General features: G+C 53.0%; 1 protein-coding gene across 1 annotated transcript; it reads right to left on the bottom strand.

Annotated features, from left to right (window-relative positions):
- Window positions 1-70,325: 70,325 nt before the first annotated feature.
- Window positions 70,326-124,063, bottom strand: CUNH1orf127 (chromosome unknown C1orf127 homolog). Its single transcript, XM_039234960.1, is given in 14 exon segments — window positions 70,326-70,528; window positions 107,468-107,550; window positions 107,552-107,615; window positions 108,047-108,157; window positions 110,973-111,033; window positions 111,540-111,604; window positions 111,607-111,694; window positions 111,973-112,013; window positions 112,016-112,096; window positions 114,119-114,308; window positions 115,137-115,174; window positions 118,662-118,838; window positions 123,881-123,946; window positions 123,949-124,063. Coding segments are annotated over 14 exon segments (1,383 nt in total).
- Between the last annotated feature and the right edge of the window lie 18,505 nt (window positions 124,064-142,568).

Here is a 142,568-nt window from a genome sequence, read left to right as displayed (position 1 = left end):
GTCGGGTTTATTATTGCTGAATGTTATCATCCCTGATAAGAACTAGATTAAAAAGAGGGAGGGGGAGGCAGAGGCGGGGTGAGGGGTGGGGGAGAAGCAAAGTGCAGTGTTGGTCTTGCTGAGCAAGCCCTCTGGTCAGGGCCTGGCCAGGACCCCTGAGCCAAGCCCCTTCCTGAGGACACTGAGAGAGGCAGGGGCTGCGAAGAGGCAAGGAAGCTGCGGGCACCTGCCTGGTGTATGGCGGGGGGTGGGGTGGGGGGAACGCAATAGACACTTGGCAAGCTGAGGCCTGATACAGAGACACAGCCCCTTGCCTGATCCTCTCTGGTGCCAGCCATCATGGGAGGGGGGAACTGCCTGCTAAAAGGACCCAAATGAGGGTCAGACCCCAGGTTGGAATCCCAGGTCCATCCCCATTAGCCAGGTGACCGTGGCTGGACCCCTTCACCTCTGCCAGCCTTGGCGTCCCCATCTGTCAACCACGTTGATAACTGCTCCTATTCCAAGTCTCAGGGTGAGAATTAAGTGAGGTGAAGAAGGCGGGGTGCCCGCCACATGGAAGTACTTCCTCCCTCGCCCCGCCAACCAAGTCCTTTATCACAGTGACCGACTGAGGCTTCAACACGGGCACGGGTGTGCCTACCTTTTCCCTGGTCCCTTCCCCTCTCCCTCCGGCCATCCCAGGGTTCTGGCCATAGGACCTCTGGCCTTCTGCCCCGTTCATTCCAAAGCCCCTTGACGCTTCCCCGCTGTCACTGGAGGCAGGGGAGGCCCAGCCGTCCCATTTTACAGACCGGGAAGGCTGAGCCTGCGGAGGGTGGTGGCTTGCCCCAAGACCACAGTTGGAACTGGGGACTCCTGACTGTCTAGGGCACTTGGCCTTCTTGGCCAGCCTCTCTGCCCCTTTGACGCCTGGCAGGAGCGGGGATCCCTGGCCTGAAAGGGCCCCAGACTCCTGGGTGTCAGGCTGGCGTGACTGTGGGGCCCCCGGCCCCTGGAGGTATCTCAGCCCCGGACAGGGCTTTCCGGACGGGCCCCACACGCATTCCTCGCCATCAGGGAAGGCTATAAAAAGCAACACTTTTCAGCCCCAGAGTGTGACCCGTGCGACTTCACAGAATCCAGAGAAAAACAGAGATAACCTTGGGGAGGCCCGACCTTCAAAAGGAGTGGGGGCAGGAAGGGGGCGCCCCTGGGCTGTAGCTGGGCCTGGGTTTGGGAGGAGGCATGGGGGCCCAGTCGAAAATGAAAAACAGAGCTTCTTGGGGTGCCTGGGTGGCTTAGTCAGTTAAGTGTCCGACTTTCGCTTAGGTCATGATCTCGCGGTTCGTGGGTTCGAGCCCCGTGTCGGGCTCTGTGCTCACTGCCAGCTCAGAGCCTGGAGCCTGTTTCAGAGTCTGTGACTCCCTCTTTCTCTGACCCTCCCCTGCTCACGCAGTCTCTCTCTCTCTCTCTCTCTCCTAGAAATAAATAAAACATTTAAAAAAAAAAAGAAAAACAGAGCTTCTTGGTGGTAGTTGGGACAATAATTATTAGTTGAATAATTAATACTTATTTTTATTGTTATTATTGCCACTACATACTCAGGACTAGCCATGGACTGGCCCTGTGCATTGACGCCCGAGTCCTCCTAACTCCCGATGAGGTAGATTCTTTTATTATCTCATTTGACAGACCAGGGGACTGAGGCTCAGAGAGGACCAGTCACTTGTGTGTCGAAGGTCGCACCACGTCCCGCTCAGCCCACCGCAGCCACCTCTGCCTTCTTCAAGCTCTTCCAGCAGTTACTCATTCGGGCTCTGCTTACCTCCACCTTCGTTCGTGCTGTTCCCTCTGACTTGAGGGCCTGTCCCTTATCTCGCCACCTCCTTACCCTTCGAACTGCAGCTGGATTGTCACTTCCCTAGGCTGGCCTTCCAGACAGCCTCATTTGTTCATTCGTTCAACACATTTATTGAGCACCTACTGTGTGACAAGCCCTGTTCTGGGCGCCAGTGACACAGCAGTGAACTGAACTGACTGAGTCCTCTGTCCCTGAGGGGTTGGTGTCCAGAATGGACTGTTAAAACTCTGAGCTTCTCTAGCTGGGGGCGCTATCCCCCCGCTGAGCTACTGCCCGATGCTTGGGGAGATGAATTTACAGGAAAAACCTGGCACATCAACGCAATACGTCACTTTCTTTCTTAAATTGGCCTGGGGGGTTGGGCAGGGAGGAGAAGCATTATCTTTTATTTAAGCAGCACAGATCCATTATGGGATAGTATCTCAAACTTACATAAACTTAAAAAAAATTTTAATGTTTATTTTTGAGAGAGAGAGAGAGACAGAGACAGAGTATGAGCAGGGGAGGGTCAGAGAGAAAGGGAGACACAGAATCTGAAACAGGTTCCAGGCTCTGAGCTGTCAGCACAGAGCCCGACGCGGGGCTCGAACCCACGAACCATGAGATCATGACCTGAGCGAAAGTCGGACGCTTAACTGACTGAGCCACCCAGGGGTCCCCATCAAACTATGTAAACTTTTTAAGAGAAACACGAGCCCAGAGGAGGCCCCTGGGATCTCACGGTCAGCACGCCCCGGCTAGGGACGCTCTTTGTGGCACTTTGAGCATCACCGCCCCAGGAGCCGAGCTGTCCTGGCCTGAGAAAGCCAGGCCTCCCAAGGACTCTGAATTCCTCCGGCTGAGCCCAGAGCAGGGAGGTCAGTGGGTGCTGAAGCTGAAAGCCCAGGTTGAAGGTGGGGCTCTGGCCCTGTCTGCTGTTCAACCCGCCCTGCCTCTTTGGGTCTCTGTTTTCTTATGGGTCAGAGGATGAGCGGGTACTGGAGATCCTCCAGGAGCCTAGCAGGCCTGAAAAACCTGTCTGACTCTAAAGCCAGATTTGGGTGACCAGCTCATCCTGGTCCCATGCCACCTCCCCTTGGTCTTCTCTCCCCTCTCTTCCCCACCCCCACCCGACATCTGACCTGCTGGCGCCTCCTGCCTGAGACCCAGCTGAAGGAGAGACCCTGCCCCACCCCATCCCAGGCTCAGCGAGGAGAAAAAGGAGAGGCGGGAGGAAGGTCACATTTCTTACTTGGCCCGCTGCCTGGTTTTCATTAGGCCCACTGCCTAATTTTCCTGGGCGGCACTTGCTCTCTTGGCTAGCCTTCTCTCTTTCTTAACCATTTCGGAGGAAAGAGCTGTCACACCCCCGTCCGCCTCGCTGGTATCATGGCCTGGAGTTCTTCCTGCTGTGTCACCTCGGTTTCTCCTGTTGCCACATCAGCCACGTCCCCTTTACCTGGAGTCCTTGGATGCAGAGAACAGCAGCTCAGATGTACCCAGACTTGACTTGTAATAACACTAATTATGACCATTAGCATTTATTGAGCACTTACTATGGGCCAGGCCCTGTGAACTCAGTGACTTCCCCCAGCAACCTTATGAAGTAAAGACTATTATTATCACTCCCATTTTATAGATGGGGAAATGGAGGCTCAGAGGTGGTTAAGTGGTGGAGCTGAGACCCCAAATCAATGCCACTAACTACCATGCCATAGGGACTCAAAGAACCTTTGAATGTCCCTCTTCTGGCTAAGGGCTCCCTTCCCCCACCCCTACACCCTTGTCTTCTGGCTCTCTCCCTGTCTGCTCCAGATATTGATATTAAGGCTAAGTGCCAAAGCCCCAAACACAATGCCTTTAGGGTGTGCACTCTGAAGGACCCAACCCATTTTAGAGGTGAAGGAGGTGGGGCTGTCTAGAGCCCCCCACCCCAGGCTGGGGCGAGCAAGGCAGAGAGCTGACGCTCGGTGAGCACAAGTCTCCTGTGGGCAGAGGCATGTGGCGTGGGGCAGAGAAGAGTGTACTTGGAACTCTAGCCTGTGTCCTAGCTAGATGGGGGGACAGGGGCCCTTTGGGTCTAGAGAAGGTGGGAGTATCCAGCTACCACCGGCTGTAATACCAAAACCCACCCACCCCCGGGAAGAACTACCCAGCTCCCTGGGGCCCAGCACCTGGCTGGTACCAGTGGGGCTGCCCAGTACCCCTGGCCAGGCCTGTGATAAAAATCCTGCAGTGTCGACTGCAGTGATCCGAGTCAGAGAGAGAGAGAGAGAGAGAGAGAAGAAAAGGGGGAAAAAAACCCTCCAGTGCCTGACATTCTTTTTAGGATGCCCATAAAAGATAATGTGACCTGTAAAATTGCAAGCTGCTTCCCAGCCTGTGGCATCCAGGCCCCACACCCTGCTGCCACCCCCCAGGTCCACTCTCTTGCCCTCAGACCGAGGGCACCTCCCCAGCATCCCCCAGGGCTCAGGCCTTCGGAGCACCGGGGACCCTCGGGCTGGAGGAGACAGCGGCCCCAAACCACGGTGGTCTGCCCAGGTGGGGCCCCTTCTCCTGCTTCCTCTTCTGCACCCCCTCTTCCCCGGGCCCTCGGGTCAGCAGGGCTGCTGCCAGGCCAGGGGGCGGGAATGTGCTGGGGCAGGTGCCTCTCTGCCCTCGATCTCGGTGAGTCACCCCCGTGGGAGTGTGTTGACGAATCCGAACCCGGGCTCTTTGTCTGCAGCTCCTGGGAATTCACGCGCTGGGGGCAGACAACCAGGATGGGTAGCACTGAGGGACGGGAGGCTGGGGCTCTGGTCCTGACTGTGCCGCCAACCGGCTGCTCGAAACCGTGTTGATTCTGAGCCGACTTAGGTGTCGGTTTCTCTACCTTGAAAAGAGGCCTAAAAATTTTGTCCCTCGTGACTTTGCAAGAGGGCAATAAAGCAGAGATGTCAGAGCTGATTCCTAGGAGGACGGCAGCAACCATCATTTATTGAGTGCCTACTATGTGCCGGGCACTGAACTAAGAGGTTTACAGTCCATTCCCCCCCAGGAACCCGAGGAGATCTGTGAGACTATCAGCCCTTCTTTTATTATTTTTTAAAATGTTTTATTTATTTCTAGGAGAGAGAGAGAGAGAGAGAGAGAGCGTGAGCAGGGGAGGGTCAGAGAGAGAGGGGGTCACAGACTGAAACAGGCTCCAGGCTCTGAGCTGGCAGTCAGCACAGAGCCCTATGCGGGGCTCGAACCCACGAACCGCGAGATCATGACCTAAGCGAAAGTCGGACGCTTAACCAACTAAGCCACCCAGGCGCCCCTCAACCCTTCTTTTAAAGGATGAAACTGAGGCTCAGCTAGGTCAAGAAACTCCCCTGAGGCCACATGACATACACCCAACTACCAGGCTCCCTGGCCACCCACAGTGGGAATTAAGGACATCCCTGAAAATGCCAGGCCCAGTGATCACTGTGCTGGCTGAGCCCCTCCTCTGCCCTCCAGGTGGAGGCCAGTCCCCAATTAAACGAGGTGTTCCCCTCCCCAGCTTCCTCACCACGTGACCCTCCCCTGCCACTGTCTGATAGAACCGCCTGCATCCTCCCCGGCCACGCCCCTCCAGCTCTGCCCCAGCTCGGAGAGGCCCCGGCTTCTGGCTCGGTCCCGTGGGCGGACAGGGCGTAACTCGTGTCCCAAGACCCAGAGGTACATGCGTCATGTCCAGAGACCCTTCCAGATGTGCAGATCTGCCTTGGGAAGGGCCCTCTGGCTAGGTTTCCCAATTTCCTAGACTCTACATCCTCACCCCAGCCTGGGGAGTGAGTGCCTCCTTGGGTGCCCGGGGCCAACTGAGGACAGACCCTGGGCACACCCTTCCTTGGTGGGGTGTGGAAATCCACGGTCTGCTCCTAACCTACTCTCAGCACCTGTCCTGGGGTTTATGGGACACTTCTGCACGCTCCATTTGGGCAGTGAGGCAAGGCTTTGAATGTCCCTCCTCTGGGCAGAAGCTCTTGGACCCACACTTCTGTTCCCTTTTACATTTCTCTAAGCATCTCATTAATGTTTTCCCATTCGCTGTGTGGCTTACGAAAGCCACCGCCTCTCTCTGTATCCTCACAGAGACAAACGACAATGGCAGCTGGTAGCCCGTGTCGAGCGTGCGCTACACGTTAGGTGCTTTCCAGTCTCTCATTTTAAGCCCATGTTAAAGATGAGGGAATGGAGACTTCCAGAGAGCAAATGACTTGCCTAAGGTCATACAGCTACTCGGTGGTAGATTGAGGATTCAAAGGCCACATCTTCCAGGCACCGAGGCCCTGGCTTTTAACCACCAAGCTTGCTTCTAGCTCCACCAGCTTGCAAGCCTCTTGCTGACCCTGTCTGCATGCAGAGCGGCTTGGTAGACAGTAGGTGTCCAACGGATGCTTACAGAGTGGATGAACTTACTGAGTGGTTTTTAAACGCGTGAAAGCACAAATGAGTGACTGAATCGGCCAACGAATGAATGAATGACCTCAGCTCTCACTGTAACCATGAGAGATGGACGGCGTTTATCCTTGTGCGTCAGATGAGGGCATTGAGGCTCAGAGAGGGAAAGCAACATGCCTGCGGTCACACAGAGAGTTGAGGCAGACATGGAAACCAAGACTCTGGACGCGTAGCCCAGGACTCTTCCCCCACCGGGACACCCAGCCAGCCCTTCCCACCTCCCTCCTCCTCTTCCTCTTATTCTCCCAGCTCCACTCCCGTTCCAGCTCTGCCTCCCATCTCCGAGGGAGGCTGCGGACACAGCGTCTTTAAGCTGCCCTTTGAGGGACGAGCTGAGGAGGGGGCTGGGGAGGGGGCCTCCACCCAGCACGCAGGGCGAGGAGCCCAAGCCCGTCTGTCTGAGATGGGGTCAGTGCGGGGGGTCTCTCTCTGCGAGCACTTACGGTGCAATTGATGAGAGAGAAGCGCTCATCAAATGAGGGACAAATCATAAAGTTCGGGAGATGGAAATTAGGCACGGACAAACGACCCAGGTGCAGGGGAGATTTATGGAGGAGGCTGTATTCTAGCTAATGATTTCTGCTAATGATTCTCCGAAGTGTACAGTGGCACAGAGCCCGCGCTTCATGGGGTGACATGAACCCTGCGGGCCGGATGAAGGACGTTCCTGGGGAGACAGCGATGGTAAGAGGATGATGAAGGGTGACGGAGGCACCCCCACATAGCCGGCCCCCCGCGGGGATGGCGTGGCTGGAGGAGACAGGGTTCTTGGGGTGCGAACAGGCCCTACCCGAGATTTATGGCTCGACCCGGCGCTTTGGCGCTTTCTCCACTTGCCCTGAGAGTGCCTCCCCGCCTGGCAGCTCTAAATGTTGGCGGGGTCTGCCCACTGCTGACACACACATTTTCAGAGCCCACTACCATCTTTCATCCCGCCAGCCCCCTCGCAGGCGCAGGGTTCTGGCTGCAAATGGTCCTCCCTGCCCCCAGTCCACCCCGGTGGAAAAGCCAGCTTCTCCAAAATGCTGCCTGCCCCCGCCGCCCTCGGTGCCGCGGAGGCTGCCTCGTCCAGAGAACCCTAGCCGGGGTCTCCCCCAGCATCTGGTCCTGACGCACCTGTTTCTTCTCTGCTTCCCTCCATCACCTGACCCAGGGATGCCGTCCCTCCCAGCCGGGCCAGTCCCTCCCGAATCTACCTGAAATCCTACCTACCGCTGACCACATCCTGACCTCCTGGCTCGGTAGTGGAGGGCCCTGGGGGAACTGCAGGGCTCTGCCTTTCTTTTCTTTCTTTTTTTTTTTTTTAGGGCTCTGCTTTTCAAATCCATGACCAGAAAATGTTCACAGTAGGTAATTCACAGGGGTCGACTCACCAGGGAATTACATTTGCTTCTTAGAATCCTTATGTGTTTTCTGATTGCTCCTCAATGAGCATGTGTGGGTTGTTTTCTTAAAGTCCGGAATAGAAGTGAGCAGATCTGTGGGGGTGAGGATAAAGGAACGGAGGCCATCGGAGTCCCTCCACATTTTCGCTCAGGCCACCCCTGCCTTGCCTGGACAAACACCCTTCCCGTCCAGCCACGCTGAGCCCCCACCATGTGCCCCAGCCCAGGACCGGCTCACACCCACGAGCTCACACATTCCTCTCACTGGCCCTAAAAAATGGGCTCACCATTTCCCCCCATGTTTCAGATGGGAAAATTGAGGTTCATAAAGGTAAAGAGCTTATTCAAGTCCTCGCGGTTCATACATGGCCGAGCGACGCTTAAAGCCACGTCTCTTGAATCCACGCCTGAGTTCCTCCCACTGCCCAGAGCCTGCCCGCTGCCTGGACCAGCTCGTGGCCTGGGAGCCGAGACCCCCCTCGGTAGAAGGAGCTAGAAGGGCAAGGTTGTCGGTGGGGGAGGCAGATGCTGAGATGCAATCTCCAGCCTAAAGGAATTGGTTAAACACCATGGAGTGAGGTCTCCTGTACGGTCGTTGCATGTAGCTTTTCAACGGACACAGAAATGCACAGAATACATCGGGAATGAAAAGGGCAGGTTTGAAAACTGTCTGAGGCACAGCATCCTGTTGCCCCTCGTGGAGAAAGACCCCTGTGGGCTTGTCCACATAGAAACCGGCCTCATCTGCCCCCAGGCCAGCAGTGAGGAGGGACGATTTGGGGAGTTCTCCTCTATAAAGCCTGCACCTTATACGACCAACATACGTGGCCTTAATAATTGGGGTTGAGGGGGGAGCCCAGCAAAGCTACTTTTATCTGAAACATGCAAAAAAAAAAAAAAAAAAAGTAGCCCCAAGAGCGGGCCAGAGGCAATGTCCAGATGGGGGCAATGTGTCTGAGCCCCAGCTTCCAGCCGTCCTTGTCACCTGTCCCCAGAGCATCACTTCTGACAGCAGATACTCGTACCTGGAGGGGGAGGGGTTTCTCCTTGGAATCCGCTCTCCCCGCCGCACCCTGTCCTCCCTGGCCCACCCGCCACCCCCTCTAGGTGTGAGCAAAAGCCAAAGTGAAAATGAGACATGAAACTCGAACCTGGAAAAGCAGCGTGGTGCTGATAAGGAGGGCTCACCGCTCACCAGCTGGGCGCCCCCCACGCCGGGAGCCGCCCCTTCCCTCCTGTCACCTCTCTCTGTTTGGGGACGTGGCCCCAGGAGTCCCCCACCCCGTGCACTGGGAGAGCAGACTGAGAGACGCCCCTTATACTGGCCCAGCCCTTTGGGCGCCTCCGACATCGACCAAGTTCATTCATGGATCTGGATGAAGTGTTCCGATTGGCTGCTAGGAGAGCAGAGCCCTGGTGAGCTTGGACCTGGGACAGAGACTCGGCGAGGGGTCCCCTGGCCAGGTGACTCCGGGAGGAGGAAGGACCACTAGAGAGCTCAGAGGGCCACAATGCAGACCAACCACGCAAAGCATTGTGGGAAAATCACACTCTCTGGCATCAGAGCAACGCAGCTGAGATCCCTGCCTGACCATGCCTAGCTCTGCAACCTTGGGCAAGCCACTCACCTTCTCTGAGCTTCCTTTTCATCATCTGTAAAATGGGGATAATAATAGTAACGACCTCACCCAGCCTACAGAGTGATTAGATTCATTTTATGCAAAGCAGTGCATAATTGGTAAGTGCTCAGTAAATGGCACTATTACGATTGTCATCAAACTTAGAGAAGAAGAGACAGAAGGCCTAGGAGGACCGTAGAAAACTTACGTAGCGTAGGAGACATTTGGGGCTTAGTAGCCACAGCGTCAGCCTGGCCCACCCAATGATGGGAAGAGGGAGGAACAGGATGAGGAAGGGGAGTCACTGGGGAGAAGACAGAGATAAAGATGTGTCCTGATCTTGCCCCATCTGGGTCAACAGCTGCACCCCAGGGGTGGTGACTCAGCTGGTGAGAAGTCCTCACCCAAAGACTGGTCCCACAGGCTGTGGCCCAGTAGTCCACGCGTGCAAGAGACACACACCAGGGAGGCCCGTCGAGCGGTCATCTTTCTGCTCAGTGGCCCAGGCATCCCCTATCCTTTTACACCCCAGCCCAGGCTGAGGACCCAGAGCAAGCGAAGTGACTTCCCTGAGGCAGGACAGACCCAGAGGCATCAAGGACTTTGCTGGACTACAGAGCAAGTCCCATGAGCTTCACCCTGTTCAAACCCAGAGAGGTCAAGTCAGTCGCCCGCGGCTACACCGTCAGGCATGATAGAGCCAAGAAACCCAAATCGTGCCCATGAGAGTAGGCTGCCCGGAATCTGGCTGGAGAAGGCGCTGGTCTGAATCTTAAGCCTTTTGCTCCTAAAACCCAAGAATCACAGGATGCACAGGAGAAGCCGCCCCATGGGCCCTGGACACTCCACAGGTGCTTCTCCCAGGCCCCCGAGGACCAGATTCATGGGCGTTTTCACAGCAGACCTTGCCCCCGGGAGTGAGAGATGGACAATCCCGCTCATTTATGTGCCCTCCGGGACTCGTCTCATCCCTGAGCTCCCCAAGTGCCTCTTCTTCCACTGGGGGCACCTCCTTCTTGCCTCTGTATTCCCATCGCACCCCTGTTTAAAGCTCTCTGGCCTCCTCCCTTCCCCACTGTGCCTTCCTGAACCATCTAGACCACAGGCCCAGTGTCCCGGACCCAACGATCCTGACTCTGAGGGAGCTGGGAAACTCCTCCAGCCTCTTTTTTCTTTTTCTGTGTATATGTGTGTATCACCTTGTTTGTGTCTTCATGGCGTTTATCACTGTGTGTGCATGTCTTGTCCCCCAGCTAGGCTCCAAGCTCCCAGAGAGTGACAACCATATCACCAATGCCTTCTGTCCCCAGTCCCCCAAGGGGCCCTGGCCCACAACAGGAGGCTTCCAGCACACTCCTGAGGAGGACAAATCAGACCAACATTGCTGTGGACAAAAGTAACTCTTTTTTTAAAAAAATTTTTTTAATGTTTATTTATTTTTGAGAGAGACAGAGAGAGACAGAGAGACAGAGCATGAGCAGGGGAGGGACAGAGAGAGAGGGAGACACAGAATCCGAAGCAGCTCCAGGCTCTGAGCTGTCAGCACAGAGCCCGACGTGGGGCTCAAACCAGCAAACCGCGAGATCATGACCTGAGCCGAAGTTGGACACTTAACCGACTGAGCCACCCAGGCGCCCCTAAAAGTAACTCTTTTAACTGGCTAATCCAATGCCCAAGAAGGAAGAGGATCGTTCACTCTTAAGAAAGTCTTCCTTTCAAAGATGCTGGCAGAGCCCCTCAAACAGCCAGCTGTCTTGGCACCTGCAAAATGGGTTTGTTTACAGAGATCCGACTTGCCTGCCCTGCTCTGAGCATGTTGGGCTGGGCTCACCGGCACCCCGAGAAGCCCACATACCTATCTGCTCTGTCCACCTCTTTGGTGTGGCATTCAAGCCCTTTCCCAATCCAGCCCCAACCTGCCTTTCCTAATAGAAATAAAAATGATGGTGATGAAGGTGGTTGACATTAGCCAAGCGCCTACCGTGCGAGGTTATCCCTTCCTCATTCTTTGGATGACTCTCAGATAAGTTACCCGTCATCATCCTCACTGTTGAGAGGGGAACAGAAAATCTAAAAGGTCCAGAAAGGGGCCAGGACTTGAGCCCAGGTTGGCCAGGTGCCTCCGGGCACATCCGGAACAACAGGGGCTCATTCTGAAGTTGTGGCAGCCTCTCCTGCCAGGCAAGCCAGCCAGCCCTGCCACTGCTGGTCACTGGCCTCTGGACACACACGTCCCCTGCCTGCAAGTTCTTTCCCCCTGCTTATCCTTGGGTCCACCTCCTACTTCCCTCTGCAGAACCGGCTGTAATGTCACCCCCTCAGCTCTGCCACACAGCATGAGGACCGCTGTGGTGGCCCTGACTTCAGATCTCTGTGTGGCACCAATGATGCCGCCTGAGGGTTGTAGATGTCTGTCACCCTCGGCAAACCAGGAGCCCAGCCACTCAATCGGGATGTGTCAGGATCACTCGCCTACTCAGTCAGACCTCACGCTCAGGGAGCACAAATCCTAGAGGGAGCGACAGACAATATATGTCGACAGACACACGGACCAGATCATTTCAGAGCATGATAAGCAAACAGGGTGATGTTCTAGAAAGAGCTTAAGCAGATGTGACTCTGGTCTCTCAGAGTGAGTCCCCCTCTTAGCCTGACTTGGCTCTGATGACTGGCCGCACCTGCCACTCATTCATTCATTCGTTCGGCCATTGAGTCATTGAATCACGTGTTCGCTGATCACGGACCATGCCGCCGGGGACTGTCCGCCAACACCCTGGGCTCTCTGTGGGATGCAAACCTGCTCTGTGCCCATGAACCCAGGGAGACTGAGGCGATGGCGGGGAGAGAGTAAGGGGGGTGCTGCGTGGTTTAGACCATTTCCACTCCCTCTGATCAGTCATGCTTCCTAATTCAATAAGGTGAGAAGGAGCATAATTTGATCATATTTGTTTTGCATCACTGCAAAAACAGAAAATGAAGGGCTGCAGAACTGCGCCAATTTACTTCATCCGACCTTGATTAAAAGAAAATTAATTGTCGCATCTCTCAGGGTATCACAGGCGGCAGCCAATGGCTCTCCAGGAGAGAAAGGCAACGAGAGATTGTCCATGGCCTTGCCTCGGACCACTTCCAGCCGGGCTGGCAACAGCCCGAGCCGTAGAGACCGAGCGCTGTCCAGGCGGCTGATGGTGGATGGCGGGGGGGGGGGGGGGGGGGGGGGGGGGGGGGGGGGGGGGGGGGGGGGGGGGGGGGGGGGGGGGGGGGGGGGGGGGGGGGGGGGGGGGGGGGGGGGGGGGGGGGGGGGGGGGGGGGGGGGGGGGGGGGGGGGGGGGGGGGGGGGGTAAAAGGTCCCTGAGCCCTTCTTCTTCTCTCTCACCCACTTGGGGTTTCATTTACCCCCATGGCTGCCTGTTTCCCAGAAAAGATTCTGCGGCCTGGAGCCCTATCTCAAAGGCCCTCAGGGGCTCCCCTCCCTCCCCAAAGTTGGCAGATACCTCGGGGAGGAGCCCTGGGAAGGTGCCCCCCAAGGAGCCAAGCCCCCTTGGGCTCACCCCACCACCACCGCAGGTTACCCAGCCCAGCTCAGAGACAAGGAAGGAAGGAGGGGGTTTGGCGCTGCCCGGGTGAGCCAGGGCAGGGGGGTGGCGGGTGTCAGTGGGGAGAGCATCTCATGAAAAGTTAATGCCCCCTTGCAGGTTGTTGATTTTTGTTTGTTTTTCTCTTTTTGCCAGAAGAGAAGCCTCTTTCATTAGCCCAGACTGTCATTACCCGGCATTAAATTTTCATAGAGCGGGCGGGAGGCCGGGCAAGGGGAGGCTGGCAGCAGGGTGGGCTGGGGGGCTCCCTCGGCTGGGCCTACTGGGGGCTGAGGCCAGCTCCCCGGGCTCCTGTCTGCACACCACTAGCTCTTAATAATAATCATGGCTTTTCTCTGACACCATTAGGTATTAAGAGTGGCACGGACCATGGCCTTTGATCTTCCGAATGCTCCTATGTCATGTGGCCAATGATTAGCCCCATTCTACAGATGAGAAACCAAGGCTCAGAGACCTTGTGTCTCTTGCCCATGATAGCTGGCAAGCGGTGGCGTTCTTGACTCCAGGAAATGCTCTCACCAGGGCTCAGAGGCAAAGAGAGGAACAGGGAGGTGGGGGGGGGGGGGGGGGAAGGGCCAGGGAAACCGGCCCAAGCAGGGCAGAGACTCAGGGTGTTGTTGGGGTGCTCTCCCTGGGGGAGCAGCAGGAGCCTGGCCCCTAGCTCTACCCCTGCTGGCTTCGGTGGGCGGCTCCTCCCAGCCGGGCACGGGCGAGGGTCCGTGCAGGCAGGTGTCAGGGCCTTCACAATGGTGCACCTGGCCCGGGCGCCAGGCCTGCCCATTCAGCCCTGAACAATCACAGCTCCACAGCCGCTGGCCCAGCAGCCTCCAGGGGCGGGAGGACAGGAGCGCAGCAGATGGGCCTCGGGTGTCGGATTTCCAGCCTGGGGATGGAGGGGGTGTGGTGGGCAACCCAGGATGGGGGGGAGGGGCGGGGGAGGACTCCTCCCCATCCTCCAGCGGCCCCTCCCAACCTCTGGTCCCTGAGAGAGGGTGGGAGGGACTTCGCTGGGAAGCTGGAGGGGAGGGGACTCTCTGCCCATCACCACTGCAGCCCAGAGCTGGGCAGAGGGGGAACACGGGCCCCAGGCCAGGACTGAGCTGACCGGTACAGCTGGTGGGCCTCTCATAGTGCTGGGAAATCCCGAGAAGACTGTACTCTGGCCCTACCACTCACAGGAGCGGGCACAGAACCTCTCTGGGCCTCAGTTTCCTCATCTGTAAGATGGGTGACTCCTCACTAAATATATACGGAGCACCTGCTGTGTGCCAGGCACTGCTTTGGGCACCAGAAAAGCAGCAGTGGGAAAAACATGCAAATCCTTGCCCCACAGAGTTCATGTCCTAATGCAAGAGACAGACAACAAACAAGAGAAAGAAATTAAATACTCGGCAGGACAAGGAAGGAGGCACAGAAAGTGCAGTGAGGGGGATGGGCTACCACTTGAGACAGGAGGTTCACCCCAAAAAGAAGTCTGGAGTGACCTAGGCAGATCTGAGGGAAATGCATTCTAGGTAGAGGGAACAGCAGATAAACGATAAGAGTACCTGCCTCATAGGATTTGGAGGGGCGGGGGGGGGGCCTGGAGGAGGGGACACAAGTCAAGTGCATAGAACAGGGCTGGACCCACACTGGTCATTCTTCTTTGCTGATTTATGTACCCACCCCACAGCCTCAGAGCTCCAGAAGGACAGACTCATCAGGGTGCCTGGGTGGCTCGGTTGAGTGTCTGACTCTTGATTTCGGCTCAGGTCGTGATCCCAGGGTCATAGGATTGAGCTCTGTGTCAGGCTCCATGCTGAGTGTGGAGCCCGCTTCAGATTCTCTCTGTCTCTTCCTCTGCCCCTCTCCCCCACTCACTCTTGTTCTCTCTCGAAGATAAAAAAAAAAATATATATATATATATATATATATAAAAAGAAGGGTAGACTTATCATACCCATTTTACAGACGAGAACACTGAGGCTTGAAAAGGAGAGGATAATAAGCCATGCCGCACATGCTGGTTGCAGAGCTCTGCTCTCCCAGGTCAGAGGCCAGGAAGTAGTGTGGTCAAGACAGCTTCCGGGCTGGAGCTCGCTCTCCAGTGCTTTGTCCATGTGGTACCTGACCAATGGAGAATTGATGGTGAAGTTGGGGGAAAAGTGCCCCATAGCTGCTGTCTGTTCAGCCCATCTTTGCAGAGGTCTAGGGTGAATTTAGCCCCCCTGCAATTTGGAAGACCCTCCTTGTCACTCTAAGCTTGGCTTTGAAGCATCAGGCACCCACCAGGGTGGGGACAGGAGGCTCTGAGAAGGAAAGGAGGAGAGTCCCCCCTTCTCATGTTGCCAAAGGAGGAACCACAGCCCAGAGAATGCCTTTGAAAAAGCCCCTGCCCATCCTTGGCCTCGGTGATCACATCTGTGCAATGGGACTGGGCCATAACCTGTATAAAGTGCCAACCGCTGTAAGGGTACTGGTATTCCCTTCATCCAGGGCGCAGGAAGCCTTGGAGATCAAGTGGGAAGACTTTCTCGAAGGGACACCTGCAGAGGGCCTGGTGTGCAGTGGAGGGTCCTTGGGCAGAGGAAGGGTCCTGGCAAGGATGCAGATGGGGACCGAGCGGAGGCTGGAGAAGAGGGTCTGCTTACTCCTGCCTTTGCTGGGACTGCCTCATTTCCTTGGGGGACAAACCAAGTCTCTTTGGAGTGATGTCAAAAAGGCTGCGGGGCCCTTCCCTGGACCAGGAGAGGGTCACATGCAGGCAAGGGGTAGCATCCCATTGCAGGCGGAACCCTGGTGTCCCAGACACCTGGCTTTAACCCCAAGCCCTGCTGCTTGCTCCTGTGTGACCTCAGGTATTCATGTGGCCTCCCCATGCCTCAGTTTCCCGGCCTCACGGGGCTTGGGGAGGACTCGATGAGAGTGCACGCACAGCCCTTGCACAGCCTGGCCACAGGGTCAGCGCTCGGCGGGGACACAGTCATCAGCACTCCGTAAGCCGAGGCGTTCCGTGCCAGCAGGACGGGTCATGGGGCTTGAGAGTTCAAGGCCTCACACAAGGTTACAAAGCCAAAAGCGAAAGAGCCAAGATTTGAACTCAGGTCTGTGTTAGGCCTGGGTTCTTGGGGGCCTCTCCGGTGCACAGTGTGGAGGGGAAGGCCCAGGGGAAAGCAAGTTCAATGAGGCTGCTCTCAGGCCCCTCCAAGGCTCCCCAAGGACGCCCCCCACGGGGGTGGGGGGGCTTGGGACCTGGCGGTGCAGTGCCTGCCTTATGCATAGCGGTGGCACCCACCAGGCAGCAGATGAGGGACGAGGGCACCCTGCTTCCCGCCCCGGCCTCCTTGAGCTTGGCTGGGTTCCTTCTCTCCCATCCCCCACTTATTCATTCTAGGAACAAAGGCAACCGGGCACATCCCCACTTCCTGGCGGTGCTGATTATCTAATTCTCTACCCCGCAATTACGACTTCCTGAGGGAGGCATTATCCAGGCAGCACCCACCTTCTTGTCTGTCCCGGAGGCTGTTGGGGGTGTTTGTAGTGGGGGTCCGTATCCGTTCAGGCACCACGCTGGGCCCCGACGGCTGACCTCTTGGGCAGCCTCAGGAAGTGGGCCCTTGGGTGGGAGCACCCAGCCTGCCCCACCCACCTCTCCCAGGACCCTGGACTCTTGGCCTGGATGGGACACAGGTCCACAGGCTCCCTCGAGTTCAAGGATGGGTATATGCAGGCGTGCAAGTGGGTGCATGCTAACAGGTGTAAGTGATATGCATGTGTGTGAACAAGTGAGCTACGGCGTGTGTGCAGATACAAAGATGTGAATGTGTGTAGGCATATATGACAAAGTGAAAGTGTGCAAAGATGCGTGTGTATAATGAGTCCATGAGCACATACGTGCATCACACAAATTATTGCATAAATAAGTGTGCAGGTGAGTGTGAGAGGGTGTGACTGAGCGTGGACTGGGTCAGCTGCGGCTGGGGCAGGAGGAGGGGGAGAGGGACCCGGCTCCCAAGCAGGGGGGCCAGCAGGGCTTGGCAGTGGTGGGGGGAGAAGGGGGAACGGCCCCCAGGCTAGGAGGCAGAGACCTCTGAACTAAAGGCAGCCAGAGGCCCCCTTCCTACTGCTGCGGGAGCTCTCATCCTTCCTGTCAAAGGGAAGGAAGTGCTCACCTAGGGCAGGTCTGGCTGCTTGCAAATGCAAAAAGACTCAGTGCTGATTTGCATCTCTCATTTGCATACATTTCCATAAGGCCCACTGATTGGTTGCTTGAAAGCCCCCTCCCCTCCCCGTGTCTGCAAGCAAGGGACCTGCTTGGGGGGAAAAAGCCCCGTTGGGTTCTGCCTGATGGAGGGCGGAGGCTAACCCACAAGCCTGGTCTGGGTGGGATCGGGTGCTCCCTGAGGACGGGTCCTTCAGGATTCCCCACTGGCACAAATAACAGTCCTCAGGTCTCGCCGGACACCAAGAAGGTGCTCACTGGCCATTCCATCTATGAACGAGCAAAGTGGTGAATGGGGGCAAAGCAGGCGCCACCTACCTGGGCTTCTTAAGTCTTCAGGTGGGATCTTAGGTGATGGGATCCCTACAACCAGCTGGGGCCTGGGCCCCCCAGGGCCTGTGTGGCCCTAAGGGTGGATGCCAGGGGATCAGGATCCTGCCTCCAGCTTTGCCTCCCCACCGTCCCTCCCCCTTTGGCCCCCCAGGCCTCACCACTAAGATGGGACCCAGAGGCACGACTTCCTGTCTCCATATCAGATGGAGGTATGGAGCCAGATGCCTGGTCACACATTTCTGGAAACCCTTTCCCCAGGCCTCTGGGTCCTCTAGCCGCCCAGAAGGCAGGCAGTAAGAGCGGGCAAATTCTCAGAGAGGAAGAAAACTCTGAGATTCCCAGCAGAGAGGTGAGTGTGTGTGGGTTGGCGTGTCCATGCGTGCATCTGCCTGCGGGCACGAGAATGTGGACAAAGGCACGCGTATTGTGGGTGTGCCCGACACAGTGTCTGCACAGGGGAGAAGACGTGAATCATGGGCACGGCACGCTCGTGGACCGCAGGTCTGTGTGCATGGGTGCGCATTTGTGTATTAGTGTCCGTGCTCAATAACGTGTCCAGGAAAGTAGAAGTTTTCAACGTGGGAGGCCTGCGTGCCCCTTTCCGTTTGTCTTTTCACTGAAATTGCCTGATTTCCCCCTATAGTGAACAATTCCGTTTGACAATGATAAAACTTAAACATTTTTCTTTTCTCAGGGACCCCTGGGTCATTCAGTCGGTGGAGCATCCAACTTCGGCTCAGATCATGATCTTGTAGTCGGCTCAGATCATGATCTTGTAGTCGGGAAGTTCGAGTCCCACATCAGGCTCCGTGCTGACAGCTCAGAGCTTGGAGCCTGCTTCGGAATTTGTGTCTCCCTTGCTCTCTGCCCCTCCCCCGCTCACACACACTCTCTCTCTCTCAAAAATAAATAATTAACATTAAAATAAAATAAATATTTCTTTTCTCAGAAGCACATCACACACACGTGTGTAAGCAAGCGCACTTGAGTAGCTATATTACTGGAATGTGCACCTCTGTGTAGGCACATAACGGATGTACGTGTACACGCACATCCACACATATTGACTGCAAGCACGCTCGTGTTAACACCCAGGGGGACCGCATGCTCCATGTTTGGGCACATGCTTGTGCGTAGACTTGCCCTTATGCATCTCCCATGTGAGTTGTGTGTAGCTGTGCACATGTGGACACAGCACTGCACCGGCACGGATGTGCCAAGGGCCCCCTGGCTGTGTCTGCACATGCGTGTGGATACACAGGGTGTGCGTGATAGTGGGCAGTAGGTGTGTGTACAGTACAGCATGTGTTTGCATATCGGGGGTTGGGGATGTTTAGTAATTAAATCCCTTTTCATCCTTCTGCACCTGTCTGCTTCTGAAAGCTGAGAGAACAGACGTCAAACGGGACAAGGGCTGGATTCAATATAGCCAATTCTGAAATATTTATTAGCTTGTGACTCCGCTCAATGGAGGAGAAGGAATGCCAGCTAATCCGCCCAGCAGTGCTCACAGCGGGGACATTTTTCAACAGGGACTTCTTATATTTCAGCGACTGCCCACCCTGTCCAAAAATGGGAGAGTTTTTATCTGGGCCCATGTAGGGTTCTCTAGTACTCCCGTTAAGGATTCACACAGGAGAGATCAAACCTCTGAGCTTATCCCTGGGTCCCCTGTCACCTGCTCACCCCTTTCTGGGGGCCCTTCCTCAGGCCAAGTACTGATGAACCAGTAGATGATCATGGTGGCCTGTGCCAACCACTGTTAATGGGGGCCCTCACTATGTCCCAGGCCCTGTGTGTGGGGTTGTCCATATCTCCTACCTAATCGTCACAAAAAACTCAATGAGGTAAGTGTTGAGTATTACCCACTTAATATATTAAGAAACTAGGGAAGTCAGAAACATTTAACAAATAAGGAAACTGAAGGCTCAGGGTAATGAAAGAACTTGCCCAAGGTGATAAGCTATTTAGCGGTGAAGCCAGGATTCGAACCCAGCGAATCAGACCCCCGAGCACAAACCCTCAACAGCTACACCTGTTGGCTCCTAAGTGAACTACTGAGCGCCTACTGTGTGCACTGCGTTGAGAAGTATTCTGAGGCTGTATCTGAGGTTAGTGAGGAAGAGCGGAGTGGCCCATCAGTGATGGTTGCTGCGGAGACAGGAGATGGCTCTGTTTGCTAACCCCGATCCCCACCCCACCTCAAACCTAATCGTCCTGAAGTCTCCCCTTCCTATAAATGGCAACTTAGCACCTCTGATCACCCAAGCCAAAAGCTCTTCAATCTTCCTTTATAAGCCTTTCTCTATACCCCACATGCAACCCCTTGGCAAATCCTGGTGTCCTTACTTTCGAAAGATACATATCCAGGCTCTGACCACCTCTCACTGTCTGCCGTCCTCTCTCACAGATGCTGCCCCATCTGGGTCATCATCAATTCCCCCTTGGATTATTGCACTGGCCCCCTAAACAGTCTCCCTCCTGCCAATCTCGCCCCTGGAGGTCCAGAGTGAACCTTCTATTCAGATCTGTCACTCCTCAAGTGCTCCAAGACTCCCATCTCCCTCAAAGTAAAAGTCAATGTCTTTACAATGCCTGCAAAACCCAACCTCACTGACCTCATGTACTGCTCTAACCCTAGCTCACTGCTATTATGTTGGCTGGCTTGCTCTTCTGTGAATACACCAGGTATGGCCTCTTTTCAGGGCCTTTGAACATGCTCTCCTTCTGCCTTCCATATCTTTCCCCAGACACTCATGCCTCTTGCTGCCTTGCTTCCTTCAGGCTTCACTCCAATATCACGTTATAAGACCAGCCCTATGGAAAACCTCCTTCCTCCGGGTCTCGCACCGTCTTCTGCCCTGATCTTGTTTTCTTATTCTCCCTAGCTTTTATTTGACATTCTATATATTTGTTAATTTCATCCATTTTAATAGTTGACAAATATTTATTGAATATTTGTACTGGCCCTGTTCTTCTATCACAAGTTGATTTCCAGCAATTGACCTACGATGTTCCCAGGATTTGTGGGTATAAAGTTTCTATCAAATTTGGAAAATTTTTAGCAATATTTCTCCAAACACCTTTCCCTACCATCTCCTTCTGGAACTCAATTACACGTATGTTAGACCATTAACACTGTCCCACTGGTCGCTGAAGCTCTGTTATTTCCCCTACCTCTAGTTTTCTTCCCTCTCAGCATTTGATTTTGGGTCATTTCTATTGTTGCCACTGTAAGGTCACTGAATTTACTTTAGCAGTGTCTAACTTGCTGTTAGTCCCACCCAGTATATTTTTCTTTTTTTAAATTAAAAAAATTTGGGGCTCAGTCAGTTAAGCTCTGACTTTGGTTCAGGTCATGATCTCATAGTTCACGGGTTCGAATCCCGCATGGGGCGCTGTGCTGACAGCTCAGAACTTGGAGCCTGCTTCAGGTTCTGTGTCTCCCTCTCTCTCTGCCCCTTCCCTGCACACACTCTGTCTTTCTCTCTCTCTCTCAAAAAAAATAAACATTAAAAATTTTTTAAATAAATAAATTTTTAAAAAATCTTTTTTATTTTAGAGAGAGAGCAGGGGAGAGGGCAGAGGGAGGGAGGGAGAGAGAGAGAGTGAGAGAGAGAGAATCTGCAGCAGGCTCGACGCTCTGTGCAAAGCCCGAGATGGGGCCCAATCTCACAACCCTGGGATCATGACCTGAGCTGAAATCAGGAGTTGGATGCTCAGCCAACTGAGCCACCCAGGCTATCCAGTGTATTTTTCATCTCAGATATTGTCTTTTCCTTCTCTAGAATTTGAGAGTCCCTTTTAAATAATTTCATTTCTCTCATCATGTCCCTGCTTTCCTCTACCTTCTTAAACATGAAGAGTATTTTAATAATTTAACTATTTAATAATAGTTGTTCTAAATGTCCTTGCCTGCTCGTTCTACCACCTGTGAGATTTCTGTGTCTATCTTTATTGATTGACTTTATTTTCTAAGATTTTTTTAAGTAATCTCTAAACCCACTGTGGGGCTCAGACTCACAACCCCAAGATCAAGAGGCACATGCTCCACCGACCAAGTCCGTCAGCACCCCAGAACTTTATTGTTTGAGTTTTCTTCTAGTTGTGGATCATATTTTTCTCCTTCTTTGCTTACCTGGTAATTTTTGCTTGATGTTGGGCATTTTTTAAAAATAATTTTTGACTCACAAGAAAGTTGTGAAGATGGTACAGAGAGTTCCCATATGCCTCCTATTCAGTGTCTCCATTGTTGACATCTTATATTTGTCAAAACTAAGAAACTGACATTAGCACACTGCAATTAACTAAACTCCAGACAGTACACAGGATTCACCAATTTTCCCATTAATGTCCCCTTTCCATTCCAGCCTCTAACCCTGAATATCACATTGCATTGAACTGTCATGTCTCCCCAGTGTCCTCTGGTCTGTATCAATTTCTCAGTCTCTTCTTATTTTTCATGACCTTGTCAGTCTTGAGGGGTCCTGGCCAGATATCTTATAGTATGTCCCCCAGGCAGGACTTGTCTGTTGTTTCTCTCATTAGATCGGAGTTATGGATTCTTGGAAAGAGTATCATCAAGGTGAAGTGCCCTTCTCATCACATCACAGTAGGGGTTAGACAATATTCACATGACATCACCAGTGTGATTAACCTTTATCACTTGGTTAAGATGATGTTTGTCAGGTGTCTCCACTGTAAGGTTAGTATTTTTTCCTTTCTATATTCTATTCTTTTTAAAAATATTTTTTTAAGTTATCTCTACACCCAGTGCAGGGCTTAAACTCACAACCCCAGGAGCAATAGTTGCATTCTCCACCGACTGAGTGAGCCAGGTGTCACTTTCCCTACTCTATTCTTTAGAAGCAAGTCACTAGGTCTAGACAACACTAAAGGGAAATTATGCCTTACCTCCTATTGGAGGAGCATTGACTTATATCTTTGGGAATTCTTCTGTAAGAAAAATTTACCTATTCTCCCCCATTATTTATTTATTCAATCTCATATTGTGTCAGTAGGGACTTACATATTTATTTTATACTTTGGATTATAATCCAATACTACTCTATTTAAAGTTTATTTATTTTGAGAGTGAGAGAGAGCACAGGTGAGTGCATGTGAACGGGGGAGGGGTGAAGAGAGAGAGAATCCCAGACAGGCTCTGTGCTGTCATTGCAGAGCCCCACACGTGGCTAGAACTCAAGAACTTGTGAGATCATGACCTGAGCCGAAATCAAGAGTCAAACGCTTAACCCACTGAGTCACCCAGGGGCCCCTATTTATTCTATTGTCCAAATTATTTCTGCTTTGATTAATGAGAGCTTTTTCAGGTTGGTTCCTCTGTCCCTTTGACATTTCAACACTTTAGGTTTTGGTACATTTCCTTGTTTTCTAGTGATACAAGATGGTCTGGTTCCTCTTGAATTTTCCCTACTCTGGTCCTAAAATTTCCCATTTCTCCTTTTATTGGAGAATGGCATTAAAAACCAGGATCTGGCTGAATATGCTTGTTGTCACTAGCATATCAATGCTTCTGGGCCCTCCCAACAGACGTACTCCATATATACGCACATGTCGATAATTGGTTCTGCAAGTATCCATCTGTATCTAAATTAGGCTAAACATGAATTCATACTGATGTCTTCAACTAATCTAATCCACAGCTTTTAGTCTAATGTCCCCTCCTTGCCGGTCTGTAACTCTTTCTCCAACCATGAGAAACCTGGCTTCCACCATCCATGTACTTATTTGTTCCACCAACATTTTACTTTTATTTTTATTTTTGTAATGTTTATTCATTTTTGAGAGAGAGAGAGAGAGAGAGAGAGCGAGCATGAGCAGGGGAGGGGCAGAGAGAGGGAGACACAGAATCCAAAGTAGGCTCCAGGCTCTGAGCTGTCAGCACAGAGCCCAATGCAGGGCACAAACTCATGAACTGTGAGATCATGACCTGAGCTGAAATCGGACACTTAACCAACTGAGCCACCCGGGTGCCCCATTCCACCAACATTTAAAATTTTACATTGTGGAAGACTGGATTTAGTTGTATTCCTTTAAATATTATTGGCTTTGTTCCAAGATGCAGTTAGGCTACATGGAATGGGTTTGGTACCATTAAGGAAGGCTTGCTTTTAGGGTTCGTCAGTGTTGGTTCAGCACAGCCTTAGTCTGGGGCTCACTTGGCCCCCCTGCTAAGGCAATGCCCTTTTGAGGACTCTACCTGATGGCCCATATAGTGCGTCAAAGTCTTTCCACTTTTCCTGGTGTGAGAAAGGACCTCTTCTCACATCTCTGCACGCACACTCTGTGTAGTCACAGACTCAGCCTCTTGACTTCCTGATTCCAAATTGCATCTCTTCAACTCAGTGAGACCACCAGGCTCCACTTGGCTTCCTCTTTTCCATCCCTGTATGCATACCTTCCCTGGCCCAGTACTTTTCTCGCGGTGGTAAGCTGGGGGTGATCATAGGACTCACTCTGTGTTTTCCTTCCCTTAGGGACCACTGTCCTGTGCCATCTGTTGCCCATTATCCAAAAACCATTGTTTCATAGATTTTGTCCAGTTTTCTAATGCTTTGGGTGAAAGGGTAAATCCGGTCCTTATACCCCATCTGTCCAGAAGCGGAAGTCCAATCACCATTCTAGATGCCAGGGATGCAGTAACAAGTAAACAGACATAAAGCCCCTGCCCTGTGAAGCTTGCGTTCTAATGTGGAGGTCAGCAGACTTCAGTGAAAAGCCAGATAGTAAATATTTAGGCCTTGTGGGCCAAGAGGCAAAATCGAGTTGTAACTGTGTCACAGTGATTTGTAGTGTGCTGGGCAGCAAGCTGTGCACTGCGAGGAGAGTGCCACATACGGCCTCTGCCACAACTGCTCAGCTCTGCCGTTGCCGCGTGAAAGCAGCCAGAGACAGTACGTAAATGAATGAGCATGGCCGTGTTCCAATAAAACTTTATTTATGGATATTGAAATCTGCATTTTATATCATTTTCGCATGTCACCAAATACTATTCTTTTCATTTTTTCCTTAACCATTTAAGAATGTAAAAGCCATTCTTAGCTCACCAGCCATACGTAAGCAGGCAGTGAGCCAGATCGAAGGACTGTAGGTTGCCGGCCCCTGATCTAGTGGGAGAGACAGAAAATAATCAAGACAAATACATTAAGGATCTGGTGTTTTAGATAATGGGTGCCAAGGAAAAACAAAACCCAATAGAGCAAAAGGGGGCTGGGGGAAACCATGGGCGCGATCTCCCAGTTTCACTGAGGAGGTGATTTTGTATCAAAACCTAATGAGAGTTGTGAGAACACACTACCTGGTATTTACAGTAAGCGAGAGGTTAATTTGTTATTGGTCCAGCATCGGCTGCTCCAATCAGACTGAGCTCCTTGAGAGAGGAGACTGCCTGTGTCCCCTCTCAGCTCAGAGTAGGTGCTTAGTTAAAAAATTATGTGGGGCACCTGGGTGGCTCCGTTGGTTAAGTGTCACACTCTCGGTTTCAGCTCGGGTCATGATCTCACTGTTTGTGAGATCAAGCACTGAGTTGGGCTCTGTGCTGACAGCATGGAGCCTGCTTGGGATTCTCTCTCTCCCTCTGTCTCTGCCCCATCCCTGCTTGTGCCCGCGAGCTCTCTTTTCCAAAAAAAAAAAAAAAAAAAGACTAAAAATGTTACGTACGTGTGTGTGTGTGTGTGTGTGTGTGTTGCTTGACTGACCAACTGAATCCCTAGGCATCAGGCAGATTCAAATTCTAGTTCAGCCACCTTCCTGCTCCTTTACCTTACTCAGCCTTGGTTTCCCCATCAATCAAACAGAGGGCATCCCACCAGATGGTTGTGGGATTAATCCAAGATGGCATATGGAATGTGCCTGGCTTGTCCTGACGTTTGGCTGCCATTTTATCAGAAGGAGACAGAAGTGCTGCCCTCGTGCAACCCTGGGCTGCAGCTGTGAAGCCAGAGCCCTGGGCTCCCTGTTCCCTGTGATCCCCTCTGTCCCAAGAGGTCTTGGCCTCTGCACAGCTGAGCCCAAAACTCAAGGACCCTCCATCCACCCAATTCATCGTAGGAGGAACAGTGGGCCAGGAGTCCAGAGCCCCGAGTTCTAGTCCTGAATGCATCACTGCCTCCCTTGAAACTTTGGGCAGGTCACACACCCTTTGACGGGACAGTGATCCCTGAGAAAAGGCAGACGAACACGGTGGGCCTCACGCTTGCCCCATATTATTGCCTGGAGAATAAATAAACAAGCAGAAGTGATAAAATGGTGAGCAGTGAAGCCAGGATTCAAAATCAAGCCTCAGGCTTACCCAGCGTGCCGATCTGCTTCTCCCAGTGGCCAGCCAGCCTTGGCCCAGGAGGCCCCCTGGAAAGTGATGGGAGCCAGGAGACTCTCGTTCGTTCGAGTCTTGCCTCTGTCGCTTCCCCAGATGGTCAGGATTGAGGGTGCGTGATGCCTGTAGGCTGGGCCCTTCCTCCGCTCATGTCATGCAGGATAATGTCACCTCCCAAAGAGCCTCCTGGCCCCTGGTGACTGTCACTGTCCCTTGTCTTGTTGCCCTCAGAGGGCTTGTCACCACGTGCTTTCCCTTTCCTCCTTGCCTCCTGTCTGTAACTGCCGCGAGGGCAGTTTGTGTTGGCCTGTTCAGCACCGCGCTCACGCAGCCAGGCCAGCGTTGGGCAGATCGTAGGTGCTCAGAACATGCTTGCAAAATGGATGAAACCAAAGGACCTCAGCGATTATTCAATCCGGTGCCCCGCCTTCCCCCATCACACAGGTTTGGGGGAGCTGAGGACGGCGTGGGGGCGGGGATTGTGAGGCTCCCTAGGCAGCTGGAAGCAGAGCGGGGTGTCTTTCCCCCCTGCACACAGCTCCTCTCCGAGCCTCAATTGCCACATCGGGACAATGGGTTGTGGTGAGCTGTCAGCGAGTGCTGGGGCTCGGCAGCGGGCTCCAGCGAGCCGAGGCTGCAGGGTGGCAGGGATGACCTGTTCAGAGCCACTGAGTGGGACGTCTGACAAGGGGGAGATGTCTGAGCCTCAGAAGACCCAACGTGCCAGGATACAGCACCCAACACAGTGCCTGGCACAGAGCAGAGCGGCAGGCAGCCAAGCCATTACCATTACTACTGCTATTACTATTACTATTACTACTACTACTACTATTACTCTTAGCCTGTCTACACTCAGAGATATTCTAAGGCTCAACTGTCCTGAAATGTGTGAAAGCGCCTTGTTCTTTGAGAATCTGCAGCACAGTGCAAAAGGGGAGGGGGGCCTACTTCATTGTTATTACCAATAACAGTATTATAAACTTGTATTTTCACGGACTTCCCTCCAAAAGGAATAAACAGGATGGTATAAATCTGTTCTCACTGATAGATTCTGAGAGGTAGAAAAGCAAAAGGAGCGCTCTTACCTGATCATCTAGGACCCAGACAGATGTGAGGTCCCTTGTCCTAAGGCTCACGGCCAGTGGCCTGGCTGGACCCCCCCCCCCCCCCCCCCCCCCCCCCCCCCCCCCCCCCCCCCCCCCCCCCCCCCCCCCCCCCCCCCCCCCCCCCCCCCCCCCCCCCCCCCCCCCCCCCCCCCCCCCCCAGAGCCCAGGAAGCTCTGCCTCCCCTGCTCCCTGGGTCTATTGGCCAAAATCCAGCTGGTGCCCCTCCTTCCCGCCCCCCCAGAGCTTGGCTGACTCTTCCAAGGCAGGCCCCTGGGGAGGCCCCAGTCCCTGGGGCAGGGAGGGACAAGTCAAGGGCAGACAAAGCTGGTTTGGGTCTGATGCTGTTAAATTCACGGTGCCCAGTCAGCCATTAGGCAGCCCCTCGGGACGCACAGAGCATTAAAGGGGGCTCAGCCCGCAGGAGCTGCACGGCTGTTACATCCCAGCCCCAAACCCTCCCTCTGCTGGCCCTAGACTGGCAGCTGAGCCAGGCCCGCCCACATTCTGTGCTCTCTCCTGAGGCCCCGAGGCCCATGCCCACCAGACAGTTGAGTGGCAGTTCAGCCCAGAGGGCAGCTGAGGGGCCTTGAATCAGCCTGTGACCGAGGTCAGTAAGTACGGCATTTCCTGCGCACTCTCTGAGCTGGGCCCCTGCCGGCTCCCCGGGCTGGAGGTAAAGGCAGGTGACTGCCCACAGCAAGCTCACACTCTGACCGTCGGGTAAGACAGATGGCCAGGCCACTGCACCAGGGCGCAGCCATCCCAGAGGAGGGAGGCGTAACCCACCCGAGGATGGTCAGAGAAGCTTCTGGAGGAGGTGACCCACTATGCTGGCCAAAGGGCAAGCGGAGTTACTGAAGGTAAGAAGAGGAGAAAGAAAATCCCAGGCAAAGTAGTTTCCTCCTCCGTAGAATGAATGACAGCATCCATCTGAAAGTGTTGTGAGGTGGGCCGCCTGGGTGGCTTAGTCGGTTGGGCGTCCGACTTACGCTTAGGTCATGATCTCGCGGTTCGTGGGTTCGAGCCCCGCGTCGGGCTCTGTGCTGACTGCCAGCTCGGAGCCTGAGGCCTGTTTCGGATTCTGTGTCTCCCTCTCTCTCTGACCCTCCCCTGCTCACACTCTCTCTCTCTCCTAGAAATAAATAAAAAACATTAAAAAAAGTAAAAAAATACCAAAGTGTTGTGAGGTAAAGAGAGAGAAGGGAAGGGAGAGTTGTTCTTAAACTGTGAACCACAGGACACAGGGGAGGAAGTGATATTTAGGCCCCTAATATAGACAGGGGTCCCAGGTCCCCAGGTTCCTCGGTCAGAGCCCCGGGCCTTGTGTTCTCGAGCTGCTCCCAGGACTCACATTGCCATGGCTGCTCCAGGTGGAGAGTCTAGGCCCTGCAGGTCCTCTAGGTAATGAACCTCACCTTGGACCCAAGCCAGGCACTAAACAATTCCCACCCAGGCTCCCTGTCAACAGACCTGGATCTGTGCCTGGGGTCCTAAAGTCCTAACTTCGTCTAGCACTCGGCCCTCCTGAGTTGAGGCCTTTATGCTTCTTGCCGTTTCCATCCTCACCTTGAACATCATACTTGACTTGTAACCGAATGTGACTTTGATGGCCTCTTACGGGCATGATTAAGATCTACCAGCTTCTTGCCTTGGGCTACACTGAGGCAAATACTCCTTTTGGTTTGATTCAGCCGTATCATACCAGTCATCAAAGGGTCACCACCATCACCATTACCATCACCATCACCACCATCGCTAGCCACCCCACAGGCACCAACGAGCACTCTTGTCACCTCCACCATCACTGCCACCACAATCATCACGACCACCATTGCCATCACCACTCCACCACCATGATCATTATCATCACCACCACAATCACCGCTGATCGAGTTCCTTATCAACATGTACAGCCCCATCTGCCTCCACCATCTTCATCTCCTCATTACCCCCCACTTCATCCCTCATCATCTTCCTCAGTCATCATCACCACCTTCATCATCCAGACCACACTACCGCCATCTTGTCGTCTTAGGTTACTTACAAAAGGAACTTTTAAAGCCCGTTCCACCCCCCCACTCGATGACCAATGGTCATAGGCCTGATCCTTGCTTTCTGGGATTTCTAAATGGGAGACCTGTGCTGCTCTGAGAGGCATGTGGATGGTGGGTTGTCATGGTCCCTCCCTCCCAGCCACTCCTGCTGAACTCAGCCAGACCAAACCCTTACAGGTCCACCCCCCCCCCCACCGGGCTGTGTTCTTGTTTGCCTCTGTGCCCCCCCCCCCCGTCTGTTTCCTTCGCTTGCAAGGTTTTTCTCCCTTGACACCTCCGTGAACCAGCCCCTGATGACTCAAGAACCAGCCCCTCCAGGATACATTTTGCCTCAGTTCTAGAGCCCTTTCTCTGCTCCCAGGACCTGTTCTGCCCACGTGGATCAGGAACCTTGGCAGCCGCAGCTCACTTGCCTCACTGCTGTGCTGTCTGCGCCACTAGACGGTGAGTTCCTTGGGGGCAGGGCCGAGTCTCCTTCAGCTTTACAGCCCTGGCACAGAGCCCGACTCCGAGTAGGAGCTCAAGAAGTATTTGTTGAATAAATGAACACTTGTTAAGTAAATGTATGAAATGTTGCAAATCATGAATCAGAGAGCTTCTGGCAGGGAAGGAGCGGGGAAAATGTTCTCTGTTTCTCAGGGTGGGGCCGAGGAGGAGAGCAAGCGAGGAGGAACAGACCTTGGAGGGGAATGGGGTCGAGGTGGGGGGGTGGTGAAGCTTGATAAAACTTCCCTGGAGCGGAGAGGCCTGACTCAGATACACTCTGTCAGCTGAGGAGCCCTCTCCGACCACAGCTTCTGCACGGGGGTGTTTGGGGAAGCGGGGTCAGGGGTTCAACAGCCCACCAGGTTGGCCCTGTCCTTCGGGACCCTCTTCCCCGGGGAGGTGGAGGAAGAGGCAGGCCAGCACCCCTTGCAGCCACGCGCACGGTGGCCTCCACTCGACCCCTTTAAGACAGCCTGGGCGGCTTCCCTTTGCTTGTTGAAACTGTTCAGTTTTCGGACAGGACAGAGGAGGGGGGCGGGGGAGAGGTCACACCTGTTGTGGAACTTGAGAGAAGGCTTATTTATAAATGTTCAGGGCTCGGGATTCTTGCGGAGCTGATGTCCGGAGGGGAAGGTCACCAAAATGCTTGTTTATAAAAGCAACAGCAACTGGGAACACCATAAACGGGCTAAACGATGAAATTAACAAGCTACCCGAGGCGGGGCACCACAGGGCCTCTGCCGGCCAGGCTGTCGCCGCTGGGCAGAGCCCCAGGCCTGCCTCCAAGCCAGGCCCCTCCCCTGCCTCGGCTGCCCTGCCTTCCCCCCAAGGCCCGGCCCGGCTCAGGCTCCTGGACACCCCTACCCCACGCCCGCCCTTGCTCTGTCCCCACCTGGGGACACACAGCTCACGCGACAACTCCTCCAGGGCACACAATCCCTGGCTATGCCCCCCCAAGGCGGGCACTTCTGCAGCCCCACTCTCTCCGGCCCCCTCTCCCCTAAGTGTGTCACGTTGGTGCCAGATTGCGAAGTTTTGGGTTTTGGGGTTTGTGGGGTTTCTGGTTTTGGCTGTTGGGCCAGACGCGGGCCTCCAGTCTATTCCCGCCTTGCCCAGGGGAGCGCCCCCTGGAAGTGGCTGAGGGCAGGCATTTCCCCCATGCTCACCCCCTCCCAGGACTGTGTGTCCAATTCCCAGTTTCAGGAAAGCTGTGTTTTCCTTGGGTGACTGATGGCTGAACAGGTGGCTTCTGGGTTAGAGAGTGTCACGTGACCAGCGGCCAGGGAAGTGGCCCTTTACGGTTCACTTTCACTGCCTGCCTGGCCCTTGGTTGCTGACAGCTCTCTGGCCTCCCCCCTCCCGTTGAGGGCGTACATCAGGCCGCCCACCCATCTGGGCCCTGCGGCCCGCCGGCCCGGGCCATCTGCACACAGAGTCCTCCCCGGGAGAGCATCGGGACAGCTGAGGGGGAAACTGAGCGCCCCCCCCCCGTCGCGCACCATCACATGCTCACATGCGTGCACACACCACACATGTGATCAGACTCTCGGGAACAGTAACATGAGGAGGACACGCGTTCTCCTGGATGCAAAACACCTGCCCCCCACCTCTTAATTTTCCATCAAATTTGAAGCGTTGGCCCAGCGGAGTGCTCAGACGGTCCTGGACCCGACACGCAGCCACGCTGAGCCCCGACGCCCGCTCTGTCTCTCCGTCCGTCTGGCACACGCACACGGGCTCCCCACTGGCCTCACGCTCTGGCTCTTTGCCTCAGTGTCCCTCCCTGTGTGTCTCTCTGCCTCCCTCCCCCTCCCTGTCATCTCTCGGAGTCCCGCTGGCTCTGCCTCGGTTTGCCTGGTTCTCTTTTCTCCCTCCCCCTCTGCATCTTTCTCTAGTTAAATCTGTCTCTTTTCGTCCTTCTCTATCTCTGTGTCTGGCTGTTTCCCCGCTCCGTCCCACTGTCTGTCCCAGAACCCGCCGCCCCCCAGACACATGGCCTCTGTAAGCTGGAAGCCCGGCCCCCAGTATCAGCACCATCAGATCTGTTATCTCCTCAGCCTCACAACACGGAATTTTTGAGAGGAGTTACGCTTCCGCTTGACCCTTGCCGTGGGTCCCGTAGGGTGGAGCGGGCGGCTCTCCGGGTCACGAGTGTCCCCATGGCCCACACGCCTCCTCCGCCCAGGGCACAGGCGGGCCTGGCCCAGACACCTGCTGGCACGGGCTGCTGGTGGGCTGCCGGCCCCAGGCCTCTCCTCGGCACCGGAGTCGGTTAGGGTGTAAGATGTGGGTAACTTGGCACCAGCGGAACTGGGGCTGTGGGAGGGGGCGCTGCTGAGGTTTCTTCATCGTCATCCTAGGCGGCCACTATCACGAGCTCCCCTAGAGCACCCAGCACCCCGCAAACCCTGCTCAAATTACTGGGCTCTGGCTCTCGGTTCAAGGGCTGCGCCTTCCCTGGGGAAGGGATGTCAGACCTCTGTTTAGACCTGAACTTCCCCAGGGAATCTTCAGCCCTTGGGCCTGGGAGGTGAGGGACCCTAGACACCTTGCATGGCCTCAGTGGGGGGAGGGGCGGGGGCGAGAGGGAAGATCCTGGGAGGGGACGCTGGGCGCACCCAGCTTGGAAAGGGCCCTCCACCAGCACCTCTCCGAGCTCCTGAATCCACAGGAAGTCAGGAAGGTCCATCCTAGTGAAACGATAAGAACAAGACCACTGGCAGCTGGGTCCAGGATCCCCCCCCCCACTCCCCCTGCATCCCTCACCCGGCTCTCTCCCACTCTTCTGCATGGGCCCCATTCAATGACTCCTTCATTCAGCAAATACTCACTGAGCACCTACTACATGCCAGGCGCTGCTCCAGGTAAACCCACAGTCTAGAGAGAGACAGACAATAAGCAAGAAAACAAATACTGAGTTGCAAGGTGGGATAAGCCCAGTGAAGGACCGGAGGGCATGCTCCCATGGAAATTTCTGGGAGACAAGGTGCCATTTGAGCTTCAAAATCCTTCTTCATCCCGGGAGCACTTCTCCTCCAGGTAGGAAGCCAGGAGTCCCACACTCGATCTCACCACGGACTGCGGGCAGAGCCGTATCAGATCAATAGTTATAAAAACTTCAGGGGGCCCCTGGGTGGCTCAGTGGGTTGAGCGTCCAACTTCGGCTCAGGTCATGATCTCGCGGTTCATAAGTTCGAGCCCTGCATCAGGCTGTCAGCTGTCAGCACAGACCTGCTTCAGATCCTCTGTACCCCCTCTCTCTCTCTGCCCCTCCCCCACTTGCATGCATCTCTCTCTCTTTTTCTCTCAAAAATAAACATTAAAAAAATAAAATAAAATAAAAACTTCAGCAATAAGTTCACTTGTTGAAAACCTGCACAAACCCAAGCACCCTGCCATTTGCCTCTATTATGGTGTCTTTTAATATATAGAACTTAGAGTAAAATAAGACTCTTAAAGAAAACTGAGGCGCAGAGAGGTTAAGTGGCTTGTTTAATGTCACACAGCGTGTGGGAGGCAGAAGCAGGATTTGCGTAACCCCTGCCCCCGCCCCCATGTCCATTCCTCCGGGTTCTCCTTCTCCTTGGGAAAGGGCAGCAGCCTGTGCCCAGGAGAGGCGTGAGGAACTGAAGAAAGAAGAGGATTCTGACCTCATTTCCACGGCATCTGTCCCCAGTCGGACCCTCGCCCTTCTTAGCTTCTCCTCTGTTGTGGACTGTGGACCCCACAGTCCCCAAATCTCCCCGCTGGCTCAGGGCCCCAGCTTCCTGGACCCCAGCCCGGTTTGGGGGTGGGGGGGCCCACCCTGCAGGCACTCTGAGCACCGAGAAGCCTCAGTTCCCCGGCTGCCATTGTCTTCTCCAGACAACTATTAGCATATGTGCAATGCAATTACCCTTCAGCTCTCCTGGCCTGGGCTGACACGGAGGTCCCATCCCCAGTGATTTGGGGGAAAGGGGGGTTATTACAACTCACAAAACCTTAAATTAAGAATGAATAAGGGAAGCGTCGCACGCCACTTCTGAAAGGCTGCCAGCCCGGGCTGGGGTGGGTGACGGGCGCATTGTACTGATGGATGTGCGGACGGCGGTAGAGACAGGAGTTCAGCTGCTACCTGCCTGTGGCATGGGCCTGGCACATGCCCAGCCTCACCAGCTGGGGGCGGAGAACCGGACCCCAAATACCTCCTTAGGGAGGAAGGATTCTCAAAAGGCAGAAGTGGGGCTTGATTTAGACTGGATTGGGGGAGTGGGGTATGTGATTGGAGGTCTTCTCAAAGTCAAGTAGAGTCTGAGGGTTAAAGAGCAGCCAGGCAGGTGGAGTGGAAAAGGCAGTGATCCAGGCAGAGGGAGCAGCTAGTGCCAAAGTCCCATGGCGGAGAGACCATGGCACATGGCAGGTAAATAGCGGGAAGGGCCGTGGAGACGGGACATGGAGCCGGAGAGGAGCAGGTGACCCTGCGGAAGTCGGCGGGGTCCACTCCCTCATGAGCCTCCTTGGCCAGCATACAGACTTGGGATTGACCGCAGGAGTCCCAGGAGAAGCATATGACTTAGCTGACTTAGCCGCGCTGCATTTTAACAAGGGCTCTCTGGGGGCGCCCGGGTGGCCCAGTCGGTTAAACGACCGACTTCAGCTCAGGTCATCATCTGGCGGTTTATGAGTTTGAGCCCCACACTGGGCTCTGTGCTGACAGCTCAGAACCTGGAGCCTGCTTCAGATTCTGTGTCTCCCTCTCTCTCTGACCCTCCCCTGCTCATGCTCTGTCTGTCTGTCTGTCTGTCTCTCTCTCTCTCTCTCTCAAAAATAAATAAATATTTTTTTAAAAAAACACTTAAAATAACGACTTAAAACAAGGTCTCTCTGGCCACAGGGCAGAGAACAGATGGGAGCCGGCAGGGGACTTTGGGACACTCGGGGAGGCCCTGCAGTGTTCCAGGAGAGGGTGGTGGCATTGGAGAGGATGTCAGAAGACGGCTGGTCACAGCGATGGACGGGGGGGAGGGTTAGGCAGGGGCGCATGCCCGATTTGGGACGTGCAGCTTGAGGGAGCCAGATGGGCCAGCCATGGGGGCCGGTTTGCAGGTGCAGGGAGAGAGCAGGCTCCCGTCACAGCCTTCCTGGGCTTCAGTTTCTTCAGTCTGTGAAGCAGATCGACGACGTGAGGCCCAGCTCCCACGTCGAGAGGTCAGTGCTAAGCTAACAGGTGTGAGTATCCTAGGGGAGGGGTAGAGGGTCTGAGCCACAGAGAAAGCACCATGAAGGTGCAAGTGCACGGATTCCACTTGTCCAGCGGGGCTAATGGAGGGACCTGGGGGTGGGCAGGGGGGAGGCAGGGGCCCCCCTGCGTCCCCCCCTGCACACAGAGCTGCAGGCAGGAGGCGACTAGCTTCTGATGCTTCCCAGCTGTGTGTCCACAGGCTCATTGTCTGGCTGCCATGAGCCTTAGATTCATCGAGAGGGGCCTCCTAGCTCTTGCGCCCTTGGAAAAGGAAAAAGCCCATGGCCTACCGCCAGGAAAGGGGTGCCTCAGCCCGGGGTTGGGAGGGCAGCGGCGGGTGGGGATGGTTGGATCTGGTCTGCCCACCCCTGCGTGGATGAACAGGAAGCTTCCACTCACCGGCCAAGCAGCCTGGAACCAAGCTTTTTCCTTCTTCACCAGAGCTTGGACTTGAAGGTGGGAGTCGGGAGGCCCTCTCGCTCTGATCCCACCCCCCTTCCTGCACCTCAGGCTGGGCCCTCTGCCTCCCACAGCCCGGGGGCCCTCCTTCCTTGTACACACCTGCCGGCTAGCTTGCAGCTCCGCGGGGAGCTGGGGGAGGCAGCGGCTTCAAGGTCGGTGGGGATGAGCTTGCAGGCAGAAGAAAGATGGGGCTGAGATCCCCTCAGCACCCCCCACAGGTGGGGGTCACAGAGGGCTCCCTCCAAAGCCCTGTGCCCTTTGGCCGCCGGGGAGTGGGGGGAGGAAGGAGAGAGCGGCCCCCCTCCCCCCAGCCAGGAGCCCTGGGCCGCGGCTCGTATATCTGTCCCTGGATAATGTATATCCAGCTTATGGAAAATATTCATAATGCTCCTTACACCAAACTGGCCCCCTTCCATAGTGCGTGATCTAAAATTAAATCCATTTCAAATATACAGTAGATCGAGTCAAGCTAATATAAATGAAACATGATTAATAGGCAGAACGCTGTCCTCCTTCACAGGGACAAGGAGGCGGGGCTGGGGCCACTCTACCTCTCCCTCCTCACGACTCCTAACCCCCCTCAAGGCCTCTGTGCCTCTGTCTTCACCCCCAAATCTCCCACACCCTGAAATGCCAGCCAACCCCGGAGTATACCCAAATGGTGCCCCGCCATTAGAGCAGAGCTGGGAAGAGAGTGGGCCTTGGTGTCAGGACAGAGCTGAGACTTGGAGCACGTGACTTGGCATCCCCGAGCCTCAGTTTTCTCGTCTATACAATGGGCTATGAACAACCCCTGCCTTGTAGAGTGGTTGTGCTAAATGAGATAACGTTGCAGGTAAAGCACAGAAGAGCAGGGACCCTGATAGAGACGCAAGCATTGTTTGTCTGCTGCCCCCCAAGATCTGCTCCTTTAGCCGCCAGTGGGAGTCGGGATCTGTGCCCCCCACTGGCCCCCTGACCAGCCAGCAGAACAAGGGCCAGCCAGAATTCCTGCCATTGCAGGGATACGCTGGGTGGGTTATTTTTAGTTCTTTGGCAAGTGACTGTTACCGACCAAATGTTCCCACCACCGGGGACAGACTCTGTTAAGAGGGCACTTGTGTGCTGAATGCAGGGCGGGGAAGGGTGTTTGTGGCCTGTCCCCAGGGGCTTCACGAGTGTCCCTTATGCACACACATTTGGACACGGGTTCCACGGCCACCAAGAGCATGGGGATCAGAAGGGCCTGGGCGGGTCAGCGAGGCATGCGTGCCTGGCCTCACTCTCCTTCCCAGCTGGGCACGTGGCGGCCTCCCTCTAAGGACGTGCCTCAGCGTGGAACGAGTAACAGTGTCACCCTTGGAGAGGAACGTACCTCTCAGCCCGTTGGCCAGCACTTCGTGTCCCTCCCTTCCGGAAAGACCAGGCTGCCACCGGCTGAATAGGTGTGCACATGCGTGTGCCTGTGTGTGTCTGGTCGTTGCCCACCCGGCAACATCGTGCCCCGGGTAGGGGTGCCCCTTCCTACCCGCCTGCCCCCCCACTCGGAATTCCTGGGTCTTTCAGCCCCATACCATAATCCCCATCGTGGGTGGTCTTCTGAACTTCCCTGTGTACTTGCCCCAGTGTGTGTGTGGGGGGGGGCGGGAACCCTGCCTTTATTGCAAGCCCAGGAGAGCCCGAGAGCATCTGCGTTCACCCATCCATCCACTCACCCCTTTGCTGTTCCTTCCTTTTCCTCCCCGGAGGGTGGGAAGGGGGCGAGGCCCATGGCGGGGGGGGGGGGGGGTGCCATTGGCTTTTTCCTTGTCATTGGCCATTTGCTGCCTGCTTCACCAGGCGTGTTTTGAGCGTGTTTGCATAAAGTGGATGCAGGCTGCAATTCCGTGATGAATTCTATGAATACTAATCCGCTACTACCCTTGACCTTGGGGTCACCGAAAGATCAAAACCAAACCATTTAATATTTTCCTTTTGCAGATCAATAGAAGCATAAATTCCCCCTCAATGACAAGTATAATTTCAAACAGATCTATAGGAGGCACGCATGCATTTCCAGCGGAGACGCTCGCTGCCTGCTTCGCCTTTTGGGGAGCAGACGAGGAGTTTCTTGCCTTTTCTACCATTGAATTTCTTTTTGCCTTTTTTATGGCTCTGAAATGCTATTTTCAGCAGCTGCTGTCATATAAATATCTCTTGTTTTTCTTCTCCTCTTTCCCTCCTGGTGAAAAGGGCAGGGGACCTATTGAAAATTCCGCTTTATCTCTTTCAGTCGGGTTCAAGTACAGGTCGAATAATCGATCCCTCCTCCTTTTCTTTTTTAAGTTTCCTGTCGTTCTTTTGGCCGGATCAGCAGCGGAGAGGCATTAGGAGAGGGCAGCTTTCTTTATGCAGATCCTCCCTGAGTGCCCGAGCCGCTGGGTTTGTGTGCGCCTGCACGTGAACGCGTGCGGGCTGTGTTGGGGGGGTGGGGAGCGTGTGCGTGCAGGCGTGTGACCTCTGGGCACTGGTGCGCTGGTGCAGACTCTCACTCAGGACTTGAGGAGGGAGGAAATGGAAAAAAGCATCAAAGAGAAGAAGCTAAGGGCACAAGTGGGCATTGTTAACCCCGCACCTTCCAGGCCGAGCCAGTGGGGTGGGGGGGATCTGCCAGCTGCCTCCCCTCGCTGCTGCAGCTCCCAGGTCCACCTCGCCCAAGCGGCTGCCTTTGTATAATCACAACTCCGAGAGGGGGGAAGGAAAAAAAGATGCAAAAGGAAGGGGGAGCAGAAACAAACCAAACAAAACAGGAGACAGAGGGGAAAATGCAAAAGAAAAGAGAGAGAATTAAACCATTAATCTGCCTGGATTTTCCACTTCACAGAGTAATCAGTTTGGAAGTGACTGAAATAAAGTGGAATGTATGATTGCTCCCACCTCCTCCCTCCAGTCCACATTTCTTATTTACAGAAAAGCGGGGCGCCTCCCTGCCCCCCACAGAGGCCCCCAGTGTCCGCTCCAGAGGGGAACAAGGACCCCAGCCCTCAGCCGCAGCTGCCCGATGCCTCGACGCCCGGGCAACGGCCGCCCTGAGCTAGAGGTGCAAAGCCAAGATGATTTAATTTATAGAAAGGACAACGATGTCGTGTAGCAGATTTAATCATCGGAGAGTTTAAAAAAAAATAAGGACCAGGCTAATGTCGTAATTTACATTTCAGGATAATAAAGAGAGAAAGACAGAAAAGGAAGGGCCCGTAGCCTTCAAGAGGGAGTGAGGAGGGAGGCCGACCAGGGGGCCGAGGAGCCCAATAGATTTGCCTGAAATACCAATAAATTTAAAAACAAACCCAGAAAGCTAAAGGCAGCCCCTGGAAAGTGCTGGGAAAATGGACCATCGATTTCAGACTTGATCTGCATTTTGTATTTTAATAATGCTCTCTCTGTCTTTCCTTTTCTCTCTCTCCCTCTTTCCCTCTCTCTCTCTCTCTCTCTTTTGCAAAATATAAAAGCTGATCTGATAAATATTAATTTGAACCATCATAATGTATTTGAAAATTCCAGCTAAAATGTCACCACATGGAACATTAATGTAATATTTCAAGGCCCTGAGAGCAATACTCATATTGATTGCGTTTATTTCACCCTGGGGAGGAGAGATAATTCTTCAATGTGGGACACATCTGGGAGCCAAGGAGGCAGGGGCTGAGGGGAGAAATGCGAAATTATATATGGTCATAAAAAATACAAAACAGAAAATCCTCCCCAAAACTCTCCCCTCTCCAGTGGCGCCCCACACCCAAACTTGGCGTTTTGATTTCCCAGCCTCACAAGGGGCAGAGACAGAGGAGGAAGCTGGGATTCGGAGGCCTGTCCCAGGGCCCCCTGTGCCCGGACCCTGCCTCCGGGATGGCTGCCTCCTGGGAAGGCGTGGGGGGGGGGGGCAGCTGGGGATGGATAGACAGACCGAGGGACTGGCCCAGCTGGGGCCCCCTGAGCTGCAGGGGTGAAAGTTTGTGAATGCATAAGAGCTATGGGGTCCTGGGAAGGGGAGAGGGAGAGGGGAGGAGGGGAGGGGAGGAGGGGAGGCGAGACCTAGAGAAAAGAAAGAGGGAGGCGAGGAAAGACAGCAGGATGGGGAGAGAGGAGAGGGGAGAAGAGAGACAGGGACGGGCATGCGTGAGGAAGGAGGGAGAGAGGACACAGGGAATAAGGGTGAAGGGGAGGAAGAGGTAGGGAGGGGGGAGAGGGAGGGGGAGGGTGCGGGTGGGGGGCTCGGGCGTCTGGAGTCCGGCTCCTCTCACTGTCATTAAGGATATTGATGTGCTCAGGCGTCAACGAGTCTTTGCACAAGTGAAAGGAAATCCGATGCTGGTGATGACCCCGAGCCCACGCCCTCCGTGCCCCCTGCCCGCGGGGGGTCCAAGGCCGGGGAACTGGGAGGCTGCCAGGAGGTGGGGGCGCGGCGCGGGGAGACCCTCACGGAGGGCTGCTCCCAGCGCAGGGCCCATCGGTACAGGGGTGAGGAGGGGGCACCTTTCAACACGGATGCCCCCGCCTCCAGGCCTGCACCTCAGCCCGTGCCCGCAGCCCAGAGGAAGGTGGGGGGGGGGGGGGGGGGGGGGGGGGGGGGGGGGGGGGAGGGGGGAATGCCCTCCTCACTGAGCCCTCCCGCCACCTCCGCAGGGCCTCCCCCTTCTCCTTGATTCGCGGGGTGTTGTGTGGGGTTGACCCCTACCGCGCCCCGAGAAAGCCGGGCGTGGGGCAAGGAGAGACAGGCCCCAGAGGCCCAGGAGCTGGCCAAGGTCAGGCTCGCGCTCGCCCTTCTTCGGGTCTCAGCACAAACGTCACCTTCTCACAGAAGCCCTCCCGGACCACCTACACCGGCCCCAACACACTCGCTTTCAAGCCTGCGTGTTTTGTTTTATGCAAAGCACTTGTCACTATCTGGAAGTATCTTAATTATGCGTTTACATGCTTTTTAGCAGTCATCCCCCCCCGCCCCCACCCCACTTAGAGATTAAGTTTTGTCAGGACAGGGACCTTGCGTCCCTGGTTCCCCATTACATCCCCGACGCCTCGCACAGAGCAGATGCTCCCTTAGGTGCCGGGTGACTTGATGGAAGGGAGGAAGGAAGGAAGGATGGATGGATGGACGAACGGACGGGTGGATGGATGGACGCTAAAAGCTCGGCCCTTCCGCGAAACTCCGCGGCATCCTCCCCGCCCCCGGGTCCCTTTAGGCCCCATGACCCGGCGTCGCCCCCGCCCCGGCCCCTCCCAGCCCCGGCTCCCGCTGCCGCCCGCCGCCGAGGCTGCGCACCCCCGCCTCCTCTGAGCCGTCGCTCGCGAGCTGCCACAATATTGTGAAGGCTCCGCTCCCGCTCCTCGGCGCAGCCCGCAGCCCGCAGCCCGCGCGGGGAGAGCGAGGGAGGCGGCGGCGGCGGGGCGGCGGGCGGCTCGGCGATGAATAATGCATGACCAAGGCGCCCCCTACCGGCGGCCGCGGGCTCCGCGGGGACAGGGCCTCGGCCGCGCCCGGGGGGCACCCAGCGTGGACCAGGCGGGCTCGCGGGGGTCCCTGCGCTCCGGGGTCCTCCCTCCCTGACCCCGCCGCCCAGCGCTCCCCTCCCCGGCCCGCCCTCCCCCCTCCATGTCTAGCCCCCAAGGCTGAGAACCGAGTCTGGGGACGCGTGGCCGGCTGCCCAGCGCCCGGGGCCTCCCGCCGCGTGATCCCCCGGGTTGGGTCGCGGGGAGGATGGGGAAGCCCACTCCCACCCTTCCCCGGGCTTCCGCACTAGGACTTGGGTCGGGCCTGGAAGGCCGGGCTGCCTCGGGGAAGGACCAGCTGCGAGTCAGGAGAGAGCAGAGGACGTGACTTAATTCATTTATAAAAAATTAGCGCAACTGATTTGGTGACATTTTTGTCTCTATAGCTCATGGTAAATATCTAAATATATAATTATCTGATTAAGTTAATGATATTTTAAAAAACGGTGCAAACAATTTCATAAGTGTTTCCAAGTTTCTGTAGAACATTTGGAACATGGAGACACCTTTAAAAAAAAAAAAAGTTAAAACGAAACACAGGGAAGCCCACTGTGTCAAGGAGGGTATATCTGTCAATTTAGGATAAGGGTCCTGGCAGTGGCTTCCTGGGGGACCCTTTCTGGGGGGAATGGGCCTTCCCGGCTGCCCTCCACCTGCGTGTGGCAGAGGGCACAGGTCAAGGGCGATCATGGAGAGCCGGCCTTGCCAGGCCTGGAGAGCCCCTCGGGATGGCTGTGACCTCTGGGGGTCCGCTGAGTTGACCGCCTGCTCTCCGGGCCCGCTGTCTCCTCCTGACAAGCAGGTCATGGGAAGAGCAGTGATCTCCTCTGAGCTCTCCAGCAACCGACTTAGCTCCCAGTCTCGCAGGCCCCGGGACACCGAGAACAGATTCTACTGAAAGCCTCACTCCCCGAGCCCTTCCTGCTGCCGCCCAACCCACTGCCCAGCCTTAAGAAGTCAGGAGGGAGGGGCAGCCATTTCAGAAGCTGGGGCCTTGGGCCTCTGGGTAGCATCTCCAGCCCATCCGTTGAGCCCCTTCTGAAAGACAGGCACGTCAGAATCTCTGGCCCCAGCAGCACCCTGCAAACCAAGACTGCAAGACCCATGTTACAGATGGGGAAACCGAGGCTCAGAGAGGCGCAGTCAGGAACCCAAAATCACACAGCAGATTTTGAACTCAATCTTACTCTCTGCAGAGCCTGAGGCTAGGACGGGGCAGGGAGGCTTGGAGCAGAGAGGAGGAATTCCATCCTTCCACCCAGAGAGACTCATCCCCAGAGGTCAGACTTGAACCCTGAGCTGAACCACAGACCCTCTGCATCGGGGTGGCGCTTGGTCTGGTCGCTAAAAATGGGTAGCAAACTCAAGTGCCCTGGGGGCCAGACTGGGAACACCAAACATGGGAAACACATGGCTCCCCAGTAACTTCCTGAGTCATCTCGGCTCTTAAAAAATAAACGACTGCTCAGGGTGGTGATGACAACCTGTTAGTTACCTTCACCCTGGACTCTGGCTCCTTCAAGCCAGGCCCGGGCTCCAGCCCCCCGGTTTCCTTTGGCTATGTTAGCTCAGCTGACGAAGCTGACCTCTCTGAGACTCGGTTTCTTCGTCTGTAAAGTTGGGAATAAAAGCAGTGCCTGTATTTCAGGGGGTCGCATGGGCCAAGAGAGATGAGGGACAGGCAGGGCTTTGAAGGGCAACCCAACGTCTTCCAGGATAAATCTTGTGAGTGAGCAGGGGTCCTCAGATGGCTGCTGTTTCGGCCAGAGTTTCCCCCAAAATGGACCAGCGATCTGGGTGTGTGACATTGGCGGGGGCAGAGGGGTGAGCGGGGAGAGAGGCCGGGAAGGTGTGTGGATGTGCAGTCAGAGGGTAGGGAAGAAGCCTGCTTTTCCATGGAATGAGTCCTGAGAGAGACGTGGGGTTCCGTTGGTAGTTTAGGAGCCCAAAGACAGGGTCCTCAACTTAGCCTGGGGCTGGAAGACTTCCTGGAAGGGGGGACATTTTCCTAGCAGAACCAAGAGTTAGAGACCCAGTTCTCTGTGCTGGAGCCCAGACAGGCCTCATCTCCCACTGTCTGGTGAGAGGTTCCCAAAGCTTCCAGAATGCCTGGAAAGCTTGTTTTATAAATAGGGACATGGGTCCATTCAGATCTCCTGACTCAGAATTTTCAGGGACTGTATAAGCTTCTGCCTTTTCAAGCAAGCACATCAGGGTCCCCTCATGAGGCCAGAGGACTTCGGTTGAGGGCCCGCCCCCTGCTTCAAGCTGAGCCGGTGGCCATCTTCCACTTCCTGCCCCCACCTCCCACCGGACTTCCCAGGGAGCCACCAGGATCTTTCCTCCTACATCATCCCTCCCCCTCCTTAGACCTGGGAAGCTAAGGCCGAACAAAGTGGGTGAGGGAGAGGAGACAGCCTCCCCAGGGCAGCCCTCTCCACCTCTGCCCAAGACCTCCACCTCGGTTCCCGGGAGAGCGTAGGGGAGATTCCGTGACTGAATCTGTGACCTCCCATTCATTCATATGCATGGATCAAATTTTGGAAATGCAATTAATTACCTGTTGTTGTGTCTGCTTTAATTATTGTCATGTTTTCTATGCACTTTACACAACTTAATAAACAGTTGGGGAAACAAGAGCTTGGTGGGGGCCAAGGCTCAGGGGAAACTGGGCTCTGCCCCCAGCCCTGGGAAGCTCTTTCCAGCTGTCCTTCATGATGACACCCATTCATTCTCTTGTTCATTTATTCATTCACTCTCCAGCCAGTCATTGATTCATTCACACAGTCCCTCATTCATTCAGAAATTAATTTACTCATTCATTCATTCATTCATTCACTCGTCTGGTGAATACATTTTAGCATAGCCCATATGACAAGCTCCAGGAAAGGTGCCAGGAGAAAAAATAGTAAACAAAACAAGAAGGTTCCTGCCTTTGAGGAGCTGACAGTCTGGTGGGAGAGATGGACAACAAACACATGCAATAAATACAAATAGAGCTAGCAGGTCAGGGAGGACTTCTTGGAGGAGGCAACTTTTAAACCCACTTCCTGATTTATTCATTTGCTTATTCACACATTTGGGCAGAGCAGGCTCTGTTCCCAGAAAGGGCTAGAGATGGAAGGCTCAGTACCGAGCCAGGTCCTAGAGCAAGAGATAACCAGGAGCCAAATTATTACAGAGCAAGGGGAAACAGGGTGGTATAGGAATGAGCCAAGTGAGGTGGGGGCATGGAAGCTGGAGAAATGCCCAGAAAAGGTTTTCCTTGGGAGGAGTCAGGGGGGAGGTCTTCCAGGACCCCTGAAAGGTGAGGCATCTGAGCCTCCAGAGGGCAGACCCTTCAGGGTGCATTGCACCGGCTTCTTTGAATAGAGACTGGCCATCAGGTCCCTTGTTACAAGTGCTGGGCACAGTGGTGGTGGCAGAGAGGAGGGGAAGGAGGTCTGGTGACTAAGGCTGCCCGGTTCCCAGCCCCCTGGACTGACTCTGAGTCTCACTGGGAGTCGGAGGGGGCTCGGTAAGGCGGGGCCTTTGCAAAAGAGCAGGCTTTTATCAACCCCAGAGTAGGCCCCTCCAAGATAAGCCCTGAGCCCAGAGGCCTAGGGACAGGAGGGAACTGGCTGTACTTGGGGACAGGGAGAGGCCTGGCGCTTGGCAGGAGACGGTGCCGTGGGCCTGGGAGGTGGGAGAACAGGGCACCGGATCCCAGGGGGTTGGGGAGACGTGTGAGCCAAATCCTGAAAGCAGTGAGGAGCCACGGATGGTCTGCGAGCAGGCAAGTTCCCATCGGAGCCGAGTCACCCGTGTTTGTGGACCAACGCGTTTGCCTGGGGTGGGCACGGAGAAGGCCAATGAGCAAGACACGGCCCTCGCCCGTGCAGAGCCGTTGATGCCAACGGGGCTGCGAGCACCATCAGGGCGACTGTCCCAAGTGCCCAGGAGCCCCGAGGAGCAGGTTAGGCTCAGGAAAGAAAAATTAAAAGCCTATAATACCTGGTATTTATCAGTTCCTCCCTCCATGCCAGGCTCTTCCCATTCATTACCCATTAATAACGATGAAAACAGCAGCGGCAGGAATAACTAACACTTCCTCTGTGCCAGCTCCCTCTGTTCTGTGTGCTTTTGCCCACATTAATTCCTTTAATCTTTACAACAACCCCTGTGAGGTAGGCATCATTGTCACCATCCACTGGACAGATAAGGACCTGGAGGCTCAGAGCTGAGTGACTTCTCCAAGGAAGCAGTGGCTGGGCCAGGATAGGAGCTCAGAACCCCTGGGTTCCACGGTCCACGCTGGCTTCATTCTGCAGCCCCCCCCCCCACCATCAAGGGATGGGCCAGGGGCACAGGGTGGCCGGTGACGGCTGGGTCCTCTCCCCTCCGGCAGCCTTGGGCTGCCGCATTCTCCTCTGCCGACTGAGGCTGGTGTTTTATGAACCCAGAACCGCAGCAAGATTCTCCTATTAATTTATTGGTATTGCTAATTAAACATCATATTCGCAAATGTAAATTTCCTAATGGCCTCCCTTCCATTTCCGAAGCTTCCTTAAAGAGCCTTCTTGTTATGGCTGTCAATTGAAACCAATTAAATCTCACCGGATGGGGGGGCTGTGGCTGACTCAGGGGTCACTGAGGGGCCCTGGGGCCTCTGGACAGGGTCTGGCTGGGGCCCTTCTTGACCCCAGAGAAGAACTAGGCAGGGAGTGCTGGGGACAAGGAGACAGAAAGCTCTTGGGGGCCTGCTGCCTTCTCCCCGACATCCCTCTTGCCAAAGACAGTCTTTCTTCTTACCCGGGGGTGCCTGCTGGCTTGGGCCTGTGGCTATTCGCAAGGCTGGGTTGGGGAGCTATGACTAGTATGAGGGGTGGGGGTGAGGGCGGGGCAGGGGAGGGGGAAGAAGATCCAATGTGAGGATCCAAGGAGTGAAGCGTGGGGGGGCTTCCAGAGCTTCGAGTCCAACTCCTAGTTTGACAAATGGAGACACCGAGGCACGGGGGAGGAGCTGACTCGCTCAACGCCCACAGAGTCGGAGGCGGAGGAGCTGGGACTTAACCAGAGGTCCGTCTCTGATCTCTTCCAGAATCTGGTGAGCTGTGTGCCTTTGCTCTAGAAACATGTCCACAGAGTTTGCGTGATTGCAAGGGGACTGCAACCCCAGCTCATCATTGTATAGTTGTTTGGAACAACAGCTCTTGGCCCAGAAGCACTGCTTCTGAACCCCCATCCAGCAAGCTCTCTGCCTCTCTAGATCTCAGTCTTCCTTTCTGTAAAATGGGGCAACAGTCTTTCCCAACCAAGGCTGCTGGGAAGATCGTTTGATAAGGCATGTATGTGAGCCGCTCAATAATGCTCGGTCCATATCAAGATGAGCCTCATCCGGTCGGAGCCCAGTGGGGGAGGGGCACTGGCTGGCCCTGGGCTGGGTGCGAGGTGGACCCAGGCAAGTTGGGAGAAGGCGAGCCACGCAGGCCTGGGGGTCGGGAATGATGATCACTCTCTGCTCAGCACCGGATGTCACACGCATCCCCTCTAATCCTCCCCAGCCAATGAGGTAGGAGCTGTGATTGCTCTCTTTACAGATGGGGAAACTGAGGCTTGGGAAGGCTGTGACTCACCTGGCCTGGGGTGGAGGGACAGGCAGAAAAGAGAACCCTTGGACCCCACTGAGTCAAAGGGCCAAGGTATAGGCAAGAACCCGGAGGATGCAGAAGGCCTCCCTCCCCCATGCCTTCTGTCCCTGGTACCTCTGGGTAAAGCTGGGGAGGAGCGCTGGTGGGGGGCGCTGCCCAGATGCCAGGAAGCACCCACCTCGTTCCAGGCCTCTGTGGCCCACACGGCTTTTATGTGTCAGTATCTTTAGGGGACCAGTGGGTAATCTGAGTGTTTTGGTTGCTGCTTGGGAATCTCCATTAGGGAAAGTTTTAAAAATACACTCTATTGTTGTTTATTATTAATGGTAATGACACAGGAGTGAGGCGGCCCATCAGCTCCCTGTTGTCCCAGGCTTCTAATGTGCTGGGGCTGAGCAGCCAATACCAAGAACCCTACACAGCGTGTGAGTGAGCTGGGCTCAGGCCTGGGACTGGGCCCCCGGGTGTCCAGACACTCAAAAAAAATTTTTTTTATTATGGTAAAATACACAGAGCATAAAATGTAACACTGTAAGCATTTTCAAGTATATGATTCAGTGGCATTAAACACACTCATAGTGCTATGTGGCCATCCAGTTCCAGGACTTTTTCATCACCCCAAAAAGAAACCTCATACCCATCACGCAGACACTCCCCATTTCCCGTTCCCCAGGCAACCACTAATCTGCCTTCTGTCTCGATGGATTCCCCTTTTCTGGACTTGCCTGCTCTGGATCCATTAAACACTAACTCCCCTCTCCCTGCCCCCAGTCCCTGGTCCCTGGTAACAGCCATTCTACTTCTGGATGCATATCAATGGAATCATGCACCGTCTAGCCATTTGTGTCTGGATCTTTTCACTGAGCATCATGTTTTCCAGGTCCATCCATGTTGTGGCATGTACCAGTACTTCACCCAGTTTATAGCAGAATAATATTCCATTGTACGGATATACCACATTTTGTCCATCTACCCATCCTTCCCTGTCTCTCCCTCCATCCCTCCATCCAACCCTCCATCCATCCCTCCATCCCTCACTCAATCCATCCCTCCATCCATCCCCCATCCCTCCGCCCATCCCCCATCCCTCCCTTCATCCCTTCTTCCCTCCCTCCATCTATCCCTCCATCTATCCCTCCATCCATCCATGGACATTCGGGTTGTTGCTACCTTTCAGCTATTGTGAATAAGGCAGCGATGAGCTGTCCAGATGTTGAGCATACAGTGTCTGGATCCTGAGCAAGGAGAAGCCTCGATTCTGATGCACAGATATCCTGAGAGCAGATAAAAGGGTATCCACATACTCTGGATATGAGAGTGTCTAGGTGCTGGGTGTGAGGCTGTCCAGACCAAATTCCCAGCTTAGAGGCCCAAAGGACCACCTTATGCTCTCATTAGGAAGGTGGCCTGTCATAGGTCCCAGTCCTGAGCCCCACGGAAACTATCTGCAACTTGAAAAGGTACAAGTTTGGGGCACCTGGCTGGCTCAGTTGGTAGAGCATGGGATTCGATCTCGGGGTTCTGAGTTTGAGTCCTATGTTGGGCGTAGAGTTTACTTAAAAAAAAAAAGGTGCAGATTCCTTGAGGTGGAGGGAAGAGGGGTCGGGGAGCACCCCTCAGACACAGAAGCCTGTGTGGGGCCTGGATGAGATAAACTTCTGAGGGCCCTGTGTGGGCCGGCCCACAGCAGAGTCTCTCCCCCACGTGGCAAAGCCTTGGCACATAGCTCATAGAACACAGAATGTCAGAGACACAGGCCTCACCACTGTCATGTTCAAGTGCTCCACCCAGAGCAGCTTAGACATGGGGCAACTGAGGCCAGGGAAAACCAGTGACATCTTCATTAGCATCACCAGTACCTTCATACATACCGGGGACTAGCACTTCCCATGTGCCTGGTGCTGCATGCAGCACGAGCTCCCTTAAACCACACACTCAGGGAAGAGCATCCTGATGTTATTCCCATTCTACAGGTGAAAACATGAAGGCTCAGAGGAGTGAACCCATTCTCTAAATTGTAGGGAAGGGGTGGAAATTCACAGGTGTCCCAAAGGGACAAAAACCAGAGGTGTTCTGGCTAATTCCACCCCACTATGACCAGTGACAGAGTCCTCCCCACCCACTGGGCTCAGCACCCTGTAGCCCCTTGCTGGCATCTCTATCTCTCAGCCTATCCCTTTGGTTAAATCTGTCCCACTGAGCCTCAGTGTGTGCATCTGGAAAGTGGGGGGAATCTTGCTAATATCCACTGCAGAGATTTGCTTAAGAGTTAAATGAGTTGATATATCCACATGGCTTGCTCAGAGCTTGCCACATGATGAGTGCTCCAAAAATGTAGCCCAAACAAACATGGCCTCCCTCTGAAGCTTCCCTCCATGGCCTCCCCGTGGCCTCCCCACCAGGCCCTGTGTGGGAAGAGCTGGATGGAGATCATTGGACGAGAGATCGGGGAGCCCCGTGCTGCCCCCTGGGATTCAGCGCTGAGAAGGAGCGGCACTCAAGGTCTCCACGGCATAATCGGAGAGGACACAACCTTAATTCCACCTCCGCCAGAAGACGCGACCCTTTCACCTCATCAATATTCAAGAGCTTAACAAAAAAAGCTATAACTAGGGAAGTCAGAAATAATGGAATGCAGTATTGATTATTTTATGGTGCGATTAGGGGTAATTACATCTCTCAAATTTTATTTTAATGTTACTTTCTACTACTTTTAGCCTTTTAAAATTATCCCAAACATCCCCATTTAATGGAACACACATGCCTTCAATTTCAATGTGAAATACTTTTTTCTGCTAAAGTGTGACCTCAATATATTTGAAAACATAAATTACACCATGTATAAACCATAAAAAATGAATGATGAATTTAATTCTGGTGAAGCGTGAGGGATTGAGGAAGCCGGCAGGCGGAGGCGCTGTTTATTCAGTGCGGAGGGGACAGTCAGAGGCGGGAGGGGGCATTGGGGGCCAGAGGGGCTGCCTGACCTTCAGGGCCACGGGAAGGGGCCTCAGAGCTCTTGGGACACAGGCCAGGCAGGGACTCGGAGACTGTGCCTTCCCAGCGCCAGCCCCCACCTCCCTGGGTGAACTTGCAGCCGGTTTCCTCTGCCCACCTTCCCGGGAGGCTGGGGGTAGGTGGGACAGTTTCCAAAACACTTGCCCTTGCACGGTCCGGCTTGAGCCTCCCAGCCTGACTCAGTCTGTAAGGGGTAGCGTGATGTGGTGCTAATTCACCGTTGCTCTGTTTGATTGGTCCATTAGACAGATGAGCAAACTAAGGCTAAAGGGAACCCATCAGATAAATATTGCAGTGCTGGGGGCTGTGTGCAGAGCCAGATCTGAGGACTCTGCAGCCCAAGGGCTTCGAGCTGCCAGCAAGAAGAGCCTGTTGTCTGTTGTCACTGCTCACATCCCCACGGGCATCTGGACAGCGAGCAGAGTGGTTGAGGACAGAGGCTCTGGGGCCAGAGTGCTCTGAGTTCAAATCCTGACTTCTTACAGAAATGCTATGAGAGACTCTACCACTGAGAAGCCCCTGGCATGTTATCCCTGCTCTGGCCTGGTCCAGGGTCTATGCTGGGGGGTGAGGTGGGGGATGGGAGGCTTTGGACCACGGGATGTGGGCAGGGACTTCTCCTGAGCCCCCAGGCCAGGGCCTCCAGCACCTTAGTTCTGGGCTTTCCTGGCTCTTGCCCTCTCCTTCACCTTTCCTCCAGGTAACTGGCAGCTCTTTATTTGGGGACCCTCCCTGTCCCTGCTACATTGTGAGCCCCGGGCGGGGGGCAGGACAGGAGTCAGCTCTCCTTGTTCATTGATGGACCTCCGGCCAACGGCGGTTGTAGGAACTTGGGGATATTGTAATGAATGAAATGTTCTTGGCAGCTGGTGACCACATTGCCAATTTCAATAGTTAACCCTGGGCCTTCCCAGCTCCTTAGAGCATCTGCCACAGGGCGTGGGGCACTGTTCCCAGCAGCTCTCTGGTCCTGGTTTCCTGGACAGCCCACCAACTGCTTTTCCTCCAACCTCCCTAGTTGCTTCTTCTGGCTTCCTTTGTGATTCCACCTCCACCCCTCCATCTCGGAGGGTCCACACTCATCCTTGGGTCTCTGCTCTATGACACTAACTCCCACGGTGACACCATTCCACTGACACCTTTGAACCAGCACCGGGGCCAGCACTGCCCCACAGAAATACCATGCAAGCCTCTTAGACAATCAAGCATTTCTTGGGGGGCCACATTTTTTTTAATGTTTTATTTATTTCTAGGAGAGAGAGAGAGAGAGAGAGACAGCGTGAGCAGGGGAGAGTCAGAGAGAGAGGGAGACACAGACTCTGAAACAGGCTCCAGGCTCTGAGCTGGCAGTCAGCACAGAGCCCGACGTGGGGCTCGAGCCCACGAACCGCGAGATCATGACCTAAGGGAAAGTCAGACGCTTAACCGACTGAGCCACCCAGGCGCCCCACACATTTTTTTTAATTAAAAAAAAAAAGTGAAATTAACCTGAATACTCTATTTTGTCTAACGGAACATATCCAGAATATTATCATTTCAACTTATCAATATAAAAAAGTCATTAACGAGCCGTTTTACTTTTTTTTTCCCCCTCCATCCTAAGCCTTTGAAATCTGGTGCGCATTTTACAGAGAAAGTACTTCTCAGTCGGCCTGGCTGCGTTTCAAGTGCTCACTGGGCGCATCTGGCTCGCAGCTGCTGTGCCGGTAGTGAAGGTCCCCTGCTCGGTCTCCAGTCCTGTGTCCAGCCCAGATCTCCCTCCTCAGCTGGGGACACGAGTATTTCCTCCTACCCGGCGTCTCCATTTAGAGATGGAATAGGCATCTCAAACGCCTGACGTCCAAAGCCGAGCTCCCGATCTCCCCCCCGCCAGCCTTCCTGCCCCTGTTAATGGCAGCTCCAGCCTCTGCACGTTCAGATCAAAACCCCCAAAGTCACCCTTGACTCCTCTGTCCCCCCACCCATCCAATCTAACAGCAAATCCTGTCTATCTTCAAAACACGTCCAGAATCTGACCACTGCTCTCTTCCTCCAAGGCGTCCACCCTGGTCCAGGCCACCAGTGCCCTTCACCCGGGTTAACGGCAGCTGCCGCCCCTCTGGTCTTGCCGAGTCAACTCTTGCTCTGGCCCCCACAGTCCATACCCACAAATACCGGAGTAATCCGGTTAAAGCAGAAACTGGCTCCTTCATACTTCTGTATGAAGTACTACTGTCATAATTCTATTCACAATCCTTCAATGGCTCCCAGCTCCCTCAGAGTGAAAGTTCAAGTCCACATTTTTAAAAATATTTATTTATGTATTTTGTGTGTGTGTGAGAAGAGCGCATGAGCAGGAGAGGGACAGAGAGAAAGAGAGAGAATCCTGAGAAGGCTCCACTCTGCGAACGGAGAGCCCAATACAAGCCTCAATCTCACAAAGTGTTAGATCATGACCTGAGCTGAAATCAAGGGTCTGAGGCTTAACCAACTGAGCCACCCAGGTGCCCCAAGTCCATATTTTAGAGCCCAAAGCACACAAACATGTTTCTGCCTCAGGGCCTTTGCACAGCCCAGATGGCTCTTATACACATCTACAAGGCCAATGCCCTAATCTGAAATATCACCTTTTCATTGAAGTCTTTCCTGCCCTTTCTGTTTTAAATCACCATTTCTCTCTCCATCCCTCTACCCTTCCTTTATTTCTCATAGATTATATAACTTCCCTATTTATTTCATTGATTGGCTGCCTCTCTTACCAGAATGTCAGCTCCATGAAGCCGGGAATTTATGTTCCTTTGTCTGTTTTGTTCACTGCTCCACCCCAGTGTCCACATGTGTGCTGCCTGGCCAGTGTTAGGCATTCACAAATATTTGATGGATGAATGAATAAATATTCACTGCCAAGTGGATAGCAATTTGAACCAAGACTGTTAATTGAATTGTTTATTTGAAATGTCACCTTTATCATAAGTTAAACTTTCATATAAACATGGATATGTGCCTTTCCACTGATCAAGTTACCTGATCTCATTCCAATACTACACTCTATGTAAAAATGTTTTCTTTTTAAGTAATCTCTGTACCCAGTGTAGGGCTTAAACTCATGACCCTGAGATCAAGAGTTGTGTGCTCTACCGACTGAGCCCACCAAAGGCTCCTCCAATACCAGTGTTTAATTACTATGACTCTACAGGGTGTTTTGCCAACTGTTAGCGCTATTCGCTTTTGAATTATTTTTTATGTTTATTTTTGAGAGAGAAAGACAGTGACACAAAAGTGATCAGGGGAGGGGCACAGAGAGGAGGGGGGCAGAGGATCTGAAGCAGACTCTGTGGTGACAGCACAGAGCCCGATGTGGGGCTTGAACCCACGAACCGCGAGATCACGACCTGAGCCAAAGTTGGATGCTCAACCGACTGAGCCACCCAGGAGCCCCTGGATATTTTTCAATATTATTATACATTTCCTTTTTCATATAATCTCTAGAAGTGGCCCACCACACTTGATAAAAATTCATGTTGGGAACTTCTATGAGATGGCGTTAGATTTATTAATTAATTTAAGAAGAATTTATTTTATTTTCATATTATTATCACACGCAAGATAGATCTCTCCATTTACTTTTTAATATGAAAATATTAGGGGAAAATATTTTCACAAACTTGGGGTAGGAAAAATAAGACACAAAATCCAGGAGCCAAAAAGAAAGACGGTTGTACTTTAAAAAAATGTTTTTTAACATTTATTCATTTTTGAGAGAGAGAGAGAGAGTGGGGGAGAGGCAGAGAGAGAGAGAGGGAGAATCCAAAGCAGGTTCCAGGCTCCGAGCTGTCAGCACAGAGCCCGACGCGGGGCTCGAACCCACAAGCAGTGAGATGGTGACCTGAGCTGAAGTCAGACGCTCAACCGACTGAGCCCCCCAGGCACGCCTTGCACTCTTTTTACATCAAATTTTAACATTTCTATGTGACTAAAGAATAGGCTACAAGAAAAACATCCCACATCTAGAATACAAAAATGGTCCGTTAGAAAAATGGATGAAGGAAGACAAACATATTTTCATATTTCAAATAACAAAATGAAAATGGCCAGCAGTCATAATTTTTAAAGTTTGCACTCAGTAATCAGGCAAATGAAAATTGAAACGATGGAATAGTCTTTTTGATGGATAAATTGGCAAAAATTAAAGATATTGATAATATTGAGTGTTGGTAAAGATACAGTTAAATGGCCACTTTCATACAACAGTGGTGAAGGCATATGCGAGTTAAATTTTTAAAAGCAATTTGTTAATATCTATTGAAATTTTTAAAAAATTGACACAGCAATTCCACCTCTAGGTCTTTATTTTTTTTTAAAGTTTATTTATTTATTCTGAGAAAGAGAGAGAGAGAAAACAGGGGAGGGGCAGAGAGGGAGGGAGAGAGAGAATCCCAAGCAGGCTCTGCACTGTCATCATGGAGCCCAATGAAGGGCTCAAACCCACAAACTGTGAGATCGTGACCTGAGCTGAAACCAAGACTCGGTCGCTTAACCAACCGAATGAGCCACTCAGACACCCCCCACTTCTGGGTCTTTCAAAAAGCTCACTTGCATGCACAAAGATATGTGTAAGGTAGTTTACCTGTTTTGTAGCAGAAAACATTTTTGAAAACCATATATGTCCATCCATCAGAGATCAGATCCTTACAGCCCAGCCACACTGTGAAACCTTGAATAGCTACTTCAAAATAGTGAGGTCCGTCTATAATGATCATGGAAGGATCTCCAAAGCACACTGTCAAGTGCGAAGATGCAAGTCAGAACAATAAATGCGTTGGGATGCCATTTGCTTAAAATATATTTAAGACGTTTGAAAAACAGACAAAGGGTTTGATGAGACATCTCTTCAAAGAAGACATGCAAATGTCCAAAAAGTATTGTGAAAAAATGCTCAACGTCATTAGCCATTAGAGAAACGCAAATCAAAACCACAATGAGATACCACTTCACACACACTCAGGAAGCTAAAATCAAAAAGGCAGATAATCGCAAATGTTGGCGAAGCTGTGGAGAAATTGGAGCCCTCGTCCGCGGCTGATGGGACTGTAACAGGGTGTAGCCACTCTGGAAAACAGCCTGGCCGTTCCTCCAAAAGTTAAACACGGAGTTACTGTATGACCCAGAAGTTCTACTTTAGGTAGACACTGGATGGAAATGAAAACATATGTTAGCACAAACACGTGTACATGACTGTTTGTAACGGCGTCATTCGTTGCCCCAAAGGAGAAACAACCCAAATGTCCATCGACTGGTGAAGGCACGAGTGAAATGTCCGTATACACAAGGGGATAGTACTGGGCAGTAGGAAGGAGTGAAGCACTGATCTGTGCTATAACAGGGATGAGCCTTGAAAACGTTATGCTTAAGTGAAAAAGCCAAACGTAAGAGACCATGCGTTGTGTGGTTCATAGCAGAATAGGCAGCTCCGGAGAGACCAGAAGATTAGTGGTTGCCTAGCGCTGGGGAAATTGAAGGGAATGGAGGGCCGGCTCTAGTGGGTACAGGTTTTCTATTTTTTTTTTTTAATTTTTTTTTTTAATGATTTATTTATTTCTAGGAGAGAGAGAGAGAGACAGCGAGAGAGAGAGAGACAGCGTGAGCAGGGGAGGGTCAGAGAGAGAGGGAGTCACAGACTGAAACAGGCTCCAGGCTCTGAGCTGGCAGTCAGCACAGAGCCCGACGCGGGGCTCGAACCCACTAACCGCGAGATCATGACCTGAGCGAAAGTCGGACGCTTAACCGACTAAGCCTCCCAGGCGCCCCCAGGTTTTCTATTTTTTAATGGTTTTTGTTTTTGTTTTTGTTTGTGAGAGAGCATGGGCATGAGCAGGGGAAGGGCAGGCGGGGGGACACAGAATCCGAAGCAGGCTCCAGGCTCTGAGCTGTCGGCACAGAACCTGATGCGGCGCTAACCCACGAACCCTTGAACCATGAAATCGCCACCTGAGTGGAAGTCAGACGCTTCATCCGACCGAGCCACCCAGGTGCCCCGCGGATTCTTACAGGGTGATGAAAATGTTCCAGAACAGTTGTGGTGAGGTTTGCACAAGCCTGAAAATGCTAAAAACCACCGAACTGGACCCTTTAAGCGGGTGAATTGTGTACTATGTGAATTACCAAAGAGCTAAGGAAGATGCTTGAACTTGAGGCTTTGTCAGTGGTTAATCACAGTCCTGGGTGTGGAATCCCACCCACAGTCTACAGTCTAAGTACCCCTTCCCCCCATCAGCCTCCTTTAAAGTCAGGATCAATCCAAATGCACAAAATACCAACATCTTATTTTATTTTACTTTTAAAGGTTTTATTTTTAAGGAATCTCTACACCAAAGAGGGGGAGGGCTGGAACCCACAACCCCCCACCCCCAGACCAAGAGCCACACATTCCTCCGGAGCCAGCCACCCCCCAGACACCCGCATTGTAAATAAAACAGGCTCGTATTCCTGATTTTTCCTTTGCTCCAAGGCCTCACTGTGGCTCCGCTTGGCAATCACTGACCTTGCGTTTAAAATGTTGATATTTTGTTCACCACGGAGTTTTTTTTGCATTAAAGTCGCTCTTTAAAGAGATTGCCTTAAAGTATGATTTATCCTGATTTCTGAGAGTTTGGGGGAGGGGGGAGGCACGCGTCAAGTTTTGCAGCTGAGTGCCTTGCCCGCCCGCCCTGGTCTCTCCTTGGCCTTGGCTTTGTCCCCAAAGGAGCCACCTGGGACTCGCAGGCTCCTAGCGGCAGAGGGGCGGCAAAGGGGAGCCTGGGGGCAGGAGGCTGCCGGGTCCTCCCCAAGGCCCGGGTGGGGAGAGACAGAGACTCCGCACAGAGAGGGAGACGCGGGATGCGGGCAGGGCAGGGGCCTGGAGAGAGACACTGGAAAGTCCGAGGCGAGCGCCCAGAGGCGGAAGGGAGCCGGGCGCCCCTCGGCGGGGCGCCCCTCCCCGCGTCGCCCGTCGCCACCCCCAGCGTGGGAGGCCCCGGAACGACCGGCGGAGGCGCCCGGGGGAGGGGGCGCTCCCGGCCGCCCGCCGCCTGATGCGTATCGATCGGCGCCCGGGGTCGGCGCGGGGGCACCAGCTGCCGGCGGGCGGGGCGACCGCACATTAGCGCGGCCGGGGACCACTCCCCGGAACCCGGGCCGCGCAGCCCATTAGACGCCCCCGGCCGGCCGCGCGACCACCGCGCGGGGGTGGGGGTGGGGGGGGGAGCTGGCTCCGCCGAGGCGGCCCCGGGGGCGGGCGCGGGCGGAGAGGGCATGCAGGCACCTGACCCCCGGGCCGGGCTGCAGGCCCCGATCAGCCCCCAGTTCACCCGGATGCCCACTCCGAACGGCTGGTTTCCCCCCTGGGTTTCCTGGACAGCTGGGCCTTTGCACGTGCTGTGCCCCCTGCAGGGACGCCCCGAAGTTACACCGCTCCTCCTCGCCACGCCTCACCTCGCTCATTCCTTGGCTCTGGCTTAGGAGTAGCTTCCCTGGGAGGGCTTCCTCCTCCCAGACTTGGTTGGGTACCTTTGCGCCTGTCACCGACCCCCCCAAACAGCCCTCAGGGAAGCTGCCTCCCCATCTGATAACGAGGAGCGTGGATGGAGCTCCGGGTGTGGTCTGAGAGCCCTTTGGGGGCTACTCCTTGCGCCTCATCTTCCTGGAGATCCCGGCACCGCCGTACCGAAGGAATAAACACAAAAGCCACTCGGGACGCAAGTCTGCAGAACCCACGGGGACCTTTTCCGGGGGATCTCTTGACCCCACTTCTTACCCTTGAATGTGGAGGGCAGCGTTGGGCAGAATTAGGGTAGACAGCTCCAGCTCTGCCCCGTAATAGCTGCGTGACCTTGGGGAAATTATTTGACCTCTCTGGGCCTGTCTTTCCCCATCGGCAGCCTCATCCAGGTCTGTCTCCTAATTCCTGCTGCTGCGGGAGATGCCCCAGGGATTAGTACCCAGGCTGCGGAGAGGACTAGAAACCCCATAAGGTTTCTCTGGCAGGGGTATGCAGGGGAGGGGAGTGGCGGGGATCAGGCCATGTCAGGAGCTGCTGCTGGCGGGGGTCTATGACCAGGACACTTTCCCTGTCTTCAGGCTCTTTCTCACGAGCCTCCTTTTTCCTGCACATCACTTCTTCCTCAAGCCCACCAACTGCCGCCCTATTCTGTGCACCCTGTCCAGTAAGAGTCCTTGAGAGAGACGATGGAGCTCCTGCTCTCCAGTCCCCCCCCTCCCCTCCCCTCCCCTCCCCTCTCCTCCGAACAGGCTCCGGGCAGGTCTCTAGCCCAGGACGACAGTGACTCCGCGTAGCTAAGCCCAATGGTACCAGCTCTCAGCTCTGGGTGTTACTGGAGCCGGGCGGACACTCTGCCCTCCTGGCCTCCCTTATCCCCAGCTGTCCCTTCCAGTCTCCTCTGCGGTGTCAGAGACTCGGGCTTCTGCCTTCTGTACCCTTCCCTCCGCGACCCCGCCCCACCCCATGGCTCTTTAAGCACCAGTATTATGCTGACAGGTCCCACATTTGCATCTCTAGCTCAGACCTCCCCCTGGAGCGCCAGGCTTGCCTGTCCATCTGTCTGCTCGACATCACCACTTGGACAGTAGGCAGTTAGGAGAAAGTGTTTTCCTTAAGTAAACAAAACAAAACAACTTTTTAAAAAAACCACCCGCTTCATACTGCATGTTATTCTGTCCAACCATAGGCAGGCTGGCCAGGAGGAAGCCGAATGAGCTACCAGCTCGGAGCTGTGCTAGGCAACCCCGGGCTGGCCCTCCCATAAAGGAGGGGGAGGGGAGGAGAGGGGAGAGAGGCTGGAGGGGAAGAGGTGGAGGGGACTGGCTCTGGGGTTTAATCAGTAGCATCCAGCTTAAATTCATATGAATGGCAGTTCCATAAATCAGACTTCTTGTTAAATCTGTAGCCAGAGCATATGTATCCCGTTAGGAAGCAGCGAAGCTTCTGGAGCGTGGCTGTGCCCCCTCACTCACCCCCTCACTCACCCCCTCAGCTGGGCCCAGATCTGCTTGCCCGGGGTTGGGGGGGTGGGGGAAGCTTTCCTGGGAGTGGCAGGCCTGGCTGGGCCCACACTCATATCCACACTCTTGCTCACTTACACCCAAGCGCTAAGGCAATAGGCACACTCTGAACACTCCCACCGCCCCTACCCTGTGAGGTGGCTGTTGCAGGTTTAGAGTTGGGTCGGGGGTATGGGTGGAAATCAGGCCTTTGAGAGAGCCTAGTAAAGAAGAGGAGTGGGGGGGGGGGGGCTGGTGGGATGGGGTGTCCTGAGCATGGTTGCAACAGGACACCAAGACACAGTCCTTCACATGAGTGCAGGATCCAGAAGTTAGACAAGTCTATGATCAAAATGAAACACCCTTGGGTATGCTGCCCTTGTACAGTGTACAGCCTGTGCAACCTTACATAACAATCTTACTAATAAGTTCCTGTATTATTCAGGGTAGGATCAGTGATGCTGTAATAACAGATAACATCAAAATCTCAGTGTCTTAGTACAGCAAACACTGATTTCTGATGAGACATGTCCAGGACAGGGGCCTGGGCTGGTAGAGAAGTTCTACCTCACAGCACACTCAGCAAGGGACAAGCAGAGCTGGAGGGAGTAAAACTCCAGCCCACGAGTTACACTCATCCCTCCCACCCACACCTCATCTGTGGTCACACTTCAGGGTGTACCATCTCCTGTATGCCCAGCAGAGGGGAACAGGCTAGCAGGCTAGTAGTGATGTCCACCTTAGTACCCCAAACTCACATCCCTCCCGCAGCTTTCTCAGCTGTGCTAAATGCGCCTCCCCCTCTCCAGGGCTCAAGCTCCAGACCATGGAGGCATTCTTGAAGCCCTAATATCCCATAGCCACGCGATTTATAAATCCCGTCAACTCCACTTTCAAAATATATCTAGAAGGAAACCACTTCTTTCCACCCCACACTACTAGCCTGGCCTGAATCACCGTCATCTCCAGCCTCAACTGTGGCGGGCGCTGACGCCTTTTCCCCCACAGAGGTTCTCCACCCGCTGGCCAGGGGGATCCTGTTAGATCAGATCCTATTAGACTAGGATCACATCATTGTCCGGCTCCAAAACCCTCCATAGCTCCCACCTCCCTGGGAGAAGAGCCCAAGTCCTTACAGTGGCCCCCAGACCCCTGAGATCTGCCCCTTTGTGACTTGTCTGACCTCACCTCCTCCCACGTTTCCCCTCTCACTCTGCTCCACCTTGCTGGCCTCCTTGCTGCCTGCAGCAGTCAGCTCACTGTTGCCTCAGGACCTTTGCACCTACAGATCCCTGTCTGGAGTGCTCTCCCCTCAGAGCACAGGAGAGCTCCCTCCTTCACTTCTTTTAAGACCACATTCTAATGTCTCTTTTGCAGTGAGTTCTTTCCTGAACCCCCCCTTCCCTGACCGCCACCCCTGCCCCATGTTTTAAATTGAACACCCACCTCTGCTTTTCCTCTCCATCGCATTTTTTTTTTTAGGCCAGGAGACAAATAATCTCCAATAATCTAAAGATTTCACTTACTGGGGAGCCTAGGTGGTACAGTCGGTTAAGTGTCGGAATCTTGATCTTGGGCTCAGGTCATGATCTCAAGATTTGTGAATTTGAGCCCCACGTCGGGCAGTGCGCTGATGCTTATGCCCTTTCTCTCTGTGTCTCTCTGTCTCTCTGTCTCTCCCCCCCCCAAAGTAAATAAACTTTTAAAAACTTGAAGATTTCACTCATTGTGTTTACCATCAATCTCCCCGAGTAGTATGTAGGGCACAGGATTTCATCCGTCTGGTTCACCGCTGGATGCTTATCAACTGTAACAGTGCCTGGCACATAGTAGGTCCTCAGTAAATGTTGCTGAATAAATGAGCACACCAAAGCATGACATAGTGGCTAGGGGTTCAGTCTTTGGAACTGGGCTGTTGGTGTTCAGACACCAGCTTTGCCACTTACTGCCATGTAGTTTAAGGCAATTTGCTCAAACTCAGTTTGCTCACCTCTACAATGGGAATCAGAATAGTACCTACCACATGGACTTGTACATTTCCAGGAGCTAATGGAGACAGAGCAGTCTGTACCATGCCTGGCAAAGAAACACAGAGTATATATTGGCTGTTACTATTTCAAAATGCTGTGTTTCTACTTCTCTCCACTTAAATAAAGACATAGAGATTGCTCTGATTATGGGCAAAGATTTACATCGAGTAGCATTCATCACAGTGTTCTTTTAAATAGTAAAAAGTCAGAAACAATCTGCATTTCTAAGAAGACGGGATTTGTTAAATAAAATATGGTCCAGCCTTCGAAGGAATACCAGCCCCGTTTAAACTCAGGTTCTCAAAGAATATTTAACGGCACGGGAAAATGTCCACAGTGTACTGTGTGCTGAAAAAGTAGTATATAATTCTTAAATTGAGTCATGGATATCTGGAGGGCTGTTTTTATTATGGTTCTTTAATTTTTATGATTTCACAAATTCATAAAATGCAGGAAAAAAGCAGGATGCAGCTATATGATTCAATTTTTAAAAATTTTTTTTAAAGATTGGAGCGCCTGGGTGGCTCAGTGGGTTAAGCATCCAACTTCAGCTCAGGTCATGATCTCACGGTTTGTGGGTTCGAGCCCCGTGTCGGGCTTTGTGCTGACAGCTCAGAGCCTGGAGCCTACTTTGGATTCTGTGTCTCCCTCTCTCTCTGACCCTCCCCTCCTCTCGCTCTCTCTCTCTCAGAAATAAATAAAAACATTTTTAAAAACTAAAAAAAATTTTTTTTAAGATTTTATTTATTTAAGTAATCTCCACACCCAGTGTGGGGCTTAAACTCACAACCCCAAGAGCAAGAGTCACATGCTCCACCGACTGGGCCAGCCAGGCACCCCTACATGATCCCAATTTAAATTTACATGTTTTTATGCACTTCCCCACATGCCTACACATTCACAGAAAAAAAAAAAAAAAAGACTGGAAAGAAATAGGCCACAATGTTAACAGTGGTTCCTTCTGGGTGATGAGATATTAAAAGATCTCGACAACCTTTTCTAGTCCTTATTCTATTTTCCAGACCGCAAATGCTTTGGTAATTGGGGAAAAGGGAATTTTAAAGATTTAAGTCAGAGTTTTTCAAACGGTGGTTCGACAGGTGATCATTGAAACAAAGGTTGTGGGGCCAGGGAAGTAGGTAGGGTAGAGGGAACACAAGCTGTCTCACCTCTGCGGGCCTTCTCAGAGCCTTTACTGTAGCACCCAGTATGGCTGTCAGGAAGAGGGAGCTCCTTGCCCCACAAGGGATTCGTGGCAAACCCCTGGATATGAAAGGATGCCGGGAGTGCCTGAGTGTCGCCCTTCCCCAGCCGTGGGGCCTCTGAGAGCTGTGCTGGTCTCTTCAGGCTTCCCCGGACAGGATCCAGAGCCTGAAGTTGGCCTCTTTGGGTACCCCCTCCAAGCCTTTGTCCATCTGGGATGCCCTTCCTCTGCACTGACCCCAACACAACCTGTGTCTGGGTCACTCTCCCCCCGGAAGCCGGAGGCTACCCAGATCCCTGAGCTCCAGTGGCACTGACAGAATGGCCAGGTTGGGCTGGGGGTTAGCAGTGTCCCCCACGATTTCACGATTGTATTATGGATGAAGGAAGGAGTCTCATTCCAGCTGACCTGCAGGTGCCTGGCGGCGAGGCTGCCTTTGAGGGTTCCCCGGGTCCCCCAGGGCACCCAGCACAGCCTGGCTGCGTGCCAATGCCCAGTCAGGACGCCCACCCCGGCCCCTCTCTGCTGCCCTCTGCCCCCCAGAGGCTGCCTCTTCCCCGCCCCCAAGTCAAGACACCCAGCTGACCCAAAGTCTCCCAGAGCCCGTCTCCCAGTTCCTCCCTCCCTCCCTTGTGAAGACCCCCTGCCCATCCCCTCCTCCGCCATTGCCAGAAAGAGCTGCTTCCCCACGTGCCCACCGGCCGTGCCCAGGGACACGGAGACGATGTGACCAACGGAGAGGGAGCCAGCCGGCCTGTGGGAATCCAGGTGGTGCCCCGGGGGTTGGTGCCCGCTGATTCACACAGAGGCTGAATCACTTCTCTTTCCTAGATCTCAGGTTTGCCTGTGTCTCCAACGGACCAGTGCGGATGGGGGCCGGGAGGGATCCTGCCTGCTGTCTGTCCCTGTGCGCACCGCGGGGACTGCTCTGGAGCGGGTTGGTAGCTCCTGCCTCGTTTCCTGGGGACACACGGATCCGGGCACTCCTGTGACAAGCGTGCCTGTGTCAAGCGCTCACTTTGTGGATGTGAAGCCTTGAGTGACTGGCTCTGTCCATGTGTGTGTGGGGGGGTGCGTGTGCACGCGCGTGTGTCTGTGAATAGATGTGTGCGGCGCCGGGGACATGGGGATAAGCAGCGTGTGCACATCGGTGGGGTCTAGCGTCGATGTGAGCGCTAGACTGTAAAGCACCCATGCCTGCGCGTGTAAATGCTGGGGAACGTGGGTCTTTGGGCACACGTACCCATGGCTCTCGAACGGCTCCAAGGTCCCTCCTTTCCCAGTGGCCCCTGGGGGGCTCTGTGGGTCTCTGGGCCTGCGACATGCGATGTGGCGGGAGCCCCAGCCATGTTGGGGGCCGCTCAGGGGCATGGAGCAGGACCTCACCCTCCCCTTCCTCCATCAGGGGCCCCAGGAATCCCTGCAAAATTCAGACGGAGCCCTGAGGGGTCCACCCTTCCCTGAGCCGAGCCAGCCACTCTGAGAGGATGACCATGACCCTGAGGGGTCATTGGACCTATACGCTCCCTGTTGCTGGACCCTCCCAGTGGCCTCTCTGTCCCCTCCCCACAGCAAGGCTGAGCAGCTGGGGAACACCTCACACCCCGCCCAGAGAGACCCAGCTTTGACTCACAGCCACAAACAAATGCACTGAGGACCCCTGGTGCCCCACTCCCCCCCTCGTGGCCACGGTTCCTGCAAAATCAATCATCTCGCCGCTTCATTTGCGGGAAGCGGGGGCGGGCAGGAGGGCTCTCAGGGCGCCTGCTCCCTCGAGGGGGGGGGTGGCAGCCCAGTGGGGGGTAGGGGGTGGAGGACAGGGCTTTCGGGCACTGGAGGGGTGCCTGCCACAGCCACTCCCAGCAGACCCCCATCCCAAGTTCTAGGCCACTTCCCTGCTGACCAGGCCCTGGGCTGAGCCGGCGGAGCAGGTGGGAGTCACGCAAGGGAAGGGAGGGGGGCGTTGCCAAGGGTATGGCAGACACGGCTGGACTGAGAGCAGCCCCCAGGAGGCTGGGGCTGCTGTGGGGGGAGGGGGGGTGGAGAGGCGAGTGTAATTGGCTTCATGGTGTTAACTGCCTCCTGAGTGGGAAGTTGGACCTGATTCATTCCTCCATGCGTTCTGGAGCCTTCCCCACGCCCTGACGGGTTGATGGGCGAGGCAGGTGATGGAGGAGCCTCCTCAGGCCTCCAGAAGCTGAGTGTTTTGATACTGGAGTCTCGGGTGGGGGTGGAGGTGGGGCCCGGATGGCGGGGAAGAGCCCCAGGCACCTGCTGCATGGGCTGGCCTGCTGTCTGGATTCTCCCAGGGTAGAGCCATCTCCCGTCAGCTCTCGGGCACCTTCTACTTGCACCGTTACTACTAATAAGGGACACCAATTAGGGCTCACATTGAACATACTCCGCGAGGGTAGGCAGAGGGGCGGGCATTATTATTTTCAGCCCCATTCTACAGATGAGGAAACTGAGGCTCAGAGAAATCCACCTGTCTGAACAAATGGGGAAATGGCAATGGGGTCGGGGCGGGCAGGGCTAGAGGCACAGAGAGGAAGGGCTGATGGTGCCGAGTGTGTGGGGGGAGGGGGGAGGCTGAAGTAGGAGAGAGAGGGAGGACAGTCCCCCAGCGGGGGTGGGGTGGGGGGATGTGGTCTCACGGGAAGAGCACTTGACCAGGAGTCCAGCAGGCTGCGTAGAGCCCTGGCTCCTACACTGGCTCGCCTGGCAAGCTGTATCGCCTCCCAGGGACTCTACTTCTCCTTCTGTAAAATGGAATTAATAAGCCCTGCCTTGCCCTGTGGGATGTTGTAGGGAGCAAACCAGTGCTACTGGATAGGACAGCTTTGGAAACCGCAGGGAGTTGCTAGCGTGCCCAAGTCATCAGCCCACGTCCGCCTTTCAACATCTCTGTGTTGGAAGAGGGAGGCAGCCCCGCTGGACCCCGGGTTCTAGATCCTGGAAGTTAGAACGCCAGAGCCTCGTCCTCGGCCCACCAGCCTCTTCTCTAGGCTTCGAGCTGACGAGCTGACCGACCCTGGGAGCTGAGGTGGGAGCGGAGTTAAGGCGGCCCAGGATCCACCACCAGCCGCCTCCACCCTCCTCGGGCCAGGCTGCCAATGTGAATATTAGCTGGTGTGAACTAATTTGATGGTGCTGATAAAGGCTAGGCCGCCTAGGGCCCCTGAGCCCCACCCAGCAGCCCCCTCCGCCCTCCCGATGATAACATCGAGGCTGAGCTGTCCCGGGCCCCCATTCTCGGGTGATGAAATCCCCGGCTCCGTGGGGCTGCCTAGCACCACGGTTACCAAATCGCTGTAATTGAGATTAATTTGGGTGCCTGATTGGGTCAGCCCTCACAGGCACCCATTAATTAGTGGGGGAAGCTCAAAACCCCAACAGCTGGGCCCTGCACTCAGCAGGGGCTGGAGCCGCTCACCGGAGGGGGTGCGGGTTGCTGAGAGATTGCCCAGGTGGGTACGTGGCAGGGGTGGGGGACACGCCGGGCAGATCTTGGGTACCCCGGGCCCCTCCCTCAGCCCACTGCATCCTGAGCTCTCCCTCCCCTGCGCCTTTGACTCAGGCCCTAAGGCAGCCCTGGGTCTCCAAGGGTTAAAGGGCTCATTACAGGGGTGGGGAGAGGCGTGTGTAGGGGGGGTGCTCAGAGGCTTCTTGGACATCAAACAGCTCTTGCAAAACTTCTAGATGAGTTAAGTGCAAATGAATTTGAAACAGACAATGAAGTTCCCTTTAGAGACACCTGGGCAGAAAAATGAAGGGAAAAGTGCCCCAGGGAGGGCTCATTTGGGGATTTTTTTTTCCTGAACCCAAAACATACAGGGAAAAACAAACCCACCCGTCTACACTGGATGCCAGAGGCAGGCTGGCGCGCCCTGACTCGGTGCTGGGCCGGCAGTGAGCCGGGCACACCGGTGAGGCCCGGGCACATGCATGTGAGCAGAGGCAAGATGCAGGAGCAGAGCTGGAAGTCCTGGGCACACACGTGCCGGGCGTGGGGAGGGGGCAGCCGCCCAGGGATGGAGCAGAGCCCAGCATGCTGGTGGAGGATGAGGGCATTCGAGGGGGGCGCCTGGACAGAGGCCAGATGGAGGCGGGGAGGGCAGGGGCCCACTGTGGCAAAGGGCAGAGCCCAGGGTCCCCCAGGGTGGCAGCGGGCAGGACTCCCCCAGTGAGTGCTTCCGGCCTGGGCGAGGTCCTCCCGACTGCCAAGCATGTGCCCCACCCGCCCGGTCCCACTCACCTGACTTGCTCCAGATAATTGTCGGGGTGTTTTATTTTTTTCCCTGTGAACCTCACAGAGGGACAAAGGCAGGTTCTGAGTCACCAGGAACCGGCCCCCACTTCCACCCACGCTGGAGCCTCGTCCTTGCCCCCACCCTCCTCGAGGACCTTAGGGACCCTTTGGCAGTGGGGGCCTGGCCCAGGGTGACCACAGGGAGCCCCAGACCCTCGCTGGCTCTTCTAGGTGTCCCCCCCCCCCCCCCCCCCCCCCCCCCTGAACTCCAGTCACATTCANCCCCCCCCCGACTCCAGGGGCGCATGACCTCCCTGGGGGGCCTAATGGAGAGGCCTCCTCTCCCTGGCGCATTTGCAATTCATGGCTCCAGCCCAGACTGCATTAGGGCCTGGCTGTCACTCGTGATGAATGTCGCTTGTTTTCCAGAAAAAAACGGACCCTGGATGCGGAGTGACAGAGCCGAGGGAGGCACCCGGCCCTTCCCTGGCCTGATCACCAGGGCACGGCCGGGGTCCATGTGCACTGACATTGTCAGCGGCCTGACAGTGGCCTTGGGAACTTGACTCCTCCTCGGGTCTCTCAGGGGCTCCGCATCCTGTTCAACAAGCCCTTCGCAGTCTCTGCCCCCACAGGGCTCTCCCGACAGCCTGCTACAGAGACTCCACTCCCGTGGTCCCATTTGGCAGATGGGCAAACTGAGGTTTTCAGGAAGAGGGAAGGTCCCTGAAAGCGTGTAGGCTGGAGGTGAATTGGAGGGTGGCCAGGGGTTCACAGGCTCAGGGGCCTTCCCGAGAGAGAATGCTTGGGTGCTTTGTGGGGGAGGCCGATTGAAGGGGAAATACGAATCCCCTGTAGCCTCAGCCTCCCTCCCTACTCCATCCTGGCGCAGAGATGAGGGGCCAGCCCAGGCACCCAGAGCCGCTACCTGCCCCCCATCTGCCTGGGTTCTGCCTTCTCTTTCCCTGGCAACTCCCTTCCTGTTCAAAAGAGGGGAGTCCCACACAGTGGGGGCTCTGGGCAGTGCCTGCTTCCTAGATGCTAACTTCACTGGGGGCAAAGAGAATTCACTCCTTCCGACGGACCCAATCCCTGACCCTCAGCCAGGTCACGGGGAGCAGGGATCTGGGGTGCAGGAATTAGCTGGAGGTTGCATCCAGGGCCCCTCCCCCGTGTCTCTGCCCCTTGGCTTCTCAGAGAGCCAGCATTCCCCAGGCCTTCTGGAACAGAGAAGCCTGGGCGGGCCCCCTTGGCGACTTGTGCTGGCTCCAGAGCCCACCATGGCTCCCACGTTCCCAGTGTCCTGTATCTAATTCTGCTTCCCCTCTGCTCCTGCCCTCACCATCTGGGAGCCTCGGCCTGGCAGGGACACAGACAGAAAAAGTAATTCTATCCATGAGCATCTTGTCAGGTCCATTCATTGGAAAGAAGAACAACGGTCGCTCACCCGAGGGCCGTTTTACCGTGTGCCTGTTCGCCTCTGCGATTTCACACAATTTAGCCAGAAGTAGCTGAAACAGGCAGTACTGATCCCCGTGTCACAGACGACAAAACCCGGGGCGGAGTCCTCCCGGCAAGAGCCGGAGGCTCGTCTTGGGCCGTGAGTGCTTCTTGTTTGCCCGTGTACCCCTGTCCCTGGCTCCGTGCCTGGATTGTAGTAGGTATTGGCTGAAAGAGTGAGTGAAGGAATGAATGAATGCCCTCGACAGGAGTGTGTGGAAGCTGTGAGCTGCCAGAGGGGCTGAGCCACAGGGCCAGGCAGTCAGGTCCTGATGCCCCGTCTCCTGACCCCACTCCCCGCCAGGGATCTAGTTCTGGGGATGGGCCACCTGCTGACACAGCCTTGTGGGGTTCCCCGTGGAAAAGCCAGCAGGTGCCGTGGAAGCCTGGCTCTCACCCAATCAGAGCCCTGGTTCTTTGGCACTCAGGCCCCACAGCCCCAAACCCACCCAACAGGGTCTAGGGCAGTGCAGAGCAAAAGAAAAAAAAGTTACTTTCTCCGGGCATCTGGAGCCCAAGTCTGACCCCAGATAATGCCGTTATAACAGGTGCTGCTGTAGCCATGTGCCTTGCTAACGAGCACTTCCCATGACAAGCCGCCCAGGTAGGTGCTCTCTCTCTCCCCCCCTTTCACAGATGTGGAAGACGACTCAGAGACTGAGGGGTATGTGTGTTGGGACCAGAGTCCATGCATCTGACCACACCCCCAGGGGTGACACAGATCCTCCTGACTGTCCGTCCTTTCTGGGCTCGTGAAGCAGCAAAGTGTCACATCTCTTGTGCCCTCCCCTCCCCAGGGAGAGCTCCTGACCTAGTGTTTTTGTCCAACGGGGACGTCTCCGCTTCTGCCAGCTGCCTGCCCTGTCTGTTCGAGGGGGCCTCAGGGACACCACTGTCCTAGGGCTTCCCTCACCATCAGTCCAATACTTAGGGTGTCCATGGCAACAAGCCCAGAGGTCTGGCCTTGGGTCCCCCCCAGCGACCCTCCCCTGGCCTCAGAGTCCAGGGATCAGCTAGGTTTCCAGAATCCAGATGTGTCAAGGCCCTGGCCCTTTCCCCGTATGGGCACATGTTGTTCCTGTCTCCCTGGGCCGCAGATGGCTCCGAGTTCTGGAACATCCCAGAGGCCAAAGCCCAGCATCACCGTCACATCCCAGCCGCACCTTCCCAGAGAAGCACAGAGCTCTTGCAAGAAGAACATTGGTTCTAGAGCGAGCTGGCTCTGGGTTCCCATCCTGCTATTATCCCAGCCATGCGACCTTGGATAAATTGCTTTATCACCACTGACTCCGGCTTTCTCATCTATAAAATGGGCATGACCGTGCCTTACGTTGAACAGCAATAGTGGGGCTCACGCAAGCTGTGTGCAAGCACGCAGCACACAGTAGGAGCTTTGATAAGTGGGGTAAATGATACCCCAGCTAGACCGGGTAGACCGGCTGGGCGGTCGGGCGCTCTGAGCCAGTGGGCATCATCCCTCCAGGTCTCTGGGTCCTGTCTATTCCTGTCACCCATCGAGGCTGCTGTGCCACTTCTGTAGCCACCTGTCAACGCCAGCTGCCGCCTGCACCCATGAGGGCACCAAGCAAGGCCCCAGCTGCCCCAGGGGCCCGCCACACCCTGCCCTCCCAGCCGACTGCTCCAGCCAGCCTTCAGGTCCCCAGAGGAGGGGACTCCGGCAGCTCCCCCCGCTCCCAAGGGCACCCCTTCATCCTCACCCTAGGGCCTCCCACACCCCCAGGGGCTCCTCATGAAAGCCCAGGGCCCGGGGACCAGCGCGGAAGCCCCTCCGCTCCCACAGCGCAGCCCCCCCCCCACCCCCTCCGCCAGGCTCTTACCACATCCTGCCGCAGCCCTGCGTCTATTTCATCAAGCCAAGGAGTGCTTTTTAAATAAATCTAAAAAACTCCACTTCCTCCTTGGCAAGTTCATTTTAAGTCATTTTATCTCTTTCCCCCCTATATTTTTCCCAAATAATGTGATTAAGTGACTCAGCGCCGGCTGCCTCTGGCAGGCCTGGCCTCTAATTCAGTTTGAGGACGGCCACCTTTGACCCCACTCCACTCTGGTTAAGAGAACACTTAAGCGCCATTCTACCGCTTCCTACAGAGAGAGGCTGGGGGGGGGGGCGGTGAGGGGTGGGGGGCGGCGGGTGGGGGGGAAGCGAAACAAACTTTCACATAAAATTATGGCATATAGATAATTGAGAAGTTTAAAAACATGAATCTAATTGTACAGTCCCCGGAGAAGCCCATATCGAGCCACCCTATAAGAGGCCTGGAACCTCCCGATGATGATTTATTGCTAAATCCTAGTATTTTTCAATACATTATAGTTTTTAAATTGTGTTTAAATTGAGTGTAGAGGAGCAGAGGCCATTAGGAGATGCAGAAATGATGATTATATTTAAATATTCATGCACGCAGTACCTTATTATTGAATCTGAACACTAACAAAATCAATATTAAGTGCGGTTTGACATGAATTTATTTATGAATTTCGACTTTCTAAGTACTGTATTTTTTCACTCAAAAATTGTGAGTATAATGTAGTAATGATATCAAAACACAGTGTCAGAGAGCATTAGCTGGGGAGGTTATAAACCTCAGGATTAGGGGGCCCCAGATTGCCCTCAAAAGTGCTTAGTACACAAAACCCAATTCTTTTTTTTTTTTTTCCTCCTTCCCTGTTTCTGAATCGTGCAAATCCACATATACTCCGGGGGGAGGGCGAGCGGGGAGGGCGGGGAGGAAGGGAGGCTCAGCTGAAGTGGCGGGTAGAACGCGGGCACTCAGCTCAGCCGAAGCTGGGGTGGCAGGGGTCCGTGGCTCTCTGCCAGGTCCTCCCTCAGCTTGACACCCAGGAAGCGGCCCCCCCGGCTGGTGGGGGAGGGGGGGTCCTAGGGAGTCCGGGGTGGAGACGGTCTGAAGGTCTCTTTATTTCCCAGACTTCTGATTTGGGGGGCAGGGTGAACACTGGTAGATTCTAACCCCAGGAAACCAGCACATAAGGAGTTAGAGAGGCTTTGCCCCCCACATTCTGGGTCGTGCCCCCAGATGCGTCCTTGGGGCAGACAGTTTAGGCCACCGCCTCTCGCTGCCCACCAGGACCTGCCTGCTGCCCGCTGCCCCTGGCAGTGATGTTGGTGAAGATGTTGAGTGTGAGGACCGTCACCCACCCAGGGTCCCCGCTCCTCCCCGCCATCCACAGCTCCTCCTTCGAGTGGCCTGGGGCCCTTCCTGCTGCCCCTACACCACCGCTGCCCAGGAGGCCACCTGCAGCTGGGGGAGGGGGGGGTACCTGTCCCAACTGCAGAGGCTTGATGTCCACCTGCTGGCTTAGCCCCTGAGCCTGGCACAGCCATGCCAGCTGGTGGTGGCCCTTATACCCACGGAACCGCTTGACTGACTCGTTCCCATACGCCCGTACCCACAGAGCCCTGTGTAGACACACACACGCACACACACACTCACACACTCACATGCACACATGCTACATGAGAAGGAAGGAGTGGCCAGCTAGGGCGAGACCCCGTTTTCCAGATGCAGAATGACTCCCGATGTGTGGTCTCTTTGGACACAGGCAATACCCATTCCCCACAGGGAGAGAACCACATACAGCTACTGTCCCTGACTTCAGCTGGCACCGGTCAGCCCACCCCGCACCGTCCCCACACACCCGACTGGGACACTCGGTGACCCCAGTGTCCCCCAAGTAGGCTCCTGCCCCCACACCCGTTAACCCGCAGACACCCCAGGGCCCAACGCTCACCACATGCCGCCCTCAGGGCCCCCCAACAGTGTAACACACAGATGCACCCCTCGACACTCACGAGCCCCCGCCCTCCCACGCAGAAACGTTCACATGGGTGAAGCACACACACTCAAGCACACAGTCAGTCCACAATCATCCTTACACACAGCCCCACACACCCCAACACCCGGACGCCCCGACAGACACAGACACACCCCCACTCCCCAACACCCAGGATGCTTACACATGCACACCCCCTGCCCCGAGGCTGGCTGGGGGCCAGGAGAGCGGCACAGCTGTCCGGCTGTCCGACAGCGGGGGACGCAACCTGGGGCCCAGGTCAAAAAGCACTTAGAAGCTTTGATTTGGAATATTCATCAGCCTTTGGGGGGGAAAGAAAGAAGCCCACACAAAGGGGAGGGGGAGAAAGAAAACTCAACCCCGACCCTAAACTCTTTTCCAGTAAATCGATGTATTTTGCTATAATTTTATTAGGAATATAAAAGGAGCCTTTTCAAAAGTGCTTAGGACGCAAAAAAAAGAGGCGGGCGATGGAAACATTAGTCTGTCTGTATTAGCAATCCCATAGTCACATTTTATTGTTACTGTCAGGATGCAAAAGCTGTGCTTAAAACAAAATAATACATAATGTATTACTGAGGCATAAACATCAGTGAGCCGCGAGCGGCCGGCGTTTTTATTTTAAAAAGGAGATGCAAGGGGGAAAAAACGATTGAGGGACACAAGGTGGGGGAGGGGTGCCGGCAGCCTCTGGGGGTCAGCCGGTCCCCGAGAACTGGGGTGGGGGCAGACCCCCCAGTGATGATTTTGACCACATTGTCATCTTCGTATCGGCTCCTCCCAGGAAAAAAAAATCTGTCTCCCAAAGTAGCGCCAGGCTCAGGGACCTCCTACTTCCTAGCTTCACCCTCAGCACCCTATGGTTCATAAAGCTCTGGCCCTTTGTCCCGCCCCAGCCCTGGCCCTGACCTTCACCGCATCCCGGTGAACTTGGGGGGGGAGGCAGCTGTTGTCTCCATCTTGCAGGTAAAGACATTGAAGCTCAAAGGGGGACAGTGATTGACTCTGGTCACCCAACCAGGGAGCGATGCGGTCAGGCCCAGAATCCAGGGCAGAGGCCCAGAGTTCTGGTTCAGTGTCCTTCCCACTGTATCCAACTGGCTAGTCTCCAGACGGGGCCCCTGGGTCCCTGGGCTGGGCTCTCTGCCCCACCCTTACCCCTGCAATCCGTTCTCCAACATCAACCAGTGTGATCTTCCAAAACGCAAACCACATCTTGTCTAATAGTCTCCAAGTACATTCCATGCCACCCAAGGAACATTGTGCACCCCAGGGGGCCCCTCCTCTCCCCCCCATCCCCTTGCTCACCCTGCAGCAGAACCACTGATTCTTGCTCCTTTCCTCCAGCCCCTAAGCTCCTGCCTTAGAGTCTCGGTTCCTGCTCTTCCACCTGCCTGAAGTCTTTTCTGGCCCTTTCCATCAAATACTGCCTCCTCCAAGACGTCCTCCCGGGTTGCCCAATCTAAATGAGACTCTCCGTTACTTTTTGTCTTCTGTCTCTGTTTCACATTTACTTGTTTATTGCCTCAAACTAGAGCATAAGACCCGAGGAGGCAAGGATCTTATTGGCTTTGGTCACTGCAGTGTCCTCAGTATCTGCCACTATCCATGCATAGATGGAAGGATGGATGGATGGATGGACGCTGCCACTTGGCTGCCATCGTGGGCCAAGGCTAGAGCACATCAGAGCCCCAGGCACATCTGGCCTGTGGCCCATCCTGCTCTGTTCCCCCAAAGCCCCCCAGGCAGGCCCAGCTTCCCACATTTGGGAGCCCCATAACCCCACCAGAGCCAGGGCCCCCGGTCTTGGCCTGACCCATTGCAGCCTCTGCACAGTCACCGATAGGGCTTCTGAATTTCAGCACCATATGGACCAGCACTGCCTGTAACATCTGGGATGACTCCTCCTCCATCCTGCGCCCACCCCCCAAGTTCCTCCCAGCTGTTCTTGGCCCCCTAGGGGAGCTGGGCCAGGCTCCCCACCTCGGTTTCCCTTCCAAGGCCTGACCGCCTCCTAGCCCTTGGGTGGGACAGCTGCTGGGGGATCAGGGAGGAGCTCCCCACCCTCCATCCTGCTGCGAGGCCCTCGCTTCCCCCTCCACACTTGCCCCTGACCCCTGAGCCAACCTCCCCCCCATTGTAGACTTCCTCAGAGCCTCGGGCCTGCTCTGCGACCCCATGGTTCACGCAGGAGGACACTGGCCCTTATGAGACAGCTTTAAGGAAACAACGGTGAAGAACAAGAACCTGGCTCTGCTTCTTATTGGCTATGTGACTCGGACCCATTGCTTTAACCTCTCTGCACCTTGGTTTCCTCATCTGTAAAATGGGGCAAGGATGGTATCTACCTCCTCAGGCCTTTGCGAGGCTTGTGGGGGAAATGCGAGGCGACGTACGGAAACCCATTGGCCCAGAGCTCGGCATTTAGGGGCTGATCCACCATTCAAGGGCAGGATGCCCGGCCAGTGTCAGAATGGGTGATTCTAGGACCAACCTCCACGGTCCCGCCCCTGAGCCCTGGGGGCGGGGGGGGGGGGGGGGGGGGGGGGGGAGGGCAGCTCCCCACTGTTAGAGCACTTGGCACTTGGTGCCACCTAGTGGTAGGCGGGGGCACGGGGGGCCTGGCCGGGCTGGTGGGGCCGTGGGGCAGGATGGAGTCGAGAGAAGCAGCCGGGAGCAGGGGTCTACCACCTCTCTGGGCGCTGCCTGGGACCCGTGTGCACCCAAGAGGCCACCCCGCTCCAGGCCTGGAGGCCATTTTGGGAGAAAGAACAGGAAGGGCCGCCTCAGGACACCCAGTCCCCGGCTCAGGAGTCCCGGGCCAGGCCCACCAGCCACAGCTCAGATGTCTGCACTCCCACCGAGAGACACCCCAGGAGAGGAACGAAGGAGCCAAGAATGTCATCTCCAGCCTGCAAGTGGCCGCAGCCCCCTGCCTCCGCCCCGACCCGCCACCGCCCTCAGGGCCCGGAACGGCAGTCTGTCCTGCATGTCCAGCTGGAAGACCCTGTTCATTTATACACTGTGCAGCACACACCTGTTGAGCCCCTACTATGTGTCAGGACCCTGGGAACGCAGAGGAGACAAGACAGACACTTGGTTGTAAGTCTGTGGGGCTTACATTGCTGGGGGGGCAGAGAGGCAGATGGGGAGAGGAGGGGGCAGACCAGCAAATAGCTAAATTCACAGTGTGTTTAAATGGGCATAGATGGTTGAAGTGCTGGGGACCCTGGGTGGGGGGTGGGGTGGGGGGATGCCAAGCAGGGGAGTTGGCCATGGAGGACACCAAGGGCCACACCATGATCTCAGCATCACCTGGTGAGGAAGGCCTGGGGCAGTCGCCAAGCTGCCTGCCTCTAACCCAGCTGTGTGACTTTGGGTGAGCTACTTAACCTCTCTGAGCCCTCTGAGTTTCATCGCTGCTGAAATGAGGAACATAGGAGCTACTACCTCACTACCTGACAGGAGGGTGTGTCATCAGGACTGAATGAGCCTCAGAACATTCTGAATGTGGCTTTTAGAGCAGCCTCAGCTCTGAGACCCTCTGCTTCTGAAGACCCTGCCCCACCTTTTTCATTTCACACACACACACACACACACACACACACACACACGGCAGAGGAATAGCAGGGGCCGTGGATCTGCCACACATCTGTGTAGACACACCCAGGCGGCCTCAGGAGTCAGCACTGAGCCTGGACAGGTGTGCAAGGCCCTGAGCGTGCGAGGCCGTGTGCATCTAGGGATGCCAGCCCAGGAAGTGTGTGGTAAGCACACACATGTGAGCCTGTGGCCGTGACTGTGAGTACCTGCGTGTCTACAGGGCTGAGGGTCTGTCCTCCCTTGAGGTCAGGGTGGCGGCAGGCAGGACTGTGCCCGTGGGTGGGCAGGGCCCTGGTGGGGCCGTCGTTACCGCCGACGACCAGTCACTGGGGGAGAGACGGCACTCGCTACTCCTCTCCGCCCATCCCCAGCCTGGCAGGGTGAGGCCGGGCTTCTGCCCGCCGGAGCTGCGGGTGAGGACAGCTTCATGCCCACCCATGGGGCAGGCTCACTGCCTCACCCTGGTGCCCACTCTGGGATCCCCTCACCTGCAGGGCTCAGCCCCTGGGGTTGGGGTATCTGCCTTAACCTGGGTGGGCAGCAGAGCCCAGAGAGGCCGTACTCCCCCGCCATCACGGTCAAGGGCGCTGCTGAGGCTAGTTCTTCGTGGGTGCTATCGGCCGTCACAGCTCTGGGCCCCGCCCTGCATGGAAGTTCCCAGGGACAGGAGACCACAAGGTCTCTGGCACCAGGTGGACTTGGGTTCGAATTTCCAGCCCCACCTCTTTATGGCTGTGTGGCCTTGGACAAGCCATGTCACCTCTCTGAGCCTCATTCCCTCTCGTATGAAACAGCAATAAAGATATTCACCCCTGCAGGATCCTGGGGGTGGGGGGGGAATGGATATCATGAGAACAGGTAACACCTAGCCCATTGCACTTGGCAAGCTCTCATCAGTAGTAGCTTCTATTGCATTGATGGCCAGCCCTTGGTGTATGCCGCCTCACTCGTCAAATCCCCCGAGCAGGTCCCCATGGCGGTGGCTTTATTGCTACCCTATTCTCCAGATGAGGACACTGAGACTTGCTGAGTGATTTGCCTGAGTCACACGAGTGAGGAAGAGAAGCAGGACTCACAGGCAGGCAGACTCCAGGCCTTTGGTCTTGCCCTGAGACGGTCCTGGCTCTGCCCTCCGAGCAGACCCTCCGTCGTGCCCCAGGTCAGCCCCCAGGGCTCCATTTCGTTCTGTGTCACCAGACTTCACACAAAGCCCACGCAAAGGAGCCAGGATGGCCAGACAGAACTTCCCTCCCAAACCCAGCCCTGCCCCGTTCCCTGGTCCCGTTACTATCCCTGCGGGGTCTGTCCAGGGAGGCTGTGCCACCCCTCCCGGGGGATCCCAGAGCAAACGAGCTGAAGGATCGCCAGCCTCCTCTTCATCCACCATTCTCATGTCACAGGGGGGATACGGAGGCCTGGACATGGAAACGCCCAGCCCCAGGTCACTCAGAGTCCAAATCAGGCCCTCGTGTACAAAAGTGTTCCCTACAATGGGAGCTCGGGGGATTCAGGCGGGGCGGCATCCAAACTTGAAGGAAAGACCACCGGGCTCCCTGGAACTGCGTGCATGCTCTGTGCCTTCCCATCAGTCCAACAAGCCTTTGCCAGACGCAGCTGGTGCTGCCTGGGGCAGGAGGCAAGGGAGCCTGGGAAGAACGGGACCTGAAGCCTGCTCGCTAGAAGCTCACAGGCCGGTGGGGAAAGCTGACCACTGAAGAAGAAGAAATCGGTGAGATGGGCCTTGCTGGGAAACAGAAGAGCACCCCACCTGCTGTAGGATGTCAGGGAAGTCTTCCTGGAGGAGGAGGTGGAGCCTTCCCAGGCTCTCAGCCAGAGTTTGAGCTACTTCTTTTTTTTTTTTTTTTTTTAATTTTTATTTATTTCTAGGAGAGAGAAAGATAGATAGCGTGAACAGGGGAGGGTCAGAGAGAGAGGGAGACACAGACTCCGAAACAGGCTCCAGGCTCTGAGCTGGCAGTCAGCACAGAGCCCGATGCGGGGCTCGAACCCACGATCCGTGAGATCATGACCTAAGCGAAAGTCGGACGCTTAACCGACTAAGCCACCCAGGCGCCCCAGTTTGAGCTACTTCTTAAAGAAGAGTCAGATATTCGCCAGCAAAGTGAAGAAGGAAGGGCACTCCAGGCAGGGGGAGCAGTGAAGAGACTAAAATTGTTCTTGAAACTATGGCTACATAACACACCACCCCCAAAACTTCATGACATAAAACAGCCAGACTGTGTGGGGCAGGAATTTGAACAGGGCACGGGAGGGATCTGCTCCGTGATTCTACGGCCTCGTCTGGAAGACCCAAAAGCTGGAATCATGGAAGGCTTGTCATTCACCCATCTGGCTTTGGCTGGGACCTCAGATGGGCTCTTGCATCACTTTTCTCTCTCTCTCTCTCTCTCTCTCTCTCTCTCTGCAGCCTCTCCATGTGACAAGCTGGGGTTTCTCACAGCATGGTGACCGGGTTCCGAAGGCTAGTGTCCCAGGAGAACAAGACAGAAGTGTGTGGAATTTTAATGTCCTAGTTTCGGGAGTCACACAGTGTCACTGCCATCGTGTCCACATTCAAGGGAGGGACCCAGATCCCCACCACCAGGAGGCGGGACTGTGAAGGCCACACTAAGCACTTGTGGGATGAAAGAAAGGTAGGGTGGTCGTGTGTTCGGAAAGCAGTCATTGCAGAGATCATGAACGTCTTGAATGGCAGGCTAATAGCACTGACTGCCCTTCCCCCTGGACGAGAGGGGAGAAAAGCCTATCAGGGAATAGAGAGCAAAGAAGCCAGGAAACCTTGGGGGCAGAAGCTGATGTCTCAGTTTAGATTTCCCAGGTGGCCCACCAAGAATGCTGCCAGCCCCATTTCTAAGCCTTGTGCTCACACAGCACTGGGGTTCCAGGGACCTTCCAAGATCTTGGCAGGCTGTGAGGCCCCGCATCTCCCTGGAGCCCCGTAAGCTGGGCGGAGGGTCCCTGCTTCTGGTGGCCTCCTCTCGGGTCCCCCACCTTCCCGGACACAGGTAAGAGGGGCAGCAGAGGGGGGTCCTCTGCTCTCATACCACTGCCTCTGCAGTAGCCGAGGACACCTTCATGCAGGTGGTAGACCAGCTGTCCATCTCAGAAGGGAAGAAAGAGGAGGTGTGTCCCCTGGACGTCGCATCTCCCTGCCCCGCCCCCCTGCCATGGATCTCAGGGCCAGGATGGGCGGGGCCTAGCAGCTGCCAAGCCCTGCCCTGTCCTCAGACTCACGGGTCCAGGTGACAATGCTCACACGTTCCCAGGATCTTCCTCCCTCAACCGGGCAGCCGCCATCAGCAAGGGGACAACTGAGGCAGGGTTTGGCCTTCCAGCCTCATCAACTCAGTAACTAACCCACTATTTGCCTAGAAGTCTGTCTCCCCGCTTCACAGGGAGCCCCCGAGGGCTGGCACAGCCTACCGCATCTCTGTGGCCCAGCACAGAGCCCGGCACATGGTAGGTTCTCAGTACCTATCAAACGGACAAATGAATGAATTCATGAATCTTTCTAATATCTCGATTCCCAGTGCATACCCTGTGCTTGGCACATGTAGGTGCTCATCGGGCATTTGCTGGCTGAATGAATGAATGAATGAATGAGGTTTATTCTTCTCCGGATCCCTAATTTCTAGCACGTGGTAGACATTCTGGACTTGTTGGATTGAAATGACAAAGCAAAAGCCCTTGAGGGCCTGTCTGGCGCAAAGGGGCCTCTGTTGCTTAGAGCGGCCCATGGAGCTCCAGCCTGGGATCTGGGTACTGTGACCATGATCTTCCTGCCTCCCCAACTCTGTCCAGGGCAGGGGTGAGAAGGGGGGAGACTTCTTTGCCTTTAGCACCGGACAGATGGGTCAGAGGCGGGAGAGAGAGAGAGAAAGGCAGGCAATCAGACTGACCTACAGCACTACAACGGACCCTCCCCAGGGAGGTGTCACCAGGGCCCCCCACCCCCCAGGGCAATTCTGGAGGCCCCTCCCCTGCCACCCAGGCCACCGTGTGAGTGCCCCCCAGTGGGAAGGGCTCCCCACAGCCCCCACACACACAGAGCCTGGCTTCCCGACCCTCCGTGCACTCAGTGAGTCGGGGAGGGGGAGACAAGTTGAGGGGGAGAAGGAATTCTTCCTGACAGTTTAAAAAGTTTTGGCATTTTCGCGAGGGCACATGTAATATTTAAATTACTTCCCCTCGGCACGCCCTCACGCCTGCCTTGGCTTCCCCAGGTGAATTTGTAGGCGCTGAAATGGTCTAATTTCCCACACAAGCCATGTCAAATATAATTTGGGTGCGAAGTTGGTAATTATACGTAACATCAGTCTGATGTTAAAAACACTGAAAAATTTAGCAAGAAGACACTACTAGAGAGACATAAGTCTGAGGCCCAGCCAGAAAGAGGCAGGCCTGGGCCCCACCGAAGCCAAAGTCTTTAATTAATAATAGCATGTTTTCAGAGACTCAAAGGACGCAGGTCCCCAACTGTCTGAAACTCCTTTGTCTACCAATTACCACCATTTGGGGGGAGGGGCAGAGAGGAAGTCGCAGGCAGTGCCCAGATCCTGGCTGAGAAGTTGCTGAGGTTTGGGCTGAGGCTGCGGCTCGTCTGTGGGCCAAGGTCCCGCCGCCAGGGCACCCCACTCTGCTCGCCTGTCCCCAGAGGCCAATCCCGCTGTCTCCCCCAAGCTCCGTGGGTGGATTGTGGGGAAATGAGGAGGTTTGCCTCCAGGCCAAGCAGCCCAGCAAGGCTGGAAGGGTCCCGAAACGATGCCTGTGCCCCTCTTGGTTTAAGTGGGGCTTTTTTTCTTTCTTTTCGAATAGTGTAATGGGCAGTTTTTATGAGGACGGGGACCACATCTTGTTTGCTCACCCCTGTGTCCCTGGCATCTGGCACATAGTAGGTGCTCAACAAATAACTGTTAAATGAACGTATGGTATGAAACAAGCTCTGATTATTCCTCGCTCTAACCCTGTGTGGACAGAGTGAGCCCTAGAATTCCTGCCAGTCCCGAAGAAAGGCCACAAGACATCTGAGAGGTTAAGGGGACAGGCACACAGCCTGGATTAGAATCACACGATTCCACACTTAAGAGCCCTGTGACCTTGGGACAATTACTCAAACTCTGCCTCAGTTTCCTCACCCATAAAATGGGCATCACAATAGATCTATCTCCTAGGATGGCTGTGAATTCCGAATGGGAGAGGCAGACAGAGAGAGAGAGAGAGAGAGAACGAATCTCAAGCAGGCTCTGCGGTGACAGCACTGCCTGATGCAGGGCTCAAACTCACGAGCCGTGAGATCACGACCTGGGCTGAAGCCAGGGTCACCGAGGTGCCCCTCCACGCAAAGCACTCAGTACCTGGCAGGTAGCCCTTGTTTTGCTAAGGGACATGGGTGGGTGTGGCTTTGTAGAACTCTCCAGAAAGGGTTTCCAAAGGCTGGACGAGGTTGAGGAGACAAGGGGCGGCCCCTGGGGCGGAGGGACTTGGAGCGAAGAGGCAGATTTCCAGTGGGCACTTGGGAAACATTCCTGCTGTTGAGGACATGATGAAATACCTTCTCCCCGGATTGCCTGCGAAACCTTCTATAGAACAGCCTCTGTGCGATGGACTGTGTGTGGAATTGCATCTGCGGAGATGCATGGCCTTCAGCGGGGCAAGGCCTGAGCCTGGCGCTCCCGGAGGTGGGCACTGTTATTATCATTCCTAACGTGTTGTTGGTGAGGAAGCAAGGCTCACGCGGGTTAAGCAAGGGGCCCGCACTTCACACTTTGGCCTGGTTGGTTTCTCTTCCAACGCTCTGCTCTTGACCCTCTGTGCTCTGCTGAACGTACCTGCGAATTCTGCCGAATAGTGAGAAAAGCCAGAGCAGACAGGAAGCGCTTCCCAGAGCCAGACGAACTGGTGTCCCCCACTCCGTTCCAATAATCCGGGGTGCGGGGAAGCCCCATTAGTATCTCCATCTCCCAGAGGAGGGAGTTCGGGGGCAGAGGGTTTAACTCACCTGCCCTGGATCGCAGGATGTAGGAGGCGGAATGAAATCCAGGCCACCCCGGAGGAGCCCTGGACGGTGAAGGACTATGGCCCGAACGCTGCCCTGATCAGCGCAGCTAAGTCTCCCACAAAGGGGTACCCGGTCCTGTACACTGGAATCATCTGGAGACCTTTAAAACCACAGATGCCCAGATTTTTAAAATATTTCTTTGAGTTTATTTCTTTATTCTGAGAGAGAGAGGCAGCACGCTAGAGCGGGGGAGGGGCAGAGAGAGAGAATCCCAAGCAGGCTCCCAGCTGTCAGCGCAGAGCCTGACACGGGGCGCAAACCCACGAGCCATGAGATCATGACCTGAGCCGAAATCAAGAGTTGGAGGCCTGACCGACTGGGACACCCAGGCACCCTGACGCCCAGGTTTTAAGTGGCCTGGGTGCTGCCTAGGCAAGAGGATTTTTTTTTTTATTTTTTATTATTTTTATTTATTTTTTAATGTTTTTTATTTATTTCTGAGAGAGAGAGAGAGAGAGAGAGAGAGACAGCATGAACAGGGGAGGGTCAGAGAAAGAGGGAAACACAGAATCTGAAGCAGGCTCCAGGCTCTGAGCTGTCAGCACAGAGCCCGACGCGGGGCTCGAACCCATGAACTGTGAGATCATAACCTGAGCCGAAGTTGGACACTTAACTGACTGAGCCACCCAGGTGCCCAAGAGGATTTTGTTTTTAAACTGCCAGGTTACCCTGACGTGGGCACCCACTGTGCTGGCCGTTTGGCGGTGAAGTCCTTTTAAGCTTCTCCAACTATAACGTGCATGCAAGTCCTGATAAAATGCATGTTCTGACCCAGGAGGTCTCAGGAGATTGGAGGTTGGCAGTTCTGTATTTTTTTTTTTAATGTTTATTTATTTCTGAGAGAGAGAGGCAGCGTGAGCAGGGGAGAGTCAGAGAGAGAGGGAGACACAGAATCAGAAGCAAGCTCCAGGCTCTGAGCTGTCAGCACAGAGCCCGACGCGGGGCTCGAACCCACGAACCGTGAGATCATGACCTGAGCTGAAGTCAGACACTTAGCCGACTGAGCCACCCAGGTGCCCTGGCGGTTCTGTATTTCTAACAGGCCCCCAGGTAAGGCAGAGGCGGTTAGTCCGAGGACCACATCAATGGCTCATTGGAATCATCCGTGAGGTTTGAAAATATCCAAACGCCAACTTCCAAGCCCAGAGGTTCCGAAGTCCTTGGAAAGGAAGGCTGGCGATTTGGGGGGGTGCTTTAAAAAATACACCAATGCCCAGGCCACATTCGAGATGGATTAAATCAGGGACTCTGGGGTGGCACCTGGGCACCGGTATTTTTTTTAAAGCACCTCAGGGTTGAGCTTTACAGCTTTGCCCTGCATCGCACATAGTATTTGCTGTAGCCAAATCTTATCAAACCTAGGCTTCGCTTTCCTTCTTTTAGAGATTCAGATTCACTGGAGCTTAGGAGGTCAGCATCCTTAATACAATTCCCAGGCGATGCTGACGCAGGTCACGTGTCAAGAAGTGGCCCTTGTCTCTTCCTCATCCTTAGTCCCCATTCAGCTCAGCTCCCACCTCGACCAGCAGGGAGCATTCACGGGGCGGGTGGGTCCCCATTCCCTGGGGTCCCGGACATGGGGAGATGAGAAAGTCCGCAGAAGGAGACCAGAGGCAAAGCTGATGAGGGTCCGGCCCAGGCTCTAGGCTCTCGTCACCACTTCCGTGGCTGCGCAACCGTCAGAGGTCAGCTTTGCCCTGGAACAGTCAAGGAGGGCAGACTCCTGGCTTCTGAAGAAGGCGAGGCGGGGCCGTGGCTGGAAGACCAGACAGAGGGACTCCTCAGGAGGACTCCTGTCTAGCCAGTCCCTCCCTCTGGCTCCCTGAGCCACCCACTTGGGCAAGTCGGGACAGCCCCTCACCCATGCCTCCATTCTTGTATTTCTAAAATAAAGGGAATCGTCTCACCCCGCCTCACCTTGTATGTGCGACTGTGTGTGTTTTATTTTTAGATTAAAGTAGTAACTGCTCAAGGCAATGTATTCAAACAGATCCGAAGCATGTTAAGTGAAAAGTGTCTTTTGGAGATACCACTGTTAATAGTTTCTTGAGTGTAGTTCCAGACAGTTTCTTTGCATGTACAAACATACATCTGTATATACTTAAAAAAAATTTTTTTTTAATGTTTATTTTTGAGAGAGAGAGAAAGCATGAGAGCAAAGGAGGGGCAGAGTGAGAAGGACAGAATCTGAAGCAGGCTGTCGGCACAGAGCCCAATGCCGGGCTCGAAACCACAAACCGCAAGATCATGACCTGAGCCGAAGTCAGAAGCTCAACCGACTGAGCCACCCAGGTGCCCCTACGCTTTTTTTTTTTTTTTTTTTTTTTTAATGGGATCCTCTTTGCTGCGATTTGGATTTTGGAATCAGTAATACATCCTGGGTACCCCTCCGTGGGGGTCCATAAGGACCGATCTCATTCTGCTTGAACCCCCCGTGATATTCCACAGTACGGATCTATCAGCATTAATTTCACCATTCTTCTATTGACCGACATTTAGGCTGCTTTCAGTTTTTTCCTACGACTGACAGTGCAGCAGCAGGCACCAGGAGACGAGTGAGTGCTTCTGAAAACTTGGACAAGTGCGTCCACAGCACGTGTTTGAGAATGGCGTCGAAGGCCACCTAACTTTCCATCTCTCCCGTTTTACGAGAAATTGTTGTCAAGCTGGAGTCTGCAATAGGCATGGATCTTGAAGGGGAAGGGATACGTTGGTGACACAGCGCAACTCTGTCTAGAGTGGACAGGGTTGCTGTAGACTTTGTACCGCAGCAGGATTTCACCTAGAAACTGATCAACAACACCTCCCTCGTCTCCGTTATTCTCACCAGCACCAGCACTACCGTCAAATCATAGCCGCCAGCACCACTGTCCCAGCCCCCCAGCCGCCAGACCGCTGACACCGTGCCATCACCACCAACACCATCGTTTCCACGTGAGCCCGTGTTCTCTGTTGCAGACGGCAGAAGCCACTCTGATTTAAGTGGAAAGGAGGGAGGCGCCTGAAGGACTCAGCTGGTTGAGCGTCCAACTTCAGCTCGGGTCGTGATCTCATGGTTCATGAGTTCGAGCTCCACTTCCAGCTCTGTGCTGTCAGCGCAAAATCCACTTGGATCTTATGTCCCCCTCTCTCTGTCCCTCCCACACTTGCCTCTCTGTCTTTCTCAAAAATAAGTAAACATTTTAAGTGGAAAGGCATTATAAAATTGTATTGGGCAAATACCTAAATGTAAAATCTTTCTTTTAAATATTTATATATTTGGGGGTGGAGGAGCAGAGAGAGAGGGAGAGAGAAATCCCAATCAGTACAGAGCCCAATACGAGGCTCGAACTCACAAACGATGAAATTATGACCTGAGCTGAAATCAAGAGTTGGCCATTCAACTGACTGAGCCACCTAGGTGGCCCCCCTAAATGTAAAATCTTAAAACTATAAAATCCCTAGGAAAAAAATAAAAATATAAATTCTTTAAGACTTGGAGTTAGGCAAAGATTTCTTAGGAGCACCTGGCTAACTCAGTCAGCAGAGCATGAAACTCTTGATCTTGGGGTGGTGAGTTCAAGCCCCACATTGGGCATAAAGATTACTTAAAAAAAAATCTTAAAAAAAAAAAAGAGCAAAGATTTCTTAGAACAAAAGCACAGACAATAAACAAGAAAGAAAGAGAGATAAATTTAGCTTCATCAAAATTAAAAATGTCTGTTCTTGGAAAACACTGTGAAGAAAATAAAACGACAAGCCACAGAGTGGGAGAAAATATTTGCAAAACACATACATGATAAAAGACTGGTGACCAGATATACAAAGAACTCTGAAAACTCAAAAATGAAAAAAGAGACAACTCAGTAAAAAATATGGGCTAAAAAATATATATATATATATATATATATGGGCTAAAGATTTGGACAGACACGTCATTACAAAAGATACATGGATGGAAGATAAACATATGAAACGATACTCAACATCATTAGTCGTTAGGAAAATAAAAATTAAAACTGCAATGAGATACCACTACACACCTATTAGAATGGTTCAAATTTTAAAAACTTACAATATGGAAGATGTATACACACACATTTATGTATTTATTTATACTCATGTATATGTGTGTAAATATATATATAGATAGATATGTAGCTATGTGCCCAGCATGTATATACATACATATGTTTGTTATAAGTCTTACTGATAGAGAAGGTGTGTAGCACATTAATTTTTAAAATTATTTTTAATGTTTATTTATTTTTGAGAGAGAGAGAGAGACAGAGCCTGAGCAGGGAAGGGACAGAGAGAGAGGGAGGCAAGAATCCAAAGCAGGTTCCAGACTCCGAGGTGTCAGCACGGAGCTTGCCACAGGGCTCAAACCCACAAACCATGTGATCATGACCTGAGCTGAAGTTGGACGCTTAACTAGCTGAGCCACTAGCACATTATTTTTTATATTTTATATTCACATAACATACAATCAACCATCAAAAAAAATTTTTTAAGGGCGTCTGGGTGGCTCAGATGGTTAAGCATCTGACTTCGGCTCAGGTCATGATCTCACAGCCTGTGGGTTTGAGCCCCCCGTTGGGTTCTCTGTTGAGAGCTCTGAGCCTGGAGCCTGCTTCAGATTCTGTGTCTCGCTCTCTCTCTGCCCCTCCCCACTAGTGCTCTGTCTCTCTGTCTCTCAAAAATAAATAAACATTTTAAAAAAGATTTTAGTTCTTAAAGTAATCTCTGCACCCAATACGGGGCTCAAACTCACAACCCCGAAATTAAGAGTCACTCACTCTACTGACCAAGCCAGCCAGGTACCCCTGTATGTATGCTTTTAAAGAGCTTCCAAAATCTTTGATTATTTCAAACTTTGAAGTTTTTCTAGGTTAAATAATAAATTTGGTTCAATTCATTGGATATCTAAGTCTTTTCCAAGTAAGATTCTGGTGTAACAATTCACAATTGCTTACCACTTAGTTTCCACTAGGCATTAAGGTTTTTAAGAATTAAGAATATAATTAAGACTACTGAAAATAATAAGGAAAACAAATTTGCACAGCAAGGAAAAATATGTATTTTGGGGAAGAAAGATATGAGGAAAAGGGAAAAGGAAGTAATTTTGTCCTAAAATGAGACTGGCTGTTTATTTTTTTGCCAGTACTTTAATTAATTTATTTATTTTTTGAGAGAGAGAGCATAAGTGGAGGTGAGGCAGAGAGAGAGGGAGACACAGAATCTGAAGCAGGCTCCAGGCGCTGAGCTGTCAGCACAGAGCCTGATGCGGGGCTTAAACTCACAAACTGCGAAGTCATGGCTGGAGCCAAAGTCAGATGCTTAAAGGACTGAGCCACCCAGGTGCCCCACAATTAGCCATTTTAAAGTACACAATTCAGTGGCATTTGGTGCCTTCACAATGTTATGCAAACACCACCTCTCTCTAGTTTCAAAACGTTTCATCACCTGAAGAAATCCCATACCTAGCAAGGGATCACTCCTCAATCTCCCCTCCTCCATCCCTTGGCAACTACTGCTTTGCTTTCTATCTCTGGATTTGCCGGTCACGGACATCCCACGTAATGGAATCATACAATATGTGAACTTCACGTCTGGCTCCTCTCACTCAGCGTGTTTTCAAGGGTCACCCAATTTGTAGTGTGTGTGAGAACTTTGTTCCTTTTCCTGGCTGAATATATTCCATTGGATGGATATACCATCACTGATTTGTCCATTTATCTGTTGATAGATAATTGGGTTGTTTCCAGCCTTTAGCTCTATGAACAATGCTGCTGTAAACATTCATGTACAAGTTTCTATGTGTACATATATTTTTATTTCTCTTGGGTCTATACTCAGGTGTGAAACTGCTGGGTCAGATGATAATACTGTGTTTAACTTTTTTGAGGGATAGCAGAATTATTTTCCACCGTGTCCCACCATTTTAGATTCTCACTGTCAATGTACATGTACGAGGGTTACTATTTCTCCATATCCTCATCATCAGATACTCTTTTCCTTTAAAAAAAAAATATTCTAGTAAGTATGAAGTGGTATCTCACTGTGGTTTTAATTTGCATTTCCTTAATGACAAATGGTTTTGAATATCTTTTCACATCCTTGTTGGCCATTTGTATATCTTCTTTGAAATAATCTCTGTTCAGTTCTCTTGCCCATTTTTAAATTGGATCGTGCATCTTCTTCTTTTAAATTATTTTTAAAAATATATTTTTTTGTTATTTATTTTTGAGAGAGAGACAGAGACTGAGTGCAGGCAGGGGAGGGACAGAGAGAGGGAGACACAGAATCCGAAGAAGGTTCCAGGCTCCGAGCTGTCAGCACAGAGCCCGATGTGGGGCTCGAACTCACGAGCAGTGAGATCATGACCTGAGCTGAAGTTGGACGCTCAACCGACTGAGCCCCCCAGGTGCCCCTTCTTATTGTTGACTTTCAAGTGTTCTTTAGCTATTCTGGATATTAAGCCCTTAACAGATACACGTTTTGCAAATATTTTCTTCCATTCTGTAGGTTGTCTTTTAATATTCTTGATACTATCCTTTGATGCACAAAGGTTTTTAATCTGATAAAGTCAAATTTATTTTTTTAATGTTTATTTATTTATTTTGAGAGAGAGAGAGAGAGCATGCAAGTGGGGGAGGGACAGAGAGAGAGGGAAAGAGAGAATCCCAAGCAGCCTCCATGCTCAGTGCAGAGCCTGACGTGGGGCTCCATCTCATGACCTGCGCCAACATCAAAAGTCAGACGCTTAACCAACTGCACCGCCCATAACCCCTAAATTTATTTATTTTTTTCATTTATTGCATGTGCCCTTGCTGTCAAGTTTACAAATCCATTGCCAAATCCAAGATCATGAAGATTTACTCCAATGTTTCTAATAATAGCTTTATAGTTTTTGCTCTTATATTTAGTTCACTGACCTGTTTCAAGGTGATTTCTGTATAAGTAGTGAGGTTGGGGTCCAATTTCATCCTTTTATATTTGGATATCCAGCTATCCCAGCAACACTTGAAGAGGCTAGTCTTACCCCACTGGATAGTCTGGGCACCCTTGTTGAAAAATCAATTGCTCACTGATATTTGGGTTTATTTCTGGACTTTCAGTTTTATTCCACTGGTTTATATGTCTATACTTATGTCAGTACCACACTGTTTCAGTTATAGTCACTTGGTAGTAATTTTTGAAATTGGGACGTGTGATCCTTGTTATGGGCTGAACTGTGTCCTCCCCACTCCATGACATTCATATGTTGAAGTCCTAACCTCCAGTAACTCAGAATGTGACCTCATTAGGAGACAAAGTCTTTGGAGAGGTGATTAAAATAGAATACGGTCACTATGGTAGACCTTAATCCAATATGACCAGTGTTCAAACATGAAGAGGAAATTTGGACATAGACGGGAGCATAGAGAAGACCATGTGAAAGCACAGGAAATGAAGAGGGCCACTTACAAGCCAAGGAGAGAGGCTGCAGAGGAAACCGAGTCTGCCGGACACTCCGATCTCATACTTCCAGTCTCCATAATTGTGAGAAAATACATTTCTTGCCAAGCCACCCATTCTGCAATACTTTGTTACAGCCAGCAGACTAACACACCACTCTCTTTTTCTTTTCCAGTAATTCTTTTGGCCCTTTGGGGCCCTTTCAATTCTGTATGATTCTGAGGATTGGTGTTTCCATTTCTACAAACAAGGCAATTGGAATTTTGATCATGATTGTTGGATCTGTATATTTCTTGGGGCATTTTGCCATCTTAACAGTATCAACTGTCCCAACATACGACTGCGAAATATCTTCCCATTTATTTAAGTCTTTCATTTCTTCTAGCAATATTTTGCAGTTTTCAGCGTGCAACTCTTTTACCTCCTTGGGTTTTTCCTAAGTAAGATTTTCCTTGGCAATTTAATCCTTTGGATGCTATTGTAAATGGAATTATTTTCTTTATTTCTTTTTCAGATTGTTCATTGCTTGTATAGAAGCACAGATGGCTTTTGTGTGCTGCTCTTTTGCCTTGCAACCTTGCTGAATTTATAGCTCACACTTCACAAATAATGAAATTACAAATTTCTTACAGCCAGTTGATTCTCATAGATCACTTTAGTTATTTTGGCCAAGGCCGTGTATCTGTAGCAACTTGTGGGTGCAGTTAGCAAATAAAGGTGTTCCAACATGAACATCAGCTGATATTTTCCTTCACATTAAAGAACAATAACTAAGGGCACCTGGGTGGCTCAGTGGGTTAAGCGTCCGACTTCAGCTCAGGTCATGATCTCATAGTTCGTGGGTTCGAGCCCCGCGTCAGGCTCTGTGCTGACAGCTAGCTCAGAGCCTGGAGCCTGTTTCAGACTCTGTGTCTCCCTCTCTCTCTGACCTTCCCCTGCTCATGCTGTCTCTCTCTTTCTCTCAGAAATAAAAAACATTAAAAATTTTTAAAAAAGAACAATAACTAAAACTACCTACCATCACACAGCTTGAACTCTGAAACGATCTCCCCTGACACAAGCTATATTAATGAGATTTTCCTATTCCATTGTCTTCACACCTTTCCAGGAGACTGGCTGAGGTAAATGACTATTCATTATAGGAACTTCCCCAAAGACTCATCGAGTCTTCAGTAGAAAACATCAACAAGACTATTTGTACCCCTAAATTCCTTAGCTCCCTTGACTCAAAAATCTTTAGCTTGGGGCGCCTGGCTGGCTCAGTCATTTAAGTATCCGACTGTTGGTTTCGGCCCAGGTCATGATCTCACAGTTCATGGGTTTGAGCCCCGCGTCTGGCTCTGTGCTGACAGAGCAGAGCCTGTTTGGGATTCTCTCTCTCTCTCTCTCTCTCTTTCAAAATAAATAAGTAAACTCAACAACAACAAAAAATCCTTAGCTCGCTGTCTCTGCCAGTTCTGGACTGTTTTATTGTGACCCTAACTTATTCTTAACCTAACCCCTGCATTGAAAGAGCCCCCTTAAACCAAACTCACAATTTTCAATAAATTCTGATTGTGTCTGCCCACCTTCAGATACTATCGACAAAGCTCTGGTGTGGTGTTCTTCCTAACCACAGTCAGAAATAAACCCAGCTTTGTCTTACCAACAACTTGTATTGGGGTAAGATTAGGGGAGCCATTGTTTGACAATTGTAAGACAAAACCAAAACAACTAAGACATATGTCAGAACTTCATTCATCACTGATTGGATGGTTCCATTGCTGCATCAGATACAAGTTGTTAAATACTGGAAGAGTATTCCCTTCATTTTTTGTTCATGCAATTCACAAAGTAATGTCCTCAGACACAAAACACTTTTTTTAAAGTTTATTTATTTATAATCTCTACACACAATGGGGGGGGGAGCTCAAACCCACGACCCTGAGATCAAGGGTCACACGCTCCACTACCTGGGTCACCAGGAAAACCAGGTTGACCTATTTGCTTATTTGTGACAAAAACACCTTTTATTTATATCTGCATTATTCACATTTCTCCATCATTCTCTTTGTAGACAGTGAACAAATCAAACCCTGATTTGTAGCGTTCGCCGATTTCTCTGCCGCAAATGCTCCCACCATGGCCAATTTCACGCTGCAACATGAAGTCACGGAACTCAGCTGGGAAGAGCCTCAGAGCAGCACATCTTGAGCTTGTATTTCTACCATTCAGTTATAATAAACACCATCTCACGGGCATAAATAGTGAAACGTAGCAAAATAATTAGGATGTGATGAGTTTATTACCTTTGTTTTCGATGAAAGTTATTTGTTAACTTAATACTTAATAATGGCTATGTTTAACAGCCAGCTTGCAAAGTTCCTGAAAATTCAACCGGTGGTCCTCTCACAAACTGGGGCCAGTCAGGTCTAGCTGGGCGCTGGGACGGGCTACAAAGTGGTCCTCAAGGCAAAGCTGGCTCAGTCAGTGGAACGTGTGACTCTTGATCTCAGGGTCGTGAATTCAAGCTTCATGATCAGCTAGATAAATAAATAAGGGGCGCCTGGGTGGCTCAGTCGGTTGAGTGTCCAACTTCAGCTCAGGTTATGATCTCACTGCTCATGGGTTCGAGCCCCACGTTGGGCTCTGTGCTGACAGCTCAGAGCCTGGAGCCTGCTTCGGATTCTGTGTCTCCCTCTCTCTCTGCCCTTACCCTGCTTGTGCTCTGTCTCTCTCTCAAAAGTAAACATTAAAGGGGCGCCTAGGTGGCCCAGTCGGTTGAGCGTCTGACTTCAGCTCAGGTCATGATTTCACGGTTCGTGGGTTTGAGCCCCGCATTGGGCTCTGTGCTGACAGCTCAGAGCCTGGAGCCTGTTTCAGATTCTGTGTTTCCCTCTCTCTCTGACCCGCCCCTGCTCACACTGTCTCTCTCTCAGAAATGAATAAAAACAAAAAAAAAGTAAACATTAAAAATAAATCAATAAATAAATAAACAAACAAATCAAGTGGCACTTGGTAACTTTTGAGGATGACCAAAATGTTCTATAGCTTGATGGTGGCAGTAGCTGTAAGACCTTGTAAGTTTGTCAAGATATATAGAACTGTACATATAAAAAGGGTAACTTGACTGTATATAATTATGCTTCAATAAACCTGAAATAGGGGCGTCTGGGTGGCTCAGTCGGTTGAGCATCTGACTTTGGCTCAGATCATGATCTCATGGCTCGTCAGTCCGAGCCCCGTGTCGGGCTCTGTGCTGACAGCTCGGAGCCTGGAAGCTGCTTCGGATTATCGGTCTCTCCCCACTTCTCTCTCTGCCCCTCCCCTGCTTACACTCTCCCCCAAAATAAATAAATAAACATTAAAAATAAAACTGAAATTAAGGGGTGTTCAGTAGTTCACAAACTCTCTGGAGGCTCCACAAAATCGGACTTGGAGTCTGGAGAAGCGCCAAGACTGGTCTAGTGGAGCAGCTTCTGCTGCCTTCGCGGAGCTCAGTCGTGGCTGCTCACACCATCGAGGTCGGCTGGGACGCCTCTGCCGGGTCCTTAGTGCCTCTGCGAGCCGGTTGTCTCTCAGGCAGGCTCCAGCACGGTCCTCAGCACTGAGCCTGCCTCTTCCAAATCGAAACCCTGGGTCTGCATGTGACTGGTGGAGGCAAGGCCACGCTGTAGCAGCCAGGGAGGCTAGGAAAGTGAATTTCTGAGTTCTAGCTTGGGAGAGCAGGACTCATAATGGAGGAGACACCTCAAATCTAGGAAGAGGGTCTGAAGGATGCTCGGGGGGCACATGAGCACAAAAATTGTCCCCTACGATGACCACCGGTTACTGTCACCAGCCCACCATCACAGATACCAGCAACAGTACCATCCCAGTTATTGTCAGAAGCCTGGCCCTAGCCCTGCTGTGAGTGGGCACACTGTTAGAACCCACATGGGGACAAATGTAGGACCGGCCCCTTCCTAGAGGAGTTTGCTGTCTGGTAGGAAAGCCTGGTGACCTGCCTGGAGGCAGCCCATGCTCAGCCACAGGAATCTGTGCGTAGGAGGGGAGAGACAGAGGGCTTCCTGGAGAAGGGGGCATGTGAGCTGAGCTTTGAGGGTGGGAAAAACCTCAAATCAGAGGACCCACGTGGACAAAGGCTTGGGACAAGAAGTAGCTTGTCATGCTAGGGGGCTTGGCTGGCGCAGAAAGGTAGGCAGTGTTTCTCAAAATTCTTGACCGCAGCTTCAAAGCAGGGAATATATTTTACATTGTAACGCACACGTACATAAACCAGATAAAAGTTTCACACAGGGTACCCACGCTACCACATGCAATGCACTCTGATGTTTTCTATGCTAACCTATGCTATTTCATTATTGTTTTTCAAATGCTAGTCAGCCACTCATGAAATTGACTTCATGACCCATCAGTGACGCAGGGGCCACAGAGCTGGGTGCAGAAGCGGGAGTGGGCCTATGGAAGGCTCTGAACACCCAAACCGCAACGTTTGGACTCTGCCCTGTGGATTCTTGAGACCAGAGGTCGTGTGTGGCGTGGTGATTGGGGATGATCAATATATACCATCTGTCAATATTTAGAATGCACATAACTTTTGACCTAGCAATTCCATTTTGAGAAAAGCAGGAGGAGCTCAGAGGAGCTGGGAGAAGCACAAACAAGGATGTTTGCTGTAAAGCTAGAAAAGTCAGAAGCAAATAAATGTAGAGGACTCTGCAGACCTTCCAAAGAATGAAGTCACTCACAGTCGTGGAGAGATCTCAGGACACCGGGGAGAGGAGACAAAGTCAAGTCACAGAGCCAGATGTGGCCTTTGCTCTCAGTTTTGAATCAATCACACCCGTATATGTGTGCGTACATTTACATGTGTGGGTGCCTCTTCAAAAGCCTTACTTTTTATTTTTTTTAAGTTGACTTATTTATTTTGAGAGAGAGAGGGTAAGAGAATCCCAAACAGGCTCCTCGCTGACAGCGCAGAGCCTGATGCGGGGCTCGAACTCGAACCATGAGATCATGACCTGAGCCGAAATCAAGAAATGGACACTTAACCGACTGAGCCATCCAGGCGCCCCTAAAAAGATTTAGAAAGAAACTTGAGCACGTGCTACAACATGTATGAAGCTTGAAGATTTATGCTAAGTAAAACAAGCCAGTCACAAAAGAATAAATGCTGTGTGATTCCACTCATACAAAAATATCTAGAGTAGTTCCCCCCATGGAGACAGAAAGTGAAAGAGTCAGAAAGGTTGCCAGGGGCTGGGGGTGTCGGGGGCAATGGGGAGTAGTGTTTAAGGGGGACAGAGTTTCAGTTTAGAAAGCTGAAAAAACTCTAGAGGCAGATGGTAGTGATGATTGCACAAAGTGAATGTACTTGATGCCACTGAAACACACACTTAAAAGATGGTTAAAATGAGGGGCGCTTGGGTGGCTCAGTCGGTTAGGCATCCAACTTCGGCTCAGGTCATGATCTCACAGTTTGTGGGTTCGAGCCCCGCGTTGGGCTCTGTGCTGACAGCTCAGAGCCTGGAGCCTGTTTCAGATTCTGTATCTCCCTCTCTCTCTGATCTTCCCTGCTCACGCTGTCTCTCTCTCTCTCGCTCAGAAATAAATAAAACATTTATAAAAAAATTTTTTAATGGTTAAAATGGGGGGCGCCTGGGTGGTTTAGTCGGTTAAGCGTCCAACTCTTGGTTTCAGCTCAGGTCATAATCTCACGTGGTTCATGAGATCGAGCCCCGCGTCGGGCTCTGTGCTGATAGTGCGGATTCTCTCTCCCTCTCTTTCTGTCTCTGCCCCTCTTTTGTACTCTCTCTATCAAAATAAATAAGTAAACTTTTTAAAAAGGTGAATTTTATGTTATATATATTTTACCACAAAAAAAAATTAGGAGTCCCTATACCAAACCTAACAGTGGTTACCACGGGGAGGGGAGGAGGCTGGAAGCTAGAGCAGGTAAAGGGGTTCTTTTGTTCTGTGCCCTCCATGCTTCTGTGTGTGTGTAACCCTTGCAGTGAGCCCTCACTCTGAATGATACACGGTTTTTTAAAAACCAGTCATATATGTGTGTGTATATATATACACACTTATATAAATATAAAAGTCGTGTGTGTGTGTATATACATATATATATACACATATACATACATACATACATATAAAAGTTCAAGTGGATCTAGGAGTCGAGAGGGATAGAAGGTGGGCATAGGGGAGAAGCTGGGGTCTGGGGAGGCCTAAGGGTATAGGTAGATGTGGGCAAGGAAGTTACTCTATTAGACCCAAGGCTAAGTAGCTCACTGGAAGAGGCAGTTATAATCCACCAAAATAAACACCGGGGGCTCTGGGAACCCAGAAGATGTGCTTGACCCAATCAGAAAATCAGGGAGGGCTTCCTGGGAGAAGTGGCTGCAGCAGAAGTTTGGAGTATGAGTAATGAAGCCAAACAGCAGTTGCAGGAGAGTAGGAGGAAGCATCTTCTGGGGGCCAGAGCCTGGACCCTCAAAATCCCCTGGGCTGGAGGCTGCTGGGCTGGGCCCCCTCCCCAGAGACAATATGGGAGCAGTTATGCAAATCATCTCCCGGGTGTGGCTCTCATTACCTTCCAGGGACTGGCCGCCCAGAACCACGGGGCCTGGAGGGGGTGGGGGTGGGGGGACAGATTGCCTCGCCCCCTTCTCCTGCCCCGCTTCCCTGCAAGAGCCCCCAACCCTAAGCACATCTGGTCCACATTGGCTCTGTTTGGTTCCAATCGTGCCACTTCCTGCTACCGTCTCTGGGCACCCCAACCCCCACCCCTAGCCGTGGGAACAGCTCCCCTCCCCTCAGGGTTCGGTAAGTCCTGCGCAGTGGGGTCCCCGGGAGCCCTGGGGATCTCCCCTTGAACCCCACTGTGAACCAGATGGGTCATCTCACTGCCCCCAAACGTGCCTCCGGGCCATTACTCTGACTCTCCTCTCTGCCTGGGGGGTCCTGGGCTCTGAGAGCACCCACCCATCCACATCCTTCTGGCCCAGCCCTGACCTCCAGGAACCCCGCGATCCTCTGCCTGGTCCCCCTCAACTCCTAGGAAGGGGCCTCCTGTTTCAGGCACTGTGCTGGGTTCCCCCAAACCCAGCCCTCCCTGGAGGTTCCTGGTAAGAGGGAGCGAAAGAAGGTGTGTTTACTGGAGGCAGGTTCTTTCTAGAAAAGAGGGTGGGGGTGGGGGTGTCAGAGACAAAGGGATGAGGGGACAGGAAGGGTGTGGGGAGTGGAGAGTGCTTATCTCCCGGTGCCCTGGTGGACCTAGAGAAGTGACTTGGAGGCATGGTGTCCGCTGGGAGTGTGACTCTCTCCGGTGCGGGACTGTGTCCTGGCGATACATGATCTATAGCATTTGTCCTACATCATTTTTTAAAACTAATTCATTAGTTCATTTATTTATTTTTCAATTTACATCCAAGTTAGTTAGCATCTAGTGCAAAAATGGTTTCAGGAGTAGGATCCAAGGATTCGTCCCCTGCGTATAACACCCAGGGCTCGTCCCAACAAGTGTCCTCCTTCCTCCCCCTCCCTCATTTTGCCCATCCCCCCACCCACAACCCCTCCAGCTACCCTCAGTTTGTTCTCTGTAAGAGTCTCTTACGGTTTGGCCCCTCCCCGTTTTTATATTATTTTTGCTTCCTTTCCCTTATGTCCATCTGTTTTGTATCTTAAATTCCACATGAGTGAAGTCATACGATACTTATCTTTCTCTAATTTCGCTTAGCATAATACACTCTAGTCCCATCCACATTGCTGCAAATGGCAAGATTTCATTCTTTTTGGTCGCTGAGTAGTACTCCACTGTGTGTATACACCACATCTTCTTTATCCATTCATCCGTCGATGGACATTAGGGCTCTTTCCATACTTCGGCTATTGTTGATAGCGCTGCTATAAACATTGGGGTGCGTGTGCCCCTTCAAATCAGCACCCCTGTATCCTTTGGATAAATTCCTAGTAGTGCAATTGCTGGGTCGTAGGGTTGCTCTATGTTTAATTTGTTGAACCTCCACACTGTTCTCCAGAGTGGCTGCACCATTGCCAATTGCTGATTATTGCTTGCCATTAGCCAAGCACCAGGAAGTGGGCTTTAATCCTCACGGCAACTCTCCCTCCATGAAGGAGTTGCTCTTATGATTATAAGCAGCAGCCCCGTTTTACAGATGAAAAAGCTGAGGCCTGAAGAGATCAAGTAACTGACCCCTTGGTGTGCTTACGAAGTCACACAACTGGTAAGCAATGAAGCCAGGATCTGAGCTCGGGGTGGGGGTGGGGGGGGCTCTTAATCTCTCTGCTGTTCAGAGTCCTAGGGCACCCCCAACCCAATCTCACAGAGCTGGGATCTTTAAGTCCACTCCCTCCACCCCGAACTGGACTAGACTCTGGACTAGGACTTGAGGGCAGAAATGAGGACAGCGTTCATCTGTGTCTCCCCATCAGTCAAGACTAGACATTCATTCATTCATTCATTCACTCCATAGGTTTTTACTGAGTACCGCCTGGGAGTCGTGTGTCAAAGCCCCTGTGAGCCTCAGATCCTACATCTGTAAGATGGGAACGTTGTCTGGAGCTGAGAGGTCCAAATAAGATAAAGTGGGCCACATAGGTAGTTTTAAGTCTCCTCTAGTCACACTGAAAGGTGTAAAAAGTAACAGGTGAACTCGATTTTTTAAAAATTTTTTGATGTTTATTTATTATTGAGACAGAAACAGAGGATGAGTGAGGGAGGAGCAGAGAGAGAGAAAGACCCAGAATCTGAAGCAAGCTCCAGGCTCTGAGCTGTCAGCACAGAGCCCAACGCAGGGCTCAAACCCACGAACCACGAGATCATGACCTGAGCTGAAGTCGGATGCTTAACCAACTGAGCCACCAGGTGCCCCTGAACTTAATTTTTTTTTAATTTTTTATGTTTTATTTATTTCTGAGAGAGAGAGAGAGAGAGCGTGGGCAGGGGAGGGTCAGAGAGAGAGGGAGATACAGAATCCAAAACAGGCTCCAGGCTCTGAGCTGGCTGTCCGCACAGAGCCCCCGACGCAGGGCTCGAATCCACGAACCGTGAGCCAAAGTCGGACGCTTAACCCACTGAGCCACCCAGGCGCCTCCTCTCAGCTTAATTTTAAAAACATCCCTTGTGAGGGGGCCCCTGGGTAGCCCAGTCGGTTGGGTGTCTGACTTTGACTCAGGTCATAATCTCATGGCTCATGAGTTTGAGCCCCACGTCGGGCTCTGTGCTGACAGCTCAGAGCCTGGATCCTGCTTCGGATTTTGTGTCTCCCTCTCTCTCTGCCCCTCTGCCACTCACACTCTCTTTGTCTCTCTCAAAAATAAATAAACATTAAAAAAAAAATTTTAATCCCTTGTGAACCCAATACTCCAAAATATTATCATTTCAGCGTGCAGTCCCTATAATACTGATTAATAAGAAATTTTACATGTTTTTATTCATATCATGTCCAGGAAATCGCGGGTGTATTTTATCCTTCCCAAACATCTCCTTTCAGAGGAGCCACAGAATCCGGTGTTCACCAGCCACGTGTGGCCATCACACTGGACAGCGGGGCTCTAAGATTGAAAGGTTCTAGAGAGATGAGATGGCGAAGGGCGTGTGAGCCTCCAGCTCCCAGCCTGGCCCATGGTGGGAACCAGCATAAGTGTGAGGACCCCCCCCCCGCCCCTCTCTTCCCTCAGCTTGGCAGAGAGTCCCCTCTCCTCCTGCACGGCCATGAGCCGGGGCCCCTCTGGGGTGCCCCTGGGACCGGGGTGCTGCCGGCTTTCCAGGAAGGAGCAGAAGGGAGGGAGAGCACAGGCTGGGGCCCCCAGGAGGGAGCCGCTGCCGCCTGGCACAGCAAGAGTTTGTTTGCACCTCTTTGAAGCCAGAGATGAAAGCAGGGCCCACATGGCTGCCTTTGATTCCCTCCTCCCTGGGCCCCTCGCAGCTGCAGCCTGGCCCGGCCCAGTTCCCCGCTACCCCAGGGGGAGCAGAGGAGGCCCCAGGACCTCTCTCCCCTAGGTGGCGTGTGGGGTAAGCGGAGGAAACGCCCTCCATCCTGGGGGATCTGTTCTGCCACAGACTGACCCACCCAGGAGGGACAGTGACAGACTCCCTGGAGAGGCGGGACCAGGTGTGATGTGTGGAACCCAGGAGAGCCTGCGACCCCCCATCTCTCTTCTGCCAATGCCTGACTGTCCACCATTAGTGGCCAGTCCTTAGGAAGAAACACAGTGGAAGAGAGTTGGGTGAACCTCTCGACCCCTGTAAGCCTCTTAAATCAACAAATATTTACCGAGGGCCTACTGTGTGCCAGGCACTGCTCTAGGTGCCCTGCTGGCATACATCACAGAGCAGATGGAGTGAAATGGTGCGTGTAAAGGGCTTAGCATGGTGCCTGGCACGTAGAAATTGCTCAGTACTTGTCAACCGCGTCAACATCATCATCATCATCATCATCATCAACATCATCATCATCATCATCACCATTATCATCACCACGATGTTATGCAGGGTCTTTTAACCACTTCCAGGCACTGGGAAGGGAGCCGGCTACCAGAACAATACCCACCCCCAGGGCTCTGCTCTCGCCTCTCTCCTAGGCTCCCAGGAAGCACTGCCCCCAGCTTGGAGGGGAGACAGCACCACTGACCTTGACCTGTGACCTCTGTGGCTCCAGAATGGCAGCTCAGACCAGATGTATGCTCAGACAACCTCATGGCCATAATGGAGGCAAAGCCACAGACGGGGCCAGGCAGCACGGTGCAGGTGTCCTTGGCCCTAACCTCTGTCCAGGCAGCCTCTGGAGATGCGCAGTCAGCCCACCTCTGAGGAGGAACCAGCCTGTCCTCTCCTCCTCCTGGCAGAGAGCGCTGGCCGCTCCGTCCCTGTCACAGCATCCTGCACACAGCTCGGAGGGCCAGTGAGCCCCTCAAGGGCATGCCCCTCTCTCCTGCCCCTCTCTTTGCGGGCGTCGTGCTGCGTCTCATGAGTCAGGGAGGCGAGGTGATGGAGCCAGAGCTGGAGACAGGAGCGAAGTGGGAAAGAACCAGGTCCAGAGCGCTCGTGATGGCCACCGGGCATCGGCACACCTGCCCTTCCCAGGCGTGTCGCTCACCCTCGCATCATTGTCTCCAGGCAGGTAAGGCTGTCCCCATCCTCCAGATGGGGAGAGGGAGGCTGGCGGCGATGGAGGCACTCGCCCACAGCCACACGCTTGGGAGGGAGGGCACCCAGGACTCGGATCCAGGCCCGACTGATTGCAAAGGCCATGTTCCTTCCATTCAGCCACCTGCCAAGGAACTCAGCCCCCTTCACGGGGAGCCCCGAGTGGCCCCGGACAGTTCCTCCAAAGCCTGAAACTCTGAAGCCAAGAAGCCTGCCCTAAGGACAGATGTGATGCAGCGGGAAGAAAACTGGCCTTGGAGACAGACACCTGCTGGGACTCTCATCAACCTGTGTGACCTGGGACAGGTCCCCTCCCCTCCAGACCCGCCTCTTTTCTCCCAGGGACAGGGCTCCGAGAATGCAGGACTTCGTGAAGCGGGCACAAGGGACAGGATGATTTTAGGTGGTTCAGAGGCTTTTCGTTTTATTTCAGTAGTTGCAGATGCGTTTATTGTGTGTTGGACCAGACAGATGCAACTGACATCAGACTCAGGTTCATGGATGCCTTTGCTTAGAGAGTGTCTCCGTGTATATGATGAACGGCCCCCCGACTTCAGGGACGTATTGAGTGGAAACGCAGGTGGCGGGAGGGCGCTGCACATCGGCGTGCCCACCTCAGGGAGGCGTGAGTGGCTGTGATGACCGGTGTCACCTAGAGGGGGCCCCAGGTGGCTGGGGGAGGGAAGGGCAGGGGGCCCTGGCCCCCATGGGTGTGGTGAACCCTGTGAAGGCCTGGGCAAGAGGGAAGGAGGCAGCTAGGGAGGTGGGGCAGACGGACGGAGGCAAGGGGGGCTCAGGGGTCGCCCCACCGGCCGGCCGCGCCCGCCCGGGGCCGCAGAGCCTCCTGGAGGCCACATTGCCGCCTCCCCTTCCCCGGGCCGCACAGTCCGCAGCTGGCTGATGTAAAACACACATGTTTTGACTGAAGCTCCCCCCCCTCCCCTGAAAAACGCCAACATTAAAGGGAGCGTAGCTTTGTAAAACTGAAACTGGAAAACGCTTCTGAAACCCAGCCCGGGGGATTAAAGAAACCACATGAAAAGGGACTTGGGACGACCTGGATGCTGACTTCCTGTTCAGAAGTTCGCTCAACATGTGCCTCCCACCCGGCCGGTGGCATGTACCGAGGTCGAGGAGGAGGGGGAGGAGGAGGAAGGCCCAGGCCGGGGGGGCCTCTCGGGGCCTCCAGAAGTCCAGGACTCACAAGGTCCAAGGCCTGACGACCTTGCTGCGGCCCTCCCAGGCCTCTGACCTCTAGGGGCTCTGAGGAGAAGGTGCCATGTTGCCCTTGGCCTTGGGACTCCACCCTACATAACAGAGGGGTTGGGAAGCAAACAGGCCACAGCTCCCTGCCGTCCTAATTCCCTGTCTCTGCCAGTCTCCCCTGCTGCTCCCAACATGGTGTCACCGGCCCTGGACCTTGGACCCTAGCTCAGCCTCCTGTCCCAGCCCCCAGGCACCGGAGCTGGCTGCGAGTTCGAGTCTCAGCTCTGCCACTTAGTGGCCGTGGGACATCCAAGGAGCTACTACCGGGAACTTCCCATCTCTCCCCGCCCCCCGTTACCATGCAGTGTACACGTAGAATAAGTAACGTGTGTGCAAGGACGCTGTGCTCAGGATGGTACGAAGGCGCTCTCTGCTCTCACAAGACTGAGGCTGGAGCCCCCCCATTGGTCTCCCTCTTGCTAGTCGGCCTCGGCCAAGTCACATCCCCTGGGTGGGTTCAGGACCCTCATCCTTGGAAAAAGAAGATAGGGTGGGCTGGGTCAGAGGGGAAGCCTGGGCTGTGGACACACACAGTCACATACCACTTATCTCACACACACACACACACACACACACACACACACACACACACACAGATCCATACACACACACAGACACATCACAGGCCACTTGGTGGCCACGGCTACCCCCATCTTCATTACCGCCCTCCCTCCATTATATAAACTCCCTGTGCCCTCCAGTGTCCCCCGCAATCACTTACCTAATATTAGGATATTAAAAAATATGGCAAGATTTTAAGAGACTTATTAAAATGCAATTAGCAGCGTGTACGACTTAAGCAGGAGATTATTTTTAAAAATGACTTGATTGTGCAGAATACCACGCACCTTCCCAAGGCCGTAAACCTGCCAATCACACACATGCTCAAAGGAAGAGGTTTCCTCGCTTTCTCTTTGTCCTTCAGGGTCTTCTCCTTGCCCCCCCCCCGCCCCCGTGACCATGAAAGCTGTGCCCCCCCACACACACAACATACATTTTGAGCCCCTTCAAAAGACATCTCAGAAGGAAGCTAAAGGGTTAATCAGACCCAAGTCAAGCCGGAGAAGTTTGGAGAAAGCGGCCAGGTAGCAGGCAAGGGGACGGAGAAGACCCCACCCCTTTACGCCCACCCCCATTATGATTTGGATCAGCAGAGGCTGCAGCCAGAGGAAGGACGACAAACTGTCCTTGCTTCGGAGGGGCTGGGAGTGGGGAGGGCTGAAGGGAGGAGGGAGAGGTCCCAGCCTGTGGGTTACAGCTGACCCCCCTGAGCCTCGGAGACCCCCTGCCCAAGGCGCCCCTCGCGCCCCCCGCCCCACTCCCGCCCTAGCCGGACCGGTGGGTTATGCTGCCCCCTGCCGCCCGCTCTCCACACTGCAGCCCCGCTCCGGGGACGGGTGGCGCTCGCGCGGTCCAGGGTCAACGCTTCTCCAGCCGCGGGGTTCACGAGAAGGACCCCGGTTCTTCCAGGCTCTGACCTGAAGAGAACCACGCATCCGGAAACGTGGGGACGGTTCTCCGGCCGCCCCCTCCGGGGCCGCCCCACCCCTGGTTGCAGGAGTTTATCAAATGTGCTTGCTACTTCCCGGCATTAGGCTCCCGCTGGCACTTTTATTCCAACCATAAAAAGGCTATTTCATTGAGAAATAAAGTCCCATCTCCCTGACGTGTGACTCCTTTCCAAGCTCTCAGCCGTCAGACAAAATTTATGTTTCCCGGATGCTCTCTCCCGGGTTTGCGACTGGAAATTGGGGCGAGCGGGCTGGAAGGGAGAACTTCCTCTCCGGTTGGTGGACTTGTGCTTGGTCTAAGGAGCCCTGGAAACCCAAGGTGTCCGGAGGGAGCCCTTGCCTTGGAGTGAGGAGGCCAGGGTTTGAGCCCTGGCTCTGCCACCTATTAGCTGTGTGACCTTGGGCAAGGTCCTGAGCCTCAGTTTACCCGTCTGTAAAATGGGAAGAGTAATTCCTCTCTTCCTCAGAGAGATGGAGCTAGATGCTCTGAGCAGAGGAAGACGGAAGGCGCTTGGAAGCTGCAGGAATGTCTGGGGCAGGGGACTTCTCTGACTTGGAAGGACAGTAGCAGGCCCTGGCACAGGCTCTCCCAGCCGTGAGTGGCCTCAGCTTCCCTGTGCAGCAGATTCACCTGGAGGGCTTGTTAAACCAGACTGCCGGGCCCCACCCCCTGTGCGGTCAGGATCTGCAGGTCTGGGAGGGAGACCAAGAATCGGCTTTACTATTTCTTTTTTTTTATTATTTTTTAAATGTTTTATTTACTTCTGAGAGAGAGAGAGAGACAGCTTGAGAAGGGGAAGGTCAGAGAGAGAGGGAGACACAGAATCCGAAGACAGGCTCCAGGCTCTGAGCTGTCAGCACAGAGCCCGATGCGGGGCTCGAACCCACAAATCGTGAGATCATGACCTGAGCTGAAGTCAGACACTCAACCAACTGAGCCACCCGGGTGCCCCTCGGCTTTCCTATTTCTAACATGATGCTGCTGCTGCTGCTGGTCTGGAGGCCCCACTTTGAGAACCGTTGTTCTGGGGGCTTTGAGATCCGGGATGGAGGACAGCGGGGCCTGGGCCTTGGGAGAGGAGTGAGGAGCTGGTGCAAAGTCACCTGTGGAGCAAGGTAGGGGTGGGCTTGGCCAGCTACGTGGGAGTGAGCATCTGCCCATCTCGTTCTATCGTGTCCCCACTCCCCCACTGGCTTGGCCTCATGTCTCTGGTGGTCCCCAATGCCAGAGCCCGACCCGGGAGCAGCAGAGATGTCAGGCGGCGGCCGGGGCTAGGCTGTGCGGGGGAGGATGGACGCCAAGGGGTGAGGGATCCTACACTGGAGACTCCCACCCTACCGTTCTCCCGGGCTGAACCTCCTTGCCGTGCGCCTGCTTCGGCCTGTTGCTAAGAGAAATGAACTGACTTGCTCAAGGTCACACGGCTTGGGCGGGACACCCAGAAAGAGCTCTGACCACCACACCGCCTCTCTTGGTGATGTGGTAATGTTAAGGATGACTAAACGGATGACTCCAATTCCAGTTTAAGTCATATTCAAATATCCAATGGAGACTTGCAGCTAAGACGAGAAAAGCATGTTGTAGTAGAAGAGATCTGCCGCGGGAGCATCTAAAATCTGGGGATTCAAGACCTTCAACGAGGGAAAAACAATGAACCTGGACGTTTACAGGACATGAAAACAGGCTTTGTGCTCACGGAGGAAAACCCAAAAGGCAAACTGGAGCGCGGCTGGTCCGTGTAACGGGGCAGAAGGACAATAAATGCATCCCAGCCCCTGAAATTTACACACAGTCACGGGGTGAAAAAGATGGGGATCCAAGCTACTGAGGGCAAGGAGTCCCGCAGTACCTAACCACCCCAAGCCCCAGACTGTCTGAGACCTTGCCCAGCAGGAAGCTGAGCTGGAGGGGAAGAGCCACTCCATGCCAGGATCTCAGGGGTCATGGACACCTCAGCAGTAAAGACCCGGAAGTTCTCAACAAGACAGCTGGAGGCCCCCCAAGGCTGGGAAAACCTTGTGCGCGTGCACACACGGCACCGGGATTGGGCCCAGGTGCCATCCAGGCCCTGGCAGACCCAGAGCCCCGGTCAGGCGTGGATCTGGGGGCTGTCCTGGATTGTGGGAGAACGGGAGAATCCCCAGAAGCCCGAGCATTTTCTAATTAAACACGACTGTCCCGCTTCTGAGCCGGTGCGGAGCGGAGCAAGGGGAAAGGAGAGAAGTACAGTGGTTACTCCCCGCTGCGCAGCCGCTGAGCTGGGCCAAGTGCCCAGATCCTCCCAGCTTCGACGCGCGCTGCCCGCGGCGGGGAAAGCCATTTATGCCAGGTAAAGGCTGGCGATTTCATTAACTCCGTTCCCTTTGTCTCGTCTCCATGGGCGCCGGGTGGTTAAACATGTGGGGGACTTGGTAAAGGGTCAGCCCTGGTTTATAGGACTGTCTGGGGGGTGGGAGATTGCCCCGGGTCTTCGAGGTCCTAAAGCTGGGTGGTTCGGCAGAGATGGAGAAGGGGATGAGGGAGATGGGGGGTCAGGAAACAGACAGAGGCTGCAGGCCAGTGCGAGGACTTTTCTCAGACATCACCTGCAGCCACCTTCACGGAGTCATCTGGATGCAGGTGGAGTGGCACAAGCCCCTCCCCCGAGAGGGGCCCTTTGAGTCACCTTTCCTTCCAGTGGGGCGGGTTGGCCTCTCTCAGCCGGGGTCCTCCCTCCTCTGTCCCCTTTTGGCCACCCCTGCCCCTCGATGTCCACTTTCTAGCTGTTTTTTAAAGCCAGGATAAAATCTGGGCTCTTGTGTGCCTCCTCCTCCCTTCCACTTCCTCCCGTTCACTCCACCAGCTTCCATGGCCTTCTCTCCGTCCCTCCAACCCTCCTCGGAGCCCTTGCACCTGCTGTCCCTCTGTCTGGATGCCCCCCCTCGGAGGGGCCGCCCTGACCACCCTGCCCCAACCTATGCCCCATCCACGTTGTGTGTTTGCATCTCTTCTGAGCATACAGTGCCGGCTGAAATTGTCCACGTGTGGATTCACGGTCTCCATCCCCCCGACCTTCACACATAAGCACTAACTCACACACACGTGAGTTGCTAGAACTTTCATTCCCACATGAGGGACCTTCTCTGTCCAATTCACCTTTCCCTTCCCAGCTCTGGAACAGAGAATGCGCTCCATCAACATTTGTCCAGCGATGGAGTCCGTGATAGGCACCAAGAGAAGACAGGTGGGGGGTCTGGAGGCCACAGCATCAGCCCTGGGCTCTAACCCCCTTCCCCACCAGCCCCTCAAGGTCTTCTAGCCCGGAGGCTGTGGGCTCCAGTGAGGTGAGCCCAGCCTGGGAGAGTTCAGGCTTCTTTCCCAACCCCCCCCGTCCCCCCCCCCCCCCCCCCCCCCCCCCCCCCCCCCCCCCCCCCCCCCCCCCCCGCCAGGCTGGACCTGCCAGCCAGGTGTCCGCAGCCTGGGGCCTCCTCCCCACTGGCTTCCCTCCACTGTAGCTGTTAGGCTCGCCCTGGCCTGGGGGCCGCCATCCCTGGGCAGCAGCCGTCTGCCCACAGGGGAACCGGCAGTCAGGGCCGGTGGGGGTGGGGGGTTGGCCCTGGAGTCACGGCTCCGATTCAAGAAGGGAAATCATCTGAGCTTTTAAAAAATTAAATGGAGTCAGTAATTTGATTTCAGAGAGAAGCTGAAAACCTCGTAATGGCAGGAGCAGCTCAAGTCCGTGGTGAAAAGGAAAAGCCTTAAATGGGGCTATTAAGCTTTTGCCTGGGATGGATCTGCCCAGAGAAGGAGGAAGGGGGGGTGGGGGTGGGCAGCGGGGAGAAGTCATCCTGGAGGTAGAGACCGTTTATCAGCCAAGACAACCCTGATTATTTATTTATTTATTTGTTTCGTGTTCCGGGCGTTGCCCACGGCCCCCCTCCTTGGCTGTATTTCAAATCCCACTTCCAGCGACGGGCCAGCCTGGGCGGGGAGGGGGGGTGGCGACGGGGGGCCACCCTCCCAGTGAACCACTCCCTGTGCTGCTCCCACTCGGGCCACAGCTGGGCTTCTGGGCCAGGGAGCCTGGGAGCCCCAGTGTCCCTGGAGGTCAATGGGGGTCACCGGAGTGATCCAAGCCGACGGGGTACCAGCTGCTGCCATGGGAACGGGAGGCAGGGAGCAGTGAGTCATGGAAACAAAGCAGTAATGCTCCCCATTCTCCTCTCATGGGGTCCTTTAGAGACCTAGGGTCATGGCCCCTGAGGCCCAGGGGAGGGCGTCTCGCCCTGTAGGACCTTATCATCACCCAGCCCTCCCCCACCCCAGAATGGCTGAGCTGCTGCTGAAGGCCTTCTGTGCTCTCCTGGAGCAAGCTAACACCCCCCTCCACCTGGGCCTGGGGGTCCAGCGGTTTGGCTGCTCAGATTTCCTTGAATGGCAGGAATCGTGACCACGAGAATGGCTCATGGGTTCTGACTACGCGCGCTGCGTGCAGGACCCTGCGCTCCAGGCTCTGCGTTCATTTCCTCACTTCCCCCTCAACAGCCCCAAGTATTATCACTCCCCCAACCCATTTGACTGATCAGGAAACTGAGGCACAGAGAGGTCAGTGCCCAAGGTCACACAGCCAAGTGTGGAGAGACCAAGACTTGACCCACAGCAGCCTGGCCACAGAGCTTGCACACTTACCCCCTAGCCGCTGCCCCCCCCAACACTTCCCCACATTTGACAGTGAGAGGGCATGCGCGCCAGCGCTCCCAGCAGGCAGGCCCCACACTGCTGCCACTACGCCTGGGAAGTGCTCGGGGCTGGGCAGTGACTGTGGCGTCCGTTCCCAGCCAGGGGGACGAGTCCTGGGCCTGCGGTGTCCTGACCTGGTCCTGGGGGTGACGGGTCTAGGTGCTCCTTAGGCTCCTTGTTGGATGGCCCTGAGGCCTCCGTCATAGAAGATGTTGTTATTGTTTTTCCTTAAACTATTTTTTAAAAAATTTTTAAAGGTTTTGTTTATTTCTGAGAGAGAGAGAAACAGCATGAGCAGGGGAGCGTCAGAGAGAGAGGGAGACACAGACTCTGAAGCAGGCCCCAGGCTCTGAGCTGGGGCTCGAACGTGGGGCTCGAACCCACGAACCGTGAGATCATGACCTGAGCCGAAGTCAGATGCTTAACCGACTGAGCCACCCAGGCGCCCCAAGGATGTTGTTTTCCTAGAGCTTTCTGGGGGAACAGCAGGAAGCCAAGGCCTCTTCAGCCGGGCCGGTCATCAACCTTGTCAAAGGCTGGACCTCCTGGCTGGCATGTCCAGGTCCCCCTTGCCGGGATAAATGGCAGTCACATCCCCCCCCCCCCCACCTCCAGCATTGGACAATATTTCCAGCAGGAGAGGGCTTTCTGGTGGCCGGGTGGGGCCCTGCTCAGGCCTTATACTTCCTAGATGTCAGGGAAATGGATGGCCTTGAGACCAGGAGCCCTTTGGGCCGTTTGGACCCCAGAGAGGCAGCTGAGGGGGGGAGACGGCTGAGAACAAACGCACGGTCAGGGCTGTGGGGGCTGGGAAGACGGGAGGAGGGGAGCGGGGCTAGCCTGCACACCTCCTGTGGCCTTGAGGACAGCGCAGCCGAGGGTGGGGCACGTCCAGGGAACCCCACTTCTTCAAGGGAGCCTGGGGACCATGCTGCTTCCACAGGCTTTGCTATTTGCAGGAATGATCCAAGCCCCTTCTTCAGCGAGGGAGCAGTGGGGAGAGAAAAGGCATCATAAATAAAGGGGTGGGGGCTTGCGCTCTGCTGAGGACGCCAGGCCAGACACAGCCTGTGGGAACCGCGCCCACAGGCTGGTGCTCCGGGCCTGGCCCCAGGCTCCAGCCACAAGGTCTTTGAGCCATGCCTCAGTTCTCCTCTCTCTGTGTGCCCAGCTGCTGACTCTACCCACCACCTCCTTCTGCCTCAAGGCCCTGGGGGCTGTGGACCGGGCAGGACAGCTGGAAGCCGGCTGCCCTCAGATGGGAGCTCTTGGGGGCCCCCGTTTTCTCTGGGGACTGTTCTGAATTTGAGAGAAGACTCGGGCGGAAGTCAGAGTGGGGCTCCTTTTGGAATAATGGCAAAAGATGGGGGGTCTCATGACTGACTGGGTCCACCCACACCTCACCAGGATGGAGCCCTTCAGGGGAAATTGTGGCGGGAGACCGGGTGACGACAGAGTGGCATCAGGAGGCTTGAGAGCGGAGCTCTGAGGAAGCCCTTCCCAGAGGCCTCCCGCGGCAGTTGATCCTGCAGATTGGAACTGGGGAGAGGAAGCCGGCAGCATTCCTGCTGGAAGGGTCTCCTCTCTCCTGGGGATGGTGGAGAGAACTGTCCTCGCGTGACAGTTCAAGCAGACAACAACCTTCTAGAACTTTCCAGAAAGGAAGAGGGAGTCAGCTCTCCCAAAGAGACAAGATCTTCCCCAGCACCCTGGTGAAAGGGTCACCCATGCCCCCTTTACTATTTTTTCTCTTCTTTTTTTTTTTAAATAGTTTATTCTCAAGTTGGTTTCCATATAAACCCATGCCCCCTTTTGACAGAGGGGGAAACAGAGGCTCAGGAGCTTCAAATTCAAGCACTGGGTTAGGAACTGCCTTCATCGGCTGAATTTCACACACCTTCAACCTGGAGTCCTTTTCGAGAATATGCGAACGTCAAAATCTCCTTTTGAAACCGAGTCACAGGATTTTAAGTTTTCTGTAAAGACCACCTGGTCCCAACTCCCCACCCCTGCTTGATGCCACCACCTGGTTTCCTGTGTGTTCGAGGCTAAATACACTGGCCCGGCCGCAAGAGCCATGCAGAACCAGACTCTGCCTCGACACTATTGACATGCTGGACCGGATCCTTCTCTGTTGTGGCAAAGGCCCCTGAGCACCGTGGGATGTCCAACAGCATCCCTCGCCTTTACCCACCTGATGCTGCTAGCATCGAAAATCTCCCCAGACATCACTAACCATCCCCCTGGAAGGGTCAAGTACAGCCTTCAGACATGTTTGGTTTGGCCTGCAGAAGGGTTTAAATTTTTATTCTTTTTATGTTTATTTATTTTTGAGAGTGGGGGGGGCGAGGGGGGAGGGACAGAGAGAGAGAGGGAGACACAGAAACCAAAGCAGGCTCCAGGCTCTGAGCTGTCAGCACAGAGCCCAACGTGGGGCTCGAACCCATGAACTGCAAGATCATGACCTGAGCTGAAGTCAAATGCTTAACTGACTGAGCCCTGGGCTTTAAATATGTTTTCAGATCAACTGACAAAATGTAACCAGCTTCTGGAAAATCAGAAGATTTGGCCGTGCCGGCCCTCCCTGACGAGGCAGGAATGGGCCACAGCTAAGTAAAACTACTTCGTCTCTTTAGCGGGGTCCGGGGTCTGCCCGCCCGCTCACCACGGTCCTCTCCCTGGCCTTCAGCACCCTCACCTGGGCCACTGGCTTTCTTCTCATTTACACTCCCGGCCTGACCCCTAGAGGCACTTTCATCAGAGCCTCTGCTTTAAAATGTCAAACAGCTATCGCTTAGCCCCCCTCCCGGTTTCTCTTCTCCAAGCCAGATAGCCCATTGCGTCCACTGTCCTTGACATCTGTGATCTTAAATAATCAGGATTTCTCCTATATTTCACTCGGGGTAGGGGAGGGCGGGGATGAAAAAGACTCTGTAAACCACTGAGGGCTTAGGCAATCCTGGTACATTAATATTCTGGCTCATTAGTCATATATTTTCACAGAGAAAAATGTTCTTTGTCTGAAACGTGTTTTTAAAATTCCTGGTGAAAACATTGTCCAACGGGCATCTATTAAGTGCTTACCAAGGGGAAGGCGGTATGATAGCCAGTCCCATGAAGAATAAAATGCTGGACAAGACACAGCCCTTGACCTCAGAGAGTTCCCATACAAGAGGGAGACATAGGACTGTGCACTGATAACCATAACAAGAATAGAAAGACCTAGAAGCTATGGGGGGGGGGCGGGGGGAGACAGGGAAGGCATGCTGGGAGCCAGGGAGAAAGGAGAGAGTTCGTCGATCTGGCTGCTGATATTAAATTAATAAAACGAGGCAGAGAACATTCTTTCCCTGTGTAAATGTTTCCAGGGAGGCCAAAACGTCTTCCTAAAATGTTCTTATCGCCATTGCCCAGTTGTTTTTGTATTTTATTTACTACGTCCCTATCGAGAATCTACCTTCTCTTCAAAGCCAGGGACAAAGGTCGCCTGCTCCTTGTCATCTCCCCCAAGCCCTCCCCCCCGCGCCCATACCTCTCTGGACATTTCTTTCCTCCCACTTCCAGACTGGACGCCACTTGAGAGCAAGAGCTGAACCCGGTGGCCTCTGTTCCCGTCCCCCAGCCCCAGCCTCATCCAGACCCTCCCACAGGCAAGTGCTTCGTGCATATTTGTCAGATAAAGATCTAGCCCTCCCTTTCCAAAAATCAATGTCATTGCTGCAGGAAACTGTTAAAATAAAAACAGCCAGAATGTGTAAAAACTTTCAAGAAACATTTCCATTCTTAGCAGACTGTTAGAGCTCACCCCCCACCCCGCTTTTTTCCCTTTGTTTCTAATTCTGAATTTGGGGCTAGATGTGGTAGGCAGTCCCCCTTTTAATCTTTAAATATAGTTCTGAATATAATTACATTTTTATGCAGCACCGAAACATCATATCCTGGTAACGGGGCATTCTTGCTCCATTAACATCTGTGTTAAATCTCCTTCATGTCTGTCTTCTATTGAGGACAGTTGTGAAGTCTGAGATGAAAGTGATCGACATCATTTGTGAATTATGTGTATTTCCTTATGCCGTATTTCAATGGGTTTTGCTCCTGGTGGTTTTGCAAATACCAGGTTGTCTGTTAGCCGTGCTGTCCCCGAAGACCCCTTTCAAGACGTGGGTCCCGGCGTCCTGGCGGAGAGGACACACGCCGCGATTCGAAGAGCATTCTTCCTGGATTAGAAGTCGCACCGCGTCTTTGCCAAAGAGCCCGATCCGTTAGTAAGTGAGCTGAGGAGCCGGAGCCCACACAGAGAGCCGGACGGACCAAGGTGGAAATGCCTCGTCTCGTCCTAGGAACTCTGCTAAGCTCCTAACCCCGTCTTCCCTACAGGTACCCATATTCCCATTTGGCGGATGAAAACGCTGAGGCTCCACAGGGTTAAAGGACCCGCCGAGGTCCGGCGGCACCCCTCCCCCCCCCCCGCCCCCAACCCGGCCGTTTGATTCCAGGGCCAGCGGCCACCTCACCACTCAGCTCCCCGGCCACTCCTGTTCCCGGACCAGTTCCAGCCAATGTGCCCCACACTGCCGCTTACCGCTGGGTGTGAGGCCTGCCAGGCCCAGGAAGGGAAGGCTTGTCACAGAAGGAATCACAGGGCCAGGGAAAGAGGGATCCTGTGGCGTGCGCCTCTTACCAGCAGGCACACCCCCACGGTGACTCGCTGGCCCACAGGCTGGAAGTAGCTCTCCACTGTCCGGGGACGGGGGCTGCCATCTTGGCACATTGCAGGTTCAGGGCTACCCTACAGACAGCCTGCATTCCCGAGGCTTCTTGGTCCTCCTGGCATTGCTGGGGGGCAACAAAGGGTGAGTTTCACATGGCAGGGTGCATCCTGTGCCCCACGGTCATCCTCTCAAGGGCCCCCCAACCCGGCAAGAGTGTCAGGCCCCAGGGGCATAGGTGGCCAAGACCCATCTTCAGCTGGCCCCACAGCTCTGCCTTCCGTGTCTCTGATTCCACATGGCATCGGGGGCCCAAAGCAGGGGCCTCCAGAAGGCGCGAGGATGGCCGACGCCGGCCTCAGGACCCTGAGCTGGACCCCCACCAAGTGGCTGAGCACAGCACACTCTATTTTGGGTCACCGTGAAGGTGCTGGACTGATAGACTCCAGAACCAGGATTTCCTCCACATGGCAGCCTTTTTTGGCCAGACCCAGTCTCTGCTTTGGGATGTCGAGTAAGACCCCTGGCTCTGGAATGGGGAAGGACACGTGACACGGAAAAATACACACATTGCAGGTATGCAGACAAAAGGTGATTCCAGGGGCCAACTGCACCGGGGTGGCTGTCCTGGGGCCAGCACAGTGCGCTTCCTGATCGGGGACATGACCGTCCTCGGTGTTTAGTGTCACTGCCCGGGCAGAAGAGAAGAAACAGGCCCCAAGCATCCAGGGGACCCTCCCATCTGTGAAGGCCCATAAGGAAGCAGATGCCAGGAGCAAGCCTGCCCCTCGGAAGCAGCGAAAATGTCTCCACCAAGACCGTCTTTAGCTTCAGGGACCTGGCCGGGTGCCCTTTCTTCACCAAAGCTGCTCTTCAGAAACAAAGCTCGGGGGGTGCCTGGGTGGCTTAGTCAGTTGAGCGTCCGACTTTCGCTTAGGTCACGATCTCGAGGTTCGTGGGTTCGAGCCCCGCATCGGGCTCTGTGCTGACTGCCAGCTCAGAGCCTGGAGCCTATTTCAAAGTCTGTATCTCCCTCTCTCTCTGACCCTTCCCTGCTCACGCTGTCTCTCTCTCTGTCTCCTAGAAATAAATAAACATTAAAAAAAAAAAGAAAAGAAACAAAGCTCGGATCAATTGTTTACACTTTAGCAAGAATTTCGTGTGTCAGCCTCCTCATGGGGGCGTTTTAAGCCAGCTCTGCGGTGGCTAAATGAAAGCACCTGTCTCCAAATAAAGGGTTTCAAGCATCATGAATAAGGAAGGAGATGTTTGGGGGCCTGGTGAGCTCCTCCCCAGTGCCTCAAAATCGCCAGAGCTCCCTCATTAACTTTGGTCCATGATAAAATTCTATCAGATGCAGAGTCTTAGTCGTCTCTGATCTACCCACGCAGGATGAAGCCTTTGATCCACCCAGCTTTGCATACAGAGTTCCTTAGAATCTACACTTCCCAGAGGTGGGAAGTGCTCTTCCAGATTCCAGGCCTTTCTATAGGACACCCCAGGCTGAACGAAATAGTTATTACATACAGGGTCTAGATCGAGGGGGGGGCGGTTTCCCAATGACTGATGGATCACAGAGCCCTGGAGGGCCTGCTGAAAGGTGTAGACCCTCTGCCATGTTTATCTTCAGACCCATCATGGGACCTTCCAGGGAGTAAAGACCCCGGGTTTGGAAGCTTCTAGTAGACAATACAACTTTTCATCCATACTCTACACCCAGTGCGTACTCCGCACACATTCATACCTTCCGGGAGAGCCAAAGTCTCTCTGGTCCCAAGCAATTCAGGGACTCACAGTCAAGGTTGGGGTTATGAAGAGGCGAAGTGGGGCGGGGCCCTGGGGATAAGGTGCCCAGAGGAGGGAGGAACACAGCAGGGATGGACAGAGAGAGAGATGAATCCAGAAAGGGTGGATTTGCAGGTGCTCCTGGGCCTGACCCGGTGGGCAAGCATCTTCTAGAAAAGAGGTGCAGGAGCCGCCCGCCAGTTAGTGTGGCAGGAGGTCCTCGGAGGTGTCGAGCACCTGGTGAGGCGGAAGTGTCCCCCTGTGGCCTCTGAACGGCTCCGTCCAGAGCCAAACTCCGTCCACAGGGGCCCCCTCCCACTTCCAGACTGGCCTGCAGACTAAAGCCCCAAGTGTCACCCAGCTCAGGTCAGGGACCGTTGCTCCAATGCACCAGGAAATATTCTTTAGCCTGGATATTTTTAGCAGGAACCGAGCTCGGAGCAAATGTCATGTGAGCCGTCTTCTCTTACACGGCAACTTTGGGCTATTTAAAGAGATGATAATTACGCTCCTGCCACCATGATCAGGATGGGCTGGATCCTGATTGCAGGAGCCCGCATCTGCCGAGCTGAGCACTTGACGCTAATGGAGCCCAATTTTCTAAGCTGCCTGCCTAAATCTGGCCGGTCTCTCAGGTGGACCTTTGAATCGGCACCGGAGGGGCGGCAAACCGCTCCTCGAGGCCTCGCGGGTGGCCCCCAACAGCGGCTCCAGGGGCGCTGGGTCACGGGATCTTCCCCCCACCCCCAGCCTGCTCACCACTGACCTCCCCGAAGAAGGTCTCGCCTTGGACTTCGGATGACGGCCGCGGTGTTGATGTCCGCAGGGAATCCCACCAGGCTGGCATCTTTCAGAGCGGCCAGCAGCCCCCAGGTCTGAAGAAACAGGACACACTCGTAAACAGGCCAAGGAGGCATGGTCACTAGGGGCTCCGGGAGAAGGCGCACTGGGGGACCCTTCAGGAAGCGACAGGGCCGAGGAGGGGGAGGGGCAGGACCGGGCGAGGGGGGGGGGGGAGGAAGGCAAACTGGATGCGTGGCCCTCCTTACCCTGGGGGGAAGCAGATACCTCGCATCGTAGGCACACTGTGGGGCGCACACGAAAAAGAATGAATGTGCTGTTACCCTTACCAGCGACGGACGCCACCAGGCAGCCCATACTCCATCCCGCCAGGCGTAACTGGGGTCCCGCCCTCCGCTCCATTTGCAGTGCGTTCATGGACATCGCTGATGGGGGCCTTGAACAAAGGTGGGTGCCTGGATGGGGGGAGGGGGACAGGAGGGAGTCCCCAGGTCCCATCCCAGGAGGCATGGCCTGAGGACTTCAGGAGTGAACTCGAGGAAGGGAAAGCTAGCTGACTTCAAATACTCAAAAGGATGTTAAATGGAGAAAGGACCCAGGACGCCGCTGAGAACAGACTTAGGACCAGCCAGGGGGAGGTGTGTGCGATATGGAAACAGCCTCACCAAGGAATGAGCTCCCCGTCACTGGAGACTTCTCGGAGAGAATGTTAGCGTGAGAGGGACCTCAGAGGCCTCCTGGCCAGCTTCGCACCCAAAGCCGGGAGCCCTCCTCAGATTCCCTCCCGGGCTGCCTCAGGTCTCTGCTTGGAGGGCACCGGGCGAAGCATCTAGCTTCTGCTGCCAAGACACAAGCCCAGGAAAGGTTGGCACCATCCGCCAGGCCCGTCCACAGGAGAACAGACACCAAAACCTTCTGCTTTGGAGATCCCTGAGCACCGGGCCTGGCAGAGCCTTCTAGAATGTGGCTCCTGCCCCACCTACCTGGCCACCGGCGCTTCCCAGGGGCAGCGTCAGGGAGACTGTGAACAAAGAGGGAGCAAGGGCTCCTGGCAAGCGGTTGGCAAAGGTGAGCGAGTAAACATTTCTGCCCGAGCACATAAGCGTGGCAATTACCTCAGCAGGAGGCGGGCGAGCGAGCGCTGCCGGCTGGGTTGTTTGCTCATTAAGACAAGAAAATCATTTATGTTCTGGGACTCAAGTGTCAACAGACCCAGGGAAATGTCTTGCCTCAGCTGCCGCCGTGGGGCCGGCCAAGGGGGCAGCTGGGGTCCCCGGCGCAGCTGGCGGGGCCAAGAGCCGTGTGCGCGGCACAGACGCGGTTCGGGGCCCGCTTTCCATCGGGGCTGCCTCCCAGGCCCCCCTCCCTTGTCTTCCTCTCTTGCTCTTTTTTTCCTTCCTTCTCGAAGCCAATAGTCAAGGGTGGAGAGAGTGCGGCAATGGGCCTGGCATGCATACCTATGGCTCCATACTTAGGGGTGACCACCCCCCCAGGTTCCCCGGGGCCAAGGGGGTTCCCTGCGGTGGGACTTTCAGCGCAGTCCCAGGCAGACCAGACAGCGGGTCACCCTGCTGCCCGTGAGCCCTGCAGCAGCCCCATGGGGGGCACCGTTCTACCCATTTCGCAGATGGTAAGGAAGGTGCCGGTCAGGGCAGAGCAGAGAACCTTCCCTGGAGCTCCTGCTGCAGCCATGGCCTCGCCACCCCTCGCCCCCCCACCCTGCCAGCTCCCTTTCATTTGCTTCAGACCTGGGCAGGGGGGGAGTCACAGACCCAAAGAGGGTCCCTGGGACAGCACCTGACCACCCCCTGCCCGGAACAAGCTGTGGAGGTGAAGCCCAGGGGACTGACTGGCCTCAATGACATCCTTCCCAGGCCACTCCCCACTCCTCCAGAGGCAGGGACAGACGGGGGCAGGCAGGAGGAGCCAGCTCGGCCTTCTCGGCGCCCCCGCCCTGCTATCGCTTGGCCTTGAGGGACGCCCACTGGCAGCAGGTTCAGGGCGCCCGCGAGCCCCCTTATCTCCATCTTTTCCGTCTTTGCAGGTGCTGCCTTCACTTGGGCAGCAAAGATGCTGAGATGGGGTGTGGTGAGAGGGATGAAGAGGATTCGAATGTTCCCTGGGCCCCCATGCTATTTCCGCACCCCGTCCGTCCTCCGCAACCCGGGATAAGGCAGGGAAGCCCCTGGAGGCCAGGCTTTAAGGAGAGAAGTGATTCTGTTTCCAGAAGGAAGGAAACTTGCGATCAGCACCGTGCCCTTTAAGGCCTCACGCAGAGGCTATATTTAGGGCCGAGGACATTCCGCAGGACCTGGGCAGCCTTCACTGGGAGCAATCGCTAATCACTGCATTGAGTTTACGGGTGCCCCTGGGCACACTTAACCCAGGGCAATGAATAGTTATTGCCGGCCTTCCCGCTCGGGGCCTGTGGGCACACTTAAGCAAGAGCGCAGATCGCTGCTCGCGGGCACGGCTCGGGTACACCCTTGGGCACCCTGCGCCTTCAGCGGGGAGAGGCAGAGTATTAAATATCTGTGTGCCCTGTGCCCACAGCTGCATTTAGCCAAGGGCAAGGCCAGTGAAACAGCTTTAATTAAAACTTAATGCAAGTTCAAGGTGCAGGCACGGAAGCAGGGGCTGCAGAAGTCACCAGGAATGAATCAGTCAATTCGATGAGGTTCTCGGGTGGGGAGAGGGGGAGGGGGGCCAGGGCCGCCACCTCTCTGTGTCCATGTTCTGGGACGTGGGGCCACCGTGCGCTCCCACACCTTGCTTGGTGAAGGGTGCTACGCATCCCGGCTGGTCACTGGAGGCAAAGCAGGCGCCCGGGCCAGGAGCCGGGCCTGTGCTTCTCAGCAAGTCTGCCCATTGTTGGTGACACTGGCCGCACCGTCCCCCTGGCGGTAGCTCCCAGAATTGCAGACCCAGTGCAGGGGGAGAAGTGACCGGCCTTGGAATGTTAAAAGTCATCACGCGGGCACAATGCTTGGGGGTCCTGGGGTAGACCCTGCGATTCTTAGGAGGACTAACACTAGGCGAGTGGGCAGAGAAAGACCTCCCACTTGGGCCCTGCTCCTGAGGATTGGGAGGCAGAGGACTATCCGAGCAGTCTGCCCATTAGCCCAAGGCTAGGAGTTCAGGCCTCCGGGCCTGGGGGCATTCCCAGAAGTGGGGGTCCCTTCTGCCACAGCGCTCTTGTTAAAATTCAGACCAGATGGGAACACGGCTACAAGCTCTTCCACAACTCATCAAATGTGTTCCCCTAGTACCAGTGCAGTGTCTGGCATACAGTAGGTGCTACATAAATGCTCGCTGAATGAACATTGATCGTCATGGGTGGCCTTCTCTCTCCCAACACCTCTTCTCTCCCTTCTCCACCCTCATCTCTCCTTCCCCAGGACCATCTCCCTCGACTCTCAGGCAGGGGCTGGCACACCAGTATTCCCCCCTCAAGGTCAAATACGGCATCTTTTTTGGAGCCACTTCATGTTTACAAAATTAAAAGTCAACTTGTTAACATCAGGAGAGTTCACATACGATTACGGATTTCCAGTGTCTCATGAAAAGTTGGAAAGGCTGGCCAGGCAGACAGGCCGGGGTGGAGTGGAGGCTGCCGTTCTGCAGGGGGGCGCGGGGGGCAGGGCGGGAGGCTGTGCCGGCCTCGGCCATGCCCCCCGCCCCCACCCCGCGCTCTGCCTGGCTCACGGCCCTCCTCCTCCACAGGCCTCCTGACCCCTCCGCCTGACGCTCCCCTCTGTAGGATGGGTAAAAGCAGCAGTACCAATACCCAGGATCGCTGTGGAGATGCAACGAGTTGATATTTGCAAAGGAGTTAGAACAGGGCCGGTGCAGGTGCCAGTAAAGTATTTGCTAAATAAAGACATGAGTGCAAGTCTGTAGTGGCCCCTGCGCCTGGCACACTCCCTTCTGGGGCAGGCTTGGCCCCCGTAGGCATTTGCGTTTGTAACCACCCACCCATCCAATCTTCTTTAGCTCCCAGAGGCGCCACAGGACTCAAGACAAAGCAAGGGGCCCACAAGGCAGTGAAGGAGCTCAGCTCGGGAGGAACCTCCATCTCCTGGTCGTTAAAGTGAGGACACTGCTCCCGATTGTATCTGAGGTCCTTTTATGGCTAAAAGGCTCTAATTCCTTGACTTTACCCAGCTCAAGAAGGAGCAACCAAACTAGCCTTTTTTTTTTTTTTTGCAGTCTAGCCAGTGAGAACACAAGGGCACAATGTTGTAGATTTGGGGACCGTCCCAGAGCCCCCACTGTCTCCCGTGCCAGCTAGTTCAGAGACCTTTAACACGCCTGGCCCCCATCCCATCCTCCTCCCAAGTCGCTCAGACAAAGCCCAGGGGGACCGGGCACCCGGCCAGGGCCGCAAATGTTTGTGGGACAGCAGTGCCACGGTGCACCTCCCGCGGCCACCTCTCCCCCCGGCCACGTCTCGAGTCTCAGGAGCCACGGCCTTTGGAGAGAAGCCCAGTCTGGGATGTCCCCCCTACCCCCCGCCGCGTCCCCTGGGCCCTCTGAGCCTGTCACTTGAACGAATGTGGACCCACAGTAGACACGCTCCTGGCCCCGCCTGGACGTTAACGGTGGACACTTCATTCTGAAGCAGACGCTCTGCTCCAACCTTTTCACCCCTGTTTGAAATATTCTGATTTCCAACCTGTAATTTGCTTTCTGGAAGTATGGCAAAATTCATGTGTGCAAATGGAAGAGGGAAGCACAGTTAATAGGCTGCAATTACAGGTCAGTGACTATTCATAGCAAGCATGGTTAACATCAACTGGCTGGGAGCCGGGAAGGTGTCAAGAAGAGGGCTGGGAAGGGAGACCGAGGCTGTGGGGCCTGGGAGCCTGGCTCTGGCTTCTGGGCTCCTGGAGCGCAGCCCCCACCGGGAAGCCCTCAGGGCTGGGGACACTTGTAGATTTCAGGAAGGCCTGAACCTGGGTGGACAGAACAAGAGCTTGGGCCTGAACATCGCTTGATGGGCAACAAATGTTTGCTCACACCTTATCTTCCTCGAGCACCGCAGATGACTCCTCAAGTAGGCTTCCCTGTTCCCATTTTATGGATGCGGTGAGGCTCGGAAGAGGTCAGTGACTAAGCCACTGTGTTGAGGGGGTGGGGGTGGGGAGTGTCAAAGAGGAAGCGATTGAAGAGAGGAAGAGAAAGAGAAGGAATAGGTTAGATTCTGTGATTGCTCCCCCCACCGCGAACCCCTCGGGAGAAACTCTGGGCTTGATCAGGGAAAAAGAGTCTGCTCCCCCCCACCCCACCCGCTGCCCAGCCAACTGGCCTCAGCGCAGCCCTCGGACCCCAGCCCCCAAACCCCGCCTCTCCCACCTTTCCTGGGCAGGCTCCAGGCCCTGACGCCTGGAGCTCAGGCAATTCGGGGGACGGGCCTCTTTAGGAAAAAAAATACAAACATATCTTTTGCCAGGTTCACAGTCATGGTCATGTGGAGCACCTGAGGAGCCAGTGCAAGTGAGGGGCCCTGAGGCTTATGCTCCATCAGCTCAAAGGTCAGTCAACTTCTGCGAATCTGGCCACACCATTTATTCACTTTAGTAAGCACTTACTAAGCACCTACTGTGTGTCAGGCCCAAACGCTGAGGGTATGTACCCTCCCCCCCAACAAAGGCATTCCAGATCCAGCCAGAGACAGCTGGGAGAGGAGATTCGTTATTAATCAGGGCAGCAAGGGCAACGATAGAAGCAGTTTCAACACACGGAGGTGATCAACTATCAGGAAGACTTCCTGGAGGAGGCAGCCTCTGATGTAGGTGAATACACCCAGCAGTCCAAAACTGAGAGGGCGGAGCCTGGGCTTCACTCCTCTCTTCTGTCTTTCTCCATTCTGTTTCTACAAAGGAATAACGATATAGTAACATCTTGATATTCTTGACATCTGCTCTCATACTTAGCTCTTTCTGGCTTCAGCTCAGGTCATGATCTCACAGTTCATGAGTTCAAGCCCCCTCTTGAGCTCTCTGCTGTCAGCTCAGAGCCCACTTGAGTTCCTCTCCTCTTTCTCTCTGCCCCTCCCCTCCTCATTCTCTCTCTCTGTCTGTCTTTCAAAAATAAATAAACATTAAAATTTTTTTAATAAATAAAAACAAACAAACATGAAGTCACCGTCAGGATCAGGATACTGGAAGCAGCCACATTTGGTAAGAAAAGAATTCAGGAGTCTCCTGGGTGGCTCAGTTGGTTAAACGACCTACTTCAGCTCAGGCCATGATCTCGCAGTTGGTGAGTTCAAGCCCCACATCGGGCTCTGTGCTGACAGCTCAGAGCCTGGAGCCTGCTTTGGATTCTGTGTCTCCACCTCTCTCTCCCTCTCGCCCACTTGTGCTCTGTCTGTATCTCTCTCTCTCTCAAAAATAAATAAACATTTTTTTTAAATGTTTAAAGAAAAGAATTCAGGAGGTTGGGGCCCTCCAAGTCCCCATGATAAGCAAAGGACAGAAGTGTGGTTGGCAGAGGCCACTTCTCTGCATGTGGAATCTCAGAAATCTCAGACACCCAGATATAAACCTAGAAGCTCCTTATCTGGAGTAGAGAAAAGCAGCTGTAAAAGGACAAGGCTGAAAAGGTATACAGCACCGGGAAATCGTATCTGTTCTACCTTCAGAATACACCTAGAATCTCACCCCTTCTCCCCACTCTGGTCCCTGGCTTGGGTTTCTGTATCAACCTTCTCCCTTACCTCCTGAGCCTCTACTGGTCTGTTCTCCACATAGCAGCCATCAGGATCCCGTTCCACACTAGGTCAGATCATGCCTCACCTCTCCTCAAACCTCCCCATTTTTCACCCCAAGGAAAAACCAAAGTCCTAGAAGGCCCCACATGATTTGCCTCTCACCTCCCTGATCTCCACTCCTGCTTTTTTGTTTCCCTCCCTCTGCTCCTCCTGGCCTCCTTGCCCTTTTTCAAGCATGCCCGGCATACTTCTGCCCCAGGGCCTTTGCACTGGCTGAGTCCTCTGCCTGGAGCTCCCTTCTCTTAGATACCTGCACGGCTCACTTCCCCACCTCCTTCAAGTCTTTGTGCCAATGTCATCTTCTCAACAAGGCCACACTCTTCTTGTCCTTCTCTTACTAACACTGCTTCCTTTTTCTGTGACCTTTGTGACCTTCTAAACTGCTATCTAATTTACTTATTTATTCTATTGGTTGCTGGGCTCCCCACACCCAAATGTAGCTCCATGGGTCAGAGTGTTTATTTTGTTCATCATTCATCATTGCGTCCCTAGAGCCGAAGTTGGATGCTCAACTGGCAGAGCGACCCAGGTGCCCCCATCTTGTGCATGTCACAGTTTTGGGGGGCCTGAGAGGCTCAGTCAGTTAAGCGTCCGACTTCGGCTCAGGTCATGATCTCGCGGTTTGTGGGTTTGAGCCCTGCGTCGGGCTCTGTGCTGACAGCTCAGAGCCTGGAGCCTGATTCAGATTCTGTCTCTCTCTCTCTCTCTCTCTCTCTCTCTCTCTGCCCCTTCCCCACTCTCTCTCTCAAGAATAAATAAACACTAAAAAAATTTTAAAGCCTACAGTTTCATTTTCAAATTCTTGACTCAATTGTGTATTTGGTGCGAGACGGATACACTATTTCAGAAAACAGCCCTGGAAGCCTTTATGTGGGCATTCTCTGGTGACATGCGTTCCTTTTAAAAGCACACAGCCTCCGCCTCTGTCTTTAGCAAGAGATCAAGGCCGTGCCTCTGGCAGAGGGCGGCTCTGAAAGGTAGGCGATCACTGGGGAAATAAAGTGTCTCAGCCTGGATGTGCAAATAGACCTGGATCGTTTTAGTTTTGCATTCACGTCTGCACTTTGTAAATATTTGCCTGGCATCCCGCTGCTCACACCTGCTTGCTGTCCCCTCAAGTTTATGGAAGGCAGCAGGCACCGTCATTTCTCTGTCCCCACCTGGCGCCGCTAAGCACTGCCGTGAAAGGAAAACTCTCCGGCGAAAGCCACAGGTGTCTGACAGCGCCTAAAACTAATGGCCTGTGGCTGGCCGCTGTGACTAATTCTCTGATTATTGACTTTATGATTTTACGCTTAAAACTTCTTTATAATAACACACAGAAATGTTTAATGGGCTCTATCCAGAGCCATAAAAATTACTTATTGAACAAGCGTTTTAAAACTATTAATCTATTGTTTTCCATTAATAATGGTTCTCCAAAGAACAGGCGACAGCTTAATGTATCCACAGCATTTCTCCTCGAAAAGTGGCCTTTTAATACAGAAATGCCGCTTCCAAGGCTTCATGGGTTGGCTGGCCATTGGGCAGCTGACCCTCCCAGGACAGATTTAGGCTCCACCAGTCCCAGAAAGCGCTTTAAGGATTTCCCTAAAAGTCCTTACGGGGGCCCCGGGAGATTTTCCTAGCCTCTGAGAGAGATCGAAAAGCCTCTCTCCTCAATCCCTCTCTTCCTGGGCAAAAGAGAAGAGGTATTTCTAGAGCCTGTGTTGCGGCTCCCACGGCGGAGGACACAGAGGCTAGCGGGCAATTTGCACATCTCTCTACTTCTGTTCCCTCCAGAAGGTTCCCGGTGATCACCTGTGGTCCCCACCCCTTCCTACTTTCATTGGCAAGCCCGTGGCTGAAAGGCTCTGAGGTCCTATGCCCTGGGTTCTGCTATTTTGGGTGAGCGGTTCCCTCACCACGCCTGAGATGCTGTCCCACTTCAGAGGTGTAAAAATCACCCCCTGGGTGGCTCAGTCGGTTAAGCTTCCGGCTTCGGCTCAGGTCACGATCTCATAGTTGGTGGGTTCGAGCCCCGCGTGGGGCTCTGTGCGGACAGCTCAGAGCCTGGAGTCTGCTTCGGATTCTGTCTCCCTTTCTCTTTGCCCCTCCCCTGCTCTCACCCTGTCTCTCTCTCTCTCTCTCAAAATAAATAAACATTAAAAACAAAATTTTTAAAAAGACTTTGGCCCTTTGGGGCCGTTTTGCCCTACATCCACTTATTTTTCTGGGTGATTTAGATTTTGAAGCATATCAGCACCAGATAGGGTTTCTGTCTAGGGTTTCAGGCTGTTCATTCATTCAACAAATGTTTACTGAGTGTCTACTAAGTACCAGGCAGTAGTTTTGGTTCTGAGAATACAGCATTAAACTGGAAAGGTGGAGGCCATGCCCCCATGGAGCGACCCTCTGTGGGGCGAGCATAGACGATAAAAGGTCCTAAAAGATCATTTATAGGGGCACCTGGGTGGCTCAGTCCGTTGGGTGTCTGACTCTTGATTTCGGCTCGGGTCACAATCTCGCGGTTTGTGGGATCAAGCCCTGTGTCGGGCTGGACAGGCTAACGGCGTGGGATCCCTGCTCGGGATTCTCTCTGTCCGTCTCTCTCTGGTCCCTCCCCGCCTGCTTGTGCGTGCTCTTTCTCTCTCCAAATAAATAAGTGAACTAAAAGAAATTTTATTTAAAAAATCGTAGAGGATCATTTAAAACAGTGGTGAGTTCTGAGAAGCAAATAGGATGAGGCTGTGACTGGGGGTGGGCGGGGACTAGTTAGATGAAGAGTCAAGAAGGCTTCTTGGGGAGGTGGCCTTTGAGCAGAGAGATGGGAGTGGCAGGAAGGAACCAGCAGTGAGAAACGGAGGGGAGGCATCCCAGGCAGGGACTGGCGGCACAGAGGCCCTGGGGAGAGGCATGCAGGCGGCGTCTCTCCCTCGGCGAACACCTACCCAGCCAGCAAGGGTTCCCTACCTGGTAAGTGCAGAGTCCTGCTCAGCAACTGCCTCAAACTGCCGAAATCTCTCCTGGGGATCCACAGGTCATGTAGTCTGAGAAGCACTTGACCTTATCTGTTGAACAAGAAGACGCTTCGGAGAAGGAAGGAAGAACTTCTCCGCCCAGCCTCACTTCAGTGGAATGGTTAGAATGGGGCATGTAGGAGTCACATTGTCAAACTGGAAGGGACCCCTCACCCCACGCAGAGGTGTTAGTTCACAGAACGTTAGAGGACAAATGTCTTAGGGTGAGGTTTCTCAAACTTCATGTGCCTACAGATCACCCAGGGGATTTTTTAAAATACAGATTCTGATTCAGTAGCATCAAGGTAGGGCCTGAGATTCGGCGATTCTGACAAGCTCTCAGGTGCTACTGGTCCAGAGACCGCACTCTGAGTAGCAGGGTCCCGGAGGTCATTAAATCCAACCATGGCGTTTTACAGGAGGAGACATGTGACTTAATGGTGAGAGTGGAGCACTGAAGTCAGAGTGACTTGGTTTGAGTCCCACCTCTGTTCTGTGTGTGTGCGTGTGTGTGGTTGTGTGTGCATATGTGTGTGTGTGTGTGTGTGTACTGGTTGCTTAGTTTCAGTTTCTTCCTGTGCATTGATTGTATGAAGATAATGGTGGTGATGAGGGAGATGATGACAAAGACGATCATGATGGTGGTGGTGATGATGGTGGCGATGATGTGACCATGATTTGGGCAATAATGGTGGTGATGGGGGGGGTGTCTGGGGGGCTCAGTCGGCTAGGCGTCCAGCTTCGGCTCAGGTCATGATCTCACGGTTTGTAATTTCAATCCCCGCGTCAGGCTCTGTGCTGACGGCTCAGAGCCTGGAGCCTGTTTCACATTCTGTGTCTCCCTCTCTCTGACCCTCCCCTGCTTGTGCTGTCTCTCTCTCTCTCCGAAATAAATAAAACATAAAAAATTAAAAAAAAAAAACAATGGTGGTGATGGGGGTGATGAGATAATGATGGTGACCGTGATGGTGCTGATGATGGTGAGGATGAAGTGGTGATGGTGAGGATGGTGACGAGGGGATGATGATGGTGATGGTGATGATGATGGGTTTTCGTGTTGGTGATGATGGTGATGATGATGGTGGCAATGATGATGGTGATGGTCACAATGATGATAACGATGAGGACATAATGGTGCTGATGATGGTGATGATGATGGCGATGAGGCAATGATGACAGTGATGATGGAAATGATGTTGACAATGATGGTGGTGATGCTAGTGATGCTGGTGATGCTGGTGATGCTGGTGATGATGGTGCTAAGGTGGTGATGGTGGTGGTGATGCTGGTGATGGTGGTGGTGATGGTGGTAAGTGACAGTGATAACAATGGTGGTGATGATGGTCATGACAGGACTTTGTAGGGTGGATGTGAACCTTCAATGAGCGCATCCTATGACCTTTACAGGGTGCTCATTGTAGAGAGGGGTGCCTAAAGGTGACAGCTCTTATGATGGCAACTACTGTCCCCCAGAGATAAAACAACTTCTCCATAGTCACAGAGCAGTAGGAACAGATGCCCAAGCATCCCTACTATCATTTTCCAGCTCATCACATAGTCAAAAAAATTAGAGTGCCAGAAACCAAGTAAATGTTAGAATGCACATGACCCTGAATCAATATTGAACCCATTATAATGTTCCTCTTCTGGAACAGGAGGTACATCTGACTTCTGGCAGGCCTCAAGGTCATCACTAAAGGACACAAGCTCTGGGAGAGGCAGTAGAGACAATGGAGACTCTGAGCTGAATCTTCAGACGGACATGCCATAGCCTGGTACAGTTAAAAAGCCATGAGTAGGGGCGCCTGGGTGGCTTAGTTGGCTAGGCGTCCGACTTTCGCTTAGGTCATGATCTCGCAGTTCGTGGGTTCGAGCCCCGCGTCGGGCTCTGTGCTGACTGCCAGCTCAGAGCCTGGAGCCTGTTTCAGTCTGTGACTCCCTCTCTCTCTGACCCTCCCCTGCTCACGCTGTCTCTCTCTCTCTCTTCTTTATATATATATAAATTTTTAAAAAAAAAAAAAGATATGAGTAGGCTTGACAATAAGCTATAAAAAATATAAAATAAAAACAAACAAACAAACAAAAAAAAGATATGAGTAGAGCTTAGGAAGGAACTTGCTTACCCATTGCTTGGCTCAGGAAAGTTGGGTAGAGCCAAGCCAGGGCAACCCTGGAGCTCTGCAACTCAGGTGAGGACTCCAGGTAGAGGGCACAGCCTGTGCACAGGCTAGAGGTAAGAAGCAGTATGGAGCGTCCTGATGACACCCCACCCCCAACCAGTGTCCAGATGACATCCATGAGGGATCTTGAATACGTGAGATGGTGCCAGTCCCTTCTGAGAGTGGTTCAACAGATCCCCACCACCCCTGGGAAAAATCCAAGCACTGTCTGGCCCACGCGGCCCAGCCCACTTCTCCGTCCCTTCCATCACCACATTCTGCCCAAACTGGTCTTTTCTCTCCCTCAGGTCCTCTGCACATGCTGTTGCCTCTGTCTTCACACTGTTCCCCATCTTCACCCGGCTAGCTCCTCTTCATCCAGCAGCTCTGGGCTTCGGTGTCGCCTCCTACGGGACACCTTCCCTGACCCCCTCCACCTATTATCTACCCCGATCTTGTGTTGTTTCCTTCCTGGTTTACACCACTGTTGGGAACTATGTTACCTATGAAAAACTTCTGTGTATTTCTTCCACTTGAGTGGAGATACATGCAGATAAGCTTGTCTTCCGTTCACGTGAGGATGAGCTCGCGGAGCGCAAGGGCCATATCTGTCCACACTCTGTTCCCTGGGCCCTTCCATTGACCTGTGCCTGGGACATAGTATCTGTTCAGTAAATATCTGACAGTACATCACTGTAGCTGGATCCTAGCCTGCTCAAGAAAAGGGGAATGGTGGAAATAACGTGTGGTGATTTGTCTGTTTCCCTTCCTCCCACAACACATAACTGAAGCTCCATGAAAAAGCCCAGATTATGTCTTACTCATTCACCGCAGCGCCTGCGGGACCTTCCCAGTGCAAGGCGCAAGACCCCTGATGAGTAAGAGTTAAATCTGTGTTTCCATCCCACGTACACTGGAGTTTTCTGTAATCACACGGAAACAATATCAAGTGTGATTCTTTGGCCACACGAAGTAGGATCTTGGTGGATGTGACACAGTTTCCCAAACAGATCCCTACCCAGGCCCCCATAATGACACAGAGGTTGACAGAGCTCTTAAATATACTCTAACCATGACCTATCTGATAACTGGAGAAATGAGAAGGTGATGAAAATCTCCTCTCCTGGGTTAATGTCTCTCTCAGCAGAGGCACTGAAGTTTCCAGAAGAGCACCAGATGCAGGGGGTCCTGGAGTGGGGATGCCAGGGCTCGGATCCTGGTCTAGCTGCGTGACCCAGGCAAGTCATTTAATATCTCCAAGACTCCATTTCCTCTTCTGCAAAATGGGCACATGTGCAGTAAAGAGTGAAACTTGCCTATGGAAAGAGTTGTCCCCAGCTCCCAGGAGGCAAATTCTAAGCCTTTGGAGTATTCACCTGGGAGCCATGGGCCACACCAGATGGCCTCGGTCGACATGTGATTTATGGTAGGGGGCCTTGGACCTTGTGATGTCAGCTCAAGCTTTGGAGGGGCTGGAGACTAAGTCAGCCATGCCCTAGCAACAACTCTGGCCACCAAGGCTCAGGTGAGCCTCTCTGGTTGGCAATTCTCTGTATATATGTCACACGTGGTCGCTGGAACTTAGTGCCGTTAGCATACCTCCACTGGAAAAGGACAACCAGAAGCTCGGACCTGGATGCTTCCAGGATTCTGCCCCCTGCACCTCCTCCCTTAGCTGATCTTAATCTGCATCCGTTTGCTGTAATGAACCGTAACAGTGAGTAGACCAACTTTTCGTTTTTCATTTTTTTTTAAAGTTTGTTCATTTTGGAGAGACAGAGAGACACAGAGCACGAGCAGGGGAGGGACAGAGAAAGGGGGAGACACAGAATCTGAAGCAGGCTCCAGGCTCTGAGCTGTCAGCACAGAGCCCGACGCGGGGCTCGAACTTGCAGACCACGAGATCGTGCCCTGAGCTGAAGTCGGACGCTTAGTCGACTGAGCCTCCCAGGCGCCCCAAGAGCAACTTCTCCGAGTTCTCTGAGTCATTTTTGTAAACTGAGGGTGGTCTTGAGGACCCTTGAACTTTGAAGTTGGTGTCAAAAACAAGTGTGGTGTTGGGGACTCTGGAACCTTTCAGGTCAATACCAGCACCTCCCCCAGTGGGTATCAAGAAGATGACACGAGCGGATGCTGAGAACCCCTTCGCACAGAGCCCGGCCTGGCTTGGAATACATTTTCAACAAGTGTTTGCTCCTTCTCTACAGTCTTCTAGTTGGTGTGGCGGCTTACTGTGGGCACTCCGGGGCCCTCCTGTCTGGGCTGAGGTCCTGGCTGTACCACTCGTTGCTGTGGGACCTGAGACTAGTCACTTTCTCCTCTGGCCCTCGGTTCCCCCGCCTAAAAGTCATAAGGATGAGTTAATGGAAACAGATCCCTGAAGGCAGGCCTGGCACTCAGTAGGCTCCGTGTGCTGGTTTTTATTATTAAAACAGTGCTAATTTCTCAATCAGAGGATCCCAGCCCCAACCCTATTTCTGGCACCAGCCAGCCACATGACCACTAGCACTTGACCTCTGGGAACCCCGTATCCTTGTGGGGAGGGTGAGATCATGAAATCCACGCTTCTGCAGAAGGCTTTCTCACTCCCAAAGTTACCCAGTCTCACCGGGTTGCTTATCAATCTGCTCAGTGGGGAAACGCCCTAAGCCTCATCTGAGCCCTAAACACATGATTTATTTACCTGCCAGAAACATCAAGAACAAGGCTTGGCCTGGCCTTATTTAACCTACAGGGGAGGCCCCGTGGGAAAAACATGGGTGGAACACAGGTAAGACAGATGGCCCTATAGGAAAGGAAGGACAGGAAAAGAATGAGGGGTAGTATACAGCTGCTATTGTACTTTCCTTCATTCAATCTATTGTATTTATATGGAGCGTCCACCGCATGCAGTGGCCGAGACAGGGAAAGACCCACTGAAAACAAGTAAAGAAAGAAACAAACAAAGTCATTTCAGATGATGATCTAGCTCTGAAGAAAGTAAAACAGCAACGAGATACAAAGAGCTTGGGTCAAGGCAGGTCAGTGTTAAAACATAATTGTCAAAAAAGGTAACATCGTGACTCTCGTGCAGATAAAGAAGAAAATGAACCCGTGTTAAAGATTGTATTTAACTTATTATTAATGAGGAGAGCAGGCAGATGTTACAACCAGTTCAAAGGAGAAATCAAAGAACACAACGCACTTATAGATGAGGAATGTTGAAATGAATTTGCAAATAGATTCGAAACCGGCTTCTTCCTTATTCCGCAGAAAGGGATGGAAGTCAATTGAGCTGACCCTGTGCAATTTATTTGCCTGTCCAAAGACCAGAATCATTTGCATTGCCATAGGAGATCTACATCTTATAACACTAAAATAGCTCCGAGGCAACGGAATCGGAGCGAATCCGCAGAAAGAGTGTCTTAGGAACAGTTTTCCACTGGAGGCATGTAATAACCTTTTTTTGGTTTTGGGTTTTTTTTTTTCTTATTCTAAATTTTCTTATGTCAAGTAAAACATCACTGAGATGTTTGAGCCAAGATGGTCTGCCAAGGAGTTCATGCAGATATTTGGGGAAGGACATCGCCAGCAGAGGGAACAGTAGATGTGGCGTGGAACGAGTTTGGTGTGTTTAAGGAACTAAAAGGTCATAGGGACCGGAGCCAATGATGGGGATAAGTGGTGGCCATAAACGAGGTACGAAGAACAGGTGATGACCAAAGCCACAGAGCACAGACTGAGATTTTTAAAATGAAGGCAAGTCCTAGAAAGATCTGAGCATGGGGTGCCTGGGTGGCTCCGATGGTTAAGCATCCGACTTCAGCTCAGGTTATGATCTCACGGTTCGTGGGTTCGAGCCCCAGGTCAAGCTCTGTGCTCACAGCTAGCTCAGAGCCTGGAGCCTGTTTCAGATTCTGTGTCTCCCTCTCTCTCTGACCCTCCCCTGCATGCTGTCTCTCTTGCTCTCAGAAATAAAATAAAATAAAATAAAATAAAATAAAATAAAATAAAATTAAATTAAAGTAAAGTAAAATAAAATAGATCTGAGCAAGGAAGGAACAGGATATTACCTTTTAAAAGGATCTTTCTGGGGGTGCCTGGGTGGCTCAGTCAGTTAAGCAACCAACTTTGGCTCAGGTCATGATCTCAGGGTTCGTGGGTTCAAGCCCCGTGTCGGGCTCTTTGCTGACAGCTCAGAGCCTAGAGGCTGCTTCCGATTCTGTGTCTCCCTCTCTCTCTGCCCCTCCCCTGCTCATGCTCCATCTGTCTCTCTCTCTCACACACTCTCTCTCTCAAAAATAAATAAACATTTAAAACTTTTAAAAATAATAAGTAAAAGAATCTTTCTGGTTGCTGAGACAGTAGCTATTTAAAAATGACTGTAGGCAAGAGCCTGACTTCTCAGGAAGATGTTCCCTTTGGAGGAGTGTAGGAAACGATCTTGGAGCCAGAAGCTGGAAAGAAGAACTGACAACCAGCAGGAGAAATAGGAGGGTAGCGGCAGTGAGACCGCTCCCTCCTCCTGGTGGGAATATATTGGTTCAACCACTTTGGGAACCTGGTGGTATCTACTAAAACTGAATGTTTCCAGCCTCTGATCTCCACCAGAAATGCAAGCACATGGGCATCAAAAGACATGCACAAGATGGGGGCGCCTGGGACGCTCTGTCACTTGAGCTGACTTCGGCTCAGGTCATGTTCTCACGGTTCGTGAGTTCGAGTCCTGCATCGGGCTCTGTGCTGACAGCTCAGAGCCTGGAGCCTGTTTCAGATTCTGTGTCTCCCTCTCTCTCTGTCCTTCCCCTGCTCGTGCTCTGTCTCGCTCTGTCTCTCAATGATAAATAAACATTAACAACAACAACAACAAAAGACATGAACAAGATTGTTCACCACAGCATTTATTTCCGAAAACTGGGAACTGTTCAAATACCCATCGGTAGTAGAGTGGATACCACGGTCTCTTCATCCAATTCATCCAATGGACTCCTGTCAGGTGAGAGAAAGCTGTGAGTGATGAGTGTATACAGCACAGATGAACCTCAGAAACATTTTGCGTGAAAGAAACCAGACATTAAAGCATACATGCTCTGTAAAAAAAAAAATTAAAAAAATTAAAAAAATTTAAAAAAAATTAAAAAAATAAAAAATAAATAAAAAATTAAAAAAATTAAAAAATTTTAAAAATTAAAAAAATTAAAAAAATTTTAAAAAAATTAAAAAAATAAAAAAATAAAAAATTTAAAAAAATTAAAAAATTAAAAAAATTAAAAAATTTAAAAAATTAAAAAATAAATAAAAAAATTTAAAAAAATTAAAAAATTAAAAAAATTAAAAAATTTAAAAAATTAAAAAATAAATAAAAAAATTTAAAAAAATTAAAAAAAATAAATAAATAAAAATTAAAAAAAAAAAGCATACATGCTCTGGGCCGCCTGGGTGGCTTAGTCAGTTAAGGGTCCGACTTTCGCTTAGATCATGATCTCGCGGTTCGTGGGTTCGAGAGCCCCGCGTCGGGCTCTGTGCTGACTGCCAGCTCAGAGCCTGGAGCCTATTTCAGAGTCTGTGTCTCCCTCTCTCTCTGACCCTCCCCTAATCACGCTGTCTCTCTCTCTCTCCTAGAAATAAATAAAACATTAAAAAAAAATTTAAAGCATACATGCTCTTTGGTGCCATGTATCAGAGGTTCAAAAACAGACACAACTAGCCCTTGGGTTTGGAAATCTGGACAGTAGTTACCTTCGAGAAGAACGAATTGTTGGGAGGAAACCAAGAAGGGCTTCCAAGGAGCGGATGTTCTATTTCCTATCCTGGGTTGTGGTTCTAAGAAGGTTCTCTTTGGGACAATGATTTGAGCCACACTGTAGAGCTGAGGAGAAAAACTGAAAGCTTAGAAGTGGGTCCCCCAAATTACAAGGTTTCTTCAATAGAAATATGGGTGTTGTCTAGTGCACCCTTTGGGACTATCTTATTCTATTCAGCTCTCATCATTTTTGAGCTATTTTACAACTCTAAATTGTTGACTCTTGGGAATAATGCAAATAATTCTTTTTTTTTTTTTTTTCCCCTTTAAGAGAGAGTACATGCATGCAAGCACGAGCTGGAGGGGCAGAGAGAGAGAGAGAAAGAGAGAGAGAATCTTAAGCAGGTTGCATTTCCAGGTTGGAGCCCAACATAGGGCTTAATACCATGACCGCATGAGATCATGACCTGAGCCAAAATCATGAATCGGACGTGGACACACTCAACCAACTGAGCCACCCAGGCACTCCTGCAAATAATTCAGGTCCAGAAAAATATACATTGTGTCCGGCAGAGTGGATGTCAACATCTCTGAGGCTGATCTATTTCAACATTCCTGACCTCCTTCAAACCGATGGTAACAGGGTACTGGCTCCCCATTAGTTAATGAATTAAATAAAATCCCCAACACATGGGAGCACCTGGGTGGCTCATTTGGTTAAGTGTCTGACTTTGGTTCAAGTCATGATCTTGTGGTTTGTGGGTTTAAACCCTGAATCAGGCTCTGTGCTGACAGCTCAGAGCCTGGAGCCTGCTTTGGATTCCATGTCTCTCTCTCTCTCTCTCTCTCTCTGTCCCTCCGCCACTTGTGCATGTTCTATCTCTCTCAAAAACAAACATTAAAAAAATTTTTTTTAATTTAAAAAATCCCCGACACATGTTTATTTCATATTTGTATGAAAGTCATACTTACACCCTTTTAAAAATTCTTCCTTTAACAAGGTCTCTATATTTTTCTGTATGAGTGTTAGACTCCCATTTTAAAAAGCAAATGAAACAAATTATATTCAAAAGGGCAGGAAAGGTCCCCATGATTCCGTGCACAGCTGCCATCCTCGGGTCCTTCCGTTCCTGGGTGGGACGGGGCCAGGCTAACCGCCAGGAGTGACAAGCGACGTCCCCACCCCGGAATCTGAACCAAGCCTGCAGCCTTAGAGCTGGAGAAGCCGGAGGCTGCCCGCAGCCTAATTTCAGTCACTGATTCAGAAGCGAGGGCAGAGTCTCTCTCCCGGGAGGCGGGCTGGCCCTGCTCTTCCCAGACTCGCTGAGGCTGACCTGCTGCGGGTCTGCCTTCCATTCCCAGCAGAGGGGAGCACTATTACTATTTGATTAATTCACAAAACAAAGACCTGGCTGGGGCAATCGGGCTTGAAGTAAGGTTCTCCAAGGGCGAGTAAATCCGAAACCAGGGCAGAGGAATAAGCCGGGGAAGGAGAAGTGGCTGTCCCTGACATTTAGCCACCGTCCTCGCTGGGGAAATTCCTACCTCTGCCCTTCCATTAAGGAAGGCGGCGCAAAATCGACCTTGCAAGAGGCCACCCCTCTTGCAGACGACCACCCCTCCTTCCGCGGCTGCTCAGTACTCCCCTTGAGCTTCTGATCCCGGTGAAGGTTGGCAAGTGGTTAGGAGAAAGATGTGGGTTCTGGGGTTTGCCCCCCCTCGCTACTGCAACCCAGCCGAGGCGGCCCCTGAACCTGCCCGTCCCAGCCTCGGGGTGAAACCACACTCCATCCTAAAGCTGAGCCCCCTTGTCGGGCATCCTTGAGAAGTGGGTGGAATCCAAGAACCGCAGGAAGCTGAAGGCATCAGAGGGGGCAGCACCCAGCCTTTCTCCCAGCTGGCCCTTCCCCCTGATCTGCACCTCCTGCATCTTCACTGTCATCAGACTTACAAACCTCACCTACTAGAGACAAAAACCCTGCTTCGAATGCCAACGCCCCCTCCCTCCCCCTCCTCCCCAGGCAGTGGCTGCACCCAACTCCCGGGCTCTGAGACTCCCCGGAAGGAGCTTTTCAAAGTCTTTTTTTTTTCTTAATTTAAAAATTTTTTTTTTTATTTTCGAGAGAGAGAGAGAGAGAGAGAGAATGAGCGGGGGAGAGGCAGAGAGAGAGGGAGACAGAATCCAAAGCAGGCTCCAGGCTCTGAGCTGTCAGCACAAAGCCCCACGCGGGGCTCAAACTCACAGACCTAGAGATCATAACGTGAGCCGAAGTCAGACGCCTAACTGACTCCACCTGAGCCACCTCTTTTGTTGTTTTGTTTTGTTTTTATGTCTTTTTAATTTTTTGAGAGAGAGAAAGAGAGCTCACTTGTGCTAGTGGGGGAGGGGCAGAGAGAGAGGGAGACACAGGATCCCTCAAAGTCTTTCTTAAAAGGGGATGTAAGGGGCACCTGTGTGGCTCAGGTGATGTTGAGCATCCAACTTCAGCTCAGGTGATGATCTCGCAGTTCAGAAGTTCAAGCCCCACGTCAGGCTCAAAAAAGGGGAAAAAACATGGATGTCAGCTGGGGAAAACAGGCAGCAATTCTGTTCCAAAGGGAGTCGAGACTTTCCCTGTATCCTTACCATTTACTAGTTCATGACCCCAAGCCCATCATTTGAAAACTCCTTGAAATCAAGCATCTCTTGGTCAAGTTGAACCCTAATTTGTCTTAAGAGCCCCTTCAAGAAACACAGGGGGTGTTCTGTTTCCTTCGTGTTCTGGAGGACTCAAGTTCTGGGAGGCAGGTGCACCTGAGAAAGCCCGCCCCTTTCCAAAGCACCCCCAGACCCCATCCAGCCTCACACATTTGGGCCCCTCTCCCCACTATGAAAAAAGAGACAACAGGCTCCACATGGAGTCATTTGTGCAGCAAAGCAAGACTTCATTCCTCATCTAATTTCTGTTCCGAACTTCCTCAGAAACTCAGCTTTCACCAGCCAGCCTGGAATTTCCTGGCCCGTGCTAGGAAATGATTGACGGACCCTCCTTTCCCCTCAGGAAGTGCGCCTCGTCTAAATTAGCCCTCTCCGCTAATGATTTCCTCTTTTCTGTTCCCTCTTGCCCTTAAAAGCCTTGCCTTCCCTTCTGTTCCACGGAGCTCCCTTCCATTTACTAGATGGGTGCTGCCGATTCATGAATCACTGAATGAAGCCATTTTGATCTTTGGATTCACTCAGATGAGTTTTGCTTTTTTAACACCACCTAGACGTGAGGCTTCAGGCTTCTGATGGAAAATATTTGGCCTCTGCTCCAAGGCGTGTGGGGATTTACAGCAGACCCCTGGCTCTTCCCCATTCCCAGTGACCAAATAAGACCTTTCTGGATGGCCTGGGTAAGGGACACTTAGCAGACAACTGCTGGGGACCTCCCAAATCCTCAGGCTCGGCCACTCTTTCCTACCCTGGATGGATTTATCCAGAAACAGAACCAAGAGCACAAAGGTCAGCTTCTTTTTTTCCCCTCGAGTGCAGATATCAAGGATCGCTGTGGTACCAGAAAACACAGGTACATGCCACCATCTCTCAACCCTTCCCTGCCCCCTTTGGTGAGATTGGCTGCTTCAGCCCTGGAGCTCCAAGTAAGAGATGCTGAGGAGGAGGGTGATAGATGGATTTCCTGGAAAGGCAAGGCCTCCACCTCATCTTGAAGGAGAAGGTGGTGTAGAGAGGAGAAAAAATTTCCTCTACTTCTTAGGGTCCCTGGCAACACGAGGGTCCACACATCAAACGGAGACAGATTATAGGATAAAATCACACATGTTAATATAAGTTTTACAGGACACAGGAGCCTTCCTAAGGAAATGAAGACAGAAAAATGGTTAAACCTGAGAGTTGGGGTTTTTCTTGTTGTTGTTGTTTTAACGTTTATTTATTTTTGAGAGACAGAGCATGAGCAGGGGAGGGGCAGAGAGAGGGAGACACAGAATCCGAAGCAGGCTCCAGACTCTGAGCTGTCAGCACAGAGCCCGACGCGGGGCTCGAACCCACAGACTGCAAGATCATGTCCTGAGCCGAAGTCGGACACTTAACCGACTGAGCCACCCAGGTGCCCCTAAACCTGAGAGTTTTTATGCCAGGTTTGCTGAAGAGTGGACAGTGGTGAAAAGATATGACGGGCAAAGTGGTGTGCGGGCAAGATAGCGAACAGGGAGAGACCCGGCAAGGTCCTTTCGCTCAGATCCCTCTCAGTGTCCCTCTGTCTTGGGGATAAGGATGTTTCTGTGACCTGCTTCAGGGAAGGTCAGAGTGCCTTCCTCCACTTGCTATTTTCTCAAACTCCTTTACGATATTCAATATGCCAAAGCGCCACGTTTTAGGGGAGCACGTCCTGAGCCCCATTGGCTGTCTCCAGGCCAAAGGAAGAAAAGAAACGAAACTCAGAAGCCATGTAGAACTTGAGGAACAGTCGTCTTCTCTTGACCCAACTTCCCAGAAGCCTCCCTGGGGTCCCTCCTGGTGGAGGTCAGAGGTCACTGAGAACAGATGCACCGGCCAGCTGAGGCTTGGAGCGTTTCCGAGAGAATGACTGGAGAATTTCTGCTTAAAGCAGCTGAGGCGAGAGAAATCATGAACAGAGGAGAGGAATGAACTGACTTGAGGTTTTTAAAGGCTCACTGGGGCTGCTGGGTTGAGAATGGCCTGGAAGGGGGTGAGGGAAGAGGTAAGGAGACCACCTGAGAGCACCTTAACACCACCCATCCGGGAGACAGGTGTTTCCCCAACACACCCGGCCCCTCCTGCCTCAGGCTACGCTCTGCTCTTCCACCCGCCCCTCCCTGCACTGGGCAAGACTTAGTGCAGAATGAGTGTCCTCCAAGCTTTCCAGGACTAACCGTGCATGTCTGGATCTTGCTGGACAGTTTTTTAAAGTGTATTTATTTATTTTGAGAGAGAGAGTGCGCTAGTGAGCAGGAGGGACAGAGAAAGAAAGACGGAGAGAATCCCAAGCAGGCTCCACGCCGGCAACGTGGAGCCCAATGTGGGGCTCGAACTCATGAACCCTGAGACCATGACCTGAGCTGAAATCAAGATTCGGATGCTTTAACCGACTGAGCCGCCCAGGTGCCCCTGTTGCAAACAAGATTGGAAAGTAGAACCAGACCAGACATTGGGAGACGCATCCTGGGCCCAGTTCTGCTGCCTTTGAGCTTGGGCAAATCCTTTCCGCAACTGCTGTCGTGGGCTGAGCTGTGTCCTTCCAAAATTCATAGGTTGGGGTCCTAACCCAGAATGTACCTCAGAATGTAACCATACTTGGAGGTAGGGCCTTTCCGGAAGCAATTAAGTTCAATGAGGTCATTAGGGTAGGCCCTGATCTAGCCTGACTTGTGTCCTTATACGAGGAATCAGGACCCGGACACACGTCGAGGGAAGACCATGTGAAGTCACAGGGAGAAGAAGCCACCCAGGCGCCCCTGTTCCCAACTTAAAAAAAAAAAAATTAAAATATAGTTGACATATTCCTGACCTTTAAATTCTGCCGCAGCCTTGCTCACAAAGCAAGCAAAACAAGATGGTGGCTTACATCTCTCAAAAAAGGACATTCAAACCCCTGGTACTTGTAATTGAGACCTTATTTGGAAATAGAGCCTTGGCTGATGTAATCAAGGTAAGATGAGGCCATACTGGAGGAGAGTAGGTTCTGATTTGATGACTGGTATTGTTATAAGAGGGAAATTTGGGCCAGAGACACAGGAGAAGAATAGCATGTGAAGATAGAGGCAGAGATGCAGCTTTAGGCCAAGGGGCACCACGGGGGGGGGGCGGGGGGCTGGCGGGCCCTAGAAGCTAAGAAGCAAGGGAGCCCTCCCCCAGGGCCTTCGGAGAAAGCGTGGCCTTACTGATGCTTTGCTTTGGACTTCAGACTTCCAGAACCAGAAGCGGCTGATTGGGCTGTCGCTGAAATGGAGGATGGCCTCATTCTCCTCGGGGATAGTTCCTGGCACAAAGTCGCTGCTCATAGGTAGTTGGGACTGACTGACTAGCAATATTACAGGACTTACTGTAAGGTGTTTATGGTTTGTGCTCTGCTCCCTCTGATCTAGAATGTCACCTCCCCCCGAGAGGGGAAGACAGTTCCTATGCATGCCTGTTGTTACCCCAGGGCCTGGCGCATAGTAGGTGTTCAGCAAACACTTGTCAAATGTCCACTCTATTTCACTCCGCTCCCTGCTATTTCTGCCCTCTTGTTACTTTTATTCATTCCTTCGGTGTTTATCGGAAGCTACGGTGTGCCCAGCACTGTGCTGGGATTTGAAGGTCTTTGAGTTTTCAATGATGCCACCACTTTGGGGGTGGGGTGGGAAGAAGCTTTGAGAACAGATAAATGGGAACAGTTTGAATCGATACATATGTTTTTGATTTGCAAGGGACATTAGGAGCCAAGGGGTCCTTGGTCCTCACTTCGCAGGTGCTCACACTCTCTCTCTCTCTCAGAAATAAATAAAACATTAAATATTTTTAAATAAAATAAAAATTAAAAAGTCAGCAATATATCTAGTCTTGAAATGCAGTTAATACTGTTGATCATTTTCATCATTTTTTGATCTGTTTTTTTTAATGTTTTTTTTTTTTTTTAATTTCTGAGACAGAGAGACAGCGTGAGCAGGGGACGGTCAGAGAGAGAGGGAGATACAGACTCTGAAGCAGGCTCCAAGCTCTGAGCTAGCTGTCAGCACAGAGCCCGATGGGGGGCTCGAACCCACGAACTGTGAGATCATGACCTGAGCCAAAGTCGGATGCTCAACCAACTGAGCCACCCAGGCACCCTTGTTTTTGGTTTTTTTTTTAAATAGGCTCCACACCCAACATGGGACTTGAACTCACAACCCTGAGATCAAGAGTCACATGCACTACTGACTGAGCCAGCCAGGCACCTTGGATCTCTTTTTTTAAGTGAGGTGGAAGGACTCAAATGGGGCAGGGGGGGGGTCTTGGAATAATGCCTTTTTCTTTACATCGGATCTCTCCCCTTACCCAGAATTTCATTATGATAATTTTTAAACTGACAGAAAAGTTAGACATGTACAATGAACACTCGTATGTACACCTGCTACCTAGACTCTACTTAGATTGCTGATCTATTTCCCCATCTGTTTGGGATTAATTCTCCTTTTAACTCATCCCTCTGTTAATCAACATTCCTTCAATTCCAGGTTGCTGCGGATTTATGATGAGCTGCTTGAGCAGACGTGGAGTCGGAAGTCGGGACCCAGTGTGCTGTGTGAAGGCTGGACGTCGGCAGTGTCTGCTCACGTGTAAGTGACATCCAGGAGAAGCAAATGAGGGCAGAACCCACAGGGTTAAACCAGGTGAAGCCTTCACAGGCACTCGAAGGGGCCAGAAGGGCTTGGAGGCTCTGGCCCCTTTCAGAAGGCTTCACACAGGAATGCCAAGGTCAGGTACATGAATCACTCAACTCAGAGAACCCACGAGGACCTCCCCCGAGTGCTTGTTGAAGCTTTAAAAAGAGAAGATGAAACAGAAATTGAAAAGCAGATTTTCTTGCCTATTTTAACAACCTAAACCCCATTCCTCCTACACACACATACCCCTACACACATAGCTGCACACTCCTCTGCACACCCCTACGCAAACCCTGACGTGTACCATTCACACACACCCTCACACACACAAGTGCACAGGAAAGTCCCCTGTCTTGGGTCAGATAGTCTTAGATTCACTCGGCTCTTTTCAAGTGGGGCTCACATTGCGTTTCTCCATTTGGGAAAAATCACATTTTCAAAACTGCTTATACTCAATACATTGGAAGCCCCGGGATTGGCTGAATCACAGCCGCTGCACGGTCTCACCACAGTTTTATTTATGAACACCCTCCTTCTCTTGCAAATGAGAAATTGCGAAACCCTTTTTAAACTAAGGGCTCTTCTACCTACTAAGCCGGTTTTTCAAAAGCAGAAGCCACTGACCCACTCATGGGTTTCTTTTGATATTTAGAGGTCAAAGATTAATAAAATATATTTAACTCCCCTTGCCAAGCTTCCCAGGCATTTTAAATGTGCCCATCTCAGTGAGATCCAGCACCATCATTACTTCTTTATAGAGGGGGAAACTGACATTTAACCAAACAATTATCAGGCTTGCTGGAAAGCTCCCTGATTAGTCACTTAGAAAACACACACAGCACCCTGGGAACCAGGAAATGAATGGTCAACTAGTTTGATACAGAAACATGACTTCCTTCTTTGCTCTATTAGGAGTGATTTGATCTATTCTAAGAAATAGTTCCCTCACCTCCTGGAACAGAATGCAAATCTTTGACTCTCCTTCCCTCCGAGGGTGGGGGGGAGGAAGGCGTTTTTCTGCTGCTAGAAACCATTGTTTATTGAGTGCCCCCAGAGCCAGGCCCAGTTTTAAGACCTAGAGCATCTAATGTGGGGGTTCTCACCCGGGGTCCACCCCAAGGCATATACAGAATCCGGGGGTTCTTGAATTTGAATGGGGAAAAAAATTACAACTTTATTCTCACTAACTTCTAACTGGAATTTAGCATTTGCTTCTGTTACGAAGGTAGGCAGTAAGCCATAACACTATTGTAACTCCGTCCCCAACAGAAATCCCCAATAGTTTGTTTTATTTTATTTTGAAGTAGGCTTCAAGTTCTGAGGAGCCCAACACGGGGCTCAAACTCACGACCCTGAGATCAAGACCTGAGCTGAGATCAAGAGTTGTATATTTAACTGACTGAGTCACCCACGCACACCTATATGCTTTTTATTTAATGTTTATTTATTTTTGAGAGAGAGAGAGAGACAGAGCACAAGCTGAGGACAGACAGAGAGAGAGGGAGACACAGGATCTGAAGAAGATTCCAGGCTCTGAGCTGTCAGCACAGAGCCAGACATGGACTCAAACTCACAAGCCATGAGATCATGACCTGAGCTGAGACACGCAGCCCCCCACCCCATATGCTTTTTAAAATGTTATTTAGAGAAGAGTCCATGGGCTTCACCAACCATAAAAGGGATCCATGTGTAACACACAAAAGATGAAGAAGCCCAGTGAGACAGACATTAGAAAGATAGGCTCAGAGAAGTTAAGACACTGGCCCACAGTCACCAGCTGGGATTCAACCCCAGCTCAGCAGACACCAGAGCCCACTGATACGGTATGACTTCCTTTTCAGTGGGATGACTTTGACTCTGGTTTCATTGGGCACTCAGGGTCTTTCCAGATAGGCCCTGAAGGGAACAAACATGCCTTACAGCTCAGCACCGAAGCCCCAGGCATAGGCCAGCATTTGTAGGAAGAAGGTCAAGCCCATTCTCCACTCCTATTTCTTGGGCAGTACCCATTGGGTCTGGGTCTTCACCCAGCCTGTATCAGACACCCTAGTGAGGATCCCAGAACATGAGCCCAGAGGGACCCCTGGATGCCTCCTACTGCACCTGAGCCCTCAGATCTGGGACAGCGTGGAGTGAGCATCCGATTATAGCCCCAAACCTGTGAGCAAACGAGTAGATAATGCTCCTTCTAACCTAACAGCTGGAAGACAGCAATGATCCCAAACCCCATGTGAAGTCATGCTGTCCAACAATCGTGTTTTCCTCCTGACATAAACTTTCAGGTCCTGTAATGCTTCTAGTCTAGCAATATCTCCCTCAGAAAAAGCCAGGTACCAAGATTAGTCACACTATCATGGAAGATTCTCTGGAAAATGCTAAACTCTCTGACATCACTGGATAATGACACTTTTCCCCTTTCTCATGAGCCCTGACATGATTAGAAATAGCAGCAAATGTCGACTGGCACCTTCTATGTGCCAAGCATGTCGATTCTCCAACAATCCCATGCACCGGTGGCCATTACTCCCTCCATTTTACAGAGTAAGAAGTAGAGCCCCAGAGTAGTTCGTGATTATCCAGGAGTCACAGAACTGGTGAGAAGCTTGAACTTTGACCCCAAACCATCTGCATGAAGCACTTCATGCTAAGACCTGTATGTCCCCTTTCTAGAACACAAGCCTCTAGCCGCGACTTCCTCGGGGAGGAAGGCACCTAAATGTCTGCGAGTTTCTCTGTTAAAACTTTTTTTATTCCCCACCTTGTTTAGACAATATGCTAGTTGCAAAAAAAAAAAAAAAAAAAGAAGATATGCTAGTTGGATTTCGAGAAGCAAATGAACAGTAGTCAAGAGCTGAGGTTCTAGAAATACTCAAATGCACTAGAGATCAGAGAAATGCAAATTGAAACATTAAGAGAGAGCATTTCACGCTCATCAGAATGGCAGAAATTAGGAAGGTGGAAATGAGGGGTGAAGTGTTGGCAAACCGTGCAGAGTTAAAGAGATGGAGATGCTAAGAGCCACAACCAGTTGGAGGTAGAGCTCACACCCTACCCTGGCATTTTTTTTTAAAGTTTATTTACTTATTTCGAGGGGAGGAAGGGGCAGAGAGAGAGAGAATCCCTAGCAGTTTCCACACTTGTTAGCACAGAGCCCAACGGGGGTGGGGGGGAGAGGGCTTAATCTCCCAAACCATGAGATCATGACTTGAGCTGAAATTCATAGTTGGACACTCAACCGACTGAGCCATCGGGCGCCCCGCCCCCACCATGGCATTTCTGAGCTGGTCTCCTAATCTGGCAAACAGCAATGACATTACGTATTCACACAGTTGTGAAGTTCCAATGCTGTTGACACCAGGTGCTGGGAAGGGCACCTGAGGGGGGTAAGGGGCCCATGAATACAGCACCGGCCA

Source organism: Hyaena hyaena, unplaced genomic scaffold (assembly GCF_003009895.1).
Source record: "Hyaena hyaena isolate Hyena2069 unplaced genomic scaffold, ASM300989v1 scaffold_94, whole genome shotgun sequence".
In the NCBI taxonomy this organism is placed as follows: domain Eukaryota; kingdom Metazoa; phylum Chordata; class Mammalia; order Carnivora; family Hyaenidae; genus Hyaena; species Hyaena hyaena.
The sequence above is the reverse complement of the archived record's forward strand: the minus strand, read 5'-3'. Positions and strand labels throughout refer to the sequence as shown.